The following is a 144179-nucleotide window of genomic DNA, read 5'->3' as shown; positions in this document are numbered from 1 at the left end:
GAAGCAAAAATGTTGGTCCAAAGAAGGAACAACAAAAAATTCTAAAGAAAAAAAGGTAGTATTTAAACAATAAACAACAAAAAAGGTTGTTCCAAAGTGGGAACAACAAAGACAAAAGTGATGTTACGAAGTGAGAACAACAAAAACAAAAGTGTTGTTCCGAAGTTGGAACAACAAAAACAAAAGTGTTGTTCCGAAGTGGGAACAACAAAAGAAAGTGTTGTTCCGAAGTTGGAACAACAAAAGCAAAAGTGTTGTTCTGATGTTGGAATAGCAAAAACAAAAGTGTTGTTCCGAAGTGGGAACAACAAAGACAAACGTGTTGTTCCGAAGTGGGAACAATAAAAACAAAAGTGTTGTTCCGAAGTGGGAACAACAAAAACAAAAGTGTTTTTCCGAACTGGGAACAAAAAAAATCAAACGTGTTGTTCCGAAGTGGGAACAACAAAAAAAATCAAACGTGTTGTTCTGAAGTATGAACAACAGAAATAAGAAATGTGTTTTTCTGAAGTGGGAGCAACAAAAATCAAACATGTTGTTCTGAAGTAGGAACAACAGAAATAAAAAATGTTGTTCTGAAAAGGGAACAACAGAAATCGAATATGCTATTCCGAAAAGGGAACAATAGAAATCAAAAATGCTGTTCCGAAAAGGGAATAGTAGAAATCAAAGATGTTGTTCTGAAAAGGGAACAACAAAAATAAAAAATGTTGTTTCGAAATGGGAACATCAGAAATAAAAAATGATGTTCTGCAAAGGTAACAACAGAAATAAAAAATGTTGTTCTGAAAAGGGAACAACAAAAATAAAAAATGTTGTTCTGAAAATGGAACAAAAGAAATAAAAAATGTTGTTCCAAAAATTAAATCAGCAATCATATTTAGAGTTTTTACAAAAAGGAATACCTTTTTACAATAATGAAGCTACGGAAGGATTTCCTTCTGCAGCTAATATTTGGATGGTGGAGTCTTCACGTATCTGTTGGTAAAAGGATTCTCTTGTGAGTGGTTTTTGGTAGAGGCGTACCTGATGCCCATTTTCTTTGAAGAAAAAACTAGACCCATCAATCGTGGCCAATGTAAGAGTGTCATTGTCGTGTACTTCCTTTATTTCATAGGGGCCTAACCATCTAGTCTATAACTTACTAGGGAAGTCTTGAAACATGGAATCATAAAGAAGAGCCCAGTCGCCCTCATGAAATGTCTTCTTCTTAATCAAGGAATCGTGCCACTTGACTCTTTGTTGTTGAATGAGTGTAGTATGTTGTAGAGCCAATAGGCGAATTTCATCTAATTCATTTATTTGTTGTAGTCTATTAATCTGGGCTTTAGTTAAATCCAGTGCCACTTCCTAGGCTATCATTCGTCTTTGTATCTCAAATTCTATGGGGCAAATGGGTTCCTTACCAAATACCAGCTAATATGGAGAGTATCCAGTTGTGTTCCTCCAGGTTGTGCAATATGCCCACAAGGCCTCTGGCAGTCGAGTCACCCATTCTCGTTTTTGCGATGAGACTGTCTTCGTTAGAATAGCTTCAATTACTTTGTTGGTACTCTCCACCTGCCCATTCGGCTGTGGGTGATATGGAGAGGTAATTCTATGAATAATGTGATGATTCTTCAATGTAGCAGCAATCTTGTGGCCTACAAATTGTGGTCCCCTATCACTAATTACTTCTCTGGGTAAGCCATATCGCACAAAATTTTTGAAAATAAAATTAATCACTGTTTCCTCTGTCACTCTTAGTAATGCTACTGCCTCGACCTATTTAGTCACGTATTCTGTTGCAACCAGTATGTATGATTTCTGATTGGATGGTGGGTTGATCAACCCGATGAAATCTAATGCCCATCGCTCAAAGGGTTCTATCACCAGCTATGGATGCAGGGGCATCTCATCAAATTGGCCAGGGCGACCCCTCCTTTGGCAAATACCGCATGCTTGGACAAATTTCTTAACATCCTTAAAAATATTGGGCCAATAGTAGCCCATTTGAAAAATTTTATGTCCAGTTCTACGGTCTGCAAAATGTCCACTGCAAGGTCCATCGCGGTAGGCTTTTAAGATATCATAAATTTCATCTTTCCTGATACACCTGTGGATGTGTATATCGGCCCCTGTGTGAAAAAGGTATCCTCCGATCCAAGAGAACTGAGTGTTGCACTGTACTATTAATTTCCTTTCTTCGGGTGTCAGATGTTTGGGCAGTTTTTCTAGTGCTAAATAATTTGCCACATCTGCATACCATGGTGTTTTTATAGCCACAAAAAATAGGTTTTCATCCGGGAACTGGTCTTCTACCGCCATTTCATTGTCTGTTCTTGGTACTCAAGATAGGAAATCTGCCACAAGGTTTTCCCTCCACGGTCGATCCTTTATACTTATGTCAAATTCCTACAAAAGTAGTAACCAACGTGTCACTCTTCCATTCGTAATGGGTTTATTAGCCAAATATTTGATAGCAGAGTGATCAGTATATAGAACTATAGGGTATCCAGTTATATAATGTCTGAATTTGTTAATAGCATAAATAACAGCTAAAAACTCTTTCTTTGTTACTGTATAGTTCAACTCAGCAAGATTTAAGTTTTTTCTAATGTAGTATATAGCGTAGGGTTTCTTGTCATCTTCTTGGCCAAGAACCGCTCCAATAGCTGAATCTGCTGCTTCTGATGAAATCTGGAATGGTATATCCCAATTCGTCCCTCATAATACTAGTGCTGCTGATAGTAGCCGTTTCAACTCTATAAAAGCAATGTCACATTTGTCAGTCCATATAAAATCAACATTTCCTGTTAAGGCACATAATGGTGCAACAATTTGTGAGAAGTTCTTTATAAATCTATGATAATATCCTGCAAATCCCAGAAAACTACGTACCTTTGTTTGAGTGCAGAGAGTAGCTAATAAGAGGATTACCTGTATTTTTTCTGGATCTACCTAAATTCCAGTTGCTAAAATGAAATGACCCAGGATTAGGCCCTCTGTCATCATCATATGGCACTTTTCGTGGCTTAAGCAGAGACTAGTTGTGATACACAGTTCTAGGACTTTCTCCAATGTCTATAATGCATGTTCAAATTCATCTCCATAGGGTGTGAAATCTTCCATGTATACCTCCAATCCTTCATTTATCAAGTCTACAAAAATACTAAGTATGGCTCTTTGGAATGTGGCAGGTGCATTGCACAATCCAAAAGGTAATACTTGTAAGCAATTGTTCCCCATGGGAAGGTAAAAGTAGTTTTATCCCGGTCTTCAGGGGCAATCTAAATTTGGTTGTAGCCACTGAAGCCATCTAGAAAAGAGAAGAATTTCTTCCCTGCCAGTGTGTCTAGGACCTGGTCGATGAATGGAAGGGGAAAATGGTCTTTCTGCGTTGCTTTGTTGAGTTCTCTCTAGTCAATGCATATCCTCCACTTCCCATACGTTTTAGGGACCACTACTAATGGAGAAACCCATTTACTGTTAGATATGGGATAGATAAAATTCACATATAATAGTTTTTGAAGTTCTTCTTTAACAATATACTTTAGGTGAGCATTTAATCTATGCTGAGCTTATCGAATGGGTCTTGCATGTTTTTCAGTGTAAATGTGGTGCATACATAGCTGAGGGTCAATCCCTTTCATGTCTGGGTAATCCCAAGCAAAATCTTCCTTATATTTCCTAAGGACTTGAATAAGTTTCTATTACTGGTTGTCACATAGATTATTGTTAATATTCAGGATCTTCCTTGGCTTGATTTCAATAGGTTTGCTATTATAGACAGTGGTTGTTGGTATTGGTTGGTCATTGATATATCTCAGAGAATCATCTTCAGTTTCATTGTCAAGGACTGCTTTAATCATGTGACATTTCAAACTAGATACTGTAGCAGGATGATTGATAAAGGTATTAATGACATCGTCTTATATTTGGTTTTTAAATTCAAGGGCATCTACCACAGTCAATGGTGACCGATTATTTTCTATTAAATATGTTACAGGTTGCTTCCTAGATTTTACAATGGTTAGGCTTGGTTGAGCAGGAGGGTATAGGCTAGACTCTTCCATCATTCCCTCGTTATGGTCATACTGCCTATCCGGTAGCTGATATAAGAATAAACGGTTGCTAACCGAGGCCTTCCTAAAATTAAAGGATGTCCTTCTAGCTAGTTCCTAGGTTAATAATCAAAAAATCTGCCAGATATTCCCAAGTGTTTATGAAAACCATCACATCCGGTAATGTTCCTTCTAGTCTAATGACTGAGTGGTTAGCAAGTTCCAGTAAGGTAGTTGTTGGTTCCAAGGCTATGATGCCAAGTATTTTGCAAGTTGTTGTTGTGAGAATGTTAATGGCTTCACCTAAATCAACTAGAGCATTGGGAAAAGAGCGGCCATTTATCGGTACTGTGACAATTGGGTTTTCCAGGCCTTCATATTTTATAGGTGTTTCTTTGCCTAGTAATAAATGAGATAAAGTCCTGACAACATGGATAGTTGGGGTTATTTTTGTTTGCCTCACAGACTTCTTTATACACAATTCTTTAATAGTTTTGGCATATATTGGAATGTCTTGAATAGCCTAGAGGAGGGGTATTTTTATACAGATATTCTTGAGTTCACCCAGAAGATCAAAATCGGGATGTTCAATTGGGTGTGGTATCATTAATCTTTCTGGGAATGGTGGGGAAGTAGTTATGATCTGTTCGAGAGTTTTCTACCCGACTATATCTTCCCCTTGTCGATTATTTACAGTCAAAGGCTTATTTGGGCGTGGTTCTTTAGGTTGCAGGTTTTTATCCCCATCTGGAGTGATTATGAATCTAGATCTTAACTTGAGTTCATTACACTCTCTCAACTTTGATTCAGGGTTTAGACCTTCAATGATATGTACTGACTGGATCGGTCTATTGTTGGGATTTGGGTTGGGTTGGGCTGGGAGTTGCAGTCATATATTAGATTGAGGATTCTGCTGCAACATATAAGGTGTTGGTAAAGTAGGTTGAGATAGAGGAATTGTCCCCATAGGTTGGTTCATGGATCTTTGCCAGTTTGATTGCTAGTTCTGATTTTGTGAGGTGGAAGGGGACCATTGTGATGGATAGGGATTGTTCTGCTAGAATGGTGGAGGGTAAGAGGGATTTGACCAATTCTTTTTTGGATTTGATTGGTTGGGCCATGGTGGCATAGAAAATGTTTGAGGTGGCCAAGTAGAAAAAGGTGGTTGGTTCTACCATGCTACCCCTGAATATTGATGAGAATTATATTGCGAGGGAGGAAAGAATGAAGATGGATCGGTAGGCATACCTGTCTGACGTGCTTGCCATTGACGATGCTGGTTCAACATATATATTAGTTCTACTTCTTCTTCCGCTTCCTTGAAGACTGCTTTTAATCCTGGGAGTGATGGGAAACTTTCTGTGGCATGCTCCTTGGTACATATGGCACATGCCTATATCGTATCTAGTGGGCATTCTTTATGACTGTGTTTTTTTAGCAATGGGGACAGAAAATAGCCAAGTTTTGTTCTGACTTGGCCTACTTTCATTTAGCTTCCATGATATCCAATTGGGTCGTCAGGGTTCCCAGGATATCAGTCTTGAAATCCTCCAATAGATTGCCAATTTCGACTCTTGTAATGCTTCCTCCTGAGGCTTTGTTATCTCTGGTGATTGCATTGTGTCCGGCTCGTTTCAACATTGTACTACCCCTAGAGCACCTGATGCACAAGTCTATAATATTTTCATAATATTCTTGATAAATATCACCCTTACCCATTATATTCAGTGTTTCTTCCCATTGGTCTTTCATACCTTTAATCATTGTGGTTTTTATAACATTGTCAGGCAAATATGCATAAGGAGATCTTTGCAGATTATATTGGAAATGCTCCACATATTCTTCCAGAGTCTCATTAGGCTTAGCTACCATTTGAAAGATTTCATCTTTTAGTTCTCTAGTTTGGAAATAATCTTGGTCTTTTTTAAGGAAGGATGTTTTCATATGTTCCCAATCATTGATTGTACCTCCACCATGTCCCATAAACCAACGCAGGGCTACTCCATTCAGAGTAGAGGGGAATAATTTCATCTTCTAGGGGTCTGTGGTGTAATCATAACCCTTACATAGGACATCGAATTCGAAAAGCAATGCATCAAGGTATTTTGAAGTTATCCCATGAAAGGTAGGAATATTCTGTAATGGAATAACTTTCATGGGGGCGTTGACAACTGTGTCTACAATAGGGTATTGTAATGTAGATGTTTGGGGCTATCACTAAATATTGGCCATTTGGTCAAAAATATGCCAATATTCTTCATGGATCTCTGGAGCTGGAGAGTTGTTCCTAGGATGTCCAAAAGTGGTTGGAATGATTTTAACAATGCTACCATGATCCAGAACACTGGGTGTCCTTTGTTCAATCAATACTTTAGGAGATGTAGGTTCTGATGATTTAATTTCAGGATTACATGTTTCTCCTTCTCCTTCACGGAGGTTGCAAGAATTCTCTTCTTGTGAAGGGCATGGTTGTGAATTTTCAATATCTTGAAAACTTTGTTCAGACCCTTCAGTCTTACTTTGAATTTCAATGTTAGCTACAAATGGTGATTTTGTGGCCTGAAGGGAAGCAATAGGGTGTCTGGCAGCAATATTTCTGGATCCTACTGATGACTGAGACTCAACTTTTCTTATGACTTTGTCAATGAAGGTCACCGATCCCTTGGACTTTTCAGGCTTGTGGGGAGGAATTATATCTTTTTTTGGTATTTTCTTCTTAGTCATTCATACAAAAATACAAACATTCATTTCTATCTTAAATTCCTACGCAATTCTGTTGGAAAGTGGGCAGAGGAGTGAGCATTTTACTCACTCGGCACATAGGTTCTTACCTCCCATTTTTAATACCCAATTCTCTCTCAGCAAATAGACATCACTCTTTGTAAAATGGCAACACTCTCCCCGGAAACGGTGCCAAAATGTTGGGTGCTAAAAGGTGTCTTTTAAAACTCCTAATTGCCTCACATTAATTATCAACCTAGGTAAGTCTTTTTATTCCAAGAGTGTACACAATATGTGCAAGCTATAAATCCAAAGATTAATGTTTTAAATTAAGCTATGAAATTTAATACAAGAGTAAACAGATGCAATCATAAATCTTAAGCTTGTAACTCTAAAGGAAATTAATGATCTAAACAATACCACAATTCAATCTTAATCAACCAAATTCAAATGACAATCAACCAAGAGCACCGTAGAATTAACTGAGCTGTTTTAGCTGTACTTAAACTATTGGGTAAAAGGAAATAATTTAATCAATCATGCTCTATTCTGCAATTAACCAGAAATGATTCTTTAACCGATAACTAATTCAATCCATGATATGAATTAAATAAAACCAACTATGATTACACATTAATGAAATAAATACGAGAAATCCGATTCAATGAAAATACATCAACTGAAAAGCTATAAAGCAGAATAACTTGCAAGAAACAGAAAATGCATAAAACAGGGAACAACAGTAAGTTCCACCACAGACCGAGCCCTAGCCACCAACGAAAACTACTTAACGATTTCAGAAGATACAAATGAACAACAATGGAAGTTGTATATTAATCATCAAAAGTCACTTATCATTACAAGACGATCTTGTTTCTCAGAATCACCCTTCTGTAAATTAAAATTACAATCCATGTAAAAGACGAGAGATCCCTCTTCAGTCCTCTCTTTTATAGTCAAAAGGAAAAGATAAATGTCATCCCTCAAGATCAAGATATCCTGAGGGATTCACAACTAAATGTTATCTTCAAACAATTATTCTATCTTGCATTGATGTTCTTGACTTGTTCCTTGGTTCGATCGCACCCGACGCATCTCATTTTCCTTGATTAGCTCTTGCTATTTTGACTTGGGAACAACAACTATTCCTTCTGCTGTTTTTCTACATAAAAATTAACGAGAGTTAGTTTGGTCGGTGAAATCGTATAAAGAGATATTTTATTCATTCCTTATCAAAATCCTATCAATTTGTTATTATATTATGACATAAGATGGATAAGAAAGGAGGAAAAGAATAATAATCAAGAGTAAATACATACCTATTGCATGAATCAAAAATTACCTCCTATTGACCGTGGCCCAACTGTTTCCCAACTAAAAAACTAATTGGGAGGAGTATAAATAGATTTCTATGGGAAGGCCTTAAGGAGGAGAAGAGATAGAGTTATTATACTGAGATTATCCCTCACTGAGTCTAAAGTATCCCTGTGCTTCAAGCACTTCCCCAAGTTTTGGGAAACCCTTGTTTCCTTGATTGTTGATATTCTCCCTCTTTCTTGAGGTATCATGGTATTGGTTATGGAAGGAGGTTGTTGAAGACTGGGACTGGTCGGATCTGGAGGACAGTTCCGCTTGGAGCCGGAAGAAGAAGACTTAGGTGAATTCTCTCTGTGTTAGTTATAGATTTCTACAATAAAAAGAAGTGTTATCTGGTTTCCGAGATTAATTGTGTTTATGCATTAGATACTTTTGTAACTCATATATGAATGTTATTTTGATGTAAACTAATCATTTGCTTATATGATGTAAAGTTAGTTTCATTAAAATGCTTTATCTATATATTTCTATGTATGTTCAAATTGATAATTTTCAAGTTTGGAGAACATCAAGAGTTGTAGAGTGTCTGAACCCTGCGGGATCTACCCGAATGAAGGACATTTGGGTACGGTTGCTCTCACATAGTTTGTTTATTTAAGCATTTTGCCTGAGTTGAATGAGTGTTTCTTACTGTAGTTTTCTCTTGCTTTGTTGGGGTTCCAACCCAAAGCCCTAGGGTATTTATTCTTGTAACAACATGTTTATTATGTAAATCTTCATTGATCATTAATCTAACTAGTACAACCATCTCTAGCTGCTATCCCAAAATGCAGTTTCCTTATGTCTAAAGAAAACTAGCTTTTAGCCAAACAAAAATAGTTTTAATGCATACTACACACCAATATCTAATGTTACCTTACATTAGATAAGAGTTCACACATCTAATTTTACTTTACATTAAAGTTGAGTTCACACTATAGGTGAATTTATTTATTTAAAATCAATAAAAATTAATCAAAAAATATAGAACTAAAAATCCTAAAAATGGCATTAGTATCGTTGCAACCTTTTCTTCTTTTTGAATTATTAGAGGAACCATTTGGCAGGTTTTTAGTAGGGCACATGGGTGCCTACATCTCATATATCGGCTTTGTGATGCCATGAGCCTATGGAAGAATCTGTTTAGGATGAGAATAAACACATCGTTGCTAATCCTTATCCTCCCATATTCAATCACACCTTGATTTTCAGCTGTAAACTTCGACAATAAATGTATTAGACTTTTAAAAATTTATTGCAAGTAAACCAACAGTGTTCTCATGAGAATTAAAAGGCTCGAAATTATCAGACATCTTCTTCAGGTTTATCTTAGTATTTCCAATATTTATTGAAAATTTTGTTCATTTAACAATGCATTGTGATCGGTCTATTAGGATTAATATAACTTTCAACATTGGTACTGAAACTTATTCTATATTAGGGTTATTCAATTTTGTTTATATGCTATGCATTTCATAATAATATTTGTAATATGTATAATTTTTGGCCTTTTTTTATTTGTTCTATATTTATGAACCTTTCAAACTTGTTTGAAAATCCTAAACCATTATGAATCTCCCCCATCCATAACGTTTTCAAGCATGGAAAACATGGCTACAATTTGGGAAGAGATACCTTGGCCAAATTTGGGACGATGAACATTCTATTGTACGAAAATTTGGAGGCCCTTTACATGAGGATTTTTATCACTTGTTTCATCCTGTTTATATCTAAGATATGAATAACAAGGGTTAAAGAGAAACAATCAAAGTAGATCAGGTCATAAAATTCAAAGTAGAACAACTAGTTTCTTATTCTCTAACATCTTCTTGAAATCCATTCGTCAATCAAGAATTTAAATGCTTCTAAACCTTGTCAATTCCCCCATATCTATCCATCTCAATGTTTAGATCGAGGGAGAATACTTGGGCACTCAATCATTTTTGGCCCATCTTATTTTGAGAGGCTAACAGGTAGTAGACTTCTAAATGTCTTCCATTTTATCCATTCATTTAGTAGATAGAATTAAGAGTTATCTTTGTCCGGCTCTCTTCTGAAAACAATATTGTGATGAATATTCTTCTCAATGCTAGTTTTGAGGAGGCTATCCACTCATAGTAGGAAAATATCCTCTACATACATAGAGTTAACACCATTCTTGACATTAAAAGTGATATTAAGGCTCACAATTATTTTTCTAGTTTTTGTCTAAATCTCTTCCCAGAGCTTGTGCCATAGTTTAGGATATTATGTAGACTTGGGAGAAAGGACAAACTTCATTCAAGGCTAATTAGGCTTCAAAGGATGAAGGATTCCATTTAATAAATTGAGATCCAAAAGAAGGAAATAAATGCTCAAGCCTAACCAATCTATACCTAATTGATGGTGAACTTTGTTGGAGTAATATACTTGAATAAATAAATGTTAGTAATAAACTCCAGCGTAAATGTTGTTTGGAATAGTCTTGTGTAGTCATGCAAAAGCCTGTATATTCGTATAGAAAATAATGTATGGATCCGCATAAGAATGTTTTTCATTTGTTGTATATTTTGTACAATATGGTGGTATAGCAAGAACCCTTGTTTATGTCTTTTTCGCAGTTGTACCTCTCAAGTAGCCTATAAAAGTTCAAGTTTGCAGTGATTTTGGTAACTGTGTAGTGCATTTTTTGGGTCATGAAGAGGTCATATGAGAACTCTTGCATGACCAACTTGTTAGTGGCATACCTTGGTAGAACATGCAGAGGCTTCTCTCTACCATACACTCTGAGGAAGGTGCCACCTTGTGAGGCATACCAAACTGCGTTGTTCACTGTTGCCTCCATTTCTTCTTGGGACATGCAAGGGAGATCATGCTGAAAGTTAAGCTTGTAAAACTAGATGATGAAATTGTTAGTTAGCTTCACCATCACTCCTCGATAGCTGTAGTTGGAAAGCATCTTGCAATAAAAATTGATGACAATCTCCTTATGTGTCCATCTCTATCTCATGTCATGGAACTTCTACTGGTAATAGATTACATCAAGTAAGTACACACACATGTAGAATATTTCTTACTCATTCTTGGGTAGATTTTGAGCATTAGTCACATGGATCTTGATCTGATGAGACAATAAGTCTCATGAGTTGAATGGCTTCCCATTATTCACCAACTAGTCCATCACGACCACCTAACCTTCAGGAAAGCCTTTTGTGTTCTCTTGTCCAAATATTTTGCATGCAAAGATGATTAATAATTGATAAGCCTTCCTGAGAGACCTTGTCTTGTAAACATGATTGGGTTATTTTCTAAACATTAATGACTCTTTTACCTAGTGCTTGACGATATCTTTAGTGTTCACAAATTTTTGGGTGGCATAAAAAAATGAGTCCATGTGCTTCATGGGTTGAGCTAAATGATACATCTGCTGAAATTTCTCTACCATGAAGGTGGCAAGCTCTTTCTTGCTGACATTGCTCAAATTCATTGTTTGTTCATATGTTTGTGAGACTATCCAACTGATAATGTCCACACATGGGAAGAAGAGGTACCTGCATGCAACCTTGTATAAGCCTGACCAATGGATGCTAAGGTAAACATGTCGATCCTCTAATTATTCCTTCAAGTTCTCTGCAAAAGTATCCTTGATTTGTTTCCATGTCAATGGTGTACCCTTCTCAATGAATATCTGAGTGTCTGCATAGACTAGTATATTAACAAATATCTGCTCAACTACTTCCCTAGTACTACTCTCGATGGTTCCCTTTGATGAAAATCTCTTGGATGCCATGTTAAATATAACTGGTAGTGAGATTCTCAACAACTTTTGTACCTATGCGACATATAGGACACTCATGGAAATCAAATGTTAGCTTAAAAACAAAGAAAACTTCAAAGCAACAAACCGAGCTCATGATGGGACAATCTACACAATTTGGTTCACAAACGCCATTGGTTTCCTGCTGGAACTTGGCATTGTGTAGTCTCAACAGTCAGTGGGGAGGCTTGCTAACTATAACTGCCCAATGCGCATTTCAATCAGGGGCCAAGGTCAGGATAAAGTAAGAATTACGTAGTCTCAGTGGCCAAGTTGGGAGGCTAGATCCTAGAACTACACAGTGCATAGTGGGATCCAGGCTAGGACATCCTCTATTCAATTCTAGAAGCCAAGGCAGGGGCCTTGAGCTCTTGTATTGCGTAATGCATACAGTGGAAAGTGAAATCCGGGCAAGGGGAGCCCAGATCTTCCCAAGGGGAGTGTGAAATCAAGAAGATCTGAATGATGGTGTGATTTTGAGTGTAGATTTGACTAAGTGATGATGCATGCAAGAGAAACAAGTGCAGGAATCAACCAAACTGAAGGAAAATGAAGCATGTGAAGGCAGTCGCCACAACGATGACTGTTAGTGAAAAACAGGGTAACACATGCGACACTTGGGAAAGGTAATGTAAAACTTGAAACAAAACTTATACAAGCTAAAACAAGTTAAAACACCATCAATATTCAAAGAAACAAGTGAAACATCACTCTCCTCTAGAATGACAGAGCTCCGAGATCAAATGTGAAAATGAGCTCTGGTTGTGTCAACTAAATAATTCTGGTTAAATTAGGGTTTATGACGCGCATGCCTCAAATCAAGGAGAAAGAAACACTTAGCAATAGTTTCCACAATAACTCAAGTGCCTACTCCAAACTTCTAAAAATAGATCCCTATGTTTTAGGGATAATTTTTGCTTTTTTTCATTTTCCTTTTTTGAGAAAAACTTCCATGCATTTCCCGAAGATATAACATGGTTCTAGGGAGAACCAGGAAACTTTCTTGCTCATGCATTGGGAAATTTCCGAGCACAATTGTTTCTATGCAATTTATGGGCTGAGTGGCTCTGGGATGCCTCTCATGTTCTACACAATTTCCCAGCTCAAGGTTGGTTGCCATCTTGTGATGTGAAATTCTTGAACTCAAGGCTCATTATCAGCTTGGACTACACAATTTCTGAGAGCAAGGCTAGTTTCCCTTAAGGATTGTGCATTCTCCAAGGCAAGCCCGAAACTGGATCAAGATCAAGTCAAGAGATCGTCTTATGGGTTAGAGAGTAGACCATGTAAGCAAACAAAAGCTAAGATGAAAAGGATGAGGCTAAATCAAAGCACACGTACCTGGATCAGTGCGAGATGAGCTATTGTGGTTTGTAAGGGAGGCAACAAAATGAAGCATGGGAAAATTTTGGAGGGTGGTTGTAGCCGCTACAACAAGATCTATAGGTGAATTCACAAAATGCTGCTCATTATTACCATTTCTTCTTCAATCTAAAATAATATTGTAAGGCTTGCATAACTACTTTTATATGATAGGTTTTTTATTCATTACTTGTGCTTCAACCTTAAAAACCCAAGAAGACCTCCAAGGCTACTTTCCTAAAAAAACTTACAAGGCATGAACACCTATTTTGGTAGGATAGTGTTTGATTTCTTTTATTTTTTGGAAAAGTTTTGTAATATTTCATCATTGTTCAGTGGATTTAGATGGAATGTGATTCAATCGTCTCCAAGAGCTACATTCCAACTTTGCAACAACTTTAATACATTTCATTCTACCAAATTGAACTAACTCCACGTGGGCTTAATGGGGCTTACACCCAGGTTCAGAGTTAGGTATGCTAACCAAAAAAACCCTATACTACCGGTCCTTTCGACAACAACCCACATATCACAGGATGAAATCTCACCTGAGGGACTATTGGGGGATTCTAGAACCAATTATTTTCATCCAGAGCATTATGTGATGTGTTTTCTGTAGATCTAGGGCCTTATTTTGACCTTCACGAACCCTAACCCTTAAAACCCAAAACTTACAACAAATAAAAATTAACATATTTATGTCCATATCCAATTGCATTCAACATGCATAACATCATACAAATAAGTAGATGTACATCTTCGTGAATCTATTAAGTACTTTTCCTGATTAAATGCATTCAAAAATTCATAAATACAACAACTTCGGAAGTAAAAAGTATTACATAGTTACACAGATATCACTTCAAAATATGTTTTTATTATGCTTCAGATTCTCAGTTACAAACTCTTTCCAACCCTATGGACACAGATGCAGGGGCCTGCACACTGAGCGACGGGCTTACCAAGGTCTCTACACACACAGCTGCAGGAGCCTCCCCCTTCGCCCAAGTACAGAATAGGCAAATTCAGACTCAATTCATGTACTTCTTTTCTTAGCTACCCTATGACTCTTCTATGACTTCCTTTTATACTCTTTGTTCACTATAATACCATGGTCTGTGAACCATGGGTGGGTCTCAAAACAACTTAACTTTAACAAACTAAGGGGATTTGAGCTTCCTAAAGCCCCTTTGACTGCTATTGACTTGCACTACTCGCACTCTGCTCCTCAAAATGTGGAGACTTTACAATATCTTTACAAAATTAACAAAACTTTACCAAATTTTACCCATGCAACCCCATCCCAACAGTCCCCCAACACAAAGTCATGACTCCTTACGAGTCACTCTACTGGTGTTCCCTCAATCTTTGCTTGCAGGCCGCTGAATTTGATCATCAATGCCTGAAGATCTAGTATTCCCTGTAGGCATCCTAGTGAACTTCTTCGACCAACTTCTCTATTGTTGGACCTTCAAGTGCAACGCCCATGGTCCTCTGTGTCTACTAAAGGGCCTTTAGCTTACCCTCGATGGTCTGAGACAACTCGCTTGCCTGATCAATGCACGGTTTTGTTCACACTACAATTATAGATGCTTTTCTACATAACTCGTTGATTTGTTTCGGTAGAGTCTTTCCTTCCTTAAGTCTGGCGAACCTTTGCACAAGTGCAAGGATCCCCATTCTCACTCAGATATCATCAAACTACAATTGTCTATTGCGGATGCCTGCTTCGATCTTCTACCAGTGTGGGTCGTCTTGCAGCGAGGCCCATGTTCCCATTGTTTTCTCAAATAATTGGTTGTAGTCCTTGAGTGCAGCAGCCAAATTTGTCATATCTACTTTAATGGAATCTTCACACTGCTCTCTAACCTCTAGAGGTGTGGTTGGCTACAACTTCATTTGAGTCTCTAAAATCTATAGCCGCAGCTCAAACCACACCTTTCCGATTTCCTCCTTGGATTCCTTCAATGCAACAGCTAACTTCTAAATTTTCTCCATAGAGGCTGCCTTGGCTAGAATTTGGAGCTCAGGGAGATCGGTACATACTCGAGTGAGGGCTTCCTCTAGCTACTGATTACGTTGTATGACCTCATCGCAGACCTGAAGGATTGCACTTTCTCTACAAACATTTGCTGATTATTAGTATTTACTTCTTTGATAATCAACAGAGCTCATTTTTCCGGGACACGGAGCTTGTCTAAATTCCTTTGTGTAGTTTGTGCAAGGTCTGGATAGGTAGAGCTACAATGTTGATACTCATGTTCGACATATGCAACAACATGGGTTGATCCTCAGTTTTTTCGACATGTAGTGAACCCTACAATAGCATCACTGCATGGAGGTCTATAGTCAATTCTTCCTTTGAAGTCTCATTCACCTAACTCACACTCACTTGATCCACGCTCACTTGAACCACACTCATTTGGATCACTCTTGTTTGGACCTACAAGTCCTTTAGTCCTTGTTGTACGTTTTACAGTACCTTCTTACATTGGTCCTCAATGTGCCCCCATATGTTTTCTGTTGTAGAGCAGACAACATCGCCTATCTCATCAAGGTCCCTCTACATGAGTTACAATGGTTTAGTACTCGTAGACTTATCAAAATTTTTCTTTTTGGATGGTCCCATCAAACTATGCTTTTGTCTCTTCCTGATCCTGAAGTGGTACCCTAAGTCCTTCGATTCGACATAGTGGTCTATGCCCCCTTCCTCTTAATCTGCAATGTCTACGTCAAAATCTGTGTGCTTTGTATCAGGCTCTTCGAGGTCAATGGTGACGTTCCTTATTTCTCCCTCTGCAGATTTTTCCTTCTACACTTCCTTCTCTTTCTTAGAAGCCTTCTGTGCTTTGTCCTTTTTGTCTCTCTTGGCCTCTGTTGTAGCTTGTATTTTCCCTGTTTCTATTCTGCGACCTTACCTGTTCCTGTGGCTTCACCAGATGGGGTGAGCCAATTGCTCGACCATTTGTTGATGACCCCCATAATATCATCCTCTACGAATAAATAAGGAAACTTGTGCCATGTTCATGTGGCATCCTTCTTCACATGCATGGATAGATTGTGAAAATATTCTTTGAAGTTTGCTACATCTTTATATTTCTCATGTAGACAGGGTGACAACTGTGGTCCTTGGTTGACCACCGTACACAAGTTCGATTCAAACAGTACCCAGAACATCTTGTTTTCAATGATACGATCATGGTCCTTAGTTTCCAACAGTGAGGCAAATTTTGTAGCCTCGCACAATTCTGGATCCGTCGTTGGGAACTGGGAATCCTTGTCCATCCTCCATGATACCAATGCGATTAATAACAGTAACCACACATAGTGGAATCCTTTCCCATCCTCCAAAGATTCACGGAAATGATCTAAGAATTCTTGGTAGAAGAACTTTTCCGAATTGAATTGTTCTGCTTGGGTGCACTACGAATCTAACGATACCACTGGTGCTGGCACTTCATCGATACAACACTTCCACATGATTTTTCCTGCCAAGTTCTAGGTAGAAAAATGCACAACTTCATCCAATATAGAGCTAATGGCATAGCCTCACGACTCCTTCACCAACCTAATGTTGCTCTTCGTTTGATTCGCGAATTTTTTCTCTTGTGACTTCCCCACAAAAGCATCTATGGGGTTTTCGCCCTGATAAGCTAGCTCTTTGATTCTTTGGAGTAGCATATCGTCAATTGCGATGGGCCCTCCTAGCTAGAGGCACCCATCATGAACCAATGCCAACAATTGATGCACACAGATGGTATTAATAATGCTACGACTAAAATGTGGGACATACAACATATTGGGAAACCTTGTATGCTCAATATCAACCACCCACTTCATTGGTTCAAGCCTTGTGACGCTTAGCTCGTCATAGTAGACCGATTTCAAGAATTAACTAAGTTCTAACTACAGAAATTTCACATGATCACCCAAATCCCAATCCTCCATCTTAAGAAATGGTACCCGAGACAAATAGTCACCCTTAATAGGTACTTCCTCTAGCAGTAATGGCATGAATGCCTTGAATTTCAATAAGTCAGGGTCCTTAGTTACTTTGGTAGTTGATTTCCTAGGGGTTATATATGGCGACAACCGAGAAATTTTCTCTCCATTCTATGTGCTAATATTTTCAATCACCATATTCAGCTCTTCTTCTATCTGATCTAAGTTGGGAATTTTCTCGGCAATTTCCGAACTGAGGCTTGTTGTGGCTTTTTCTGCTTTTTCTCTCCTACTACGGAGGCAGTAGGTTTTGGCCTCAGTGACCTGGGTGCTGTGGTAGTGACAAGTGGTGTTGCATTCATCTTGGTAAGGCTCTCCCAGAAGAGTTTCTTTTGCCATTTGGAAAAATCTCCCTCAAACCCAAGCCCCCTATGCAAAAATTCTTGTTCTACTTGTTGCCAATCTAGTCCAGACATACAACAACCTTCTATGCTCAAACTTAGGTGCAAAATCTCAAAACAATCTCTTTAGAAGAAAAGTATCTAAATGTGGATCGAGATGCTATATTTATAGCCCCTTTTGAATTCAAATCCATCGATTCCCTCTAGATCTCCCTCATTAATTCTCTTTTGGTGGAAAAATTCCTAAGATATGCTTCTTAAATGCTATTCGACCACTCCCTTTAATGGAAAAATATCCATCCAATAATCTATAGTGCTTCCAACAATCACTTTTTGGCTAGGCTGCATGGGACCCACCTCGCGAGCTCATCTCCTTTGTGACAGCCCCAATCTGTGCCTTTCTCTTAACCATCATGCAACCCATTCTCTTGGACAAACGTTTCTTATGGCAGAGTACATTAGAGTCTTGTACTTCCTTCCAACTGTATGAAGTACTAAGACTATCCTGCATCCATGTAGTCATTTCGTAGGGGTGGGATCGCCCTTGTACAAATTCAACCGAATCCCATTGATTCTTTCTAGAAATAACTCCTCGTTCAACTGCATAAGCTGAACTGTGCCTCCATCTATAATCTCCTTCATGATGTATGGTCCCAACCAATGCATCTGAAAATTTCCTGGGTGATGAGGCTCATCATTAGTAAATATATGGACCTTAAGACACCTCCAATCTTACTAAAATCAACTCTTATAATAATTCCTTACATGTTTTAATTATTGTTTTCTTAATGAGATGAGTAAAAGTAAGATGTTATGTCTAGTGGTCTAATGTGCATTGATTGCAGGTTTTTGGGAGAAAATTATGGCAAATTATCGAAAATTATGGCGAATTAAGGTGCAAGAACTCGAATGAGACAAGAAGGAGAGAATATAGGATATGGATCTTCCTCTTTAAATCTTCACTCATTTGAAGATACCTCAATCAAATCACAGTAGCTCGGAGTTGCAGGCAGCCAAGTCATGAGGATCATTGGCAGCCAAGCCAGTGATACTTAAAAATCATTTTATCTTGAGATTGGGAGCCAAGCCTCCCTGGATTTAAGGAAGTTGTTGGAAACTTCAATTGTATAAATAAGGAGGCCTGGAACCTCATTAGGATTCAAATTTTTTATGCAAGATAACTAAGCACTTTCGAGTTGAAGGATTGTGACAAAACATTGCTATGTATTTTTTTGATATGTTAATGAAGATGAGAATTCCCTTGATCCAGTGCTGAGTTGACTCAGACGGCTCAAGCACTTGGCTTAGGGCCCAACCCTAGCAGCAGAGGTTCCTTTTACTATACTTGTATGCTTAGGTTATTTCCTAGCTTACTTGTTGAATTGATTTTGGCATTGTTACAATACAAATATTGGTAAATTTGATTAGTTTTCTTCCATTTGTGCATAGCTTTAACAATAGCTTTAGAGAGGTAAAGAAATACCAAAAAGGTTGATAACATGTGGATCTTGTCTCATTCCTCCCTTCAGGGACCATGGTTAGTGGGACAACTCTCATTCAACCCAAAAAGACAAAATTCTGCTTTCTTATAAAATTTAGGGTTTTTTCCGTTAATTAGGTCGAAATCTTTCAGTTTTCAAAGATAGGTTTCATTTTTTATTTCTTATATCTTAGGCTTTGTATTAGATTTCATGGTGTGTTCACAATAGGCTACAAGTATTTCCATGCATGAACTAGGCAAATGAATGATGATATTTTGTTCTACTAAGTTGTTGGAAACCTTTCTTGTTTTGACATGATTTATGGGTAAATGCCAACAATGATGTGTATGTTGTAGGAGTTTGAATAGTGTAGAAAGATCTCATATTGGAAGCCTCAGCCTAACCTCACCCATCCATGATCACCAAAATCCACTAAGTCCATAATCCGAGTTATCATTTCATAAGGACAACTTGCCATGCTTGTTGAGAAAATCCAACCATCATACAAATTTGGTTTGAGTTCTGAGGGAGTCCTAACCACTTCCTTTCCTTATTCCTTCCATCACTCACCTTCCCTAAGCCTTATACCACTGCCCAAATCACTCCTCATGCTTTTGGCCTGTTCTTGTAGGAATACAAGGGATCCTGTAGGTGAATTAGGACATCCTGTAGACATCCTATAGGACGACCTGTAGTGGCCTGTTTTGAGGCCAATTTGTGAGAAATTCATCATGAAAGATAGGAGAAGACCCCTGATTGCCTCCCAAGCCATCTGACCCATCACAACCATCTCTCACTGCACATAACCCACCTACCATAAAATCAAGAAGAATTAACATTAATGTTTTTTCAAAGAGACAAAAAGAAAAAGGTTGTTATGCTTATTCATATGCACAACAATTAAGTGTTTGATTAGGTCAGATTGCATGCTTAAGTTAGTTAGGGTTTCACATATGTTAGCTTAAAATTCTTCTAAAGAAAGGTATCTTAACAAATAGCTAGATGAGTGGTGTGTTTTAAGCATCTATTTCAGTGTTTCTTTACTGTAGTAGGTAGCATTTAAATTCTCTCAATTAGGGTAAAATTCTCTTGTCTCAATTGGTAATCAAAATTATTCTAAATCAATAGAAGGCTCATTTGAGAAACCCTAGTGGTGTATCGCCTAGATCAGAAGTGACAAAAGAGTGGAACCATTGCATCTATTTGTGTATATAACACTGTCACCTCCAATTTTTACGAACCCTGAGTTGATGAAGTAAAGTTGGTAGCCCCACGAATTGCAACATTCTTGTTGCCATACTGTTTCTAATCACTGGGAAATTAGTAAACTTGTTATCATACATCAGCACTAGATCTCCATTTTTAAAGGTTTTTTGCTTAATGTGGCCATCATGACACACCTTTCCTATAGCCTTTTTCACCTACTGATGAAAACCTGCCAAGAATCGATCTTCTTCTAACTCAAGTATCTACGCAAGGCATTCTTCCATCATATCTTGATCTGCCATCTCCATGACTGTAGAAATCCTCAAATTGGGCACTATGTATTCCATTGGCATCACCACTTCTTGTCCATAAACCAATGGAAATGGTGTCTGTCTAGTCAACTTCTTACATGTAGTTCTATATTCCCCAAGAATAGCTGGTATGCGCACATCCCAATTGTTCCTATTCACATTACAGATCTCCGTCAAAACATTCTCTAGGATTTTATTGAAAGCTTCAACTACTCCATTTGCTTGAGGATGGTATGGTGTTCTTTTCTGATAATACATATGAAATTCTTCTAGAAAAGTAGGAATCGTTTCATTCATAAAATGCGAACCATTGTCACTCATTAAAATCTTATGACAACCAAACCTAAATAGAATGTACTCAAATATAAACTTTGCAACTTTAGTTGCACTGGAATCCTTCACAGGTTGTGCATCAGCCCACATGGTCAAGTATTATGTCCTCATGATGGTGTAGCGTGCTCCTGTCTTCCTTCCTAGTGGTTGAATAGGTCCCAAAAAATATATTTCCCATTTTTCAAATGACTGTAAGGAGACTTATAGGTTTAGAGGCAATTCATCCCTTCATGACGACATCCCAGTCCCCTGACAGACATCACATGCCCTATAATACTCCTTTGAATCTTTGTGTACAATTGGCCACCACAACCCAGCTTGTAGGATCTTCTACGAAGTTGATTTTCCATCATAATTTCCTCCAACAACACATCCATGTGCTTTGACGAGGATACTTTATCTTTCATAATCTGGCACATGTGCAGAACTTCAATCGTCCCCATTTTGTACAAGTGCCCTGCAATTATGGAGAAATTCGTAGACCTGACCACTAGTTCCTTCTTCTATTGTGTCGTATATCCTTCACGAGCTAGACTTGCACACAAGAATTGGATTATATCCATAAAATATTCATTGGCAACGTGGATAGAAAAGAGTTTCACATCAGACAATCCTTCATCAATACTTTTACATTCTTCGCCATTCTCAATCCACGAAAGGTGATCAAGTCCATCTTTTAATCTCACTGGCTTCACAATTACTTTGAAGTAATATTCCTAAAATAGCAGTAATGACCAACAAATACCCCCTCCCCCCAAGATAGGCTTGTTGACCAGGTACTTCAAAGTTGAATGGTCTATATACATTTTGAAGTGAGCACCCAATAGATAATGCCTAGACTTTTGGAGTCCATAGACCATCGCCAACCCTTCGCTCTCCATGGTTGAATAATTCTTCTCTGCATTAGACAATTTTTTACTCACAAATGCAATAAAATGGTCGATATCTCCTGCACCTGCTTGGGTTAAAACTTCTCCTAATGCTATGCAGGCCACATCCGCATGTACATGAAATTCCTTTTTCTAACCGGGGAACACTAGAATAGGTGTCGTAACCATGTTTTCCTTCAAAACATATAAGATTTTATAGAAATCATCATCCCAGCAAAATGTCACATATTTCTTCAATAATTTCTACATGGGCGCAGTGATCTGCACATATTCCTTAATGAACTTTCTATAATATCCTGTATAGAACAACATTGCGCGAAGCTGTTTTACATGCCTTGGGGGGTCCAAATTGATAATCACCACAATTTTAGTAGTGTCCACCATCAACACTTGCTTACAAACAATGTGGCCCAAAAGTATCCCATATGGTACACAAAATATACACTTCTTCAGATTTAGGGAGATATGATACTTCCTACAAGTGTCCAACATGAGGAAAATACTTGACACGTGCCTTTTAACTAACCCAAACTCCATCCAATCATAAAAATAGACCTCCAAAAACATGTGAATAAATTCCTTAAAGGGAGCGACCACCACCCTAGAAAAGATCGCAAGGTAATTCTTAAGTCCAAAGGGCATAACTGTATACTAAAAAGAGCCCCATATTGTGGCAAAGGTAGTCTTACTACAATCTTTTGGCACGATATTGATCTGGTGATATCTTAAAAATCCATCTATAAAAGAGTATTATTATTTACCACCAACATTATCCAATACTCCATTTGTGAATGACGTAGGGAATGGATCATGTACACAAGCATCATTCAACTTCCTTAGATCTATGCAGATTCTCATTTCACCCTTTGTCTTCTTCTCTTGAACTGCCATATCACTAACCTGGTGTGATTCTTCTACATGCTCAATAATTCTTTCTACAAGCATCTTATCCATCTCTTCCCACACCTTTTCTTTGTATTTAGGATTCAATCGGTATGGGTGCTACCTAATAAGCTTCACATATGGCTTCAGATTGATCTTCTTAACACCAGATCACCTACTATCCCCTTTAGATCAAATAACTTCGTTGGGAAAAAGTCCTGATATTCATGTAACAACTTCACAACCTTGTCAAATGTTTCCTCTTCCCAATAATCACCTATATTCGAGAACTTTGGTTGTGCTTCCAACCCAATGTTCACTTGCTTCATATTCAATGGTTTTGAGATGTTAGACACCTCTACCTTAGGCCTAGTGACTTTGCGTTGTCCCTCTGACTCAGGGATACTAATATTCCTGAATCTTCCTCACCTTCTTTTGTGCTAACATTGTAGCACTCTAGAGCATGTCGTAGTTATGTGCTCCAATTAAGTTATACCCACACGATAGGCTCTACAGGTGTTTTGAATATTGCATCCTTGATTGCCTGTAATGATTCATCAATACATTTGAATCTGTCCTCAAAACTGAATGTTAGCAAAAATCTCTCCTTCAGAATGTCCCACTCTGTGGTTCCATGTCACAACTTTGTTTCTAATTACCAATTCAGCAGAATAGTACCGAAGGTGTGGAAGAATATATATATACACATTTAGGCTATGGTTCTTCTCCCCATGATTTTTTCCAACGAGCTAGATGCTCGCGCGGATCATCCTTCCCTATATATTTTTCAGTAATGCGAGTATTTTCATATCCAAATCATAACTTCATCATTCTTTGGTACTCCTTCCAATCTACAAAATTGTCCTTATGTGTACCCCAACATTGGGTATGCATAGCTCTAACCATGATATCCAATTCCTGGCACTGATGCTCCTCTAGTACATCCCTTCCAAATTTATCAAGAAACAAATTTACATCTTCTAAACCATCATAATATGGTAAATTCCGTACCTCAGTAGATATACACTGGAGGTATTTAGTAAGTTTGTTGCATCACAACGTTAACACTTCATACAATCTATTCTACCAATGCTCGAGCTCCTCATCTGAATCTAAGTTGCAAGAGCTGTACTTTTCTAAAGTAATTCTTCCATCCATCATAGGATTGATCCAATCCTTGTTCCACACAATAAGATTATATATTTTTTCAATATCATACTCATAATAATCTCATACTGGTTTAGTATACCATGCACCTTCAGCTAGATCCAATGCAACAATGACTCTTAGTTCCTTCTTCTCAAATGTCATGCTGCGCTTCTTCAAGTTGATGACAGCATTCATATCAAACACCCAATTGATTAAAAGAAGTGTTGGATAGGAATTACTATCATCCAGTATTTTGATTACCTCAAAATCAGCTATAACACATGCCCCTTGAATGTATATAGTTACTCCATGTAGGTGTCCCTTAGGAATAATCTTCTGTTGGTTTTCCATTCTGTTGACATGACGAATGTTTGTTGTGCCAACAAAGGGAACCAACCCAATTGTAGACCCCAATTAGATCCGCTCTCGTTTGGAGTTGCTAGTTCCAACGGGTTTTAAAGGATCCCATTGTTAGGATATTCCGACACATAGGATATAGTTAAGATCAACTTGGTCTAGTTTAGAGTTAGGTATAGAGTTAGGTAAAGTGTCTTTCTTTACCGTTGTACATATTGTAACTTACAATCCGACGGTCACGATATGTAGTGATCCGACGGTTCACTCTCACCTCGGTATTATCGACACTTGATCCGTGGCTTGACACCCGATTGGTCCATGAGTTCTATTTAAAGCGCATGGAGGGTCATTGTTCGTGTAATCCGTGCATGAGAGAAGCTTATGTAAATTTTCATTCTTTGATTAATAACTTGTCTGTACCCACGTTGGGACAGGCCGTGGACTGTTTCCCTCCTTGCACTCTGAGGGTTTTAACCACGTCAAAAATACTGGTGTATTGATTTGAGATCTAGTTGTGAGCGGTGTCCTTTTGGTATTCTTTCTGAGGAACTTACCCTGTAAATTTCTACATGGTATCGGAGCTATTTGAGGGCCGCGTCCGTTGGTGATCCAAATCTGAAGCCGGTAGAACTGCATGCGGCTGTCGTTTCCTAGATCTACTGTTTCTGACTGCTTTCGGGCCGAGAGGACTGCTCTGTTGCGTTCGGAGCATCTGTTTCAGTGAGGAACCCCTTTCGTTTCACGCGAAAAGGTTTACGGTAGCCCTAGCTGCGTCATTTTTCAGATCGGGAGGTATACAGTGTTTTTTGCAGTTTACTGTCATTTTCTCTCTGCTTATTTCGGTTTCGGTTTATTTAGCCTTTTTTTTTTTTTTTCCCGGATCTATACCTTTCATTTCTACGTATGCTCTTTGCCCTGCGACTCTGTGCGATCTAGGCAAATCAGAAACAGAAAGAAAGGATTTTTCTCATGCGTATGCTCTTTTCCCTGCACCTTAGTGTGATCTTGGAAAATCAGAAACATTGAGAAAAATATTTAGTTTTTCGGTTAAAAGCTAACTTTGAGATTTTTTTTTAAAATTCTAGTTTTTTGGCTAAAGCTAACTTCGAGCCGTAAGGTTCGTTTTTCTTTGCATATTCGTGTTGGGTTTTGTGTTTTGTGTTTTGTAGGGAAAAGAGCCTTCCCAAGGCAAGCACGCAAATCGAGGCCCCCCCCCCTCTCTCTCTCTCTCTCTCTCTCTCTCTCTCAAATATTTTGTATAGATCAATTGGTTCAAAGACTTTTTAAGAGAGTAGAGGTCTTGGGTTCAAGTCTCCATTTTGTGGAGGCGGATTTTTTCATTCCCGCACATTCGCGCACTTTGCCGGCAACGTCAACAATGTTTTTTCAAAAAGCCATAACTTCTTCATCCGGAAGCCTTTTTCAGAGCCGTTTTTTTTAAAACCGCCTATTTTTTCGAGATCTATCCATTGGACCGCTTACTTTCAGCATCTTCAGCTTCAGGTTTTTTTTCAAAAAATGGAAAGTCCATGCCAAGTCATTCTTGACAGCACTAACTACTTCCAATGGGTAGCCTACATGGGAGATTTACTTAGAAGTAAAGGTCTCTTCAGAATAGCCACAGACCAAGAGAAGAAACCCAAAGATGAAGACAAGGCCGAAAAATGGGAAAATAGACAAGATCAAGCACGTGGTTTGATAGGAATGTCTGTTTCTCCTGATCTTAGATTCCACATTGCAGAAATTGAAACTCCTCATGAAGCATTAGAAAAACTTGCTAAAGTTTTTGGGAGTAAAAATGAAATTAGAGCCCATCAACTTGAGAATGAGTTGCTTACTTTGGATCCTAATAATTTTTCTTGCATTGAAGATTTCTTGTCCAAATTCAAGACCCTTAGATATCTCTTGGAAGGTGTTAAAGTTAAGAAAGAAGATGGTAACCTTATTTATTCCATCCTTACTAAGTTGGGACCAGCCTACTCTGTATTTGTTTCCACTTTCCATTCTACAAGGGAAGCTTTCATTTGTCAAGGCAAAGACTACAAACCCCCTTCCTTTGACTCCTTTTGTGATTCCTTAATAAGAGAACAAGAAAAACTCTTACACCTTGGTCTTCTTAATCTTGGAAACTCTTCCTCGAAAGCGTTAGCCGCCCAGCAGCAACCAAATTCAAAGAATCCTAAGAAGTCTTATCCTCAAAGGAATGGTCCTAAACCAACTCAGCCTCAAGATGAAAGATCATTTCAGCAAAATGACAAGACCAATAAAAACAAATGGAAGAGGACTGACAGACATTGTAACTTTTGTAATCGAGATGGCCACTTAGAATCTAAATGCTTTAAGAAGATGGAAGCCTTGGAAGCCGCAATGAAGAAACATAACATCCATGTGGAGCCTACTTCAACTTCAACTTCCGGAATGGCACTTTCTGCATGTCGTTGTCAATCATCTCAGTCTGGTTATGCTTTAAATGTATCTTCTTCTTCTTCTCATTCTCATGAGTGGCTCATTGATTCTGGAGCCTCTTATCACATGGCCAAAAACCAAGCCATGTTTTCTTCTTTAAAAGATTGTAACACCAAAAATATATATGTTGGTGATGATAGATCTCTTAGTGTTGTAGGGACTGGAACTGTTCATCTAGACAATGGTCAGTTTAATGATGTATTATGTGTTCCAACCTTATCCTCCAACCTTCTATCTGTCTATCAGATAACTCATTCAGGTGAAGGCAAAATTGTTGAATTTTCACCTCATGATGTTGTAATCAAGGATCTAAAAGATCCTAAACAGATCCTAGCTACTGGTCTTGCTGATGATTCCACAAGGTTGTATAAGTTTCACAACTTTGGGTCATCAAATCTTCCCTCAGCATTTGTTGCTCATAATGATGAAGTGAGCAAACTTTGGCATGAGCGATTTGGTCACTTAAACTATCGCTCCCTTCAGCATCTATGTAAAGAAAATATGGTGACAGGTCTTCCTATGATATCTTGCAGAGATGGTGTTTGTTCCGGATGTGTACTCGGAAAACATCATCGGGACAGTTTTGACAAACGTGCCTCTTGGCACGCCTCAGCCCCTTTACAGCTTGTGCACAGTGATTTATGTGGTCCTCTTCTTGTTGCTTCATTCTCTGGTTGCAAGTACTTCTTAACCTTCATTGATGATTTCTCCAGACGCACTTGGGTATACTTCTTAAAACTCAAGAGCGAAGTATTTAACACTTTTTTGGCCTTCAAAGCCTTTGTTGAAAAACAATCTGGACATCAAATTCTTAAGCTACGAACTGATAATGGTGGAGAATATGTTAAAAACACATTCATCAACTTTTGCACTGAAAATGGAATTCAAATGCAACATACTGTTCCATACACTCCACAACAAAATGGTGTAGCTGAAAGGAAAAATCGCACCTTAAAGGAAATGGCTAATTGTATGCTGCAATCTAAAGGACTCAGTCTTAGTTTTTGGGCCGAAGCAATTAATTGTGCAAATTATATAATCAATCGCACTCCTACTAAGGTTCTAGAGAATATCACTCCAGAAGAAGCTTGGAGTTCCATTAAACCAGATGTAAGTCACTTTCGTGTGTTTGGAAGTGAAGCATGGGCCCATATTCCAGATGAAAAGCATAAAGCTTTAGAACCTAAGAGTGAGAAATGCACTTTTGTTGGATATTCCGAAGATGTAAAAGGTTACAGACTTATTCCATTTAAGTCCAAAAATGTTATCATTAGAAGAGATGTAAAATTTGATGAAAATAAATCGGCCTGCGAGCCTAGTCCGGCGGATGTGCCACCTCTTCCTATCTCTTCTACTTTTGAAAACATTTCTTCTTCAGATGATGAAAGTGAGGATGACAATCCTCCCCCACCTCCTCAGGATCCTCAACTTCCAAGATGGGTCCGTGCTACTCGAGATGCAGCAGGTGATCTTGCCGGTGATCCTACAGATCAGCGACGTACACGTTCTCAGTTTGAAAGAGCCTCTTCTTTACTGGCTCAAGCTCCAGTAAATCATGATCCTGACACTTTTGCAGAAGCTTCAGGCCATCCACATTGGGAAGCAGCTATGAATGAAGAATATCAGTCATTGATGACAAATGATACATGGGATCTTGTTCCTCTACCAACGGGACGAAAACTTGTAAGATGTAAATGGGTTTACAGAACCAAGTATGGACCAGATGGCAAAATTGATAAACATAAAGCTCGTCTTGTTGCTAAGGGCTTTTCACAGGTTGAAGGAATTGACTACACTGAAACCTTCGCCCCTGTTGCCAAAATGAACTCTATCCGCCTTGTTCTTTCCCTTGCTGCCTCTTTAAAATGGGAAGTCCATCAAATGGATGTTAAATCTGCCTTCTTGCATGGGGACTTGCAGGAAGAAATCTATATGGAACAACCCATTGGCTTCATACAAACAGACTCAAGCCTTGTGTGTCGACTTAAGAAATCCCTTTATGGTCTCAAGCAGGCTCCTCGGGCTTGGTATGCCAAAATGGATAGCTTTCTTTTAGAATCTGGCTTTTCTAGGTGTCATTCTGACAATACTGTCTACACCAAGAAAGTGGGTGACTCTCTTATCATCCTTGTTCTTTATGTTGATGATCTTATCCTTACTGGTAGTGATCCCAACCTTATAAACCATGTGAAGTCTATCCTTAAAAAGAAATTTGAAATGACAGACTTAGGACACTTACACTATTTTCTCGGTCTTCAAGTCTTGCAATCCAAGGACGGTATTTCCCTTTCCCAGTCCAAGTATGCTTGTGATATTCTTCGTCATTTTCACATGGAAGACTGTAAGCCAGCCCCTTCTCCCTTTCAGTCTGGAGTCAAACTTTCAGTCTCTTGTTCTTCTCCTGAAGTTGATGCTACCTTATACCGTCAACTTGTAGGAAAACTCTTGTACTTAACCCATACTCGTCCTGATCTTTCCTTTGCTGTTGGCCTTGTTGCTCGTTTTATGCAAAACCCCCGTGAAAGTCACTGGAAAGCAGCCAAAAGAATACTTCGTTATGTTCGAGGTACAGTACAGTTTGGGATTCATTACAGTGCCAAAGCAGCTCCTCTGTTAGTTGGTTTCACTGATTCTGATTGGGCTGGTGACCCTGATGATCGGAAGTCTACTGCCGGTTATGTCTTCACTCTTGGTTCAGGACCTATTACATGGGCTTGTAAGAAACAGGCTGCCATTTCTCTTTCGTCAGCAGAAGCAGAGTATCGTGGTGCCGTGGAAGCTAGTAAGGAAGCCTTGTGGCTTCGTCAGATCCTATCAGAGTTTGGCTTTGAGCAGCAGCATCCAACCTCCCTTTGGTGTGATAATCAAAGTGCCATTCAGCTATGCAAAGATCCAGTCCAGCATCAGCGCAGCAAACACATCGAACTACACATGCACTTCATCAGAAAACTCATTCATGACCATGCTCTTGAAGTACAATATTGTCCAACAGATGATCAGATTGCAGACATCTTCACAAAGGCTCTCACAGAGGCGAAGTTCACTAAACTTCGATATATGCTTAGAGTTCAGGAAGTTGTCACTAAGGGGGGATAGGCTCTAGTGCCTCCTTCCTTCTCCTATTGTGTCATATTTGTAAATCCTTCAATCCTATCCCAAGTTGTTCTTAAGGGGGATGTTAGGATATTCCGACACATAGGATATAGTTAAGATCAACTTGGTCTAGTTTAGAGTTAGGTATAGAGTTAGGTAAAGTGTCTTTCTTTACCATTGTACATATTGTAACTTACAATCCGACGGTCACGATATGTAGTGATCCGACGGTTCACTCTCACCTCGGTATTATCGACACTTGATCCGTGGCTTGACACCCGATTGGTCCATGAGTTCTATTTAAAGCGCATGGAGGGTCATTGTTCGTGTAATCCGTGCATGAGAGAAGCTTATGTAAATTTTCATTCTTTGATTAATAAATTGTCTGTACCCACGTTGGGACAGGCCGTGGACTGTTTCCCTCTTTGCACTCTGAGGGTTTTAACCACGTCAAAAATATTGGTGTATTGATTTGAGATCTGGTTGTGAGCGGTGTCCTTTTGGTATTCTTTCTGAGGAACTTACCCTGTAAATTTCTACACCCATAAATTGTTATAGGTGTTGAAAGATTGCTTCTTGGAGGATGAATTCAATTAAATCAACAAAAGAAACATCTAACCTATATGTATCAAAACTTATCTACACTAATTCTAACTACTTATGCTAGTCCTAACTATTCTAATCTATCCTGCAGGAGCATAACAAAAGAGGTTAAACATCATATATGGATTCCCAATCCAAATGAATTAATTACTGGTTCACAACTGAACAAGGTTGTATTAAATGTTAACTGCAATCTAATTACTCATACAGGAATTCACATTCCTTTCCATACAAATAAAACTTGCAACTGATGTTTAACAGGTTTCGAATCAACAACCTTTCATAAATTAACCATGGTAACAAATTATATTTAAATAACCAAGACTAGTCATGAATTGTCTGTTAACAATATGCATAAAAACAAAACAGATTTATATTTATGCCAGCAACAACACCCTGATTCCAAACACATGAAAGAAGAGGAAAATAAATCTGAAAAAGGATCCTTCTTGAACCAAACAATCTTCTTTATTAGCACAATAAATCAAAAGCCATTATGCCCAAAAAAATTCCTCCCTCCATCTCCGGGGGTAATACTTATGTAGGAAGAAACTGACCCTCCGTATCCCCCTGACCATCCATCTTCCTTTCTTATTCAATATATAAATTAAAATATACGAATGTACAATGGCCCTTCAAACTATCGACACATTGAGGCTACATTTGCTTAGGCGTTTTTAGTTTCTGGGGGAAATGAAAGGATTTCGATTAGAAGAGTGTGACTACATGTCATCTATTTGCACATTTATGGAGCGGATGTTATTCCCTATTATTTTCTGAAAGAAACTAAAGACACTGCGCTCATCATCCCACATCTGGCATGATTTAAGGTGTGTTTAGAGGTAATAATATCTTGATGGATAAGTGCTGTCATGAGTGCTTCTTCTTGACATAAGGTGTGCCTCCATTATGCACTATGGTGGTTCGTATCCCTTTCTTGCAGAGTATGCCTTTTTGCAATATCGACATCAGTGGTGCAGAGGTGTCATCTTGATATAAATGGCATTTATTCGTTACCGGGTCCAGTCGAACTCGCCTTTTTTCTCTTGGTCCTCGGCTGCAGAAATAGTTCATACTAGCCATGATTATGAGAAATATAACAAACATGCCCACAAAAAAACCTTTCATTCACCCACAGTTTCTATTTAATCTCGCAAACAGAGAAACTATAATTATTAAACCACCGAACCTATTGTAACATGTATTCTCGTTGCCCATAATATTCATTGTTATTCAAGGATCACTTTCACAATGCTTCAAAAGGGGACCATTCACTCTATCGTATTTTCTTTTAAAAAACTCGGACCACAACACTTTACCAGAATACATGGGAATACACGAGAAAACCTGCAGCCGAACCATAAGTCTAGACATCAAATACTATACACCCAGATCTATAATCATTGTCGGGTCCGCTCATCGCATCGCGCCTTATGTATAAGCCTTGGCCTCCGTTGATTGCGATTTGCGATAGGCTAGACCCGAACTATATATGTGTTGTGGTAAATAATCCCGTCGGGTCTGCTCATTGCATCGTGCCTTATGTATAAGCCTTGGGCTCTGCCAATTATGATTTGCAATAGGTCAGACCTGAACTATATATGTGTTGCGGTTAATAATCCCATCGGGTCCGCTCATCACATCACACCTTATGTATAAGCCTTGGGCTCCGCCGATTGCGATTTTTTATAGGCCAGACCCGAAATATATATATATATGTTGCGGTTAATAATCCCAGTGGGTCTGCCAATGTTGCAGATCACCTTATGTACAAAGCTTGGGTTCCGCCAATTGCGATATGCAATAGGCCAGACCCAAAAATATATATGCTATAGTTAATGATCCCGGCGAGTCTTCCATATTGTGAAATGTTTGACGATTGGGCCTATATACTTTTTGAGAGCGGCGATTGCAAAACGTGATGTGATCAGAGACTTGATTGCATCACTGTTAAGTCATGGGAGATGGACCTTTAGCCTTTGCCAATCCGGAAAGCGATATGTGATGGAGGCATGCATCGAGAGATGTGTAAAGACTGAGGAAGTGCAAAAGGGGTAAGTTATGCATATTTGTACAATATTTCTATTATCAAAGCATTGATATAGAAATAAGGACGCGATAGGAGGTTTTGAGGGTTGAGTTGATATACACCAATAGTAAAGAGTGGGGGTTGGTTATATGTGTGTGCATAGAGCACCATGAAGGTTTATGAGGATTGAAAAAGTCCTGATGAAGGATATGAATGAAGGCTAGACTGGGTTATAAAAGAATCATGCCGCAGATATTTATTTAGGGGGTATTAACCATTAAGAATTGAAGATTTGACTCGGAAAAGAGTTAAAATCCTTGCGATAAAAGCAGATCATTCAAAGAGTTATCATTCGGAGAAATGAAAGATCAAACTTCTAAGGGACCCATTCAAATTTTCTACTAGAGCAGGTTTTAATAGGGTGGTGGTTGTGGCCACAACAAATGGAAAACCGTTGGGCGAACCAGTTATCTCTGTTACCAAATAAACCTTGGATCAATAGAACATCAGGGTGTTAAGATAAACTTGAAATGCAAACTGTATAGATGAACAAGCATGGGTTCCACTTCAGCATTAATCGCTTCAGGCGGGATAAAGACAAATAGCTTCTACTTACTGATAGGGTTTTGAGAGGCATTCTCCAATGGTAGTATTATGGGATTTATTGACCTTCCTTTACCTATTTTCTACTTTCAAAATCCTTTCAGGGCCATCACCAGTCTGTCAATACCTATTTATGTGTGTACCTCAACTCTTTATCACTCATCAAACTTGATGTAGATATGTTTATCTGCACTTTATGTAAGATTTTTTTATTATTTTTTAGTGATATACTTTCATATGATCGAATGGGGCACAGTCATGGATCATGCCATATTTTTAAACTGCTTAAGAAAGGTTGGGCTTGCTGTGTCAACCGGTACTCTAAGCCCAACAAGAGTCCCTACTCCAACCGGATTCCAAAGCAACCTGTCCTTCCAGATTGGCACAAGGACTTGACATTTCCTTTTCTTTTAAATAAGTCCTTCTAGTTTCAGGCACAAGGAATAGAGCACAATTAGATTTTCCATAGGATGAGTGATAGTGAGCTTAGCCCATGAAAGGAGGTTTACTTGTAGATGACAGATATTGGAAATTTTAGTGTGGTGGATGGAACCAATGGAGAATGACTGTAAACCTTGTAGACAAGGATAGGCTAGGTATGGATGGGATTTTAAAAATGCAACATTCTGCCACGCCAGTCCAGTTGTGGTTACACATTTTTCATTTTACAAAGATGCCCCTACATGCTCTGGGTATCCAGGTTATCAACAGATCCTACCTAGTTCCCAACTGATGCCAATGAGTGGCTCTGATTTGAATTTCATCGCTGATTTTCCAGTTCTCATAGCTCATTGAAAGTTTGCTTGATTTACAAGGTAACGATGAATTTAGGATTGGCAGAATCATCAGTAGGTTACTAAGGGAGGAAAAAAGTTGAAGGTGGGGAATGAGGGCAATCTGAAGAGAGTTATAAAGGTAAAACGAGACTAAAGGACCGAAATCAATTGGATGAAAAGGACTGAAATTCAAAATAGAAGGAAAATAAACTTTGCAAAAAAGAAAAAAAAACAAGGAAGGATGGGACGAAAATATACTTAAGCTAACAACAAAATTAATGAATCCTAACTTACTCAGGAGGTAACCACCATGTGGTGGCTACTAGAAGTATCTCTTAAGATGTTGGCCATTAACAGGGAGTTTCTTAGTTTCTCCCTGTAAAGTTTTCAATCTGTAAGTTCCCTCACCAATTTTTTCCTCAACTTGGAACGGGCCCAGCCATAAGTGTTGGAATTTCATGTGCTTACCTTTTGGCTCACTCAGCTTGTCCCATTTCAAGACTAGCTCTCCCACTTCGTAATCTCTATCTCCTGCAAAATGATGATCAAACCATATCTTCACAATCATTTGGTGATTTCCAAATTTATTTCTGGTTTTATCTCTCAATTCCTCCAACCTCACTAGTTGGTTAATTCTTTTTTGAAGTAAGCCTGAAGGGGTCCCTCTCAAAGCTTGGGAGAGTTGTAAAGAGGGAAGGGTAACGTTAGGAGGAAAGATGGCTTCTTGTCCGTAGATGAGGAAGTATGGGGAGTTTCCTAATGCTATTTTTGGGGTAACCCTATTGGCCCAAAGGGAATTTTTTAGAGTGTTGTGCCAGTTCCTCTGGTTTTCAGCGACAGATTTACTGATAATGTAGATGAGGTTTTTATTTGAGGACTCTGCAACTCCATTTCCCTGGGGGTAATAGTTTGATGTATACCTTATGCGAATTGATTTATCGATAGAAAATTTAGTCAATTTTAGTGATGAAAAGTAAGAAGCATTATCAAATATGAGAGCATTAGGGATGTTGAACCTGTTGATAATAAATTTCTCAATAAGAGATATTACCTCATCTTCGTTAACCTTCCAAAGCGGGACGGCTTTGGTCCATCTGGTGAATTAGTTGGTTTCCGTGAGTATATACTTATGTTGCTGTGAAGAGTTCAGAGTGGTCTCACCTATGACATCAAGGCCCCATTGCTGGAATCGGCGATAAATCATAACGGGCCTGAGGGGAACGACTGCCTTTCTTTCTCGTCCTGCAGCAGTTTGACATACCTCACATTTCCAAACGTAGGCATGTGAGTCTCTAAACACTGTGGGCCAATAATATCCAGCTCTTAATATTTTGTGAGCAGTGGTCTCTCCTCCATAGTGACCACCTGCTGGGTCATCGTGCATTTCTTTCAAGACATGGTTGACATCATCCTTTTCCAAACACCTCAGCCAGACTCCATCATAATTTTTTCTGTATAATGTGTCATTGGCCAAGTGATACTGATTAGATTTCAATCTAAGTTCTCTCCTTTGTGATGCGTCCATGTGCTTAGGACATGATCCCAGTGTTAAATAAAAGTGTATGTCATAGTACCATGACTCAGGGTTTAAAGGGACTTCCGACGTTGTGCGCTCACACATCAGCATCTCATTAATCCATAAGGGATCCTTCCTGACTTGTGCATTTTGTATGCTCTATGCTTCTGGTTCTTCAGATGCCCCTTCTTTATCCACCAAGGCTTCTGCCACGAGCTCACACAATCCTTGCCCTTGAACTATCTTTGTCGACTTAATCTCAGGGTCTTATTCTTGAAGGGTGGTTATCCAATTCCCTCTTCGTTCACCCATTTCTTTTTGCACAAGGAGGGCTCTTACAGTAGGGTGGGGAACGATTACTTTAATCTTGGCCTCTAATAAATAAGGGTGGAAATGTTTTATGGCTTTAAAAACCACAAAACCTTGTTTCTCCACGTTTGGGTAGTTCAGTTCTGCTCCCTAGAGATTAGATCTCATATAATAAATAGGGACTTCATTGCTATGATCATTTTTTTTGGGTGAGGATTGCGGCATATGAAACATCATAAGTGAAAGTGTAAAGAGGAATCCCTTGTCGAAATTGGGGCTGACCAACGTAGGAGTTCTGCGATGGCCTCCTTAATTCGTTGAAATGATTTCTTAGATTCATCACTCCACTTATACACAACATCTTTCTTCATCATTAGCTACATGGGATGCACTATTTCTATTAAACCTTAAAGGAATTTCCTAATGAAATTAATTTTCCTGAAGAAAGATTTCATTGCCTTTTTATTTGTAGGGGGTTGTATTCTCATGATGGTCTCTATTATTTCAGGATCAATAACAATCCCTTCTTTAGAGAGGATATGACCCAGTAGTTTCCCTTCCGTAACTACGAATATGCTCTTCTTAGGATTCAATGATATTCCGTATCTTTGGCATCTTTCGAAAATCTATTGCAAGTGATAAATATGATCCCTGTTATGATACAATACACAGTAATGTCATCCATGTACACTACTACTGATCTGTTAATCAATCCTCAGAAAGGTATGTCCATAACTCTCGGAAATGTGGCGCCTGCATTAATAAGTCCAAACAACATTTTACGGTCTTTGTAAGTGCCCCATTTAGTGTTGAAGGTTGTCTTGATTTCATCTTCATTCGATACCAACACTTGATTATATCCCAAAAAACCATCCAATGGGGACAACATTTCAGACCCAGAAATGCACTGAAAAATGTGTTCCATAGAAGGGACTGGATAGTTATCTTTCTGCGATGCTTTGTTCAGGTTTCTAAAATCAATACATAGTCTAATGTCTCCATTTTTCTTTCTTACTGGCACGAGATTGGCTACCCAGCGGGTATGCCTAACAGGAAAAATGATTTCGGCATCCAGCATTTTGTTTAATTCTTTCTTCACCAACAGTTCCAGGCTTGGATGCATCTTGTGAAGTTTTTGTTTGTATGGCCTAACATCCTTCTCCAATGGAATCACAAGTTCCATAATGATGGTATCGAAGGTTTTTAAGTCACCATATGTCCATGCAAAGACGTCCTTGTACTCTTTAAATAGCTTAGCAAATGCAGCCTTTTCTCGTGGAGACCATCCCAAGCCCAAATTAACAATTTTTGGGTCTTCTTTGGTTCCAAGGTTGACTGATTCATATTTCATGGATGAGCTATGCATTTTGCAGTTAGTCAACTTCTTAAATTTATCGTGCAGGTCATACAAGTGCTCTATCTTGACAACTGACTTGGGATTTATATTGGACTAATATTTTTCCTCATCTTCACTCTCATTCATAAGCCTGTCATGCTCTTTTTCATCAATGAGTGCATTTTTGAATGTATTCTCACAATGCAGGAACTCAAGGATTTTCTCGTCACCTTTGAATACCTGCCCATTTGAGTTTTTATTAGGTATGGATGGTTTGAAAATTAATTCAACATAATATTTATTCTTCTTTAATCTACGGTCAGGAAAAAGTTTTGAAGCCATACTAGCCATCAGATCGGCATCTCGGTTTTGCCCTTGAGGTATGTATGTGATATTAAAATAATAAAAAATATCAATTAAGCTCCAGACCTCATGTTTGTATCTTACCAGGTGTGGCGAATTGTAGTGTATCCTTTTCTTTATCTGGTCCACAATTATCTGTGAGTCACCAAAAACTTTAAGATTTTTTACCTTCATATCAATGGCTTTCTTCAAGCACTGCAGTAAGCTTTCGTATTCTGCTGTGTTGTTGGTACACACGAACTCCAACTGGATGGCCATCAGATGTTGGTTCCCTTGGGGGTCAATGAGAATGCTCCCAGCACTTGCACCTTCAAGGCAGTTAGAGCCATCAAAATAAAGTGTCGAAAACATAGAATCTAATGTTACATCAATTGCACTGCTTCCTATGAAATTAGTCCTATCATCTACTATAATACAGTATAATTCATCAGTTAGATTGCCGGTGAGAGCTTCCAATTGTGTGTTTATTGCAGTTTCTTCAATTGTCTCTACATGAAATTCTCCAAAATAGGTTTCCATGGCATAAACATCGAAACTATAATTCCCAAGGATAGACTTGGTAAACATTACAGGTTCATTGGGGTCGTTTAGTTCCATGACCACATACTTCATGTATCTTTCTCGATCAACTGTCAGCATATCACCTTTTCCCTTCTGAAGCAGTAAGACATGGGACCAATCAGTTGAGAAATATCCATTCAGTTTTGTTGACCACTCTCTACTAAGAAACATTCCATAACCCTCGGGTATGTCGACTACCACTATGTCAATGACTTGTGTGTTTTGTGGTTTAGTAGCCATTCGAATTAGCACATCTTTCAATTCTCCATTTACTTTTACATTCGTTCTGTCTAGTTGCATAATTCTACTTTCAGTTTTCTCAGGCATCGCATAAGGTCTTTTAGCAACAACGTAAGGCATAACAATGGATGAGGCACTGGAATATACTAGGAAATTGTATACGTTAATGTTGAGGATTTCAAATGTGATAAGGAAAGGTGGAGTCATGGATTTCGATTTCCTTGCTATCATGGCTACACTGACATCTCAGGGCATTTGATTTATTTTTTACAGAGTGGCTTCCATGGCTGGTGGCATTTGGGATGTACTGGAAATACTAACGGGTCTGGACACCGAAGTTTTGGTTTGACTACTTAGATTGGTGGGAGATTTTCAATTCTGTTCATTCATAGCTTTCAAAATTAGATCTCTTTGCTGTGTTAACTTTAACAAATAGAAGTATGTGATATTAGCTTGAGATTTCTTAATATCATCCACAATGTTGTAATCAATGTTATAAATAGGGTAGGGCAGAGTAAACATACCGGTGTTTCCATTCTAAGGTGGGAGTTTACCATTTTGAGTCACCTTCGTTGCAGCTGGAGATGTATTATCTTTCTCTAGATAGTTCACAGTTAGAGTACTCTTGGAATCACCATTAGGCCTACCCTTCTCAACAAGAACTTTAGGAGCGGATGGCTTCAAAGGGTGAACATCTTTCTTTGCCTGGTCTACAGGCTTCATCACACCCGCTAGTGGCCCTTTACTTCATGTGTGGATTTCATTAATGTGGATTTCTACTGTACTATCTCCTTTGTCATCATCATTCTCATTTGTATAGAAATCCCATAGTACATTGATTTGAGATTCTTCATCCAAGGGTTCTTCTACTTGGTATTCTTCCTCATTTTATTGTTCTGTCTCCAGCTCCACTATAGGTTCTTCTTTGTTAGGGAGCGATCCGATAAGAACCAGCTCTTCCATATTTAAATTCCCTTCATTGGGTGGAGCAGGCAACACAAGTCGACCATGACCACCTTCTGTCTTCTTATGATAGAAAGGTTTGAAGGATTTTTTGTTGTTATAATCTCGTCCATTCCCATTTGTACTCTCTCCAGAATTCCTTTTCATATCGATGACTGTGTTTGTCAATTTCATAATGATCTGATGCAAACCTTCGACATCTGTGGTGTCCCTTTCTTTGACCTCAGCCACTTTGTTATCACTTCCATTATTCTTCATGGATGACTGAGAGGCTTTCTTTCCTTCAGTCATATGATGACATGTTGTGAGACTAATCATTCCATTCTCAACTTTTATTGCTTCATCGATAGCACCTTGTTAGGTTTGTGCGTTACTTCTCTTGTTCCACATTGCAGTAGGGACAGGGAGAGAAGTGATGTAGAATTCCATGAGCACCTTATCAGTAGGTCTAGCATTAGCCAGGATTCTATTGAAAAAAGTGTTGAACCGGATGTTGAAATCCTTGACCTTTTCTTTGGCTTCCATTTTTGAATGGGATAGTTCTAAAACTAAGGCCGTGGGTGTTTTGTCATCACCAAACTTGTCTAAGAAGGCCTGCTGAAAGGCACCCCATGAGGTGATCAATCCTATTCTCAAGCTAAAGTAACATGTGGAAGCCGTACCAATCAGAGTAAAAGGGAATAAGTGACATACCACATCCTCATTGGCTACCCCCAACATGCGTACGGCTAGGAAGAAAGAGTGAATATGGTTATCAGCAGTGTCTCCCCGCTCAAGGTCGAATTTACTCAATACTCTTTCTGCATTCTTGGGTATGTCATGATGCTGCCCAGGTACCGCTATGACATCCTATGCAATCCAGGGAGGGAGTGCTCCCAAAGGACGTGGGGGTTAATTCCCACTCGGAGGAGGTGGTAGAGGTGGATTCCCACCTGGAGGGGGAACGTTAGCAATATTATGGATAGGGAGGTTATGGTTGAAGGTTTCCCCCAGGTGTTCTTCGTTAGGATTTTCCAAATCAGGCCAGGGATTACCTTTAGAAGGGGGATCCTCAGGAATTTATTCCCAAGGAGTGTTGATACTTTGCAAAGACTCTAGAACAATATTTTCAAGAGAAGGGGCTGCAGGTGTCTCTTCGTTTATGTGATAGATCCTTTGCTTTCTTTTAGTTGTCAGAGGTAAAGACTCAAAGATGGGGAGTTGTGATAGAGAAAGAGCATAAGCACGAGTAAGTACTATGACTGGTTGTTCCTGAGTGACAGGGTACTCCCAGAGTCTCTCTTCCTTGGATGACCCAAACATGACACTTAGAGGGATCTCTATTTCTTCGAAATGAGGCTTTTCCAAATGGGAGGAAGGATCTTTTTGACCTTTACGATCCATGCATTAATCTTTTCGAATCCATGTGCGACATTTATAGATGAAATCATAAAAAGTTGTGGACGGCGGTTCTGGCCCTCCTTCTAGCGCCAATTTGTTAACATGGTGAATGTTCATTGTGCCAACAAAGGGAACCAACTCGATTGCAAACCCCAATTAGATCCGCTCTCATTTGGAGTGGCTAGTTCCAACAGGTTTGAAAGGATCTCGTAAACTGTTATAGGTGTTGAAAGATTGCTTCTTGGAGGATGACTTCAATTAAATCAACAAAAGAAATAGCTAACCTATATGTAACAAATCTTATCTACACTAATTCTAACTACTTATGCTAGTCTTAAGTATTCTAATCTATCCTGCAAGAGCATAACAAAAGAGGTTCAACATCATATATAGATTCCATGTCCAAATGAATCAATTACTGGTTCACAGATGAACAAGGCTGTATTAAATCTTAATTGCAATCTAATTACCCATACGAGAATTCACATTCCTCTCCATACAAATAAAACTTGCAACTGATGTTTAACAGGTTTCAAATCAGCAACCTTTCATGAATTAACCTGATAACAAATTATATTTGAATAACCAAGACTAGTCACGAACTTTCTATTATCAATATGCATAAAAACAAAACATATTTAGATTTATGCCAGCAACAACACCCTAATTCCAAACACATGAAAGAAGAGGAACATAAAACTGAATAAGGCTCCTTCTTGACCCAAACAGTCTTCTTTATTAGCACAATAAATCAAAAGCCGTTCTGCCCAAAAAACATTCCTCCCACCATCTCCAGGGGTAATACTTATGCAGGAGGAAACTGACCCTCCGTGTCCCCCTGACCCTCCATCTTCCTAGCTTATTCAATATATAAATTAAAATATACAAATGTAGAACGGTCCGTCAAGCTGTTGACACATTGAGGCTACATTTGCTGGGGCATTTTTAGTTTCTGGGGGAAATGAAAGGATGTTGATTAAAAGAGTGTGACTGCGTGTCATCTATTTGCACATTTATGGAGCGAACGCTATTCCCTATTATTTCCTGAAAGAAACTGAAGACACTACGCTCATCATCCCACATCTAGCATGATTTAAGGTGTGTTTGGAGGTAATAACATCTTGATGGATCAACGTTGTCATGAGTGCTTCTTCTTGACATAAAGTGTGCCTTCATTATGCATTATGGAGGTTCATATCCCTTTCTTGCAGAGTATGTCTTTTTGCAATATCGACATCGGTGGTGCAGGGGTGTTGTCTTGGTATAAATCGCATTTATCTGTTACCAGGTCCACTCGAACTCGCCTTTCTTCTCTTGGTCCTCGCCTGTAGAAATAGTTCATATTAGCTTTGATTATGAGAAATATGACAAACATGCCCACAAATAAACCTTGCATTTGGCCACAGTTTCTATTTAATCTTGCAAACAGAGCAACTATAATTATTAAACCATTGAAATTGTTGTAACATGTATTCTCGTTGCCCATAATATTCATTGTTATTCAAGGATCGCTTTGACAATGCTTCAAAAGTGGACCATTCACTCTATCGGATTTTATTTTAAAAACCTGGACCACAACACTTTACCGGAATACATGGGAATACATAGGAAAACCCGCAGCTGAACCATAAGGTCAGACTTCAAATACTATACACCCGGATCTATAATCATCGTCGGGTCCGCTCATCAGATTATGCCTTATGTATAAGCCTTAGGCTCTGTCAATTGTGATTTGCGATAAGCCGGACCCGAACTATATATGTGTTGTGGTTAATAATCCTGATGGTTCTGCTCATCGCATCGCACCTTATGTATAAGCCTTGGGCTCCGCCGATTGCGATTTGTAATAGGCCGGACCCCAACTATATATGTGTTGCCGTTAATAATCCTGTCGAGTCTGCTCATCACATCGTACCTTATGTATAAGCCTTGGGATTCACCGATTGCAATTTGCGATAGGCCGGACATGAAATGTATATATGTTGCAGTTAATAATCCCGGCGGGTTCGCCAATGTCGCAGAGCGCCTTATGTAGAAACCTTGGGTTCTGCCGATTGTGATATGCGATAGGCCAGACCCAAAAATATATATGCTGTGGTTAATGATCCTGGTGGGTGCACCATACCGTGAAATGTTTGAATCTTGGGCCTATATACTAGTTGAGAGCGCTGATTACGAGATGTGATGCGATTGGAGACTTGATCGTACCACAGTTATTCATGGGAGATGGACCTTTAGCCTTTGCCAATGCGAAAAGCGATATGTGATGGAGGCATGCATCGAGAGATGTGTAAAGACCGAGGAAGTGCGAAAAGGGTAAGTTATGCATATTTGTACAATATTTCTATTATCAAAGCATTGATATAGAAATAAGGACGCGATAGAAGGTTTTGAGGGTTGAGTCAATATACACCCATAGTAAAGAGTGTGGGTTGGTTATATGTGTGGGCATAGAGCACCATGAAGGTTTATGAGGATTGAAAAATTTTCGATGAAGGATATGAAGCAAGGGCTAGACTGGGTTATAAATGAATCATGCTGCAGAGATTTATTTAGGGGGTCTTAACCATTAAGAATTGAATATTTTACTCGGCAAAGAGTTAAAATCGCTGGGATAAAAACAGATCATTCGAAGAGTTATCAATTGGAGAAATGAAAGATCAAACTTCTAGGGGACCCATTCAAAATTGCTACTAGAGGAGGTTTTAATAGGATGGTGGTTGTGGCCACAACACATTCATAGTCGAATCAGGGAAAACTGTAGCATCGAATTTCCCATTCTTTCCCTAGTCTTTTTCGGAAATAAATTTGCATCAGATCCCAAATCTAAGATCAACTATTCCATTTCAAATTCTCTGATTCGTTCATCAATCTGATTTGTCGAACATTCATTTTCTTACTATTGTCTACTTTACACACTGCGCGTTGTTGAGGTAGAGGCTTACCCTTGCCAGTGCGGTTTTCTATTAACTCCTACAGTCCCCCCACTTCTTTCTCATCCCTTCACAACTTCATGTAGGTTTGCAAGAAGGATTTCAATACTGAGGGATCTTTCTCCTGCACAACAATGACCTCTTCAAGCTTCTTTGTTCGTGCATTTGGGTTCTTTGATGTGGAAGCTCCTGAATCCACAAAGCTCTTCTTCGCCTCCATAAATTTTTCTTTTTCCTCATGCAAATCAAATTTAGTATCTTTGTCAACAGCCCTGCACATGCATGTACTCTCATTTGGTTGTTTCCCTGCCTCTTTATCTTCCCTGATAGCTACACTGCTTCGCATAACTATATTAATGCTTAGGCCATTCTCACATGATTCTAGCATAATCATCTAGATGTTCTAATTGGGCTTCTAGTTCTTCTTCTCTTGCATATTTGCGATGAGTGTAGGAAAATACTGTTTTATGTGGTCAAACTGTCAATAATACTGACAAGATGGGTGTGTCGGGTTCTGAACATCTCATGCATAGTGGCCTAATTCCCCATAATTTTAACAAATAATATGTCTGTGACCTCTTCCAGCTCCTCCCCTTCGTCCTCTTCCTAGTCCCTCGACTCCTCTGTGCACTGCAGGTGTGCCTTGATCCTGTTGTTGACATGTCTCAACCTGTACTTTATATATCAAAGTTTTGTCCATCATTAACTCATAGCTTCAACAATTGCACTCATCATGACCTCCAGACTTATAGAAATTGCAGAATATTTGTCGAGGTGTCTGTACGAACTTCTATAACAAATGGCAATTGTTAATTGAGTGTTTCCTTGTTATTCGGCAGATAGCGCACCAGGGCATTACACCATTACTTGATCCAATGAAACTTTCTATCTTCATGGGTCTAGGACCTCCCCAATTAGATAGTTTTGATATACTGAGCAATGATCCTTGTCATGACCATTTCCTTTTCACTTTAAGCACCACACTTCAAAACAGGTCTCAATTTTTACCTCTTTTCCCTTTTTGAGATCCTACAACTCCATATATAGGCTAGCCAGCTATGTCTGAATCTTCTGCATTCCCAGATTCATATCCTGAATAGGAAAAGCCTCCAACTTCATAGAAATTTCCAATGCTTTAGTCTGCGATACAATCTTCTGCTATGACAATGGTAATCTCAAATGAGGCAACAATGTAGTAGTATACCAGTCCTTATGTTTCTGATCTAAAATATGTATATTAGCCTGTTCTAGTAGACATTTCAGCCTTTAATCAATATCCCATGCATATTCATTCACCTTATACTAAATTTCTTTGACCTAAGTCACATACTGGGTTTGAGACTTTGGCTTTCTGAATTCATGATTCAGCGCATCTTTTGTTTCTTTCAATAAAACAGTTGGATTAGTGGTATTGTACTTAATATACTAAGCTAGCATCCTATCTTGCAATGTTGTGACTAGCTTCACTTTCTTCATATTTTCATTTGTTATCTTCTATGACCTCCACACAGCGTTGGCTACAAACCATAATTGATTAGGATCTTTTGTCCCCAGATCCCTGAATATAAGAATCTTCATAGTGTTCGCCATACTAAATAGTGGAGATGGAGGTGGAGGTGTAGGTGTGTGAGGTGGAGGTAATGACAAAGGTGGATTGGATGGATGAGGAATTCTTGCAGTGCCCTAATATACTGATTACAACACACCTTTGGGCGTCTTCAGACTATTACCTTCTTCTCTGATATTAGATGCTCCGAACAGAGGATTGTACTCAGCAATTCCATCTAGATCTTTTTTGAATTGTTTCCCACCTCGCGGAGCTCCCGTCAAGCCTCTTCTAAACATCAATTTATTGGCATAATCTATTTCTCACACAATGGAATTTTAATCCAGGTTTTCAGAGTCTTCAAATACTTACCTCTTAGTCCTTTGACAAATCAACGTTTAGCTTCGCTATAACTGACATACGTATCAATTGTGAACTTCATGATAAATCCGCCCAAAAGACTATTGATTCCGTAATTGACAACCTTCACAACCTTGTATTCTAATCCTTCTAGGTGCTTCACTAACTCTGGAGTCCACACAATAGGGTTATATAGCTTCCAGGTAGGTTGACCATCCTCCAATTTTGCAAACCATTCGTATAATTCACACGGAAAGGAGAAAAAGAAAACTTTGTGTTCATGTGTATGCATATATATCTGCAACCTCTCTTCTTTTGACAGACAAAAATTCTTGTTCTCTTTAGCTCCAAGCTCGTGTAGCTTCCGATATATCCACTTCTCAATCTCCTTCTTTGTTTCTCTCCATGGACCCCACATCACACACCCCTCAAATAGATCTCGGTCTCAGTAACGGAACCATTTGTTGGCTTGATGGGGCTTGGACCTTGGTTTAGACTTAGTTGCGCTAACCAAAAAAACCCTACACTACTGGCCCTTTCAGAAGAAACCCATGCAGCGCAAACTGCAGTCTCACCTGAGGTAGTATTAGGTGATGCTAGAACTAGGTTTCTGCATCCAAAGGGCTATGTGATGTGTTTTCTCTAGATCTAGGGCTTTATCTTAAGCTTCATGAACCCTAACCCTTGAAATCCAAAACTTACAATAACTAACAGTTAACAGATTTTTTTCCTTCGACCATTGCGCTAAACATGCATAACATCATACAAATATGCAGATCTATGTCTTCGTGAATCTATTAAGTACTTTCCCATATTTAATGCATTCAACAGTTCAAAAATAAAGAAACTTAGAAAATAAATGGTAATTCACAGTTACATAGATATCAGTTCAAAATATGTCTTTATTATGCTTCAGCTTCTTAGTTACAAATTCTTTCAAACTCTGCGCACATAGTTGCAGGGGCCCGCACACTTAGTTGCGGACTTGCCAAGGTCTCCACACACATAGCTGTAGGAGCCTTCCCCTTTTCCCAAGTATAGAATAGACAAATTTAGGCTCAATTCATGTACTTGTTTTGTTAGCTTCCCTATGACTCTTACATGACTTCCTTTTATACTCTTTCTTCATTACAATACCATGGTCCACAAACCATGGGCGGGTCTCAAAACAACTTGAATTTAACAAAATAAGGGGCTTTGACCTTTTTAAATCCCCTTTGACTCCTAATGACCCATGCTACTCGCGCTCCGCTCTTCAAAATTCAAAGACTTTACAATATCTTTACAAACATAAGAAAAATTTAACCAAATATGATCTAGGGGACCCCATCCCAACACCCCCCCAAAAAAACTAATCATAACTTTGTTTCTAACCTAGTGAACTAAACCCCAAATTTGTTTCTTTTTGTGTAGAAAAGAATGATACTGTGAGTGAAGATCATAAAACAAGTCCAAGGAAATAATAATATTCTTGAGTAATAAATTTGAAGTAGATGCCAAGTATTTTGTTAAAGAAGTGATCTTCATGCAATGGAAACTCATCAAATAAAGTAGTACATCATATTTCATAGTGAATAACAAAGAATTGGTAAATAAGAATTTACTCAAGGTGCAGACATATCTTACCAGGAGCAATATAACCATATGAGCCAACAACAATAGTCATTGACTTGGGATATGGAAGGTTGATCAGCTTGGCTAGTCCAAAATATCCCACATGAGCTTCAAAATTTTCATCAAGTAGAATATTATTGGATGTTATATCTCGGTGAATAATTCATGGTATGTGATCATGATGTAAGTATGATAGCCCCTATGCTACTCCTAGGGAAATTTTGTAATGAGAATCCCAATCTAATATAAATGAACTTCTATGAAGCAACTCACCTAAGCTTCTATTTGGTATATACTCATAGAAAAGAAGCTTTGATCCATTGTCATAGCAGAAACCATAGAGCTTCACGATATTACAATGCCTGATTTCACCAAGAGTGGATATCTCATAATTGAAGCTCTTTCGTTTCCTTCTAGTTGAGAAACCATCTTTTTGATAGAAATAAGTTCTCCCAAATGCAGGGTGGCCTTATAAATTGTTCCACATGCTCCTCTTCCAATGATAGTTGTCTTAGAGAAATTATTTGTGGCTTCTACTATGTCTTGGAAAGTGAAGCTTTGTATTGGGAAAAAATAAACCACTGACTTGACATATTTTTGGTCTTTAGGAGGAATGAGCATACATCCTAGCTACCTCAAAAAATAGGTAATGAACACCATTATAATCAATGAAGATCCCCCAAACACTCCAATAATTATTGCCAAAATATTATATATTTTCGGTCTAATCCTCTTACCGAAAATGGTGAAAGGAGAATTATCCTGCACTTAAGGGTTGACTTGCATCTAGTTTTGGTCATCCTCAAAGCCCTGATTTTCAATGAAACAACCAACAGGCATGTTGCAAAAAATCGTTATGTTAGGAAGAGGCCTAGTAAGTTTATTGTATGAAACATTACATGCCATCAAACTCTAAAGATTTGCAAATGAAGGAGGAAGTTGGCCAATAAATTGATAATTTGAGATAGATGGATTCTAACAAATTCAAGTTGCCCAGTTAAGCTGGTAATAACCTTGAAAGCCTATTCCAGCTTAGATTTAGAGTAATCTGCAAGCCTTTAAGTTGACCAAGTTGTGATGGGATAGGTCCTAAAAAGTTGTTCCCACCTAGTTGCAGTTTTGTCAAACGGGAAAGCCTTCCAAGAATACCAGGTATTTGTCCTGAAAATTTGTTATTAGAATGCTTCATTGATTCAATACAAGCAATATTTCCCAGTGCATTTGGGACACTACTAGTAAAATCATTCATGCTCATGTCAAGTCGTGCAAGGTTTAACAAATTGGCAAGCTATAGAGGAATGCTTCCTGTAAGATTATTTGATGAGATATTTAAAGTTATCATTTCCAAAATATTTCCAAGTTTATGGGGGTGGTGACCCAACAAATAATTATTGAAAAGGGATGCTTCTCCAAACTTTCCAAGTTCCCTACTTCTGGTGGAATCAATCCACTGAAATTTTTCTGTTCTAATTCAAGAGTAGTCAAATTAACAAGTTATAGAAAATTACCAAGCTCTTGTGGTAGATTTCCAATAATGTTATTATTAGAAAATTTAAGTTTTCTCAAGGATGGAAAATTTCAAAACTACAGAGGGATTTGACCTTGCAGACTATTCCTACTCACATTAAGAATCTCTAGTTGAAATTAGTCCCCAAGCTCGGGTGGTATTTTACCTAATAGGATGTTTCCTGAAACATTAATAACTCTCAAAGAAGTCAAATTTGAAATTGTGGGAGACAAGATTCCTATCAAATGCATGCCACTGAGATCAAGTGACCATACTCTAGGATCACCAGTATTGTTTATACACTTTACACCCTCCCAATTACAAGGATTCTCATCGGTGGACATCCAACTTTTCAATTTACCAAACTGATCATGAAGATTTCTCTTAAACTCAAGAAGACATTGCCCTTCTTCATTAAGCACATCAAGTTGAACCACCAAAAGGGTAACCACAAGTACCCTCAATGCAAAACTCTATGATTTTTCAGGTACCCTCATGTTGTGTGACCAATGGTTGTATTGAAGGTAGCCTCTGTGTGTGTCAGAATGTTCAGGAAGAGTTATACATACTTTCAAAATGGCCATAATTTTATGGAGTGAAAAGCCATGTGGGTAAATCCCATGAAAACAGTACAACCACCCAAAAATGCAAATAAATCATAAAGTGGGCATACACCCGAATTAGGCCATTTGGCTTTGTTATGCAAACTTTGGCTAGGGTGGTTTTTACCATTGCAGCTCTAGTTATCTATTCACTATTGTCATGTTGTTGGATATACTATGTATTTATTTATGTCTATTTGAGGCATTAGTTTCTTATTTTTGAATTTTTACATGAGATCAAAGCCAACATGAGCTTAATCTCTTTCTCAACGGACATTCGTGGATTTCATTTGCAGGTCATGCTTGTGCCCGTGGAAATCACCATCAAGAAGGTCATCATTCTAGCTTTGTGATAGCATGAGAGAGATAGTAGGTGAATGGAGAATATGTGTCTAAGAAATTGTGTTCAAGCATAGACATGTTCAGTAGTGTGCAGCACAAAAATAAATAAACAATTTTGGGACTTTGTTAGGCTAATGTCTATGCATTCTAATTCGTTAGTGGCAAGAAAAATTCTAGTATCGTGGTTTCAAAGCGACATATAATGCATGTAAAAAATTATTGATAGGGAAATTTTGACTCTTTTTGAGTTGTTGTAAGGCTATAGTATGGAAGGTATTGCATGGTTTGTGTTGCTAGTTACAAGAACAACACAAAGTGAAGATCATGGTTATTGTTGGTTGTTGGTTGCAATTTACTCCTTTCTGACTCCTGAGTTTTTTTTCCTGTTATTGTGTGTGTATGATCTATACTTTTTTGGTGATCTTATATCTGAATGTTCAAAATATTTACATATTAATATTTTCTTTCTCTAATTTACAATCTGGATGGGCTTAATGGTTAAGAACATGTTCTCTTTGGAGGTCAAATGTTCAAATCTGTATGAGGGTAGCGTGTACACCTCCATAGAGTAAACAATCAAATTACTTCGGAGGGGATGCCCTATCCCACAAACAATGGGATCTTATATGTCAATTTGGTGTTGAGCTATGGGCTTAGATTATTATTATACAATATTATATTCTCATTGATTAATACTATACAATATTATTTTCTCTTTGTCTTATTTTTTGGGGGTCTACGTGTTAGTGATGGACACTCTAATCCTCATTTCCTAGTTTCAAGTGACTCCAAAATTACCTTCTTCACCATGAGGACCACTGTATCCAAATGCATGAGAGAAATTTCTTGCCCTACCATTAGTCCCTTCAGATTGTGGATCAAAACCTCTCTCTTTACCTTATTTTGCATTGTTCTTTAGAAAGTAAATCAAAATGTCACTAGATATGAAAACCAAGTTCATGCACAGAACCATGCCAAGCCATCCCACATGAAATTTAGCAGAATATATAGAGTACATAATTGTAATCAACAACACTAGATGTTCATGATTCATAGAAAAAGCAATACATGTTGCTATAGTCTATAAGATAGTCATCTGAAAGCTACCATGTATACATAGAACCACCATCCCAATAATAATCGTTATCAAAACTGAACCTATGTAGCCAAAAACAAATGCCATTGTGCAAACTACACCCTGAATCAATAAATCCCAAGCTCAGAAAAACATTGAAAATGTCTGCCATTGCGGTGAAGCTAAGAAATTTGCACCAAATAAGCACAAAAGAGGATGATATGCCCATAAGAAGAAATGATTCCATGCCTATGAGACAACAGTACAACCAAAATATTCAAAGTAGCAGGAATAACCTCCCCAAACGCAATGGCCATGTACAAAATATGGGCCAAGTATGCCAAATCCTATGAACAATAAAGTCTCTTTCCTGTAAAATAGTTGCAATTAATGTTATTAATACAAGATTATGTTGTTGGATCCATTCTGAAGCTCATCTAAACATAGTAGATGCACGTGAAAATTTACTCATTCCCATTCCCTTCTAGTTGTTAGCAAATAACATGCATCCCATTCTCCATGCTTTCATGCATCTAAAAGTACTGAGTATTGGTGGCTCGAGTAGGGAAATGTATGTCTCTGTTGTAGCTTTCAGCATTTATCAACCTTTCCTCACACTCCCTTGCCTTGCAAACATTAGTTCCATCACCACCTCTAGCAATTGTTTTCCCTCCATTTGCTTTGGATGTACTTACTTATTTTTACTTAGAATAATTTAGTTTTATACTGAGTTATTGTCCAGATAGGGAAGTCCTGCCCCTAGCAACATTGGGTTCTGTAGGTTCTACACCCTCTTTACCATCTCCTAAACCTCTATACCTCTATGATTTGGTCCTATAAACATTGCTCTAATTGTCTGGGCAATCAATATTCTGAGCATTCTCATCATTGTTTCCATATCCCTTGTATATGGCTGAAGTTGCAAACCTTGAACCCATTTTTCTTGAGGGCATACTAGTTGACTTTGAAGAGGCAACATTTTCCACTAATCCATTATTTTCAAACCCCTTACCATGAAATTTACCCTTTCTAGCAATGAAGCGAAAATCTACATGCCTTATGATCTGTCTCGTGCTAACTCCAATGTGAATGATTCACCACCATAGGTTTCCAGAAAGGAAAGAAGTTTAATATTTTCTTTGGGACAATGGAAATAAATTCTCAACATGGGGAGAGTTAAATTGATTTCAAATCTTGTTGGAAATTGTTTTGCCACTACCTACTTCTACCAGAACCAACTAGAAAAAAATCAGAGTCAAATGTATTCAATAAGTCATTCGATAGCCAAAGGAACCACTTAAAAATGGCACCAACTAGGCATCGAATATGTCCATCGTCAGTCAGTAAATGAACCTTAGTCTACACTAGAGATGTTATAGTTTGCAGCTTTTTGGTTTAGATAATGCTCGTCTACTACTCAGAAATAAGAAATTTTTGGAAAACATGAAACTCTGAGTGCTTGTAAGCTGAAGGGTTTGTCGTTTCTATTGAGTACATGAATTTGGGTACCTGAAATCAAATAATATCATTAAACACACACAAAGGTGGACTTAAGATACTACATTCCAGCACCATGGATTTCTAAAAAGGATGGTTGTAGACCTTGTTAGGCCCAAAGAAATATGCTATGCATGTCACCAGCCATGGTAATTTCTTTTTGTTACTTGAAGATGTTAAATATTGTTCAAGTTTCTGTTGTTGAATCTCTAGCTGAAACCTTATCACAGGGATAGTATAATCTGATATATTCTCCACAAGGATGTAATTATCCTGTAGTCTACCCTAATCATTATAAGGCCTCAACAAACACTAGTGGATAAAACTTTCTAGTGGGTCTACACATAAAAATCTAAGTGACAATCCTATAGATACTTGGGGAATCCAATCATTGTCCTAGATTCAAGGTTTCTTTGGATATACCTTATCCATACCACCAGATTCTTTTCATCTTCAAATGAAAGTATAAAATAAAGCATTCATCATTACCATGCTCAAGATTCATGGACATTTCTAATCTGAAACTATCAGCCTACTTGGGCTAAGAGAGTCCTTTTCCAGAAATAGTGTGCAACTTAACAATGTTGATCTCGTGTTTCCTCTGGATTCTAGCAGCATTTAAGACACTAAATTGACCCCTACCCAATATATTTCTAAGCCATGACTACTTCATCTGAAACACTTCTATACTGCAAATGTTATTATTGTGTTTCTTGTCAAAGTAGTAGTTATGGAGTACAAGCATTCTGCATCTTCCTATCAAACTGTCCTGAGGAAGTGGCTGCATCATAAATGGTTGGTTATCCTTCCCTTTTGAAACAAGAGCATCAACATTGAATCTTCTAAGCTTAGACATTCTTCACTCTTTTATTGTGGGTGACGTATTCCAAGTCATCCAAGGGTTTTGTGTACTCTCCTTCCAATGCATATAGAACATCAAATAGGTCTATTACTCTTCTTGTAGTGTAAGGAACAAGCTTCAACAAAATTTACAACCATTGATGTTGCTAATTCTTATTCTATCAAGACTGGCTGAGTCCAGAAGAGCATTCAAAAGGATTAATATGTTTTGATCCCATAACCTCTATATTGGGTCGTGGAGATTTTTATCTCTAGAATCCCTTACTAGCTAATGGGTGGAGATTTTTATCTTTGGAATCTATTATTGACTGATGGGTGGATATTTTTATCTTAGGAGTCCCTTGTTGGCTGATGGGTGGAGAAAAAAATACCTCTAGAACCCCTGTAAAACACTTCAAATAAACAACAATATGTACCGTGGGGGTGGGCCAGACCTCTGGAATCCCTGGTTTGATCATTGGGATAGGTTTTACAAGCTGGGGGTGCAAGTTGCATGGTTGGGAGGAAAATCACGAAGCTGATCCATACGTACATTTACAGGTATCCTAGTAATTATGATGCTCAAAATTCATTTAGATAGTTCACCACGTATCATGGTTACAAAATTGCAAGTACTTCTTAAATTGCATGATATTTCGTAGTTACTTTGAAGCCATATATAGGCATGGAAAATTTGTAGTCATGCAGAATGTTGTACATTTAGGTATTATGGATGATTTTGTATTCATGGACATTGTTATATAGTTAGTCATTGTGGCTACCTTGTATGATAAATGTATTTCCCCAAGCGAGATATTTTACATGACCTTTGGGTCGATATTGTTCTTACTGAACATTAAACCTAAGGCAAGGTCTGGAATGGTCTTAGGTCTCATTGATGTTGATTACTTGAAAAAACTTTATGATATTATGGTATAATATTCATTATTTCATCAATCCCAATTCGGGAAGTTCATAGGAAAATATCTTAGTGTTCTGAGGACACCTTGAGTGACATTACTTATTTTATGCATAAAATTGGGAATATTAATGGTGGCTTGTTAGAACTTCATTCCTGATGTAGCATTGATTGAAGTTGGCCTATGATAACTTTGTCCCTATTAGTTCCTTGTATAATATTAGTTGTTATTACTACTATTCCTAACATTCATTTTTATGTGACCTCTCTAATAACTGCACAATATAAATCTTCTCATACATATCTGTAAAACTGAGAAGAGGAACTCATATTGTATTAGTCACTATAATTTTACTTGACTTCCTTCATAGACAACAAAGAAGACTGGGACTATATGAAATTGTTGTAGATTTATAGTTGTGTAGCCATCGAGTGAAATTTTTATGCATTAATCTATTACAAGCATTACTACATATGGATGATGGATAACATAGGCTATCCTTGTGTAATCATGGTTGGGCATGATGTCAAAGCATTGCCATGGTGTATTTCACATTGGCTATGATGTCATAAGTAATCAAAACATATTGTTTCCAAATATGGTGCCCTTTATGGTTAAGCATGATTTTATTATTTACATTATTATAGCGTATAAAGCAATGTTACCAAACCTATGTAGTCATGTTTTGTTATTGGGAAGAATGTCTTGCTATAGGAGTAGGGAAATGGTCATCATTGAACTTCTCATGTAGTGGATCAACACTATTAGTGTCACCAACGTGTTTCCCATTGATGACAAAACTAGTGGACTATCCAAACTTTGGTATGTTCGTGTTAATCAACTGAAATTAGATGTGCATTATGCTTACAAATTTTGCAAAAGATAGTTGAGTCATTGAATACTTTAAACTATAATAGTACCTTAAGACTAATTTGAACATTTGGTGTAATTTAATATGCAAAGGTTGATGTTTGTATGAGAGATATCTATCATTTGAGTGTGTAACCATGCTAAGCACCAGTACATAGACAATCAATTATTGATATGGTATCTGTAGCATTAGGAACTTAGAATGTTAATTGATGGTTCAATTTTAATAATTCATATGGATTGTAACATAGAAAAATATAGCTATAGATAATGTCTATCTTTTCACAGGCCAAGTGGTACAACAATACTTACTATAGATTCTTTGTATACTGATTTGAACTAGGTGTATCACATCATAACCTTAATTTTTGTCTCAAGTTCCCTAGAGATTGATTTCTAAAGGTTACTATGATGGTATGTTGCCTTAAAGGCTTTGTGTTGCCAACACCTGCATAGAATCTTGGTCTATCACTTCAAGCTTATATTAGGGTGAAAATTTACCTAGTCGTTTTAAGTGCTAGAATGTGGAGCTTAGCATGAAAATTTTCATCTAGATTTTCACCCAAATTTTACACCATTAATTGCATACTCATTTGGCATCTAAATTTTCATCTTTTTTTTCTTATTTGTAGCACCCAAATTTACATCCTATTTTGCATCCAATTTTACATATCGTCGTTTGTCCTTTTTTGTATCTAGTTTGGTGTCCATTTTTGTGTCCTTATTTTCACCCAATTCGGTATCCTTTGTATGCCATGTTTGGTTCCCTTGTTTTTGTCTCATGTTACACCCTGTTTTACTTCTAGTTTAAAACCACAATGCAAATCTAGATGAAAATTTTCATGCTAAAAAAGATGTAAACTTGGATGTGAGAAATGGTGTTAAAAACGATGCAAAATTGGATGGAACAAATGATGCAAAATATGGTGCAGAAAAAGGAAACAAATCAAACGCGAAAGTGGATGTAAAAAGTGGTGCAAAACAAGATGAAAAAATGGGCACAAAAATGGATGCAAAATTTGGTGCTAAATCATATTCAATATATGGTGTAAAATTGGATGAAAAAAGAAGGTGAAAAAAAAGGTACAAAATTAGAAGAAAAATATCTTGTAAGGCTAGATACAAAAATTGGCACAAACTAGATGCAAAAAATGGTGCTAAATCGAATGAAAAAGATGGTGTAAAACCTGATGCAAATAATTGTGCAAAACTATAAGCAATGAATGGGACAAAATTATAAGAACAAAAACGACACAAAAACATATGCAAAAATTGGCACAAACCTAGAAGCAAAACCTATTGTAAAACTAGATGTAAATCCTAGTGTAAAATTGGAAGTAAATGTTGTCATAAAACAAGGTGCAAAACTAGATGTAGAAAGTGGTGAAAAATTAGATGCAAAAGATGACACAAAATCTCATGCAAAAAAAGATGAAATTTCTTTTCTAGAAATGGATGAAAAATATGGCACAAAAAATGATGATTTAAAAATTGTACAATAGACTTAGATTTAGCGCGAGAATGATCATCCTAATTGGAAACAAAATGCACTAAATCTAATACTAAATTTGGCACAAATTTCCATTTTTGTAGTATGTCCACCTAAAATAACCAAAAAAGATCCAAGAGATTATCCCAACAACAATACTAATCAGAGTTAGCATTCCAAGCTTGCAGTCAACTATTAAGATCTGCAATTAAATGTCAACAAAAACCCTAGGTCCCAATCACACGTAGCTAGAAATCATGCAGGCGGTTGAAACACTTCAGACGCAGGGAGTTGTTAGAGGAATTTTGAGGTATAAAATGGGCATCCCCAGGAATAATATAAAATAATAGTGGAAATAATGAAATAATATTAAATTACATCATCAAATTTTAGAGGGAAAAAATAAAAAGATACTTTTTCAACTCCTATTTTCAGCTTATCTCCCTACATTTTTTCTCAAATTCCAAGTGGAATCATTTTTTGGATGCAAAAATTAATTCCTCATACAAGGAGTACCCATTTTCCATACTTTTGATGAACCTTGCTACACGAAAAATGAGAAATACATGAAAAACATTATTACAATCACATTTTTCATGTATTTCTCGTTCTTTTTTCTGTAGTCGGGTTCATCAAAAGTATGCAACATGTGTACTTTTTAGATGAGCAATTAAATTATGCATCCAGTGAGTGCTCCCTCTTGTAATTTGAGTAAAACCATAGAGAGATATGTTTAAAATATGAGTTCAAAAAGGTAGTTTTTTTATTTTTTTTTATTTTTTAATCTTTTTACTTTCTTACTCCAAAAATGGTGAATCACCCCCTATTTTTGACGTCATCATCTTAAATCCTAGTGGTTCTTATAAAGTTGATTTTGGTTGTACATATTTTTTTGAGGCCCATTTTAGACCTCAAAATTTCTGTAATGACCCTGTATGCATGTGGCTATAGATGATTTTTTCTTGTTTCAACACTGCAACTATATACCAAAACCCTAATTCACATGTGCGAGTTGAGACCGTGCAATTTAAAACTTGTTCAAACCAATTTTTACGAACCAACTTCAAACATGTGCAAGCCAAACCAAAGAAGAGAAAAGAATAAGATGCTTGATGATGATGTTCAGATGAGGTTATCTTCACTTGTATTTATAGCCATCCAAGGGTGTCCAATTTCTCTTTAGGGTCAAGCTGACCTTTTGTGCACATGTGGGTTTTCATATTAAAAAAATTGTTCCTTCACAAGATTTTATTCTTCCAAGTGGTAGGAGGGGTCTTTCTTAATGAGTAAGACTGTTCAAAGGAGGGAATTTTTCCGTGAGATGCCAAATTAACACTCCCTCTTATCTAGGGAGAAATCACTAAGTGCAATATGTGCCCCACCTCAAATATCAAATCAAAAATCATCTTTGCTTATCTTTTCTCATATGTTGAACCCTCTCAAATCTAATAGATGAAGAATTTGACATCGGAGGGGAGATCAAGCTACTACCCTCTATCTAACAATCGTCATAGGGGAGTTCCAACTCAACGCACATCATCTGGGAACCCAAATCAACCCACTATAGTAGGACAATAAGTAGGATATGACTTACCATGATATGTAAGGATGAAAATAATTCTACCGTCTGTTGATTTTCCCATCATGGCCCTCAAGATTCAAGTGGTAGAACACCTACATCCACAATCTTGGGAGGAGATACACACTTACCCTACAAGGAGCAGACACAACCCAAGGCACTTTGGGGAGATGTGCACTTATCCTACAATGTAAGGATAGGACACACCCAAGTCATCATCTCAACCCATTGGCCAAACGGGGAGGAAAAATCCTAACAAGCACAACTTGTGGGTAGGATGCATATTGTTGTATACTCGGCAGACACACTTAACATGAGGCAAGGATCAAACACGCCTTGAAATTAAAATAGGGGAGATACACACATATCATGAGGTAAGGATCAAACATTTCTATTGTTCATGAGTTCGTCTCGAACCTAAGAGCTCTTCGACTTAATTCCTCAGCCTAGGAGCTCAAACAAGGGGAGAAGAGTATATCTCAGTGTCTTTGATCAATAGTGAACCCTACCTAGAAGGGTCACATCCATCAATCTAAGCTACTCTCTAAATGCCATGAAATTCCTTTTGGTAAATCCTTGGTGAGTATGTCTACAATATGCTCATCAGTGGAAATATGACAGAGTCTCACTAATCTTCTCTGCACCATCTCACATATCTAATGATATATGATCTGAATATGATTGGAATTTTCATGAAACATGGGATTTTCTGTCAATCATATCCCACTCTTGTTGTCATAATATATCATTATCATAGCTAGGAATTTCTCAAACAACTCTCTAAAGAGCTTCCTCAACCAAACTACCTCACAACTAGCCATACTAGTAGAAATATACTCTTCCTTTTCCATACTCTAATACAAGGACTTATGTTTCTTCCGCATCCATGACATCATGGAAAATCCCAAGCTAAAGTAACACCCAAATGTTTTCTTCTTGTCAATAACATTTCTAGCTCAGTCAACATCAGTGTATCCATGTATTTGTACATCTCCTGTAGTATGTCTCAAACCAATATTGATCATACGATGCAGATATACCATGATGTGCTTTGTGGAAACCCAATGTGAATGAAGTGGCTCATTCATGAATTGATTCAAGGTGTTCACAACAAAAATTATGTATGGATGAGTGTTTACAAGAAACATCAATGCTTCTATAAATTCATGATATTTTGAAGGGTTAGCCAAATCGGGTCTAGTAGCATCTCTACATAAACTCTTGAAGTTCATCTCCAAAAGGGTTTCTAAGGATTTTCATTTAGTCATTCCAAATCTCCCCAATAAATAAATGACATATTTTCCTTGAGAAAGAAAAAAATTTCTGTATCTCTACCAAAATTCTAATCCAAAAAAATAATGCATCATGTCAATATATTTCATCTCGAACTTAGAGGCCAACTCCCTCTTACACTTGGTGATGAGAGGCTCACTATTTGCCAATAATACATCCTCGACATATAAAATAAAAATCAAATTCATACCTTGGAGGATGTTAAAATAGAGGTTGGATTTAGATTTGCATCTTGTGAATCCAAGCTTCACTAGGTAATTATGAATGTGAGCATACCAGGCTCAAGGAGATTGCTTCAAACCATATAATTCTTTCTTAAATCTACAATGAGTTTTCTTGTCATTTGCTTCATATCCTTGAGACTACTCAACATATACTTCTTCCTCGTGCATGCCATGAAGAAATGTATTCTTTACATCAATCTGGTGAAGAGTCCATCCTTGACTAGTAGAAAGGGAAACAACTGATATAATGGTGGTATGGTAGGAAACTAGCACAAATATATCATCATAATCTTCTCCCTCTTTCTAGGAGAATCCTCTAGCCATGAACCTTGCCGTATACTTTCCAATGCTTCCATAAGCTCCATGTTTAATCTTGTAAAACCATTTCGAGGTTACAACAAACTTTCCATTTGGTCTAAAAAAAGTATCCCGTGCATCATTCTTTATAATGGATTAATACTCTTTGGACATAACATCCTTTGAAACATGCTCCTACACTACGTATTCAATGGTAAAAGTATTAGCCTAGATCATGGTGTTCATATCTACAATGTACCCTTGATACATGCTTCACTTTTTACTTTCTCTAAAGGTACTTTTGGAAGGAACATATCTCTCAGCATATTCTAAAGTATTAGGAAGCCATAATGGTATTTTCTTGGAAGGCAGATCACTTTGAGGAGGATCCAAGGGGTCCATAGTCTCCATGGGATCATCAAATTCACAAATTCTATCACATAAGGACTTTCTAATATGTCCATATCATCATATTTCTTTAGAGGAGGTGGAGGAAAGTCTCTAGCTTTCCCAAGGGCAACATATTCATCGACGGTCACATCCCTGCTAAACTTGATCTTCCTTTGGCCATAAATATATATTCTAAATGATTTAGAATTTTCACAATGTATGACAAACATAGATTTATTTCCAGTGGCTTCCAGCTTGTTCCTCTTATCCTTTAGCACATGAAAGTATATGGGGCAACCAAATATCCTTAGATGACCAATATCGAGCTTCATACCTATGAATATTTCTTTGGGAGTCTTGTTGTCCAAAGCTTGATGAAGAACCTTATTTTGTACATAGATTGGTGTATTCATTGATTCTCCTCATAGGAACTTTGGTAACTTATGATCATTCAACATAAATCTCTACAATAGACATATTCCTTCCCTCAACCACTCCATTTTGCTCAGGATTTTGGGGAACAATAGTTTCCTTCTTAATACCTTCCTTCTTGCAAAATTCAATGAACTCATTTGACATGTAGTCACCACCATTGTCAAACCCAAAGACCTTTATTTTCATCCCTATTTGATTATCTATCAATTCCTTGAAGTCCTTGAAGTTGTTGAACATATCAAAGGCCTCATCCGTGTGCTTCAAATAGCATATCCATGTCATCCTAGAGAACTCATCAATGAATATGATATAATAGAGATGATTACCAAGAGAATGCATTGGAATAGGTACACAAAGGTCAGAATGAATGAGTTGAATAATATCATCTGTCTCATTCCTAATAGAGGGGAATGGTACCCTTTTCATCTTTCCATTGGCACATTTCAGACATACTCCATCATGACTTGCTTGAACATCAGGCATCCTAGAGACTAGCTTCTTCAAATTTTGTAGGGCTTCATAATGTAGATGTGCCAACCTATGGTGCCATAGCTCACTATGGCGATTGATGTCCTGGACCATTTCCAGTAGAGGTATCTAATTAAATCTATAGAGTCCTTCAAATGTAGATCCTAATGTGAATGCATCCCTCATATGGGATTCCGCAAGCATGTGAGGAATTTTATTTTTATGAAATCTACTCTCATCCATGTGTCTTCTAAGATAGTAGTATACATTAGGTTATTCTTCAGTTCCAGAACATACATCACATCACAAACAAGAATGGATTCACCAGGTAAAAATCAAATTTAATAGAACCAAAACCTTTCACTTGATATGTAGCATTAACCCCAAGAATGATCCTCAAACCTCTCTCCCTCTTATCCAGATGTTGATGGTGTTGGATCTGCAACCATTCAGGGGATCACCCAGGTATGAAGTCCCAATTAGACCTCACACCTTTTGGTGTGGGAGTCCCATCTGGTATGATGGCTCAGTTGCCATTGTCTTAAGGATTTGCCTCAACTCTTGCTTCTCAGCATAGGAGAGTAGTTTGATTTGTCTTCGAGAAGTGAGGTTCACGTGCCTGGTGAGTGCAAGTGTCACTTGTGTCAATGGTTCTTTCAGTTTAGAGGGAGAGGGTGGGAGTGAGTCCCAAGTTGGCTCAAATGAAGTCCCAACTCAAATAGGAACAAACAACACAACAAGACATGCACAACTTCCAGAGGAGCAGTCCACACGGATGTGATAGGTCACAACACACAAGGTAAGATAACACATACAACACTCAAAGCATGAGTCCGAATGAGTGCAATGGTTGTTACAACAAGTTTTATGTGAAATGTCTCTCTGGTGTCCGGGAGAGAAGTCTACACGGGCGAGACAATGCTAACAACATATACAACACATTTCCGTTAATAGATTATGTATTACAACAAGTGAAATAGTTTAGATTTAGAACATAGGTTAAAGCAACATGCATCACAAGTTTTAAATATTAGTCTTACAATAATTACAATACATGTTTGAAAATGTGTTGGCCTATAAACAGGCTTCTAAAATAAGAGAAAGTTCCAAGACACATTGTTACACCATACATCATTAACCTCGAGTGCAGGGCATTGGAGCCACTACTTACTCCTCAGAAAATATTACAGAATCTCTTGGCTATGTGGGAGGAGCTGAGGTGAAATTTCTTTTGCATGTACAAATGAGGGGGTATATATAGCCAAGGGTGAAACTGACCCTTGTGGCTGTTCGACTACCCTGATGACTGTTTGATTTCCATGACTTTTCGACTTTGCATGACCCTTTGTACAACAAGTGGGTCTCTTCAACTTCCATGTTACATCACGTTGGTTAACAACATAGCCCATAGTAGAGATGTGGGTGACATGACTCGACATGACAATGATGGTACATTCGTGTTGTTGTTGGAATGCATGTCAAGCTACAATGTTACTGGGTGATGGATGTCTTCATGGTGTATTACAACTTCACCTCTGCATGGCAAACTGTGTGGAGTCTCCGATGGTATTTGGTTCACTTTATGAAGCTTTGGAATGTTGTTCCTTGCTTGCATGTTGGGGAGGCTTGAGAAGCTCATCTATTCACGAAGGTGCATGTTCGTCTGTTCGTCCGTCAGTGAGAACATCTTGCATTGTTACACAAAATATTGTCACCATTACTATTTGCAGTCAGTGTGGGTCTATCATCACTCATACTGTCCTCCTTTGCAAGTCTCAAACCTCAGCTCTTCATGTCAAGCTTTAAAAATGAGAGAAAGTCCTTGAAAATCAATAAAGATCTGGTTCCGCACTTTCTCTTACTATTACCTGTGGTCCCGCACCCCTTGGTCATGTTACCTGCAGACCTGCTCGCTCTGTCTCTAAAGGAGTGGGTGCGGACCCCTGTGAAAGTAAAAAAGGTGCAAGTTTATTCTTAAAAACTCACTTGTGGTTAATTCTGGATGCTTCTAGAAGGAATCGTGACGTGGATGGTTCACTCCTAGGTGGTTCATGCATCCCATAACTAAAGGAGCTAATCCCTTGATGAGAGGAGCTTATCCCTTTGAAGGAGGGCTTTATCCCTTTGAAGGTGGACCTAGTAGCTTCCCTCCATTGCACTATAAATTAAGGCATTGTGTTGGTTGCTAGGGAGGTTAAAAGCTAAACATTTTTTAGGGTAAATGCTGTTGGAATTGAGACTTCCTAGGTAAGCTTGAGAGGAGAGATTACATACCTTTTGGCTTCATTGGGAAGAGAGTGAAACTTGTCAAAGTAGAGGAGATTCTTGCTGGACCCTGGGAGGAGCTTGTACAACATCAAGGTACCAAGGTTGTAAAGTTCTTCTTTGATTAAAGTTAATACAATCATATTCATTTTTCTCAATAAATTGTCTTATATGGTTTGTTTCATGAATTCCTTGATCATAATGATAAATATGCTTTATTATATTGGATTTTCAGATACTATTTAATGTGTGTGCTTGTTTGTGTATGCAGATTCTTTAAAAGGGAGCTCATTTGGATCAACGGAGCGTGGCTTCCACAAACTAGCATTGGACCCGAGGTAGGCCTAAAACACCTATTTGCTTTTATTTATAAATTGCATATTTAGAGAAAGATAGAACTTTTTTGGTTTGCTTGTCGCTAGATATCATTAGATACTAGGGAGGTCGGTCTTGTCCGTAAGAACGACTTATCCGGCCGACAAAATGGCGACTCCGCTGGGGATCGAACCCAGAATCTCTGGTTTCGCAGACCAGAGCGTCGAAAATACGATTCCAGTCCCAACAATTCAAAATTATTGGAGATACACTTTATCGTTGTGGGGCGGACTCCATTTTCCGACGTTGTTTAACTCATGAGGAAGCTGAAAGGGTTCTAAATGACTGTCACTCTGGAGCATGTGGCGGTCATATGTCTGGGTTTGCCACAGCCCAAAAGATATTGTGTGTTGGCTATTTCTGGCAGTCTTTGTTTAAAGACTGTATTAACACGGTCCGAAAATGCCACAACTTCCAAATTTTTTATTGAAAGAGGTGCGCTCCACCTGCTCCTCTCCACCCTATAATTGTTGTCGGTCCTTTTACGGAATGGGATATCGATTTTATTACATGTAACCCTCACTTGCCTGGGGACATGCGTATATCATCCTTGTGGTAGATTATTTTACCAAGTGGGCCGAGGCGATGCCTACATTTGAGGCAGACAGAAAAACTGCTATGATTTTCGTGTTCAATCCTATAATTACTAGGTTTGGTGTTCCACAAGCGATTATCACTGATCATGGGTGTCATTTTTGAAACATTATGATGACTGAACTAACAGACCAACTTGGCCTGCATCGCGATAGTTCAACTCCATATTATCCACAGGCTAATGGTCTGGTTGAAGCCATCAACAAAGTTATAGTCATCATGATCTGACGAATCATGTGGATTCATTGGTCAAATTGGCATAACATGCTATTTTCAGCACTTTGGGCGTACCGAACCTCAGTAAAAACGTCAACCAGTTTCACTCCTTTCCAACTAGTTTATGGTTTGGAAGCTGTGTTACCCATTGAATGCGAAATCTTGTCATTGCAAATGGCCATAGAATTACTTCCAGCCACTTCCAAAGAGGAAAAACATTTGTTGTACTTGGCTCAGCTAGATGAGAATCGATGTGATGTTGCACGAGCAATCGAAGCTCATGCCAAACGTATTAAAGCGCAGTATGATCGAAATGTTACACCTCATAATTTTTCAGAAGGAGACCTAGTCTTATTGTACGATCAAGCAAATGATAAATTAGGCGCTGGAAAATTCGTACCCATGTGGCATGGTCCTTATGTTGTTAAGCGAAAGTTGGCAAAAGGGGCCTATGAATTGGTAGACTTTGATGGAGTCTCTTTAGGTAAGTCTAGAAATGGTCTTTACCTGAAAAGATATTATGCTTAAATCTGAGTGTGGAGATTTTAGTTAGGTTAGTTTTCTTTCTAGCTAGTGTGTTTTAGATTAAAAAGTGTGCTTAGTTTAGAGAGTGTTTTTGTCATTATTCCTTCTTATCTTGATTTTACTTTGGATATTGCAGATGTCGACATCTCTCCAAACATATATTGGTTTTGCTGATGGTGCTTGTCATAATACACGAGACATTTCTTCCACAGCTTGGGTTATCTATTCGCCCTCTGATGAGTAGGTATCTATGCATGGGGTAAGCATCAGTCAAACAATGAACAACATTGTAGAGTATAGTGCAGTGATTGAGTTGTTATCTGAATCCATCTCATTTTGGATTCGGAGTTTGATTGTGAGGTTAGATTCTGAACTTGTTGTATTATAGCTTAATAGAGTATATGCCATTAGAAATCCAGTATTATTGAGATTATTTTTGAGAGTTCGTCTCTCGGAATGTGAATTTGACTATATTGAATATCAGCATATTCCAAGATATTTAAACACATTAGCAGATGCAATTTCTTCTCGAATGTTAAGTAGACATTTGCAATAATCATACAAGTAAATTTAAAAACATTCCATAATATGTTTTACAAGATAAGCTGGTAATAGTGATATAGCATAGCATAGAAGTGTGTCAAATATACATCGTCTTCGATCATAGGTTGAAAAACACCTTATGATCGGAAAACATTATAGTACAGAAAGCAAAAATGTCATATGAGTCTACAACAGGCAATCATCCTATCACTGGTGATGATCACGATAAGAAACCACTGTACGGGCCACCCTACAAAGGAACCTCCTGGAAGGTCTTGGGACCCCAATCACATAGCATTGTAGCCTAAGAGGAATGTCATCTATGCTGGTCTCTGGAATGTCTGCTGTTAACCGCTCTAGATGGTTTTCCAATTCGGCCAGGGTCTTTGTAGATTCGTCTTATGGGGCTGGTACTGCTGCAGCTGGCTATTTCCTCTCATAGGGCCGGAGAGTGGCTGGTCGCCATGGACCTACATCAGCATTTGTAACTTTTACTATCAATTTTGGGATGATTTAAAAAAAAAAAACAAAAAAATAAATAAATTAGAAAATGTTGAAAATGATTTTACCTGAGTCATCCCATTGCTCTCCTGGTGGAAGAGCCATGTCTGGGTCACCATGATAATCTATCCCAGCATAAGGAAAATCCTGAATAGCAAAAACTTGGTTCTCCAACCAATGAAAATGCTCAGGAGGAAATCGAACGACTTTTGTTCCCTCCTCAAGATGACGGGCCATAACTGCAACCCAACGCATCAGTTTGGGCTCTCGGGGAAGTCCAGCTCCAACGGTAAGATGTTGTGGGACCAACATTGGGACCCTCTCTAGACCAAAGCTCACAACTAAAGCACCGTATCCAAAGTTCTTTAGTTGTTTATTCTTTGCTCTAGTCAGTTGGAATTTTACATTAGCCAACACAGCCTCACACCAGTTGAAGATGGTGCCTCGAAAGCAGTCTACTACCATCCGCATTTGGGATCCAGCGGCCACATGTAGTGCTGCACTTCTGCAGAGCCTGGTAACAGTAAATGCAATCACTTTGAGTTCAGGACGGGAGATGGTTTTGATATCAATCCCTTTGTCTCTAGTTTGGTCGTTACAAAACTCTAGCCGAAGGCTATCGACAGACTGGCCACCTGGCCTAGTCCCAAATAGAGTCAAATGTTCACCTCTCTTAGGCGAACCAGTCAAAAAGTAAATGTCTTCCCGCTCCATTTCAAGCTGGTGGCCACCAATAAAGAAACATTGGTCTTGTATATTCCACCTGTCTACCAACCACTGCAAAAAGTCCACCTGGGCCCTCATGCCAGGTATGGCCCAGAATTTGTATAAACCGCATGCCTTCAATGCATCAATCGAAGGTTGATGATTAATCGCGGTGAGATTCACATCCTCATGCTCCCATTCCCACCAATCAAGCATGATGTATACCCTACATTCAATAAAAAGGTGGATTAGAATATTTAAAATCAAAATTTTTGGGTGGAATTTGAAAAATTTAAGTTTGAAAACCTTTGTTGCGGGGACCGCACCTTCTATGTTAGAGACAGTGCGTAGGTCCACACTCTGCCTTAACAGCAAGTGCGGACCCCTAACTTTTTTCCTTTTACGAAAAAGTCGGGGTCCGCAGGTTTCCTATGCTATGCCTGCGGACCCCCGCGCACGGGTTTTTAACCTAAAAATTTCCTAAAAAACAAAATAAAACCCTAAAAAAAAATTTCAAATGGATGAAATGAAAGAGTAAGATGATGTGGATTACCTGGAGGTGACGGCGTTCGATTCCAACAGACGGATTTTTCGCAATCTTCACGAGAAGTTTCTGACCAAAAGCTCTCTTTTCTCACTCTGAAGTCAAACGGTAAAAATGAATTTACAAAAGCCCTTTTTATAAGCTTTTTTGAATAAATGAATTTTAATTTGTTTATTTTTCACTTTAAAGAGGTAACTTTTGAAGCATTTTTATCTATTTTAAACAGGTATGAGTAATGTTTGAGTTTTTGTGCAGGATAACAGATTTTTTAGGCAAAATTGATCATTTTTTACGAAAAACATTAGAGTCACCTTTAAGCTCTTTTTTTACTCCTAAAATATGAAAAGATTGCCGAGTTTTTCTTTTTAAGCTCATTAAAACGGAACTAAAAAGATGGTCCACTTACAGCCATTTTCTAACCGTAAAAGCATGAAAATATTTCCGGACTTGTGTCGTTTCAAATTCGATATTGGTTATAAAATGACGTGTCATTGATCGCTTTTTTACTTTTTCGGATCAGAGACACTAATTATGAAAAGTACTCCTTGGTCGTAATGGTCAAGCGGTTCTCTCAAGTATTATTTTATACTTTTTCGGGCTTGGGAGACACAAATTTACGAAAAAGGACAACCATGGAGTTTTCCTAAGTTTTTTCAGACTCCCTAAAATTGAGAAACGCCGAGTTTCTCCTATACTGGACTCGTTAAAATTTAACAGTAAAGGACCTGTTCAATTACAAACAGGAATGGACCACTCCTTCTTAGGGTTCGAATTTAAACTAAGTTGGACTCATCCGAAGGATGAGCTTATAATCAAGCAAATGTTATCCTCCTCAAGCTTGTTAAAAATAAAGAGGTACTTGCCAGAAATGGTGGGGGAAAAGATAGAAAAATAAGCCTGTTTGTCATACTTTGTGTCTCAGAAAAACATTTAACCACTCTTGAACATGACACTTTTTATTCACCTGGGTTGGGAAATCCTTTGCCTAACAGTTGATCAAACCATATTGAAAGTCTTTAGCCGGTTTCTGGGTATTAACTTTGGGTCAATTGTCACCAAACCATCTGTGGTGTCGTTATGTGTTCAAGAGGTCAGTGCAAATAAACCATTCATCTGCAAAATATCTGTCATCCATCTTGACCATCCCTGAGTCAGTCCTTGCAACTATATTTCTTCAAACATGATCTATGATTTTGTGTTGTGGGCTTGCCTATGACGGATCGCTTTCTATCGACTTCAGCTCATTATCTAGAAAGATGATCTAGAAATTGTCAGTACCTTGGGATCTGCATGCCTCAATGGCAGGTTTCTCGCCTTCGACGATAGGTTACATGATTGACCTTCAATCAAAGGATTCCGTGACATGTTCGACATCAACACATCTATTCACATCTCATGGATTGTACTGAGTACTTTGAGAGCCATTGACATTACTGGTGGTTTCTCTCACACTTGTTAACAGTTTACATCATTGACTGGTAATCAAGTGGTTTCTACCATGTTCGACTTCAACACATTCATTCACATGGATAGAATCATACTATTTGGGGAAATAGAAATCAAGACCCTGGATCTAGTTTCCACCATCTAGGCTGCGAGGAATTTTGTATTCATTATACAGTGGACTATTCATAAACAGATGGCTGCGTCCATACTGTGTCTACATGTGTCTATACTTGTGATGTATTACAAGATCATTCCTACATCAGAGCAGTTTAGTTAGTTTTCTAGTCAGTTTTGATCTGAGTATGGGAATGCCTACCTCAGCAATGATATGATCTCATATATATATTTTGTATTGAATGTTTTTACAGGTTCCAACCGGGCTCTCCACAAGATGATCCTCGAAATGATAAAGTACTTCACTCTTCTTAGATGATAAATGAAATCCTCATCTACTACAGACTTCGCACTTTAGGGGGCAATCTGCTACACAAAATATTGTCACCATGACTATTTGCAGTTAGTGTAGGTCTATCATCACTCATACTGTCCTCCTTTGCAAGTCTCAAACCTCAGCTCTTCATGTCAAGCTTTAAAAATGAGAGAAAGTCCTTTAAAATCAATAAAGCTTTGGTTCCAAACTTTCTCTTACTGTTACCTGTGGTCTCGCACCCCTTGGTCATGTTACTGCGGACTTGCCCGCTCTGTCTCTAAAGGAGTGGGTGCGGACCCCTGTGAAAGTCAAAACGGTGCAAGTTTATTCTTAAAAACTCACTTGTGGTTAATTCTGGATGCTTCTAGAAGGAACCTTGACGTGGATGGTTCGCTCCTAGGTGGTTCATGCATCCCATAACTAAAGGAGCTAATCCCTTGATGAGAGGATCTTATCCCTTTGAAGGAGGGCTTTATCCCTTTGAAGGTGGACTTAGTAACTTCTCTCCATTGCACTATAAATTAAGGCATTGGGCTAGTTGCTAGGGAGGTCAAAAGTTGAACATTTTTTCGGGTAAATGCTACTAGAATTGAGACTTCCTAGTTAAGCTTGAGAGGAGAGATTACATACGTTTTGGCTTCATTAGGAAGAGAGTGAAACTTGTGAAAGTAGAGGAGATTCTTGTTGGACCCTGGGAGGAGCTTGTACAACATCAAGGCACCAAGGTTGTAAAGTTCTTCTTTCATTAAAGTTAATACAATCAGATTCATTTTTCTCAATAAATTGTCTTATATGGTTTGTTTCATGAATTCCTTGATCATCATGATAAATATGCTTTATTATATTGGCTTTTCAGATGCTATTTAATGTGTGTGCTTGTTTGCGTATGCAGATTCTTTAAAAGGGAGCTCATTTGGATCAATGGAGCGTGGCTTCCATAAACTAGCACTGGACCCGAGGTAGGCCTAAAACACCTGTTTGCCTTTATTTATAAATTGCATATTTAGAGAAAGATAGAATTTGTTTGGTTTGCTTGTCGCTAGATATCATTAGATACTAGGGAGGTCGGTCTTGTCCGCAAGAACGACTTATCCGGCCGACATGCATGTTTGGTCATCCATTCATCCATGAACACATCTTTGCGTGATCATCTACTCGCAAGCACCACTCTTCACGTGCATTGTGCGTTCATCTGTTAGTGAACCTGTCCTTCTGCATGTGCTCCCTTTGTTCATCCCTTTCATGTTCACGCCATGTTTTTTAGTGTACCTGTACCTACAGTCAATCATGACGAGATGACATCAAATCTAAAACCTCCTAGTCTACCATCACACGTGATCATTTCAAATGTAGGTGACCAGGAGAGGTAGCAAGGTTTCAGAAGCAGGAGGATGGCTTCGGGCATTGTTGATGAAAACTGCACAAGAGTCGCTAAGTGATGAAGATCGGCAATCTAAGTGGACAGTGACTGTCTGCGAGGTCTGGCTTGGATGGAATGAAAAATTGTGAAAGTTTTTAGAGGGACAGTCTGGGATGTAGGAAGGAAAGGTTAGCAGGGTTTGCGTAGTTTCTAGAAAGAGAAGGAAGCAGGGGATGGAAGGCCAAATTTGCACAGTTTTCTAGAGGAACAGGTTGGGCTGCAAGAAGGGTTAGTAGGTAGAGATTGCACATCTTTTGTGAGGAACTACCCAGGAGCCTGGCAGCCAAAACTGTGCAATTCCTAGAGGGAACTGGTAGTTGGCTGCTGAGACACTGGCAGCCAAAACTATGCAATTCCTAGAGGGAACTAGCAATTGGTTTCTTGGTCACTAACAGTAGAAACTGCACAATTCCTAGGAGGAACTCGTAGTCTATTGTCGGGAGCTCCTGGTGATGGGAACTACAATGAGGCTAGGGGCCCGACCCGCTGATCATCTCTGCACAATTTCTGAGCTGGGCAAACTACTGGGTAGCAGAAGGCTTGCTCATGAAAACTACATAATTCCTTGGATGAGCAGCTGGTCGACTGTCGGGATGACTGACTAGGAAAACTACACAATTTTCTAAGGGAGACAGGGACATGCACTTGATGTCTATCTAGCATGTCTGTGAAATTTCCTCCATCAGTCAGGCGGGCAAGATCAGTAGCCTCTGCACAATTTTGGAGGGGAGTCAATCCAAGGGTGGCTGTTGGGTCCAACTGTCCAGGTGGCAAGCATGAGATTTGATTAAATTGCTTCCCATCATCGCAACTTGGAAAGACTTGCTTAATGCTTATGTGCTACTCTGGGTGACATTCGATCGAGTCGATGGTGAGGTGATGGTCCAGTTGTCAGAGGGGAGTCCGGTCATCACCACTTCAGCAAAAAATGACTAAGTTTGTGAATGGTCGAAAGATTTATAGGTGATCATGCAAATGCACACTCACATGACTTGATGACGAGATGACTCAAACCATCTAGACACACATGTTCAACATGAGTGATCGACAGAACAAGAGACAAGCGTGACACTCATGATTGATCATTGATCTACCATGACGGTGCTTGTGCGACAATGAATGTGACTCTATGTGTGAGTGCGACAAATGCCTTCGTAACAAACACAACAAGCACACACAAAGAAAATACTTCGAGCATAGCCAAAACATGGTCACAAGCATGACATAGACACCAACATACAGAGCTTGAATGAAATGCACAAGCAAAGCAGATGCAAAGGCTTACACGAGCTCACAGAGTGAAACTAGGGGTGTGTAGTCATCAAGCGAAACTCTCAAGGGAGGCTCTGAAATTGGGTGCAGGACAAAATTTGGACGGTGGTTGTAGCCACTACAAAACCAGATTTGAGAGTACCTCCTTGTATCCAGAGGAATATTATAAAATAATGTGGAAATAATAAAATAATATTAGATTACATCAACAAATTTTAGAGAGAAAAAAGAAAAAACTAATTTTTCAACTTTGTTGGCTTATTAGGGCCTGACCCAAGTTTGGAGGTGATTTAGCCAAACAAATCCTGATACTACTGGCCCTTTCGGCAACAATCCACGGAGCGTAGACTAAGGTCTCACCAGAATTAGTATAGGAGGGTGCTAGAACTAGGTTTTCACGCAATGAAGATGTCTAATGAGTTCAAGTGGTCAATGGTTCGATCCTGCGCGCACGTCGCTACATGCACTTACCTATTCCTCGCAACCAGAGGTGCTGCCTTCGCGTAGCCCTACTCGGGGGCCGAACAATTTTATTACCCAAGTCCATAACAGTAATATGATATTAGTTTATTAACTTAGCTTACTTGCATGTGTAAAGTATACTTAGCAATTTAAATCATTCATACAAGGGCGCGCAGTAATAAAACAGTACATTAGAAATTGATATCTCACATGTAATAACTCAAGAACATATACACAGAGTTTGGAATGAACTTCTTTTCTTATTCTCTTCTCCGGTTACAGAGTCAACTATGCCCTGTGCACTCAGCTATAGGGGTCTGCACACTCAGTTGCAGACTCTACTAAGCCTCTATGCACTCAGCTGCAGAGCCTTTTCCTACTCTACGACCTAGGACACACTTCACACTTTTTCTTAATCTATAAGACCCTTCATTCCTATTCTCTATTCCATCCCATTAGATGTCTTTACCACTTAGAGCCTCACTCTATTTATACAATCCCTTGGTTCGTGGACCATGGGTAGGCTGACATTACATTCACAACTAGGGCGGACAACCCTATGACTCTAACATACATTTCACGCCCACAATTTACGGAGCTTTACAACAATATCAACTCAAAACTTGGGCTTTGAGCCCCAAAACATGTCATGGGGGGATTCCATGCTCAACAGACCCCCAACAAAAACATCGTGACATGCCCTCAAGTCACTCTCTCAGTGTGGAAATCTTGGCGCGGAGTCCCTCCAACTGTTCTCGAACAGTGCTGATGTCAGCAATGCACTATGTCGTTTCTTGCTGAATCTGTGGCATCCTCTATTTTGAGACCTCCGTGGCTGAATTGTTTCCTTACATCTGTACTGGCATCTGCCGCATATGTTTATAGTCTCGTTCCTTTGTCCAGCTCCTCGAAGCATGAAGATTGTGCTTCAGTCAACTAGTTAGATAGCCGGCCCACCTGTGTAGGGCTTTAAGCGACTGCCATTTACTTTGCCTCTGAAGGGTTCTCCATTTAGTTTGACTAGCTAGACCATGCCTCTGTCTCTGACCTCCTTAACCACGTATGGTCCCAGCCAATGCATTCTGAATTTTCTCGGAGATTTTTCAAACTTACTGTCATATAGCAGCACTAAGTCATTTACCTTGAAGGTGCACAACTTGATATGGCGGTCGTGCCAGGATTTTTCACGCTGCTTTTGCACTTGTTGATGAAACCTAGCCAAAAACCATTCTTCCTCAAGTTCTTCTAATTAAGCGAGTCGTTCCTCTAGAGCTTCGTGGCCCGTCATCCCTGTGAGGGATGATATTCGCAGACTAGGTATGATATATTCCATCGGCATGATAGCTTCCATGCCATAAACTAACCGAAAAGGTATATGTCCTGTCAATTCCTTGCACATTATCCTGTAAGCCCATAGCACATCAAGTATGCATAGGTCCCAATCGTTTCGCTGTGTGTTGCACACTTTGTTCAGTGTAGTCTCTAGTATTTTGCTGAAAGCTTCTACATTCCCATTGGCTTGTGGGTGGTATGGTGTACTTTTCTAATGATACACTTGGAGTTCTTCTTTGAGTGCATTGATGATTTCATTCAAGAAATCTGTTCCATGATCACTCATTAAGATTTTTGGACAGCCAAATCAGGTCAACACATTTTCAAACAAAAACTTCACAACCATAGAAACCATGTAGTATTTGACAGGTTTCACTTCCGCCCATCATGTCAAATACTCCATTGCAGTAACGATGTAACGCGCGCCCGTCTTTCCTTGAGGTTTGATTGGTCCCACAAAGTTGATTGCCCATTTTTCGAATGGCTGCAATGTCATTTGTGGATTTAATGGCATCTCATCCCTCTGCGATGGTTTTCCAATCCTTTGACATATATCGCAGGCCTTACAGTGCACTTTGGAATCCTGGTGCAGGGTTGGCCACCACAACCCTACGCGAAGAATATTTTGTGCAGTTACTCATCCTACATAGTTTCCTCCTGAAATGCCCCAATGAGCTTTCGTGAGGATTTGACTTCATTCAAATTCAGGTATGTATCTTCACAATATCTCATCATTTCCCATTTTGTATAGGTGCCCAACGATGATAGAAAAATCTGCAACGCGCACCACCAATTCCTTCTTCTGTTAGATGGAGTATCCCTTCGGTGTAGTCCATGTTGTTAGAAAATCGATTATATCTTCGAACTATCCATCCGTGACGTGCATAGCAAAAAACTGAGCCTCAGGTAGTCCCTCCTCCAAATTAGTGGGTTCCTCGCCCGTCTCAATACGTGACAACTGATCTGGTCTTGAGTTCAGGAGTCCCGACTTTACAATGACCTCAAAATCATATTCCTGGAACAATAAGAGTGACCTGCATATGAGCCCCCCAAACACAGGCTTATTGACCAGGTATTTCAACGCAGAATGGTTGGTATACATCTTGAAATGTCCTTCGAGCAAATAGTGTCAATATTTTTGGAGCACATACACCATCGCCAGCCCCTCGCACTTGATGGTGGAATAGTTCTTCTCTTCTTTGGACAACATCCATCTTGCAAATGCAATAGGGTGATCCAAGCCTTCCTGTAAGGCCTCCGAGCTGTGGAGCGTCGGGCGAGTCGTGCACGAGGGCGCGGGCGGGCGCGCGGACGGGCGGGCGGACGAACTGCGACAAAGGTGCGACAGTAATGCGACGTTTGTAGCGACGAAAGGTAGAACACTTAAATATGACTAAGTGTTGAACGAAAGCATACATATATGCGAAGTTGGAATACGTAGAGCCGACTTGTAATATGAAGCTTGTGGGCATATTATGAGAGATGGTGGGGTCGGCCAAGGGGCTGACACCCCCATGTGAAGCCCACGTATGAGGCATATAAATAAAGCATGAGGTGAGCTCATTTCAAACATTCGAACATTGAACTCTCATACACTTCTACGCATAAGAAGAAGAGGAAACTGCGCAAGGGGTAAAAGGACTACGCATACCTCATGCGTAGGTTATCCAAGTGCAGGTTTAGTTATTCTTGTGCTGGGTGAGGTGGAGGCTAGTGTGCCGGGTTCAGTTTTGGATACGGTTTCGTGCAGGATTTGGTAGGAAGGTTGGGTGGCTCGGGTGAGCACCTCTTCTTGTGCAAAGGTGCACGACATGTTGTAAAAGGTTGTTCTATGCCTTGATTGTAAAATATTCTAAGTATAGACTTGGAGCTTTTGCCAAGTATACTTGCTGGTTGTATTATTGAAGAAACTGATATTCTTAATAAACTGTTGGGCAGACTTTTAGGGAGTTGCCCCTCCCTTTATACTTGTTTGCAATTGTTGATGTTCTCGGTTAATTGCATATGGATAATGAATGAGTATGGGCTTCATTAAAGTATAAAGGATAATGCTTTTACTTGGTTGTGAAACACAAACTAAGTATGTTAATGTTGGAGTAGGCGTAGTCCATGAATGTTAGTATTGTTAAAAGGAAAGTGTTCGGTGGTGCCACACCTCGCTACAAGCGGTTGGAAGACTACCGCAGGTGTAGGGGCGTGACAGTTGGTATCAGAGCTCGGTCGAAGCTAGTGAGCAAAGGTTGCTCGTGACGAAGTATAGGTTTGAAGCTGATGAGCTGGGTTGCTCATGACAGTGGACAACAAGGCATGGCAAGTTTGGGTGAAGGTGGAAGGAAGCTCTTGCTTACCTTGGACAGGTTGAAGAGGTTGAAGGAAGAGAGGCCCCAAATCCGTGAAGAACTTGAAGCCTTGGAAAAGGATATTGAAGACAAGCTTCTTCAACTCGGTTGGACAATGGAGCAAGATGAAGTTGCAAATTGTGCTGACCAGGAAGAGGAAGTTGTGATGATTGAAGATGTTGCAGACATGACCATGATGGAGGATGAACTTGAGGATGATCAAGTTGGACCAGGATTTTGCAGTTTGTGGACATGGATGGATGAGGAACAGCCTCATGATGATGAAGTAAGTATTGATACTTGTGTTTCATTTGGGCATTTGGTAGATGGACCTTATGCAGGGAGAGGCAAATCCAGTTTGCCTATGTTATGGAGGATCTTGCCATGGATGACCATGATGGAACCTTGTATGGAGAAGCAAGGATTGTTGATGGTTGTTGGACTTGTTGGGATTGTTTGTGACCTTATGGTAGAAGGTACAAAAGCCCTTGAGAAGGGAGGAACATGATGATCATTGCGGATGAATAGGTCATGCTTTAGCCACTTTGGCTAAGTGCCCGGCATGACTCATGGACAGATTGGAGGGCACACACTTGGGTTGCTTGGGTGGACTTCTCATGGCCGAGACCAAGAGCAAGTCTTGGTGGGACCTCAGGTGGAAGAGCTATGATGGAAGGGATTCATGATGATGATGATATGGTTGAGTGACTGAGTTCACTAAACAGAAGATTGAAGACTTGGATGGAGTTATGAGCAGGCTATGGAACATTCCTACTACATGAAGGGCTGAGGCATCTTGCATGCTTACTGAGGTGTTGGTTGGAGATGACTCATGGAGCTCATGATGACATGAGATTGTTGTGACTTTTAGGGACTTCATACATGGTGGACTTAGAAGATTTGATGCATTGAGGAGCTGAGGTCAGGAGACTTTGATGCAGTATGGGATGCATACTTTCAAAGTACATGTATGGGCATGGCTTGGAAGAGTGACTCGATGTAGAGGATCGTATGAGACACTTTGGAGTGATGGAATTACGATGATAATGATGCCTTGACTTGGGCATGGGTTGAGCTGAGACTCAACTACTTTCTACACATGGGAGCTGATTTGATCAAGGATCATGGGCAACGCATGGATAGGTGAGACAAGTGCATACTTGTTTCTATGGAGACTTGAGGATGGCACATTGTAGATGATGAAGAGGCTTCATGGACCTAAATGGGGCACATCGAGAGTGGGTTGATGAGATGATCTCTTCATATGGAGGAGACACACACATGGACAGCATGTTGCAGATGAGATGGATGGAGTTTCCATGGACCTGAGCATGGATTATGGAGATACATACTTTGGTATGGTGAGCTTGGTGGCAGTGGTCACTAGGTCGGGACATAGTGGAGAAAGAGTCTCTACATATGTAGCAAGGATGTTTGCCTTGTGTAGAAAGGTCGACATCATGGATGGATGATGATCTTGGTGGAGAGCTACCGGGATGGTATGTTGTCGATGACGACAACAATTTCAGGTGGAGGAGGATGTAAGGCCTCCGAGCTGCGGAGCGTCGGGTGAGTCGTGCACGAGGGCGCGGGCAAGCGCGCAGGCGAATGAACTGCGACAAAGGTGTGACAGTAATGCAACATTTGTAGCGACGAAAGGTAGAACACTTAAATATGACTAAGTGTTGAACGAAAGCATACATATATGCGAAGTTGGAATACGTAGAGCCGACTTGTAATATGAAGCTTGTGGGCATATTATGAGAGATGGTGGGGTTGGCCAAGGGGCTGACACCCCCATGTGAAGCCCTCGTATGAGGCATATAAATAAAGCATGAGGTGAGCTCATTTCAAACATTCGAACATTGAACTCTCATACACTTCGGTGCATAAGAAGAAGAGGAAACTGCGTAAGGGGTAAAAGGACTACGCATACCTCATGCGTAGGTTATCCAAGTGCAGGTTTAGTTATTCTTGTGCTGGGTGAGGTGGAGGCTAGTGTGCCGGGTTCAGTTTTGGATACGGTTTCGTGCAGAATTTGGTAGGAAGGTTGGGTGGCTTGGGTGAGCACCTCTTCTTATGTTGTAAAAGGTTGTTCTATGCCTTGATTGTAAAATATTCTAAGTATAGACTTGGAGCTTTTGCCAAGTATACTTGCTGGTTGTACTATTGAAGAAACTGATATTCTTAATAAACTGTTGGGCAGACTTTTAGGGAGTTGCCCCTCCCTTTATACTTGTTTGCAATTGTTGATGTTCTCGGTTAATTGCATATGGATAATGAATGAGTATGGGCTTCATTAAAGTATAAAGGATAATGCTTTTACTTGGTTGCGAAACACAAACTAAGTATGTTAATGTTGGAGTAGGCGTAGTCCATGAATGTTAGTATTGTTAAAAGGAAAGCGTTCGGTGGTGCCACACCTCGCTACAAGCGGTTGGAAGACTACTGCAGGTGTAGGGGCGTGACACTTCCCCACCCTCCTCTGTGAGCACTGCTCCTAGCATGATACACAACTCATCAACATGGACATGAAAGTCCACATCTCATTTTGGGAAGACCAGGATTGGAGCAGAGGCCAATTTCCCCTTCAGGACATCCAAAATTTTCATGCAATCGTCATTCTAGCAAAATGTAACATCCTTTTTCAATAATTTTTCCATCGGCACAATGATTTGGGCATAGATTTTGATAAACTTTCTATAGTACCTAGTGTCCCAAGGTAGCTCGTTGTTGTTTAACACTTCATAGTGCTTCCAAATTTAGAATAACGGCAATCTTCATAGGGTCCACCATCAGTCCATGTTTGCAGACCACATGTCCTAACATGTTTCCAAAGGGAATGAGGAATGTGCACTTCTTAAGGTTCAGCGCAATCTGGTGTCGTCGGCAAGTATCCAGTATCAAGCATAAGCTTGCTACATGGTTCTTAACTAATCCGAAGATAATCCAATCATCGAGATAGACCTCCAAGAATTTTTGGATGTATTATTTGAATGCGGCAACAACGATGCACGAAAAGATGGCTGGTGCATTCTTTAATCTGAACATCATAACGGTGTATAGAAAGCAACCCCATTCCGTTGTGAATGTCATTTTTCTCTTGTCTTTTGCTACAATCTTGATATGGTGGTACCCCGAGAACCCATCCGTGAATGAGTATGCTTCTTGTTCACCAACATTTTCCAATACTTAATCTGTGAATGGTGTCGAGAATGGGTTGTGTACACAGGCATCGTTAAGCTTCCTAAGGTCCACGCATATTCTTATTTTGCCCTTCTGCTTTTTCTCCTGTACTACCATAGGAATTACCTAGTAGGATTCTTCCACTGGCTCAATAATTTCAGCTGCGAGCATTTTGTCTAATTCTACGTGGACCTTTTCCTTATATTTTAGATTCAAGCAGTAAGGCCTCTACTTAACCAGCTTTGTGTCGGGTTTCAGGGTGATGTTCATCATCCCTAAATCACCAACGATTCCTTTTAAGTCCGTAATCTTGGTCGGGAATAAGTCTTGGTACTCGCGGAGTAACTCAATGACCTTATCCATCATGGCATCATCCCAATAGTCTCCGAGCATGGCATACTTTGGATCTGCCTCCATCCCAATGTTTACCTGCTTCGCTTTTAGCAGCCCGGTGATGTCAGCATCCTCAATCAATGGTCCTAGAACATTGCAACATCCTTCTATTTCTGGAATGTTAATATTCCATGGGTCCTCATCATCCTCCTCAACATTTACATTGTAACATTCCAGCGTGCAACTCAGTTTTGTCGCCCATTCTAGTTGAAGCACTTCCATTGGCTCCTAGGGTAGTTTGAAGATAACTATTTCACTGCTTGTAGTGCATCATCAACTGTATCCCACCACCAATCTTCAAACATGAAAGTTAACAGAAATCCCTCACGCAAGTATATCCCATTCGCTCGTACCATGGTAGAGCTCCGTCTCAGTATACCAATTCATGGGCATGACATCCACGGTATGATAGAAAAAATGCACCCATTCAATTTGTGGCTCTTCCCCGTAGACCTTGGTCCATTTCGCGAGGTGTGTACGTGGATCAACGTGTCCGTCATATTTGGCTATTAGCTGCATCTACAGTTTCCCAAATCGTAGGTGCATCATTCTTCTGCATTTGCGCCAGTCCCTGAAACTCTACTAGTTCTTACCCGACCACCTTGCGGGCGTAGCACGCAGTGCCCATTTCAGAGCATTGAACCCACGCTGTTCTGGAACTTCGCTTTCAAATTTGTTCAAAAATTCATTCGCGGCGTTCGACCTGTCATACCTAGGTAGATGCCTTGCCTCTATTTCTACACATCAGAGTGACCTTATCATCATGTTGCAGTTTAGCGTGGCTACCTTGTGTAATCGGTTCTGCCATCGTTCTATTTTCTCGTCTAAATCCAACGTGTAGGAGCTTTCACACTCCCACGAAATCCTGCCATCCAATGTAGGATTTACCCAATCTTGTTCCTAAGCGGTTCTCTTGTAGATACAGTCGAGCTCATCATCACTCTCATCATCGTGCACTAGCTCTATGTAGCGCGATCCTTCCAAAGGGTCTAAAGGTAATTCTACACGCAGTGTCTTTTTCTCAAAAAGCATTTTGAGCTTCTTTATATTTATCACTCCGTTCATATCAGTGGCCCAATCTATTCCTAGTAGCATGGGCTAGGGATTTTTGTCATCGACAATCTCTATCACTTCAAAATCTGCAAGCGCACTCGCACCTTTGATATCTACCTTTATTCCCTGCAATCTTCCAATCGATAGGATCTTTTGCTAGTTCTCCATCCTCAATTGAATAGGGGGCCATTGCAACACAGGACTACCCATGCGCTCCCATGTCTACTTTGGCAATACATTCGCGTTTGATCCTAGATCCAGAATTACTTGATCCATTTCATACTCCCTGATTTGTGCAATCAATCTCATTTCCCTTCCTATTCGCGATGTATGTTTCCCAAGCTTCTATACTACCCATGGTTCTCCTGACACAGCGCGCCTAGTGATAAGTTCCTACAGTCCTTTCAAAGCCTCGCTGTCGTGTAGCAACTTCATACATGTCTCCAGAAAGGTAGTGAGCAATGAAGGATCCATCTCTGGTTCTAGTTGATCGTTACTACCTGAAGTGGAGGCATCTGTGAAGCTCTTCTTAGCTTCCATGAAGGTCTCCTTCACACGCTCTAAATCGAACTCTAGTTCCTTTGTAGGAGACTTGAAAACCCAAGCACTTTCTTTGGGTTTCTTGCCCTTGTCATCTCCTATTGTGATACCACTTCGGAGCATGATGTTTACATTTGGGTCCTCTTCACGCGGCTTAGACCTCATCATTTGCAAATTCTAAGTCGGGCGAGGCTGGAGTATTCCTTTATCGGGAAAACTCACTATCAGTGTAGGGCAGTCCTCCATCTCATGATCAAACTGAGCACAATATAAACATGATGCTCTCATTGGATTTGTACAATCGTGGGAATAATGCCGTAGCCCTCCGTAATTGTAACAAATTAGTTGTCTGCAACCCCTTCCTGGTCCCATTCCACCTCAACGTCGTTCGCACCCTTGAAGTCCAATGCGCACCATCCATGTATTTTGATCGAGGGCTTTTGTTTCGGTCTGCACTCTGTAGGTAGGGGTCTAATCCATCATTAGTTCATAACTTCTGCAAGTGCATTCATCATGGCCTACCGACCTGCAGAAATTAGAAAACAATTTCTCGAACGTCTACATATACTTTTGTAATAGATGACAATTATCTGTAGAATGTTTTCCTCCTATCTAACAAATCATGCACCATAATGCAGGTGCCATGCTCAATCCTGCTTGTGCCTCTGGTTTTAATGGCATCGACCCTCCTCCTGCCAAGTAGTTCACGAAGACTAGACAATGGTCCTGGCCTTTGCATTTTATGCACCATACCTCCTCGCGCACCTCTAGCTGAGTTGTCCTGTCCTGTTTCAAACTCTACATTTTTAGACACAAATTTTGTAGTTGCACATGGATTTGTTGGACTCCCAGGCCAGGATCTTGTATTGGGCTCTCGTATAGTCTCATTCCAATCTCCAAAGCTTCAGCCTAGGTAGATAACTTTTGCTGTGACAGCGTAATCCTTAAATGCGGCGTCAATGATGTTACAAACCATGCACGATGCTCTCCATTTGTCAAGGTCATGTTGGCTTCACGAATCATACTCTTCAATCTCTGATCTCGATCACATGGGGTCTCACCTGGAAGCATCGTGATTTCCTTAAAATTGATAATTGATTGTGTCTCCGATTTTGGCCTGCTAAATTCCTTGTTCAGCGCAGCCTGGATATCTATGATCCTTGCATTTGGATGGTCATTAGAATGCTTAATGTACCATGTTAGTGCCCAATCCCGCAACGTGCTTACTAGTGTTTCCTTCTTTATATTTTCATCCACGACTCCTTGTGCTTGACGAACCAAAATTGGTCCGGATCTTCGTTCCCTACTCCTTTGAATACCGACAATTTTATCACGCTTGCCATATTGAACTGTGGTGGTGGCAGAGGTGGTGTGGGTGCATATGGGGGTGAAGATGGTGAGATCGGTGGTGGTGTAGGTGGAGGTGGTATGTGCGTAATTTTCTACCTTATCAGACTAATCACACTTCTTGGGGAAACTTTCATGAGCTCTTCCTCGCTTTCTCGCTAAGGAAAAATTAAGGGGCTAGTTCCTATTTTTGTGCTACCTTCATTTCTGTAGATCCTCCCACTTCACGTAGCCCCAAACATCAATTTATTCGCATAACCCGCTTTTCACACAATAACATTTTAATCGAAGTGTTCAAAGATTCAATGTACTTACCTCGCGTTCCTTTGAGGAAGTGTCATTCCACCTTGTTGTAGATGACTGTTGTGTCTACTATGAACTTGGTGATAAAAAATCCTATAATGTGATCGAGCCAATGGTCCACAGTGCGCGTGATCTTATCTTCCAATGCTTCTAGTCTACGAACCAATTCTGGAGTCCACACAATTAGTTTGTTGAGCATACACCTTCCCTGACTGTGTGCTAGCTTCACGATCCACTCATACAACTCTGAGGGGAAGGATGCAAAGAAAATTTTGTGGATTTCCGCATATAAGTAGCACTCTAACCATTGTTCCTTTGATACTCACAGATTCCTGTTTTCATGCGACATGAATTTGTGAATATTTTTGTCCAACCACCCTTCAATTTCTATCTTCACTGGATTCCAGTGACATGAAATCAGACATCCCTATGAAGATCTCGGTCTTGGAAACAGAACCATTTGTTGGTTTGTTGGGGCCTAACCTAGGTTCGGAGGTGGTTTAGCTAAACAAGTCCTGGTACTACTGGCCCTTTCGGCAACAGTCCACAGAGCGCAGACTGAGGTCTCACCCAAAGTAGTATGGGAGGGTACTAGAACTAGGTTTTTGCACCCTAGAGATGTCTGATGAGTTCAAGTGGTCCGCGGTTCAACCCTACACTCACGTCGCTACGCCCACTTAACTATTCCTTGCAGTCGGAGGTGCTGCCTTCACGCAACCCTACTCAGGGGGCTGAACAATGTTATTACCCAAGTCCTTACTAGTAATCTGATATTAGTTGATTAACTTAGGTTACTTGGATGTGTAAAGTAGACTTAGCAATTTAAATTATTCATACAAGGGTGCACAGTAATAAAATAGTATATTAGCAATTGATATCACACATGTAATAACTCAAGAAGAGATAAACAGAGTTTGGAATGCACTTCTTTTATTATTTTCTTCTTCGGTTATAGACTCAACTCCACCCTGCGCACTCAGCTGCAGGGGTCCACGCACTCAACTGTGGGCTCTACTAGGCCTCTGCGCACGCAGCTACAGAGCGTTTTCCTACTCTACGACCCAGGACACACTTCAAACTTTTTCTCAATCTCTAAGACCCTTCATGCCTATTCTCTATTCCATTCCATTAGATGTCTTTACCATTTAGAGCCTCACTCTATTTATATAATCCCATGGTCCGCAGACCATGGGTAGGCCAACATTACATTCAAAACTAGGGCAGATAGCCCTATGACTCTAACATACATTTCACGCTCGCAATTTGCGGAGCTTTGCAACAATATCAACTCAAAACTTGGGCTTTGAGCCCCAAAACATGCCGTGGGGGAATTCCATGCCGAACAAACTTGTTAGGGTCCTAAGGTCTAGGGATGAAAGTGTCTTTGCCTCTTTCTATTAATTTTGGTAGTTTTCATGTCAATTTAGCCTATGAACTACTATTTTCATAATCTAAAGAGTTATTGTCTAAGGTCACTATAACGTTTTCATAGAGAGTCCTTAAAGACAAGAGTAAATTTGAGAGAGTATAAGTCTATGAGAAGGTCATCAGGTCATTTTCTCATATAAAGTCATTTAGTGTTCAAGGGTTATGTATTACTAGTCAAAACCATGAATAAACAAGTTTGGTTCATTTATTAAGGTTCTTTTGAGTATGTTGTTATTATTTTTCATCATTCCCTATTTCACAATTCACAACACATGATCCCCTTTTATTTACTCCTACCATATACCTTTTCCATTCCTTTACTCCTTTCATACACCCCATTTCATGTACTCCCTTCTGTACACCCCTTACATTTACATTTTAAAATAATATACACACCACCCTCCTCAACTCACCTCTCATCATTACTTCTACTACATCCCTCCATAACTCATTGCCATCATTTATATTCATGATCATAATAGCCCTTTATCCCAAGTTCATACCAATGACCAAGAAAAATATGACACACACATTTTCAAACTTCTTTCATATTACCCTCATTCTCTCTACACTCTATAGTTTGTGCTCTTCTATGAGAAAATTTGATAGTTATGCAACACAAGGCTGAGAGAAGTCTAATATGGGTTCTAAGACAAGTTTTTTTCAACCGTGGGAAAATTTGTATGCAACAGTTGGATAAAGTTCTGAGCTACACAGTCATTGTCCATATCATGCACAAGTTGGAGTCAACTACATTCAAGGTCTACATGCATTGGAAAAACTACTTTAGGGGTTCTACACCATCACAGTATCATTGCAAACATACAAATTTTCTCTATTTTTCCACGAAATTTCTGCGACAATATCAACGATGGAGGTCTACCACACTCAACTAAAAATTTGTTGTGCAAATTAACTATTTCAGTCATCATTTTCAAAATATTTTTTTGACCAAATCGATTTGAATTTAAAAACCGGAAAGATGGTTCTCTTAAGCGTGGGCTAAAGAACAAAAACCTCCTTCATATTCTAAACAAGAGTCATATATTGGGAGATTCAAATGCATCTTCAAAGCCTATTTTTCAGACAGTGCAGTTTACTGTTTTAGTCATGATTGTAGGGAAGAGATTTTGAGGATATGCGGTAGAATTTGAGGGAAAAAAGACAGATTTTTCTCTAGAACAAGTAATATACAAAACCCTATCTCCGTTTTTACACAGGTGGTATGTTTTTGGAATTACAGGTGTCACTTGGAGACCAATTTTCGCATTTCCTTACGGATAGAATTATGAAATTTTTGAAATTCGATTTGTAAATGTGAATATTTTTGGAGTTTTGATGCTTCATGTGAGTCATAAGGTATAGGTGATGAATTATTGGAATTTTCTTGATTTTGGAATCGGAAATGACATTCAAACTCAAAAATTTAAAATTTTCCACGCAAGTGTTGATTGGGTAGTTTTGAGGTCTGCACGGTTGGAAAGGAGAATTTGTGGGTCATATTCCAAATCAGAAACATCATCATCATACCCATCAACTCAGTTTCAGTCGATGAAACCTGTGAATATGCTGAGATGGAGCCTACTTCACAACTCATCATTTGGCTATTTTATTTTTTCAATCAGCTTTGGACCTTTCTATTTTTATTCCAATGATCAAGATAGGAATCAATACATAGGGATGAAATAAGTAGATAAGAGACAATTGATGCTCTTAAAAATGATGTTGCAGTTTTATTATTAGCCTTATCCTAGTTTCAGCTTTAGAACTTGATATTTCTAATTTCAATTGGTTTCGATCCTTTTAGTGGATAACAGGTACATTGTATCTAGTTTATGTTTTTTCACTTTGCCTAAATGTATTTAAAATCAAATACAAAATTGGAAAAGGGTTCGGATTTGGGAGAAGCCCTATATATGTGTTTGTTGTCTTGAAATAAAATATCAGTGTTGAGGTTTTCCACTTGACTAGAGATTCATGTGGTATAGATTTCAAGTTTTGTGTACCTTCTTATGTGTGATGTTAGTATCCACGTCTTTGTTAAATTTTCATTTCTAATTGGTGCTAAAACAATTTTCAGAATTCAACTATGTTGATGTTCTGGATGATTGTTTTTATTTGTGAATTATGATGCAATTCTCCCTCGGTTAGGTGCTCCATTATTGTATTCTTCTCAATATTTGGTCAAAATATATGTTACAGAGTTCACTAGGTGCTTTATTACATGTGATTGGATATCATTGTGTATTTTCAAGTTACCTTTAAAAATCACTCACTATGTTGCAACTAATGTTATGACTTGAAATATATACCTTCCTTGCCGCTATTTTTATAAGTGTCTCGTGCAACCGCTGATAGTTTTGTGTAAAATTTGTATTATGGTTTCATTCTGAGTGGTCCTCCCTCTGAATTCTATTAACTATCATCATTAAATTCCATTTACCTTTGCAAATCTAGCCTCGATTTGATGCCCTTCAGCTTTGTTTTTCTTACATTTGGACATTTTTTGAGTGGGGGAGCCTCCTCTAGTTAGAAAAGGCTAGTTTCTAGTCCAAAAATATTTGTGGTTATCCCTATAAACCTTTTGTCAGCCTAGAGGTTTAATTATAGTGTTCCAACATAGTGGTGTCATTGTCGAGGGGCAAAAATTTTCATCTTCCCTAGGAAAGATCATTAGATTTTAGATCTCACTACTAATGGTGGACAACAGTCAAACATAAAAAGGCTGAACCACTCCCTTGCTCACTCCAAAACCTTCCAAAACATATTTAGAGAAGGACAAGCCTTGTCAGTAGAAGGATGGAAGGATAGTATGTGGAAGTCAAGTACTTAAACTCTAATTTTCTTCAGGGTATAGTATTATATTTTATCAATTTCCTTGTAACCTTTCCTGAAGATGTCCAAGGGATTTTCTTCTATTTGCTGAATCTAAATTTGCACTAGAAATATGCATATGAGTTCCCTTTTAGAATTGTATATCATTCCTTGAACATGCAAATGCATCTACTTTTTGTATTTGTTGTCCTGAACAAGATCCAAATGATAATAGTAGTCCAACTGGTACAACTTCATCTCAGACCTTAGTCATGGTTGTTGCCTGGGATGCCCCATTAAATCTTCGATCCCCTTTGCATGAGTTACAATAGAACTATGGTCATAGGCTACCTTAATTTTATGGTACAGGTAAGATCACAACAAGGAAGCATGTAGACAAAATCACTGACTTCATTGACCTTGAGGAAGTAGATCATGAAGATGTCAAATTGAGGTTGTTTACTCAAATCCTTTCAAGAGAAGTTAGGAAGTGGTATAGAAGCTGGAGATTTAGAAGAATTCCTAATTTCCAACAGTTTGAACACACTTTCCTTGACATATGGGAGGTAAAAAGGAACCCTTTTCAGATTATGGATGAGTATCGGAATCTACATAGGCAACCTGGTGAGATAGTCCAAGATTTCTCAATCAGATTCAATAGTGTTTACAATTCCATCCCTATTGACATAAATCCTCCTGAGGATTGGATATACTTCATTATCTAGATGGTTTTGATGCTCATATTGCCTATCATCTCAGAGAGAGGAATCTTGCCACTTTAGAGGATATGCAGAAAATTGTTGTTGATGTGGAAGTGAATTTGTTGATCAAAGGGGCAAAAATGGAAGCTGAAATAAGGGGAGTGGTTAAGGAGGATATTTTCCATTCTCATCCCATAAGTTTGATGCATTTCTGAATACCATGTAAAGGTTGATGGAAACATTCGCTATGCAAACCAAAATTGTTGTTAGCGAACAAGACCTCATCTCTAAGAAGATTTGGCAGAAGGAGAGTTGGTTGATTTGTGTCACCATGAGCTACAAACTGGTTGTTTTATTTATTCATTTGAAGACAATCCTGAAGAAACCAACGACATATCCTCAGCAAGAGGATGTTCAATTTAATCAATCTAAGGAAAGCAATCATCCTGCATGTGTCACTTATGACATTAATGAAGAATATGATGACATTACTAAATCAGGTAAGCAGTCATAGTCTTATAGTTTTTCCATTGCACATAAAGAAAACAATGAATTTTTTGATGGTAACTCTCTACCTTTATGTTATGCCAAATTTGAATTGTTGAAAGAAAATTATAAGATCACTAAGGAAGCAGGAAAGAAAGTTGAAACTAGCATAAATTGGCAACAACCTTCTTCAGTTTTCAATGATCCAATAGCTGATTATTTGGATGGTTTATGTAGTCAATGTTCTCCTCCTTTAGCTATTTGTGAGTCTGAAAATAGGGGTGATCTAGAATTAGTTTGGCAACAAACATCATTGTCTTGTCCAGAAGTGGTTTCATCACAAAGGTTAGAGGAATATTTGCAACCCTATCATGACAACTATAAGTTGAAATTGCATGAAAGCAATGATGCAGATAAAGATTTGTATTCATGGTATGTAGACCATCTAGAGAAAAAGTGTAGTTTTTCAGATGAGCTAAAAGTTGGTGTTCATTCGTTTGAGGATCCTTTTGCAACATTCTTGAAATCAAAAAGTGGGATTAAGTTCTTCAATCCCATCAAAGTTGAATTTGTTTGCAAGTTTTTATTGGAGTTGTCATTCAATATGTTTTCTATTTTTCTCGTGAACAAGCACATGCCAAGAACTCAAATAGTGGATAAGGTGCTTGTGTGGTTACACTAGTTGTTTGAATTTATCATATCAAGAAGCTTATGGATCAGTTAGAGTGATTAGGTGTGTGAAATAAGCTCAACCCTCTGAGCATTTTTTTCAGCAGTGTGCCATTTTCCAAAATTTTTCCTCAGTAGTTTGGCATTATTTCTCAGTACTACACATGTGGGTGGCCATCATCAGAATTTGAAGCCCAAGGTGAAGTTCATATGGTTTCGGTGATTTTCTACCATATATAAGCCAGCCAATTAGTTATTTTTCAGTCAGACAATGATTTTTTAGTCTTCAGTGTTTGACTCCATTGCCCAGTGTTGGTTTGAGGGGGCTTGGACCCAAGTTTATAGTTAGCTATGCTAACCAACACAACCCTACACTATTGGCCCTTTCAACAACATTCCACTTAGCGCAGACCGCAATCTCACCTGAGGCAGTATTGGGGGATGCTAGAACCAGATTTCTACATCCAGAAGATTATGTGATGTAGCAGTAAGGTGTTCCATTAATCTAGGGCTTGATCTGACCTTCACGAAGCCTTGCCTTTTGAATCACATACTTAAAGTGATTTCTACTTAAATAGATCTATGCGCTTCACCTAATTCTTCTAGGATGCATAAGTTATCATACAAAAGTAGATATGGACCTTTGCAATGAAATTAAACAATATTACACAGATTCAAACCATAACTAAGAATAAACATAGAAACCTATAAATATACAGAGACGCACAAAATTTCCTTAAATAGGTTTTATTACTTCAGATATTCAATGAATATTTCTTGTGACTGTGTGCACACAGTTGCATGGGCCTACACACTCAGCTACGAACTTACCAAAGTCTTCGCATACTGAGCTGTAGGAGCCTTCATCTTTGCAAGAATGTAAAATTACAGACAAAATAGACTCAAAATCCCATTCATGAACTGCCTATGACTCCTAGATGACTTCCTTTTTTAGCTTTTACATTACATTACCATGGTCCACAAACCATGGGCGGAGCTCATCAGTTAATCAATACATCCTATCCCTTTATGAAATAATGGGCTTTGACATGCCTAAAATCCATTTTGAATCTTAAATTTCTATGTTATTTGTGTTCCACTCCTCAAAATGCGAAGACTTTACAATATTACATCAAAATTGATTCAAAATTTAGACAAAACTTAGACCTAGGAGACCCCATCCCAACAGGCCCCCAACACAAAGACATGACTAGTCCTGAGTCACTCTACCAGTACATCCTCAACATGCGTTTTAAGGCCACTGAACTCTATCTTCAACGCTTGAAGCTATGTTGTGCATTACACAGTGGCCTTCCGAGCCTCCTCGACCAATTTCTTAGTAGTTGGTCCCTCTACTGCTAAGCCAATGGTCCTCCGTGTCTATAGCATACCTTTAAAATTTCTCTTTACATCTTGAGAGAGTTGACTAGCTTCATCAGCCCAAGGATGCATTCTCGCTGAAATGACTGATGCTTTGCGTTGCATCTCGACTATCTAAGTTTGAATAGCCTTCCCTTCCTGGCATCTGGGGAACCATTGCACAAGTGCTAAGGTCCGCGTTGTTGCCCTGATTTCATTGAACTGCAATTGTTTTCTCTTATGTTAGCTTCAATATTTATACATGTGGGTCCTCCTGCAGTGAGGCCCACATCTCTATGGTGTTCTTAAAAATATGGCTACAGTCCGTAACTACAGCCCTTAGTACATCCATGTCTGCCTTAACAGTAGCCTCGCGCTTCTCTCGAACTTCTAGAGGTGTTGTTGGTTGTGGCTTCATCTGCAGCTCTGTGACCTGCATCAGCATATCAAAATTTTGCTTATTCAACCTCCTCTTTGGACTCCTTTACCGAGATTTCCAGCTTGCGGAGCTTCTCTTCAGAAGCTACTCCAGTCTGTATGAGGAGATCTGGAAGCTCAATACAAGTCTGGATAATGGAATCCTCTAGTTTTCCTACGAGAAACAATTACATCCCTATTGCGGATGGTGCTGGTAGCTTCCTCAGTTAGCATCTCATTGTGGCTCTTGATGTCTTTGATCCCAAGGAGTGCCCACTCTTCCTGGATTTTGAATTCACCAGACACTCCTTGGTGGAGTTCATGCAGTGCTTGACAAGACTGCACCACTAAGTTTAGCATGGAATTCCTCCCATATGGTGCTACTGGCTGATTGCCTTGGTAGTAAAATGTAGTGATCATCCTAGAATGGCAACTGTGTGGACCTCTATGGTTACCACCAACGTCGAAGGTAATGACAATTTCACACTTGATGTTCCCACACTTCATTGATTCTTGCTTGCCTAAATCACGCTCACTTATACCTGTAGCTCTTTGAGGTCTTGTTGGACTCGTGTCACTACTGACTTGTACCAATCCTCTATGTTTCCCCACGTGTCCTTGATGACTGATCACACAATGTCACCGATATCATCTATGTTCACCTATGTGAGGACCATTGACTCAATGTTAGATGTATTGTCAGACTTCTGCTTCTTTTTCATACCTCTAGTGGTTTTTTTTTTCCTCTTCTTTATGATGAAAGGAGACTCAATAACTTATGTCTCCTTAAAAAGGGTATCCTCCGCCCTATTATGGTTCCTCTGTTTCCATCTCCTCTTCTTCTACCTGCTCTGGCTCCTGTCCAATATTCTTCTCAAGATCCCCAGTGACCTTTTGAGGCACCTTCTTTGTGTCTTCCTTTAGTGCAAATTTCACAGTCGGCGTACCTCCTGTTGCCTTCGTTGTTTTGCTGGTACCTGTCTGGTCTCCTTCAGCTTTCTTGCTGAGATCCATCAACATGCTTGACTAGTTAGATAATATTGAAAAAATTGTCTTGCTCTGTGACCAAATAGGGAAACTCTACCATATGCCCTCTGCATCTTTCTTCACATGTATGTATATGTTGTGGAAATATTCTTTGAATTTCAAAACTCCACGATATTTGTTAAGTAACACCCATGATAGTCATGGCTTCTGGGTGATCACAGTGTGTAGATCCATCTCAAATAGGACCCAAAATAATTTATTCTCTACCACAAAACCATTTTTTTGTTTGAGGGGGCTTCGACCCAGGTTTAGAGTTAGCTAATCTAACCAACAAAACCATACTCTACTGGCCCTTTCGGTAATAGTATGCCTAGTGCAGACTACAATCCCACTCAAGGCAGTATTGGGGGATGCTAAAACTAGGTTTCTACATCCAAAAGGCTATGTGATGTAGCAGTAAGGTGTTTCTTTAAGATAGGGCCTGATCTGACCTTCACGAACCCTTATATTCAAAATCATAGTCTTAAAGTGATTTCTACTTAAATAGATCTATGAGGTTCACCTAATTGTTCTAACATTCATAAGTTTTCATGCAAAAGTAGATCTGGAACTTTGCAGTGCAATTAAACAATATTAAAGAGAATAGAACCATAACTTAGCATAAACATGGAAACCTATAAATATACAGAGAACACATAGAATTTCTTTAAATATAATTTATTACTCCATATATTCAATGAATACTTCCTTTGACCCTACACACACATTTGCAGGGGTCTTTGTGCACTCACGTGCACGAGCCTTCCCCTTTTCCAGAATAGAGAATTATAGACAAAATAGACTCAACATCCCATTCATGAACCACCTATTGACTCCTACATGACTTTCTTTTATAGCTTTTACATTACATTACCATGGCTCATGAACGATGGGCAGAGCTCATCACTTAATCAAAATAGCCTATCCCTTTATGAAATAAGGGGATTTTACCTGCCTAAAAGACCCTTTGACTCTTAATGTTTGTGTTATGCATGCTCTACCCCTACAAATGTGGAGTGTTTACAATATTAAATCCAAATTGATTCAAAATTTAGACTAAACTTAGAATTGGCGGACCCCTTCCCAACACCCAATGGTTAGGATACTAGTCTATGGTGTTCTTGGCACCTCACTAGGAGGCTTCCATCCCCATTGGAGCTAATGTTAGGGCCCTAGGGTCTAGGGCTCAAAGTGCCTTTGCCTATTTCTATTTATTTTTGGGGTTTGTATCCTATGAACTACTGTTGTCATAGTCTAAAGAGTTATTTTCTGAGGTCACTAGAACTTTCTCATAAAGGGTCCTTAAAGACAAGAGTAAATTTGGGAGAGTCTGAGTGTATGAGAAGGTAATCCGATTATTTTCTCATATAAAGTCATGTAGGGTTCAAGGGTTATGTATCATTGGTCACAACCATGAAAAAAAAAGTCTACTTTATTTATTAAGGTTCTGTCGAGTATGTTGTTAGTATTGTTCATCATGCCTTATTCCACCATTCACAACTCATGATCCCCTTTTATTTACCCCTACCATATACTTTTTCCATTCCTATACTCCTTTCATACACCCCATTTCATGTACTCCCTTCCATACACCCCTTACATTTACATTTTAACATCATATACACACCCCACTCCTCAACTCACCTCTCATCATTATTGCTACTACATCCCTGCACAAATCATTACCATCATTTATATTCCATGAAAATAATAACCCTTTATCCTAAGTTGATAACTATGACCAAGAAAAACATCAGGCACACATTTTCAAACTTCTTTCATACTGCCCTCATTATCTCTCCACTCTACAGTTCATGCTCTTCTCTGAGAAAAAATGATAAGGCTGAGAGCACTCTGACAGGGGTTCAAAGGAAAGTTTTTTTCAATTGTGGGAAAATTTCTACGCAACAACTACACAAAGTTCTGAGCTACACAGTCATTGTGCATCTGTTGCACAAGTTGGAGTTAGCTATCTTCAAGGTTTGCAGGCATTGGAAAAACTACTTTAGGTGTTCTACACCATCACACTATCATTCTAAACATACCCATTTTCTCTATTTTTCTAGGAAAGTTCTGCAACGATATCAACCATGGAGGTTTGCCACACTCTGCTACAAATTTTCTATGCAAAGTAATTGTTTTATTAATCACTCTCAAAATATTCATTTGGCCAAAGGGATCCGAATTTCAAAAATAGAAAAGATAGTTTTATTAAGAGCAGGTCAAAGAACAAAAACCTCCTTTAGTTTCTATACAGGTTTCATATATTGGGACATTCAAATGCATCTTTAAAGCCTACGTTTCAAACTATGCAATTTATTGTTTTAGTCATGCTTTTGGGGAGCGTATTATGAGGATATGGGAAAGAATTTGAGGAAAATGAGAGAGGTGCTTCTCAAAAACAAGTTAATATAAAACGACCTATATCATTTTTGACACGAGTGGTATAGTTTGGGAAATACAGGTGTCAGTTGGAGACCCATTTTCACAATTCCTTACTGACATAATTCTAAAATTTTTGAAAATCAGTTTGTAAGTGTAAAGATTTTTGGATTTTTGATACTTGCTGGGAGGCATTACATATAGGTAATGAATTGTTGGAATTTTCTTTATTTTAGAGTGGGAAATGAAAGTCAAACTCAGAAATTTAAATTTTGTTTCGCAACTCCTGCGCAAGTTTTGACTGGGTAGTTCTGAGGCTTGCATGCATGGAAAGCAGCATCTGGTGGGTCCTATTCCAACTCAGCAACATCACCATCATACCCATCAACTTGGTTTCAGTCGAGACAACCTATGAATATTTTGAGTTGGAGCCTACTGTGCAACTCATCATTCAGTTGTTTAGTTTTTCAATTGGTTTTGGACCTTTCTATTGTTATGTTGGTGATCAGGATAAGAATGAATTGATAGGGATGAAATAAGTAGATAAGGTAAAATTGATGTTATTAAAAATCATGTTGCAGTTTTATCCTTAGTCTTATCCTAGCTTTAGTGTTGATGTTTCTAATTTCAACTAGTTTCGATCGTTTTAGTGGATTAGAAGTACATTGTGTCTAATTTATGTTTTTTTTAACTCTGCCTAAATGTATTTAAAACTGAACAAAACCTGGGAAAAGGGTTCAGATTTGGGAGAAGCCTTGTGTATGTGTTTGTTGTCTTGAATAAAATATCAGTGCAGAGTTTTGCCACTTCAGCGAAGATTCATTTGGTATGGATTTCCAGTTTTGTGCCCCTTCTTATATGTGATATTAGTATACAGGGCTTTCTTTAATTTTCATTTATAATTGGTGATAAAACAATTTTCAGAATTCATCTATGTTGATGCTATGGATGATTGTTTTTCCTTCTAAATTATGATGGAATTCACACTCAGTTAGGTGCTCGATTACTGTATTCTTCTTGATATTTGGTAAAAAATATATGTTGCAGAATTCAATATATGCTCTATTACATGTGATTGGATATCATTTTGTATTTTCATGTTACCTTTAAAAATCACTCACTATGCTACAACTAATGTTATGACTTGAAATATATACCTACCTTGCCTCCGTTTCTAGAAGTATCTCATGCAAGAACAAATTTTTTGGGTAAAAATTGAATTATGGTTTCATGCCTAGTGGCCCTCCCTCTCAATTCTATTAACCATCATGATTAAATTCCATTTACCTTTATAGATATGGCCTTTATCTGAGGCCCCAAAGCTTTATTATTTCTTACATTTGGACAATTTTTGAGTGAGGGAGCCCCCTCTAGTTAGAAAAGTCTAGTTTATATCCCAAATATGTTTGTGGTCACCCCTATAAAACTTTTCTTATCCTAGAGGTTTAATTATAAGGTGCTAACACAACTCGTATTTTCAACTTATCTCCATATGGTTCTACCCAAACTTTGAGCGAGAGCACTCATTGGATCTGGGATTTAATTCCTCATCTAATGAATACCCATGTTGCATACTTTTGATGGACCCTACTGTTAGAACCTTGTTTACATTCTCAGGAAATTAAAAACTGATTGTAGGAATTGATTATGTCTTTCTTTAGTCCAATTGAATTGCCATATGAAGCGAGAATTATGTTAAGCCAAGTTAAGAAACTATGAGTTGTAAGATACATTAAATTTTTTTGGAAGAGTAATATTTTGAGGTTTGTGGTTATTAATTATCATTTCAAATATTAAACAATGCTTAGACCAAGTTTTGTAATCATAAGCATTCTAGTTTTCATTTTTTTGTTGGCCCTGCGAAATCATTTTCCAGCACCTATAAGATTTTTCCTGTTTTAATAACTATTATAAAACATAGTTTCCAAACATATGGAGATGAATTTTGGAAAATAAAAAGAGGTTTTTTGAGGTAATAGAAAAACTAACAAAATATCCCTCATTTTTCTAATATCTAGCATGGTTTGAGATATTCCAATTTATCTTTGAGGCATATTTTTCCATAATTTTCGAAATTATGTTGCCTATAAAAATGCCAGGTCAACACCTAAAACCCACCTCATCAAATTCAACTTGGTTGTCAAATCAACAGATGGAAATTAGGTCCACATCCTCGGGAAACATCTTAGTATTAAAATGCCCAATTTTTGTCAAGAATCAACTCCAACATTCAAGACTTGTTTGCAACCAATTCTAGATTTAGTTTTATTTTAATTTATTATTTGATTTTGTTTTCTAGAAAGGTAGATACAATAGGTTAATTGTATTTGTGTATACATTTTATGATTTGTAATAGAATGGGGTCGGAATTTTATGGAAAAAAACCTATGTATATTGTAAACACTTAAAGATCAATATGTTTTTCTCTCTGCAGAAGTTTGAAAGGTTTCAAAGATTCATGTTTTACTAGTTTCTTGCTTGTCCTCCTTCTACACGCTTGTTCTCCATTTTGTTTCTCATATGTTCATATATTTAGTATTTGAATAAATTTGTAATGAAATTGAATTCATGTTTGAATTCTCAGTCTTATATTATTCAAATGCTTTAAGTTTTGTTCCATCTAAAGGTTACATAAATCATTGTGTAATGCTCTATTTTTTGAGATCAATCTATTATTATTTCGTTATATCTTGACTTTTACAATTTGAACAACAATGCCAATACTTGCCTTACCTATATCATATGTTATCCTAGTATCTGTAGTGTTGCAAGTATTCATTTAATGAGTTGAATACCTGCATAATTGTAGTACTTCCCTCTTCCCAACCAAACCTAGCACTCTATTTACAATAATTCTAGCTAGTAACTATATTGTAGATATGTTTCCATTGTGACCTTGGGTAACTGAACTGGTTAGAGATCCCTCTCTAGATTGGAAAGGAAAACCTCAAATCCCAAAGTGGTTTTAGGTTACCCTTTTGTTCCTCATTTATTTTCCTTCCACAACTAAAGATAACTCTTGAGAGATAACACCTACTACACAAAAAATGAGAAATACATGAAAAAATGTGATTGCAATCATGTTTTTCATGTGTTTCTCATTTTTTGTGTAGCAGGATCCATTGAAATTATGCATCATGGGTACTCCTTGGATGAGGAAATAAATTTTGCATCTAATTAGTTTTCCCAATTGAAATTTGAGTAAAATCGCAGAGAGATAAGTTGAAAATACAAGTTGAAAAAGTAGTTTTTTATGTTTTTTATGTTTAAATCTTTTTACTTTTTTGCTCAAAAATGGTGAATCATCCCCCATGGTTGAAATCATCGTCTTGAATCCTATTGTTTCTTATAAAGTTGATTTTGGTTGTACAATTTTTTTTAGAACCATTTTTTACCTCAAAATTTCTCTAATGCTACAAACCAGCTATCATGCAAATCTGGAGGAGAAGAACTGGAAAGAGAAGAAATAATAATGTATTCAGATTTACTAGTAGCTACACCATTTTCATACCTAGAATTGCTCGCTCTCTTTTGAGAATGATAGCTTCCTTCTCGATCATCATAAGTCTCTCCTGTTATTCTATCTTCTCACCTTCTTCTATCATCATTTCTTCTTATATCATTATACTTGTTATTTTTGTAGCCTTGGTTGGATATTGGAGCATATTCCTTTCTTCGATAGTCTCGGGCATAATGACCATACTTGTGGAAATTGTAGAATTCAACTTGAGATCTATCTTTTATCAACCTTCTCTAAGAGTCTTTGCATTTGGGAGAAGAATTTCATTGATTTGATGGTATCACTTTACATTTATTTTTCCTATCTTCAGTAAAAAATGTGGAGGGATCTCCTTCTTCATGCTTTTGAATTTTCCCTTTGTTAATCATCCGGATATCGTTTTGAGTACACTTACAACCGAGCTCATCAAATGTTAGCAATACATTATTGTTTCATAGAGTAGTAATGAAAGTTTCCAAAACAAGAGGAAGACCTCGAAGAGTGACCAATACCAACACCTTATTAGATATCTACCCACCTGCAACTTGCAGTTGATCCCTTAAATGGGATACCCTCATGATATAGGTGTGGTTTTTAACCCCGTATAGAAATTACCTGCATACAAATTCTAAAACACAGAAAATAAACAATAGCAAGAGCATAACACATAAAACACATATACATAGAGATTTTCCCCTAATCCAAAAACTAGGACTACCAGCTTGATTTCTCATTATGTTCCTTTTAATGTTACAATACATATTTATACATGTTGAAGCATCCAAAACCATGTCTGAAAATCATGCACAAAACCACTGGTAGGTCTGCCCAACTAATATAGGGTCCAAAAAAAATTCCCAGGGTGCTGCCCCTAGACCCCATAGAGGGGAGATACCCGCCCCACTCAAACCCCCCTCTACCCACACCGTTGCGCAATTGCCACAGCGAATAGGGTGCTCCACATCTGCTCTATCCCCCCGTGAACTACGTAGGCTAGTCGTGCAAAGAATATAACACAACCCAACATTCTCCCACTTGTTGTTTTCTTTCCACAGGGGGCCACAGGAGATCTTAGGCATTTATCTAGCCCTACAACACCCATTGGGGTTTCTCTACAACAAGGGAACTTCTCAGAGCTCACAGATTTTGTCAATGCATATGCATTATTCTTCAAAGTGTCCACCTTTATAGGCAACACCTTTTTGTCTTCTACCATATCCCTCACAAAGTGATACTGAACATCAATGTGTCTTCTCATGGAATGATAAGCTTGCTTCTTTGCCAAGAAAATTGCACTTTGGCTATCATAGTCTATCCTTATAGCTCCCTGTACTATCCCCATACTTGAACACAATCTTTACAACCAAATTGCTTCCTTGCTTGCATGAGTGGATGCCATGTATTCTGCCTCTGTAGTTGATAGTGCCACTACAGATTGTTTCTTACTCATCGAACTGACTGCACCTCCAAAAAGGTTAAACACATACCCACTTGTAGATCTTCTCTGATCCAGAACTCCTGCCTAGTCTGTATCAACAAAGCCATGGATATCCAACATTCTGTCCAATCCCGGTCTTCCCTAGTAGCACAAGCCATAATCACTAGTTCCACGCAAATACCTGAAAACCCGCTTCACTGTTGTCCAGTGCTCCTTCCCTAGTTTTGACATAAACCTGCTCAATACTCCCACTGCATGTGCAATGTCTGGTCTAGTATAGACCATCGCATACATCAAGATATTGACTGCACTTTCATATGGAACACGGGACATGTCATCTTCCTCTTCTTGTGTCTTGGGACACTGTTCAGCATATAACTTTACACCTATAGGAATAGGAACCTTCACCAGTTTACTATCCTACATATTAAACCTCTCCAATATTGTCTCGACATACTTCCTCTGGTTTAACCAGAGCTTTCTCCTTGCTCGATCTCTCTAAATTTCCATGCCCAAAATATAGTTTGCAGCGCCAAGATCTTTCATGTCGAATTTGGATGACAATTGGGTCTTAAAATCCTAGATAATTTCTTTGTCATTTCCCACCAACAATATATCATCCGCATACAAGACCAGATAAATAACATGGTCACCAATTATTTTAAAATACACACAGTGATCTTCTTTGCTTCTGGTAAAGCCAAGTCCCCGTATAAATGTATCAAATTTCTGATACCACATCCTTGGTGATTGTTTTAGCCCATATAAAGACTTCTTTAACTTGCATACCAATTCTTTCTCACCCTTCACCGCAAAGCCTTCAGGTTGTTTCATGTAGATCTCCTCTTCTACGTCCCCATGGAGAAATGTTGTCTTCACATCCATCTGTTCTACCTCAAAATCAAAAGCAACAGCAACAAATAAAAGTAATCTAATAGAAGATACCTTCATAGCAGGAGAAAAAATATCACCAAAATCAATTCTCGACACCTGCGAATAAACTTTTTCTACAAACCAAGCTTTGTGTTTCTCCACCTTTCCTTCTGCATTTGTCTTCTTCTTGAACACCCATTTTCTTCCAATGGGTTTCCTTCTAGCCAAAAACTCCACTAGATCCCAAGCTGCATTTTTGTGCAAAGATGCCATTTCGTCAACCATGGCCTCTTTCTAGAGTTTTCCATCCTCTGAACCTACTGCTTCCTTCATAATGCTGGGATCATCATTAGTAATAGATAAAGCAAAATTTGAACAGAAAGAAGATGGACTATACCTTTCTGGCTGCCTTCTTTCTCAAACTGATCTTCTCACACCCGGAGTTTGTGGCTCTTCAACTTTTGATTCCTCCTCTGCTGTAGAGCCTGATTCTTCCTCCTTAAGCTCAAACTCTATCTTCTCAGGTTCCTTTCGTTGAACTTCATGTTTAATAACATTTTTCACCTCTCTAAACACCACATCTCAGTTGTACACAACCTTCCTTGTTACTCAGTTCCAAAGCTTATAACCCTTTAAACCATCCTTATACCCAATAAAGATGCACTTTTCAGATTTACTATCCAACTTTGTTCTTTTCTCCTTTGGAACAAGTACATATGCATCACATCCAAATACCCTTAGATGTGAAAGAGAGGGTTTCTTACCAGTCCATACCTCTTATGGAGTCTTATCCACCAACGCTGATGAAGGTGATTTGTTGACCAAGTAACATGCTATCTCCATCGCCTCTACCTGGAATTTTAGTCCTAACCCAGCACCACTGAGCATGCTTCTTTCCCTTTCCATCAATGTCTTGTTCATTCTTTCTACAACTCCATTTTTCTTAGGTGTGTATGGAGTAGTATTATGCCTTGCTATACGACACTTCTTACAGAATTCTTCAAATTCCTTGCTCCAAAACTCTCCACCGATATCTGACCTCAACACCTTTATCTTCTTCTCTGTCTGGTTTTCCACTAGATCCTTAAATTCTTTAAACCTGTCAAAGACTTCATATTTCTTTTTAAGGAAATATATCAATGTATTCCTTGAGAAGTCATCTATAAATGATACATAGTACACATACTTAGCTAGTGATGGAACCTTCATGGGTCCAAACACATCACTATACACAAGCTGTAATATTTGTTTTGCTCTCTTACCACCAGAGGGGAAACTCGCCTGATTCTACTTCCCATATACACAATTTTCACAGAAATCAAAATCCAGAGAGCTATTATTCATACCTTCTACTATACCTTCACCATGAAGTATTTGAAGGCCCTTCTCTCCAATATGTCCAAGCATTTGATGCCATAACATGGTATTTTCTCCAAAGGCCACTACATTTTCTGCTCCACTTTCAGGAACCACATAAATGTTGCACCCATCAATAACAGTAATACATTGCAGCTTGTACAGAGTTCCAATCTGAACTCCCCACATCAATACCAGTGCTCCATGAACCATCTTTCAGGTATCTTTCTCAAACACTATTTTTACACTTGCATCATCCAACTTTCTTACAGAAATTAGATTTCTAGCTAATGCAGGAATATGTAGAACACCTGGAAGTGTTCTAACCCTTCCACCTTGTAACTTCAACTTTACTTTTTCATGACCAACGATTCTAGCCTTCCTATCATCCCCTAAGAAGACATCAACACCATCATATTTCTCATACTCGCAGAACCACTCTCTATGGGGAGTGAAGTGAAAGGATGCACCTGAGTCAATCAACCATATCTCATGATCTACATGTGTACTTGAAGAAGCCAAGTATATGTTCCCACCTTCATCTGAGGTGTTTTTTGCCTCTGCAGAAGGAGCATAATCAGATCCCTTTCCTTTGTCAGGAGCTTTAGATTTATAGTCCCTTTTGTAGTGCCCTTCCTTTTGACATTTCCAGCACACCACCTTTACAGGTTTTCCTGGAGATTTAGATCTCCCTCTATATTTAGATCTCCCACTCGATGACTTATTCTTGTTTCTGTTCTGGGACCGTCCTCATACAGACAAGGCATCACCATTCTGACTCTCCATATTTTTTTGTTTCATCTCCTCCATTAGAAAGGATGATACTATTTCATCAAACTGCAAGGCAGTTGCATTGCTACCTATTGCAATAAACAGACTATCCCACGAATCTGGTAGAGAACACAACAAACTAATGCACTTATCTTCATCTGAAATTTTAATATCAACAGATAATAACTGACTTACAATAGTATTAAATGCATTCAAATGCTCTGTCACCAAGTCTCCATCTTTCATCCTTAGGTTATACAACTTTTTCCGTAGGAATAGTTTATTCACTAGAGACTAAGATTTGTACAAAGTCCCTAACTTGTCCCACAAAGCCTTAGCCATAGCTTCCCCTGATACATTCAACAATACTAAATATGAGACACACAATGATATTGTGCTCTTTGCCTTCTGATCCAACTTCTTCCATTCTTCGTCGAACACTGCCATTGGTTTAGTACCCAAATCTGCCACGATACACTAATATTTATGGACCAACAAATCCTCCATCTTGAGTTTCCACAACTCAAAACTATGACCATTAAATTTCTCGATCTCTATCTTTCCAATGCTCGCCATCTTCTTTCACCACCAGAATCGATCCCATAGATCTCCCACTGAACATGGTCTACCACAGGCCTGAGCGAAACCCCTCAGCAACCAAGGCATCCCCTTGAAGCAAAAACAACTTTGATACCAAATGTAGGTTTTAACCACATACAAAAATTACCTGCGTATGAATTCTAAAACACAGAAAATAAACAATAGCAAGAGCACAACACATAAAACACATATACGCAAATATTTTCTCCTAGATCCCAAAAGCGGGACTACCAGCTTGATTTTTCATTATGTTCCTTTCAATGTTAAAATACATATTTATACATGTTGAAGCATCCAATACCATGGACCGAAAACCATCGCGTCCAAAACCATGTGAAAAAATCATGCACAAAACCATTGGTAGGTCCACCCAACCTAATATAGGGTCCAAAAAAAAATTTCTTGGGGTGTTGCCCTGGACCCCATAGAGGGGGGCTACCCACCCCCTGTCTGCGCAATCAATGCAACGAAGGGCGGGCTCTACCTCCCATCTAACCCCCGAGTTAACTATGTAGGCTAGTCGTGGAAAGAATATAACACAACCCAACCATAGGATTGCACAAATTCTCCCTTTTTCATCTTTATCTCCTTGATTTGATCCTTCAAAGAGAGAATGTGATTCAAGTTTTTGACTTCATACATCCCAACCAACTTTTAATACATATCCTTCGATGACTTGAAGTTATCAACATAAACAAGAAAATGATCATGTAAACCATCAATAATAATCTTCTTAGCTTTGAGATCACCTTTCTTGTACGTGGACTTTATAGACCGTATTGACATAAGAGAAAGTTTATTTGGGTATTTGTGGGAATTTCTAAGGTGTTTTAGGAGATGGTTTGAGTAGGAAGTAGCAAAACCATAACCATGGCCAAAAAATATATTTATAATAACATCTTTAAATAAGAGAACTGTTAATTCACTATAGTCCATTTAAAAGCAATAAATTATGAATTCCAAAAATCTCCACATAGTTACAAGGTCAAGGGTTGGGAAAGACAACAATAATCAAAATCATCTAGTCATTCAACTGATAAAAAATATGAACAAATATCCATATATGCAGGAACATAATGACACAATGTCAAAAGAATTGGAATTTTTTATGAAGGAAACTTATTAACAAACAATTTCTAAGGATCTCATTTTGGAAGAATTCCTAGAACCTTTAAAAGAAGATAATTCCATTGGTTTCTTGGTAGAACTCTTAAATATGCCAAAAATTTGTAATGAAAACAGAGAAAAATGAAAGAGTGTTTGACAACTCTCTCATCGGAAACAAATCAAAGACCATTACTCTTGATTTGATTTAGAAATAAATGCACACATGGTCAAACACATTGTTGTTGATTTTGGTTCATGAGTAAATATCCTTCCATGAGAAACATGGATCAACATGGGACAAGCACAGCTACACAGGACGACCAACTACCTTAAACTTTCTGACCATATATTTTTCGAACCTATTGGGACACTAAAGTAAGTGAAAACTTTAATCATGGAACCATGATGATGGTTTATTTTCAAGTCATTGACCTAGTTGATGGAATAGCTGCATACCTTGCATTAGTTGGCCGACCTTGGGGACATGGAATGAAAGCAACAATATCCTTGGAAAAAGATATAATCAAGCTCAAGGGAAACAACAAGAAAATCATCATACCTCTAGATACCTGAGAAGGGAAACCTTGGGTCAAATCTTCCGACGAAGAAACATAAGCAAGAAGAATCTACTAGATACTACATGAAGACCATGATAATGTTGAACCAAATTCGTTTGGTAAAATTTTGACAGGTTCACCACTCTCCATTGGAAAAAACTCCGATACAAATCTGTATGAATGGAAAGATGAGAATTACGAATCTAGAGATAAATAATGTTGGTTAATAGAATCCATTCCAACATCAACGAGTCAACCGCGCTACCCAATCAAAGTAGTACCTGTCATAAAATAAAAAAAACTAGTAGAGAACACCATCTGTTCTTCTGACAAACTTAACATGTGACTCTGGTAACACCATTCAATTTAAACAATGTGTCACATATTAACCATATAGAATAAGTATCAATGTCTATTGGCAAAAAGGGAAGGATGCAAAGTGTAATACAAACTTTTACGAATCAAGTAGTGAGATGGTGGGATAAACATTCATCTCGACTTTAAACATGGAAAATTGCAACGACATATTTCATCGAATGTTCTGGAGGAAAATATCTATCCACACAAGAAAATATACTCATTCTTAGTATCAGACAAGGCCCTTCTATTCAAAGTCAAAACTACGAGCTGGAATGGAGAAGGAGTGATTATAGAGATGAACGAGTTTGGCCTCATATATTCCCAAACACTCTAGATGAATTGTTGAATAAATGATACAAAATACAAGAAGCATGAAGTCAATCGTTGCAATGGAAAGAGCTAAGAGAAAATTTCATCCAGGATTTTGAGTTCAAACAACAGGAGCAAAAGTTAAACAACGCAATTCAAAAAATTAGACAATTCATCAAAGAAAAACCAATTTATCACACGAAATCACCATTAGATGCTTCATCAGCCTATAATCATGTGTCATGTATCTCAAATTATAAAATGGCTATGAACATAGAAATGGAAGAAACACTTATCATTTGTCAATGTTTTTTCTTAAAGAAAAATCACCCAAAAAACTATAAAATAATACAATTAGTATACAAACTCGACAAACAAGAAATTGAGAAACCAGATAAATTAGAATTTCCATTAGCCTATGAAGAAGTAAAAGTTGAGGAGTATCCTCTTGATGAATCAAAAGCACCTGACTGATGGATGAAGAAATAAAAATACGTGAAGTCAACATATTGAACGATGACCGACCAAAAATTGCTTGACTTTGTGATTACTGGTTAGACATCCAAATTGTTGAATTTGTCGACTATCTTAAAGAGTATCGTGATTTATTCACCCACGATTAGAAATATCTAAAAGGGCTTGTCAAATAACTAGGATAAATGAACATTAACATCATTCCAAGGGAGCATACAAGCATACACACAAGTATAAACATATCGTTAAAAAATAAATAGAGAGTATGCTTGCCACCTGCGTCATCTATCCAATAGAAATATCGGAATGGGAAATCATCATGGTCATGCAGCCCAAAAGGCATGACCCAACCAGATTATATATTTGTGTTGACTATCGTGGGATAAACAAATTAACAATTATTGATCCATTTCTGAGACAATTCCCTTCTGGAATTTTAAACAAAGTCAAAAGGCATGAATGTTACTCATTCACAGATGGTTTTTCAAGGCACAACCAAGTACCTATTGTGGAAGAAGACAGAGAAAAACAACTTTCTTTTACTGAGTTTGATTCTTTTGCTTACATACTAATGTCTTTTAGATTGAAAAACGCACCAGCACTGTTCTCAAGAGTTGTTGTCAAATATTTTCAAGAATATATTTATAAAATGATGGCAATCTATTTTGATGAATGTATGGTCTATACAATACTTAAAGATTAGATCCAATCGTTAAGACTAATTCTTGAAAGATTTTGACACGTTTGTTTATCACTAAATATTAAAAAGTTCATCTTTGCAACAGAAATAACATGGTTATCACCCTTCGTCATAGAAGACATTCAACCTTCTGGATTCATTCAATTGAAGACATTACAAGGACACCTTTTCACGTTAATTGTTAATGGTGTCTCTCTTAAGATATATCCCTTAATAAAAATTAGTATGGGTTAGCTCCAAGATTACTTTGTGGTAGGCTAACTAATGAATAAATTGTAGAATTAGTCATTTTCCTTAGTTAAGTTTAATTTACAAAAAAATAGTTATAAATTAGTGATAAAAATAACTGACACAACAGTTAGAGATTAAATAAAGGAAACAAACGAACGAATTGAGCAGGTGAACTCAATAACGTTATGAAATGAGAGCTTGACTCGTGTAATCTTCTATGAGAAAATAAAAATATGGATAGACATCAATTTAGAGACGTGCGACCGTCAGAATGTAGACAAAATGTTAGAGACCAATATGAAAGCTCCACCTCAACTGATAAATCAAGCCAACGGGATAGAATCCAACCTAAACCAAGAAAGAACCATCTGATATAAAAAATTCATAAAGTATGATTCGACAAGATAGAGACTCAAGACAAGAGCTTGAACCATCCATTGGAAGGTTATTTCAAAAAAGCAGGTGCTAATAAATATATGTCATGTAACTCTAACAACATATCAAACAAAAGGAAAAAAACTATATTTCAAAATCAGAGCACTTAAGTAGATCCATCTTATCCTGACACATCATAGACCTTGCACATCGCATCATTGTCAAATGCACAACATAAATCATTTCAATCCACGAAAAAGGTGGCAATCATATGGCATGCACACATTGAGTGACGTTCGAGGAGAAAATCACAAATCGATGAGACACTTCAAGGGAGAGAAACCAAGTGAGAATGATAGCGTAATTAATTCCGCTTCTATAAAAATCAATGAATCTTCTCACTTCACCAAAATATTTCCAGAGTTATCATTTGATTCTCTTTGCGACCTTGATAATATCCCTGACATTCCAAGCCCTGTGATTTTTTACTCCGAGCTCTTGGATTACCTTTGACTGAAGAATTTCATAACTATTTTGCAAATGAACAGTTCAAAGTCCATTCTGAAGACAATGAAATTATAGTAGAGCCACAAACAAATGAAAGGTTTGATATTGCCAAAAAAATAGAATTAGAAATTCTCATTCACAATTTTAGGCAGGCAAATGTCGATGAACATTCTTGGGAAAAACACTTTAAGTCCTTCCTCATATGGGCTAAACAAGGAAACTAATGGAATCCTCATACTGAATTGTTTTCGAAATAGGAATTTTGGATATCCTCGACACTCCACTAGTGATAGACCTGCAAAGAATGAGGGAGGAGATTGCTAAATATTTAGTCCGCAGATACCATGATGGAAATCTTTTTCTTGCATAACCACAACCAATTTCTGGGACCACCATTCATCTAATCGTAATATTACCATAAAAGGGTTAAAACGTTTTGGCCACAACTGATGCAAATAAGTAGCTCACAAAATTTGTTGGTGGGGGTTTAGGGAAGAATTTAAGATGGTTAGTCATTAGCTAGATTTAGGATCCACTGGTTAGGTGGACATGCACAGTAGTTTCTTTCTATCTCACAAGTGTTGTTCAAACTTCAGATGTTAGATTGACAATGCTCGAAGCAATTGGTGAGATAGCCAAATTTGGAAAATAATACAATTAGGCGGACCATGTAGTGGACCTCATTGAAGCCAACTACTAAGATTGTCAAAATTTGGATAAGGGCATCCACTTGCAATAGGTTCCATAGTAGAGAAGAGTGGCTAAGAGTGGATAGGGAGATAGTATAATAGAGGTAATTTGTATTCTATAGTATCTTCTGGGAGACAAGTCTCAGGTAACTCCATATAAAGTGCTTTATCTTGTGTGTTTGCATTTTTTTCATTCCAAAAAATAGGACATAGTAGCCTTATCTTCTATCTAGGTTTCAGGAAGTGTTTGCTAAAGAATATTTTGGCACTCATTATAATTTGTGTGTGTTTGTATTTCATTGTTCTCTATTTTGCACATTTTACCTGTTGCATGCATAAGCAACAAAATTGGTAATGACAAATCTAAAATTAGACAAAATTAGACTTCATAGCATAGCTTTTGGTTTATTTTAATAGAACTATTATATAGACTATCTAATGGAATATTAAAGATAGTTTACATACCAATATAATATAGGGTAGGATTCAATCCCAATGAAGAGAGGAATTTTAGGGCACACAAAAAGTCTGTGTGATGTTACTTATGCCCGTACTTTTAAAGGTTATGAGGTGTAAGGATCTTACTACCACTCTTTTTCCTAATGCATGCATCTAGTTGGTCAAGCAACATACATGGTGGTGGTGATCTTAGCATGTAACTCACAAAATTCCTAAATGTTCATTATTTATTAGACTCTCATATTATAAACCTTAGTCCCATCGAAAGGGTCTTGGACTTTCCAAAGCCCATGGGGTTATTTTTTGTAGGGCTCTTACTACCACCCTCACCCTTAGTGATCAAAACCACTCTTAGAAGTGACACCCCTATGTAAGGATAGTAATACCACCCTTTCGTTGGTGCATGTAGTCACACTCAAGAGTGTCATCCTTTGAAATATGCCAAAATGAGTAATACAAGTAGCTAGGTGCCATATGAGAATAAATATTCCTAGTTAGTCAAGTACACTCCAAAACCCTTGTCCCATTCAGACTATGTTAGAGAAACCAATAATCTGCTCAACCAAGTACATAATCTTACTCACAAGTTCTAGTATAAGAATGGGTAGATATTATAGCATTTTGTCATGATCCAGCAATACCATTTACAAGGTAGGAAACGCATATTGTAATGATTTTCAATGTAGCATATTGAGATTTGTCTCTTGGATTTCGCTTCTTGTGTAAGGGTGAAATTAGGATTAAGGGTGAATTCACAAGTGTCAAGAACATTATAAATGTAAGTTATAATTCTTTCCCTTTTCCTTTTTACTCAAGTTAAATTTAGAGGCCATTTTTTCAATTCTTTGCCTATTTCTTAGGCTTCCTAGACACAAGGAACAATTCATCCTTATTTATTTATCAAGCCTTCCCAATGAATGCATTTCTCCTTCTTTCCATCAAAGTCTGAACCTAAAACAAATTAGTCCTCTAAGACATCAATTTATAGAGCATCATCATCATGAATCAAGAGCATCATAACATGAAGTGCATAAGTAATGATGTTGTTCAATAAGTGCTCATAAGATCAGCGATGTCATCACAAGGAATAATCATGCTAAATCATTTTCAAATATCACTAATATTACATAACCATTATCGACAACATTTAATACTAAATAAATCATCAACAAGGAAACGCCATTTCTTAATGCAAATCCGACATCACATATATGTTTTGTCAATAATAATGAATAATTAATAAAAATATTAATAAAAGAAAATATGAATATAATAAGTGAAGAACGCAATATCATTTTAGTCGAATCAAAACATCATATATTTATGTTGCAATATAAAATAGGGAAATTGTCAAAACCTCGAAATTCTAACATGCTAAATAAACATCAATCCATCAAAGGTATAGTAATCGATTTACACATATATCATATTGAAAATAAATATCAATAAAGAACCATCACGATGAGGAATCCAAAACCATATCTCCTAAATATCAATAAATATAAGAAATTTATCACAACCAATCACTAAAGGACGATTAGTCATTAAGGAACAACTAGTCATTATCTACTCTGAGATAATACTTTTAAACATTGACCAGGCCTTAGTCAAATAATATTCACAATAATAAACAAGACTAACATGCAACATTGATGCTTATTACCTGCCTCTTATGTAAAAAGTAAATGATAACAAAAGTATAAAAATTACCCTCATGCCCATGCATAAAGGTCTTAAAATTTTGTAATTATTAAAACTTATGATTTGTAAGGTTTCATTTTGTAAGCAACATTATAATAGTTTAGATCTTCTTGAACTTTTGAATTTAGGTTTCTATTTTAAAATATTAAAACAAATAAAATTGTCAAAGTTTTTTAGTAGGAAGATTTTTATAGTTGAATTCAGAAAGTTAAGATTTAGTAAGTGTTTAGTTAAAACAATGAAATTTCTATTTTTCATTAAAATCATTTATAACAAAAAATTACACAAAAAATGACATGAATTATCTTTTGTTTGTTGTATGTATTCTTAAATAACTAATGCATCTACAATTGGTTATAAGTTTTTACCTTTTTGTTGTAGTGTTTTCTTCTCAAAGATGTATGAAAAGAACCCACTTAAGATTGTGTATGACAAACAATATCAACAATATAAATGGTTGCTAAACATTATAGATCTGCAGCAACTGATAGAAATAAAACCTGCCAAAATTCTGATCTATGTCATAATCATAGTTAAACAACAAAAATAAATAGTAATAACTCCAATCATCCAATGGAAACCATATATACAAAGAATATTTTTTACTATAACACCTGTGAATGGAACAAATAGATCCTACCAGTCCCCCTCTATGGGATGGGTTCTTGGCTATCCTCAAACATCTTCAACTTATGTAGAGTCTCTCTCCTCTATAATGTGTAAACTCAACAAAAAATAGTGTACGAAAATCAAAATAATCGGAGTTACAACAGTGAGTGCAACAATGAAAATAATCAAAAGTGAATAATGAATGGAAAACCCTTCTATTTGTAACAAAATATTGAGTTATCCCTGAATAATGAGAAATAATAAAATATTATTAACCGCATTCTTGGAATAATAACTTGGAATATTTTATTATATTTGGTTAGGAGAGAAAAGGTATTTAAACTTTTATTTAGAAATAAATAAATAAATGGTTTATTTATCATCTCAAGGAATTGGTTGAGGAATAATAAAAAAATAATGATTTATTTAATTATTCTCGAAGGATTTAGTGAAATTTGACAAGGAATAATAATTAATTAGTTATTGCTAGAGACAAATAAGATAATTAATAATTTATCTGTTGATTTTTCATAATTGGGTCAAATATGACAAAGAATAATAATTGAACAATGATTTAATTAATTATTTCTAGAATAAAATCAAATAAATAGTGATTTATATAACTATTCTTTATGGGTTTAATTATAAATTACTTAACAATGGTGGTTTATTAAGTAATTTCTCAGAGTGAAAGCAATTTTACTATGGTAAAATTGGTTTTACATGATTTACTTTGATACATCTAGTAAATTAGGTTATATGATCATTTTTTTAGTGATAACACTTGCATTATGTGACACATTGATATTTCAAGGCCTTATATGATTCCTACACAGGTTGCCCAAAAGATCAAGTGAGCTATTAAAGGTAGGTAAAAAAGTTGGAAAGAAAAATATTTAATATCATAAAATCAAGCTAGTTATTAAAGGTAGGTAAAAATTGAAAGAAAAACATTATATAATATTAGAGAAACACATAATTAATTATGAAATGATATGTTGACATAGGGGCATACCAAAGAGCTATAAAGATTTATAACATATGTGACATTGACTTTTTTTATTAATACATTATATTATTTTGAAATATGTTGTTAGTAAAGAAAAAGTTAAGTTTTAAACATTTTATATTTTAATGAAAAAGCAATAGAAAAATATTTATAAGTATTCAGAGACATTAAGTTATTCATAGATTAGATAGACAATTAATTTAAAATTGAGACTATAATATAGTTCCAATTAGAAATCAACTTATAAAGGTAAAAAACAATTTGGATAACTTTTGTCATTTATATATATATAATTCAACTCAAATGTTTGATCATTTCTCTAAGTTGTATTAATGTAGGAATGGACTCAAATGCCATAAGAGTTTACAGGATGAACTTAGATTGCATTTTCAACAATATTTTTATAATGATATAGGAAGGAAAAGAAAATCACAAATGTGTTTATTGGATTTTTTGTAGTTGTTAAAATAATATTGGAGTCCTAGTAGTAAGGCTTAAAAGAGATTTTGTTAAATATTTCTCACTATAACTTAGGAATATTTTATTAAAGTAGCGACATAATAATTTTAGATGTTTTTCTTATATTAAGTATATTATATATATATTAATATTATATATAAGTGAAAATATATAAAATCTAATTTCACATTTATTATATATATGTAACCACCAAAAAAAGAATATCACAAAATAAAATGTGATTGTTAAATTTTTTTAAAAACTTGAGCAAACCTTGTGAATTATTTTCAAAAGTTACACATTAGATAAAAGTCAAACATGAGTTTCAAACACTTATTTAGAAATGAGTTTTTCATAAATATTGAGATTTGATGTGTGTACTATTTTTCATAAATATTGAGATTTGATATATGTACTATTATGACACTTGGTGGCAGATGATTTTTCTATTTTACTTTTATTTTTATAAATAATGAAATTTTTATAAATATTAAGATTTGATGTGTGTATTGTTTTTCATAAATATTGAGATTTAATATGACACTTGGTGGCATATATAATTTTTTTGATTTTTTATTTTTAAAATAAATTTTATTTAACAAATTCTATTTATAACCACATAAAATTAGTGATCTCATTTATATGAACCAAGAAGAAAACATAAATTCAAATTTCAAAAAAATCAAAATTTAATATTTATTTTAGAAAAAAATCAGTTTAATAGTTATTTTTTTCAAAACTTTAATAGACTTGATAAAATCTTTATTAAAATTTTAGAACTAATTAAAATTCAAATGAGTATGCGAAAGTGGGTCTCGTGTCCCACAAAAAAGAGGGTCTCATATACCAATGTGGTGTGTGGCTTGACCATGACCTTCAAATTGGATTTGTGATACTAAGGTGGAAGATGAAAAGCATTTCCTTTTAGAATGTTGAGTTCTTGCCCACATCTGCTCTCAATTCCTTATCATCAGCCACACCTTCAGTCTTCTTGACTTATTAAGTCACCCAACTATAGTGATCTTGGAATACTTCTTTCTGTGCTCCTTGATTACAGAGACAAGATTTTGAAGAATGACAATTAAATTCTCTTTCCTTAAGGTCTAATAGACCACATTCATCATCATCATCAGTAACCAATTTTATCCATTTTTATAAATTTAATAATTTATTAAATAAATAATTATTAACATTTCTCTAATATTTATTTATTAATAAATGCTAAATATAATACAATAAACTAGTAATTAATTTATTAATGTCCGGCATCAGCCAAAATATGGTATGACCTCTCCTTAACTTATGGTTTTCCTCATCAAGTTTTCTCCTCTGTACAGGACGCATTCAAGTGGTGGAGCGATCAACGTTCAGCTTGGAGATCGATGTTTATCCTTACCTGTTGGTTTCTCTGGAAGTGGAGAAATGCCCGCATTTTCCAGGAGTCAAAGGCTCCAATTGATTCTGTGCTGGTTTTCATATCTGCTCTGGCTGCTACGGATTGACATGTTTTTCTTCTATTTGGTCCTGCTTATGATCTATGTGGTTTTCTTCTCTATGGCGTAATCTCTCCTTATTTTGGATGGCCATTGTGAATATGTTTTTGATTTCTGGTATGGTCCGCGACCTCTTTTGGAACAGTTCTATCTTATTATCGGCTTAGAGCAGCCCCTCTATTGTCATCAGGAACAGTGGGCTGGTTTATATGGTCTTTCATGTCACAGCTCATTATATTTCCTTAATATAATATACATGTTGATTTTCTCTCTGAAAAAAACTAGTAATTAATTTATTATCTTTATTATATTATTAAATAAAAATAATATAATATTCCATATAAAAAAAAATTAAAAACAATTCAAGTGAGAAGTTACTAGAATACTCAATTATTCAAAACTAGTACTTTGAAATTCCAATATGTGAATAATTACCGTTAGATGAAGTCCATTAAATTATGACAGAGATTTAGGAACGGAAGTATTTATTTAGTAATTAGTGTGAGTGTGTAATGTGGGTCCACACACGTAGGCAATGTTGCGAGCAAATTTTGATAATATGGTTATAATAATAATGGTCAATGGGTGGTGAATTTGTTCCATAGGTGACCTGTCTCATAAATTATGGTGATTAACTTATGTGACTTCTTTATGGTTTTTTTTTTTAATTAAACTGCAGTCGGAGGTCTCTCTCATTTGGACATGTTTCTAATAAAAACAATAAAAAATTATATAGATAGGAAGCATTAAAGCTTGTCCATGAAAAGCATGTCCCCGTGTTTCACTAGGTAGACTCTTAATGATAATATATAAAATTAAATAATAATCACAAATTTATATCTATGTATATAAAAAGAAGAGATTGTAAAGTAGGTAGTCTTTGTCTTGTCATGTATTAAAAGCAAATATGGATAGATGCAAAAGGGGGAAACATTGTCTCATAATTATCCTCAAGCATAAGGAATTATGTAATTACTCCCTTTTATCACCCTACCTATTATACATTATGATCAATGTTAGACCTAAACGAAGATGGGGTAGGCTGCCTATCCCTATATTGAGAGGTAGTGTGTGTTTTAGGTTGAAAACTATTGGGATGCAATGCGAGTCATCCTTAAAAATGTTTTGTTATTATAAATCCAAGTATGACCTATTGCATAGTTTTAAGGGAAGGTGATGCTAACGTATCTATTTACTTAATGATCTCATTCACAGAATCTTTGCAGATATCTATCTACTCATTTCATTTCCTTATTTGATCACATCCATTCTATTCATTTAAGCATTCTATTTTTTATATTTTTAAAGTTGTTTTAAAACATTATAAATTATCATCGTTATTTTTTCTCGTGAGTTTTATATATATATATATATATAATTGTCTTAATTTCTTTAAATTAAAAGATATATGCTAATCAAAATAATAGTAGTGGAGAAAGGATGGAGAACCAAGGCATTCTATTTGTTAGAGTCTTAAAGTTCTTTTAAGACAATAAATGATCTAATATTATTAGATATATAGTATTGTTTTAATCCAGTTAAATTAAAAGATATATATGCTAATCAAAATAATAATGGATGAAGATGGAGAACCGTGAATGATAAACACAAAATCACAACAAAGAATATAGAGAATGGAAGCTTTTGATAGCTGAAAAAACTACTCGAATAATATCCACGAAATATTCTATATTAACATGGATCACTAATCATATACAACACTTTGAGACTATTCCCTTGGCTATTCTAAGCTATTTAAACATTCCATTTTTTATAGGTTTAAAAGTCTTTGACACATATTAAATTATTATTGTTATTATTTGAGTATCTAATAATATATTATCTTAATTTAGTTAAATTAAAGAAGGTTTATGTTAATCAAAATGGTAGTAAGTGAAGGATGCAGAATCAACAATGATATATACAAGATGATAATAAAGAACATAGAGAAGTGAAGATTTTGATGGTTGAAGAAACTATTTGGTTAACATTCATGGAATATTCCCTACTAACATGAATGAATAATCATCTGCAACTTTGAGACTATTCCCTTGATTATCCAAGCTATTTAGTCATTCCACTTTTTATATGTTTAAAGGTTTTTAGGACATATTAAATTGTATTTTTTTAGTATCTAATAACAATAAATATAGCATTACCTCAATTTAGCTAAATTAAAGGAGGTACATGTTAATCAAAATTTAGTGAATGAAGGATGGAGAGCTAACAATGATATACAAAAAATGACAACAGAGAACATGGAGAATTGAAGATTCTAATAGTTGAAGAAACCATTGGGTTAACAAATGGGGAATATTATATACAAGCATAGATCACTTACCATGTACAACTTTGGGACTATTATGTTGGCTATTCCAAGCTATTTAGAAATTTCATCTTTCCTATGTTTAAATATCTATAACATATTAAATTATCATTGTTATTTTTTTAGTATCTAATATTACTATATATAGAATTACCTTAATTTAGTTGAACTAAAGAAGGTATATGCTAATCGAAATGGTAGTGAATGAAGGGTGGAGAGCTAACAATGATACGCACACGATGACAAGAAAGGACATAGAGAATTCAAGACTTTGATAGTTTATGAAACCATTGGGTTAACATTTAGGGAATATTCTATACTAAGATAAAACGAATGATTATGTACAACATTAGGACTATTCCCTTGGCTATTCCAAGATATCTAGTCATTCCATCTTTTATGTGTTCAAAGGCCTTTAACACATTAAATTACCATTGTTATTTTTTGTTGTACTAATATCATTATATATAGCATTTCCTTAATTTAGTTAAACTAAAGCATATCTATGCTATTGAAAATGGTAGTGAATGAGGATGGAGAGCCAAAAATGATACACACAAATGAAAACAAAGGACACAGAGAAGTGAATACTTTTGTAGTTGAAGAAACAATTGGGTTAACATTTTTGGAGTACTCTGCACTAATATAGATGAACGATTATGTACAACTTTGGGACCATACACTTGGCTATTCCAAGTTATCTAGACATTCCAGATTTTATATGTTTGAAGGTCTTTAACACATTAAATTATCATTGTTATCTTTTAGTATCTAATATTATTAGATATAAAATTATCTTGATTTAGCTAAATTAAAAAAGGTATATGGTAATCAAAATGGTAGTGAATGAAGGATGGAGAGCCAATAATGATACACACAAGATGAAAACAAAGGACATAGAGAAGTGAAGATTTTAATAGTTGAAGAAACCATTGGGTTAACATTTAGGGAACATTTTGTACTAACATGGATGATTTATCATGCACAACTTTGCGGCTATTCCAATCTATGTAGTCATTGTATGTTCTAGTGGAAATGATTGCTTACATTCTCCTCAAGCTTGAGAAAGTGCTTCCAAAGTTGCAAAAAATGAAGGCGGGTTCATTGATTCCCAATAAGCTTATTGATTGTCCCATCACAACTATAATACCCTAATTTTGGCTCTCACGATATACTATAAGCTTATTGATTATCCCATCACAACTATAATACCCTAATTTTGGCTCTCACCATATACTATAAGCTTATTGATTATCCCATCACAACTATAATACCCTAATTTTGACTCTCACAATATATTAGATTAGATTATGTGGAAATTGTAAATTCATGTTTATAATTATGGGAGTCAAACCATGTAAGTTTAAGTAGATAACTCCATGTGTAAATCATGTAAATATACTTTATATGGATTGTGTCGGAGGCTTTGGATGGTGAACTCAAACTATGTACATATTAATGTTAGAAGATACTATATAATGGTCCAAGATGGTTGTGAAAAGCATGAGACAGACTATGATTCCATCATAGGAGAAGAATAATTTGGGTTATGGGAACTTGAATCATATATTGCCAAGCATCATCCTTAGATCTCATCTCTTTTTCCCTACCATGTGACATAAATGAACCCATCCACCTCCGTTGAGTTATATAACCAAATATAGAATGCATCTAAGAGTTTGGTGTGGAAGTATTTTTACATACTTATGGAATATAGATAAAGTACAATCACCATGGGGAAGTGTAAGAGTAGTTTATTCTCTTACTAGAAGGAATGCTAGCAATCATTTATCTCAACATTCTCATTGTCACTCACTCTAGTCATTCTATCCTTTCTCACATTCATTCTCTAGGTTTCTCATGTCATGTTTTTCATTGCTAAGAATCAACTAATCTAGATAATAAAATGAAATATCACTATAAAGAGTAATTTACGGGAGATGTCGGTCTTTTCACTTCAAATATGCATACCAAATTGCATTTAAGCATTTAACCATAAGATGCATAGACATAAAATAAGTGGAAATAAACGACAATCATGAGAAGAAAAGGCACAACAGGTTGATAATGGAGTTCACCCAGTGTGGGCTATGTCTTCAAGATTTGCTCAATGTGGGGAGGCTTCTTTCATTAATATCCAACGAAATCAAGTTACATTCATGTACAAAAAACACCTTATACCTCCAGTTCCGGGGATGGACTAAAACTACACAACTCTACTAAAGAAATGGATTACACTATTGAATTATTGGTAAAAAAGCATGAAAAATGACTGTAAACTTGACCCTTTTCTACTTCGGTAAAAATATAGACCCTCAAGAATCTCAAAGATTCCCCAAAGATTTATTCTCGCAGGTTGACTGGAATTCGGTTGCTCAGATGAAGAATTTGATCACACCATCACATTCGTTGCAAAAAACTAAGAAGAATGAGTATAAAGTCAACTTGGTTTTGTCACCTTCAAAACTTGGCCTCTATGGAATCTTTTAGATTCCATGCAGAGACCTGCAACATGGTTCCACCTTTATCATTCCACCATCAACATTATGTCTCTATAAAATCTAGTAATCATATCAGGAAACCATCTGCACCATCACACTCCTAGTGAAATTTTGAGTAATTTGAGTATAAACTTACCATAAATCTGTCACTATGAAAATTTAGCCTCAAGGGAATCTTTTACCAAAGTCAACCATTTTTTAAAATGGTCAACGATTTTTCCCTGGGGTCCGGGGTTGCAACCCCGTCGACCAAACATGGTGCATTTTTTTGTATGCTTTTGGTGAGTGGGGCTAGATGAACCGGCTGGGTTGGTTCAATCCTCGTTGGCCCCATTAAATATATATGGATTGGTTGCTAAAACGACCGACCATTATGGTCATTTATTATATATAATATATTTTGAAATGGGTTGGCCCGATTGGCCAAGTTTGACCATTGGTCAACCACCCAATTTTTTTTTTTTTTAATTTTTAATAAATAACAAATTTAAAAACTCATCAACCAAATTTGGGGTCATTCGTTTTTTAACTAGGCAGCAACTTCGCCAGTTTTGGCCATTGAAAAATTTCACCAAAGCGTGTCAATTTGTTGCCTTGTTAAGACTTAGCAAGCCTCCCAATTTAGTTGGAGTTGGCTAACTTTTGCTAATGGGCCTAGTTAACCAAAACTTTGTCTGGCCATAACTTTCACATACGATGTCAAATTGAGGTGTCGTTTGTGTCATTGGAAAGCTTATGACGAGATAATCGATCTGATCCTAGTTTCATGTAGATCCAAGGAATTTTATTTTTGAGCCTTTTCTGAGACCTCTTTGGTCACTATGTGTTTCTGGAGCCACCTGGATCAATAGGACAAGTAAAATATAGGTGGTTGTAAGTGAGTATATAATATTGGGAAGTTAGGAATCCCATTTAGTATACAATTTCTACTATTTGAATGCTTCAAAACTAAGTATTACTCTTGTAATGAAATTCCAAGAATTTATACAATTTATTGGGTTGTTTTTACTCACTCTAAAGAACATCATAGGGAAGAATATCACTATGGTATTATGGAGCTAAAAAGGTAAGATATTCTTCGTGTTGTGTGGGGAAATGGAAGAGAGTGACATAACTACATGATGGCTAAGTCAAAGAAAGAGCAGACTGCTATGATACCACTGATCTGAATTTAAACAAGAATGTAACAAATTACAGATATAATCATAAATATAGAGATGCAACAGAAATAACACTTCATTTCATTAATATTAGATACTGAAATATGCTTACAAATAGAATGGAAATAAGACTAGCTTGGGTAATGGTTTCTTATCTCTTAGAAGATATGTGGCAGCAATATGCCTCAGAACTATGTTACAATGAGGCTTGAGGGCCTATTTATTATTGAGAAATAATGGAAAACCCCAAACATCCAAAAACCTAACCGTAGGAGATGAAACGCCAAACTATGGGCCCATTGGGGTAACTTGGTACATCAACTTCTCGGGGTTGTAACTTTGGAATAAGATCTTCATTCGATGCACATGATACCTCATTAGAAATATCTATCTGAATAATACAATTGCTAATATAGAATATCAAGTTCAAAACTCATATTCACCGGTGAATATGATTTTTCAACTCGATATTCTCTGTCAACAGTTGCATCCCTCGGATAGATCTTTCTAATGAGGTATCATGTGCATCAAACAGAGATTATATGCCAAAGTTACAATCTGAGGAAGTTGATGTACCAATTTACCCCAATAAGGTCCATAGTTTAGTGTTTCATCTCCTAGGGTTAGATTTTTGGATGTTTGGGGTTTTCCATTGTTTCCCAATAATAAATAGGTTCTTAAGCCTCACTGTAACACAGTTCATAGGCATGTAGCCACCACATATCTTCTTAGAGATAAGCTACCATCATCCGAGCTAGTCTTATTTCCATTCTATTTGTAAGGATATTTCAGTATTTGATATTAATGAAATGAAGTGTTATTTCTGCTACATCTCTATATTTATGGTTATATCTATAATTTTTTTTGTTCCTGTTTAAATTCGGATCAAGGGACATTTATTCCAAGTTGAATGTTTAGAAAATATATCCTAGGGGCATCATTGGATGTGGTTTTTGGCTAAGGGAAAGGCTTTAAAAGGGAAAAAGGCGTTTTTGGCACTTTTATTTATGGAAATAAAGTAAATTAGGAGAAACATAAGGTGAAAGGTCACAGGTTGCATGTGAGGAGGAAATTGAAGGAAAATAATGGAAAATGAAAAAAATATAGGCCTCATTAATAAAAGGGCTTCTGAGGATTAGTTAGGAACCTTTTTTTAATTCAAGTTTGGAGCTCTATCATTATTCTCTCTCTCTCTCTCACTCTTGGTCTCTTAGAGTTTCCTTGGAGTACTCTAGCTTTGGAGCAAGGAAGGAAAAGAAATCAAAGGGAAAGGAAGGAAAGAAAGGATCAAGGAATGAAACACAGGATCAAGCAGCTTCAGTAGGAATACTTACGAGTAACCTTTTTCATGTATGATTTCCAAGTTGGTTTGAACATGAATGGCTTTGCATGTTGATGTATGGTTCTCTTGTTGTTAGTGGCATTGTTTTGTCGGGTTATGACAATGGTTTTCAGCCTAACATTGCCTTTTTCTGGATGCCATGGTATGTTGGGTTGTTTATCTCGATTTTGAGCTTTGGTTTTGCAGATGGATTTTAGAATTTGGGTGGAGGTGGTCTCAAGGTTCATTCCGAAAGGTCTAGGAATCCCTTGACTAGTTTTGGTGGGTAACACAATAAATCCCGAGGGAGGATTCTCGATTTAGGGCCTAGTGATCCTGGTTTGGATTTTGGTAAATCATAAGAGACTAGACTCAGTTTATGGCCTAGTGATCTGGGATTGGACTGCAGTAAAGCCTAAGAGACAAGGAGATGGAAAATTCCTCAATGATAGTGATGGATTCTAGATGGCATTCCAAGTTTTGTTCGGTTGTGATCGGAGCACCGGTTTTGGTGTGATCATGGTTTGATGAGGGTGGATATGGTTTATCCTCTAGATTCCCTTGATTGTTCTTGGATTGATTTTTCTATGAGATCCCACATTCATGTTTGCAATATGGCATGGGGTTGACTGGGTGAAAGAAATATTTGGTACAGCCATGTCTACGGTTGGGTTGTACGTGGAAGTCCCAAACCTGGTCAAATTTTCCTATGATTAATAAAAGCTAATTTCTCTTAATTTTGCACTGGTCTATAAGTGGATTTAATGGATTTCATATATCTGATGTTTATATGGTTTTATGTTGGTTCTAAGCAAGGTTATATGACTAGTTCATGTCATGGTTATTTGATCCAGGTGGATCTTTAGATATAATGGCATAGAAAATCTCAAAATTTAAAGTGGCAGAAAAGAAACTATCATGACATCAGATCGAAGTGCTCATCACCTTGATTCCAACGGTGTGAATGGCACTCCAATCTGAGTTTGGATGATGAAGTTATGGCAGAAATAAGGTCACATTCTTCCTTTGGAAAATGAGGGTTTTTCCCTAAAAATGGATTTAAGCCTCTAAAGGGAAAAATCACAATTGGAGAAGTCAAAGGGGTGGACATAAGGAGGCACAACTGATAGCCCGATCAATGATCTCCAATCAATTAGATTCGGGGGCCTGCTATGTGTGACAAAAACTACTGATATCGGCGTCGGTGATCGGTGTCAACCGATGCCAAAGGTAGGACCCTTGGGCCAATGCCAATGCGATAGGGCCGATGCAATACGTCGATATCGGTGATCGACAGATCAGCATATCAGCAATCGGCCATCCCCCGATACACAGCGCCTTTGAACCAGCGATATGCCAATTTGCAATAAAGGCCAGACTCAACAAGTCTATAAGCCTAATTTGATATATTTGAAGCCCGGTGGAAAGGGCTTTTGGTCGGGTTTTTCCAATGTTATGTGTATTATCCGTATAAACCGAAAAAGGCATATTTTAAGGGTTTGTTGCACCCACCGACCCTTCTACTCCACCTGCTTCTATTCTAAACAAACAACCCTGATTTTCAAGTGGCCTTGTCACAAATATGACATTATAAAATCCCGATGATTGGGAAAAGGACGAGGGGAGGATTTTCAGCACACAGTTCGAGGTAGTAGCTTGTAGGAAGTCTGATTGATCATTTTGTCTGAATTGGGTGAATTCTATATGGTTTTTTCCCCTCTCAACACCATGGACACAGTGGTGCTATCCATTTCTCTATCTGAGGTCTCCATTTCACAGCCATTTTTCAGAATGGAGGTATAAGCCTCTTTTTATGTAACTAGTGATTGTAATTCTCTTCTTTTCATGCCATTTAATGAATGAAGGCCTCCCCATTGATTGAGCAGGGCCCAGAGACGTAGTCTGAGTTGGACGAACTCTGTTATCAAGTCTTGTTATCTTCTTGTCATGCCTTTATGTGTTTTCTTCTTCTTTTCTTGTGTGCACATTAAATTCCTATGTTAAGTTGCAATTTCTACGTGTGATTCTTTTCATACATCTATAAGCAAAAGATCCCTGGATCAAGTTGTATTAGAGCAGTTCTTTTTAGATGTGAATTGCATGTTTGTATGCTAACAAGAGACAGACTCGGAAGAGGCAAAGGGGAATTAGAACCTTTCAATCCCAAAGCAGGGCGTGCACATTGAAGGAGAAACATGGCAGAAGATGAAGCTCATCTTGAAGAGGAGCACAATTTCCGCAAGACCTTCTATTCAATGGAAGATAATATCAGTCAGTTGGTTTTAAGGCTAGATAAAGCAGAGGAAAGAAACCCAGAAGAACAAGGTTCAGCACATGGGAATGGTGGAGAAGAATCCCCTCCTTCTCCTTTCATGAGTGAAGGTTCTCCTTCCTCTCACCACCATAATCGTAGAAATTCAAAGGATGCATCTAAGAAACCTTTCTTTAAATTAGATGTTAAATTTGATCTTCCCAAGTTTAATGGGGAAAATAATGCAAAGAAGCTTAATAATTGGATTAGGCAGATTGAGGTCTACTGTAGGATTTAGCAGATCATTGAGGATGAGGCAAAGATTCAACTACCCTCTCTACGGCTAAGCAGCACTGCTTGCGTTTGGTGGGAGAGAAAATTGCAATGTAGTAAGAATGTGGGTAACCTCTTTTCCTCATGGCCTGATTTGTTTCTGCGTTAAAGGAACAGTTTTGTCCCTTAGGATACAAGCAAAAAGCATTAATGAATTGGTAGTATTTAAGACAAGGAAAAGGTCAGGATGTTCAGAGTTTTACAGAGGAGTTTAGAAAGAAAGCACTTAATCTGGGTAATACACTTGATACAACTAAATTTGTAACTAAGTATATTGGCTCATTGCATACCTACATTAGACATTCATTGTTGTTGTTTGAACCAAACACTATTGACTTAGCCAACGTAAAGGCAATTCATATTGAGAACAGGGGCAAAAATGAAAGAGATGATCAGTCTAGAAAACCACTGTTCAAACCTCCCAATGGAAAATCTAAAGCTAAATGTAAAGGAAAGGAGAAGGAGACTGCAACAGCCAAAGAAGGAGAAAGCTCATATTACAATCACTACAAAAAGGAAGGCCACGATGATGATCATTGTTGGAAACAACACCCAGAAAAGTGTCCAAAGAAGTATGGAGGAAAAGGGAAGCAGAAGACAGTGGCTACTGCGCAGCAAGACCTTGGATTGGATTCCAGAGATGAAGCGCTAATCACAGCCACGGGAACAAAAGGTACTCTTACACCTCATGTTAATTCTAGATCCCATGAAGGCACTAGTTCTATAAATGAGTCCCTTCCTAATGATCGAAAGAGAATTGAATTGTTTCATATCAGAGTTGTTGTAAATCATACTAAAGGTTAAACTATGTTTGATACTAGATCCCAAGCAAACTTAATTGTAGAATCCCTGGTAAAGAAACTCGGCCTAGAAACAAAACCACACCCGAAACCTTACCCGCTTGGATGGATACATGATAAGAAAAAATTGAATGTAACCAAGCAGTGTAAAGTCAATTTTGTAATCGCTTCTAAGCTAGTGGATGAAGTAGAACTGGATGTAATACCATTAGATATTTGTGGCATGGTGTTAGGGAGTCCATATCTATATGATAGAAAGGCATTCTTTTTCCGTCATGAAAACAAATACCAAATCACAAAAGATGGGGTAGAATATATAGTAAGGGGTCATCAAAATAAAATTAATGCTAGCCTTGTAAGCGCTGGAGAAATGAAAAGGTTGGTGAATTCCAGTAAGGGTTGCATGCTTATGGTTGTAAGCAAAAAAGAGGTAGAATTATCTAACACTTTCCAAGGTTGTGACCAAGAACATAAATAGGAATTATCTGAATTAATTTCTAATTATGATGAGTTGTTTCAGGAACTGAAGGGATTACCTCCGAAGAGGGAAATCCAACATGAAATTCATTTGCAACATGAAGTTCCTTTACCAAATATTGGCATGTATAGTATGTCGAACATTGAGATGGAGGAAATCAAGAAACATGTGTAGGAATTGCTAGACCAAGGGGTCATCAAGCCGAGCACTTCTCCGTGTGGCTCATCGATTGTCTTAGTCCCAAAGAAAGATGTCACATGGAGGATGTGCGTGGATTACTGCATGCTAAACAAGATCACAATGAAAAATTACTACCCTCTTCCATGCATTGATGACTTAATAGATCAGTTAAAGAATGTTGTTTATTTCACAAAATTGGATTTGCGCAGTGGTTATCACCAGGTTCGAATTGCAGAGCAGGACATGTGGAAAACTGCCTTCAAGGCCAAGCAGAGGCTATTCGAATGGATGGTGATGCCATTCGGATTTTGCAACACTCCAGCCACTTTTATGAGGGTCATGAATGATCTCTTTCAACCTTTCATTGATGAATTTGTTTTTGTATATTTAGATGATATACTTGTCTTTAGTAAGTGTTGGGTTGAACATGTGTGTCATGTAAAGAAAGTGGTTGATGTATTGAAAAAAGAAAAACTCTTTGTAAAATTGTCAAAGTGTGAGTTCGATAAAACCTCTTCGGGTTACCTAGGTCATATTGTTGGTCATGGTCAGTTAAAGATTGATCCTTCTAAAGTTGAAGCAATTGTAAATTGGACTAAGCCTACTAGTGTAACCAAGGTCCGTAGCTTTTTAGGTGTAGTCCAATATTGGAGGAGATCTATTGCTAATTTCTCTGTTATTGCAGCACCTCTGCACACATTGACAAGTGTGAAACAGGTCTTCCAATGGAGAGGAAGACAGTAGAAATCCTTCGAAACATTGAAGGAAAAGATCAACACCGCGCTAGTCTTAGCCTTACCAGATCTCCAACAGCCATTCAAGATCGAAACCAATGCTAGTGGTTATGCCATGGGAGTTGTACTGATGCAGCAAAAGAAGTCGATTTGTTACCATTTTGAGAAGTTTTCTCAAGCTATGATAAACTATCCCACTTACGATAAGGAGCTTTATGCGTTGGTGCAGAGTGTGAAAAAGTGGAAACACTACCTAATCGGCAAGGAGACCATCATCCATACAGATCATCAGCCCTTGCAGTACGTTCAGGCACAAACCAAGTTGCATCAATCTTGTCATTTCAGGTGGATGGTTTTTCTTCAATAGTTTCATCTGGTAATAAAGTATAAGAAGGGCATTAGCAATAAAGTGGCCGATATGCTATCTCACCCTCCTATTTTTGCTTCTATTATTTTGCATAATGCTTCATTGTCTTTTGAGAGTTATGCTGAACAATATGCTAACGATGATGACTTTAAGGATATTTATGCAAAACTAACCCATGGTTCACAGGTGGACAACTATCACTTACAGGGGAAATTGTTGTATCACCTTGGTAAATTGTGTATTCCCACAGGGGAAAGAGTATATGTAATTTGAGAGGCCCACACCTCTCTTGTGTCTAGACACTTTGCTGTCGAAAAAACTTTATGTCATGTACAAAGATTTTGTTTCCGGCCTCATATGAAAAGCATTGTGACTCGCTATGTAAAGGGTTGTGTGATGTGTTCTGTTTCAAAGTCCTCTAATAGAAAACTCAGGCTCTACACACCACTCCCTATTCTGAGTCGTCCATGGGAAAGTGTGTCAATGGACTTTGTAGGAGTTTTGCCTTTGTATAAAAAGATTCATGACTATTTGTATGTCGTCATTGACCATTTTATCAAGATGTGTATTCTTATGCCTTGTAAAAAGAAGATCACTATAGAGCAGACTGCTTCTCTTTTCTTTCAGCATGTTTGGGTCCATTTTGGGCTACCCACATCGATTGTGTTAGATCAGGACTCTCACTTTCTTGAAGAGTTCTGGACCAGCTTGTGGAAGATGATGGACACCAAATTGAAAATAAGCACAATATTTCATCCGCAGACTGATGGACAGACAGAGGTTGTCAACCGTACCTTGGTACACTTATTACTAGGCTATTGTGGGAAACATCCCAAGTTGTGGGATGAGCATCTCCCATATGTATAGCATTCATACAACTGAGTAGTGCATCTATGCAGTGTTCACCATTTGAGACATGTTTTGGTTACCTGCCAAAGGACCCTTTTGATAGGTCTTTGGAAGGGAAGATGGCTCCAATGGACATAATGATAAGGAAAAATCTCAACAGTTCATTCAACGAATCCAATTGATTAACCAAGCAGTACAAGAGAAGTTGGAGGAAAGTCAAGCCCGTTACAAGGCTCGACATGACAAACACCGAGTCAACCATCAATTCCAAGTGGGCGACAAAGTGTGGTTCCACATTAACAAGGATAGGATGAAGGGAGATGGGAATAAGTTGCAACCAATCCGGTATGGTCCATTCACCATTCTCGAGAAGATTGGAAACAATGCCTTTCATCTTGATTTGTCGATATATATGCAGAGGTACTCAGTAGTGAATGTGGAGAACTTAAAGTTGTATGAAACAGCATTGATCGTGGACATCAATGAGGTGGGAAAAATTCCTACAGTTGATGATTTTTCACTAGAATATCTCGATGAGTTACCTGAGGACATCATCCTTGACAAAAGAACCAGGACTTCATGGCGAGGAGATGTGGAATACCTTCGAGTTGGTTTCAAGGGAATGCACCCTAGTAAGGCCAAATGCCTAGAGAAGGAAAGGGTGAGGGAACAATTCCCTCACTTGCAAATTGACTAATGAAAGCTTTTGGCTATCCAAAAGCTCGTCAATGGGGAGGATTGGTCCAGGTGGATCTTCAGATACAATGGCATAGAAAAGCTGAAAATTTAAAGTGGCAGAAAAGCAAGTATCCTGACATTAGATCAAATTTCTCATCGCCATGATTCCAATGGTGTGAAAAACACTCTAATCCAAGTCTGGATGATGAACTTATTGCAGAAAGAAGGTCACCTTGTTCCTTTGGAAAATTAGGGTTTTTCCCTAAAAATGGCTTTAAGCCTCTAAAGGGAAAAATCACAATCGGAGAAGTCAAAGGGGTAGACTTAAGGAGGCACAGCTGATAGCCCAATCAGCAATCTCTGATCCATTGGAGTTGGGGGCCTACTATGTGCGACAGTGACTACCGATATCGGTGTCCGCTGATGCCAAAGGCAGGACCCTTGCATTGATGCCGATGCGACAGGGCCAATGCGATACGCTAATATTGGCGATCGGCCATCCCCCGACACACACAACATTTGAACCAGTGATATGTTGATTTGCGATAAAGGGTTGAACTTGATGGGTCTATAAGCCCAATTTTATATATTTGAATTCTAGTGAAAAGGGCTTTTGGTCAGGTTTTTCCAATGTTTTTTGTATTATCCGTTTAAACTAAAAAAAGCCTATTTTAAGGGTTTGTTGTGCCCACCGACCCTTATACTCCACTGGCTTCTATTCTAAACAAACAACCCAAATTTTCAAGTGGCCTTGTCACAAATCTGACATTATAAAAGCCCGATGATTGGAAAAAGGACGGTGAGAGGATTTTCAGCACACAATTTGAGGTAGCAGCTTGTAGGAGGGCCGATTGATCATTTTGTCTAAATTGGGTGAATTTTATATGGTTTCTACCCCTTTAGATGCCACAAATGCAGTGGTGTTGTCCATTTCTCCATCTAAGGTCTCCATTTCATAGACATTTTTTAGAATGGAGGTATAACCCTCTTTTTATGTAACTAGTGATTGTAATTCTCTTCTTTTCATGCCATTTAATGAATGAAGGCCTCTCCATTGATCGAGCAGGGCCCAGAGGCATAGTCCAAGCTGGATGAACTTTGTTATCAAGTCTTGTTGTCTTCTTGTCATGCCTTTATGTGTTTTCTTCTTCTTTTCTTGTGTGCACATTAAATTGTTGTGTTAAGCTGGAATTTCTACGTGTGATTCTTTTCATACATCTATAAGCAAAAGATCCCTTGATCATTATTTCATGTATTTACTTTTAATTGTTAAATGGATGGATGCAAGACCTAATTGATGATATAATAGTTCACTGGAGAAGGTGGTGATGCTTTCGATTAATTTTCATAAGTTATTTCAGTCATTTATGCTCTGTATTATATCTTAGACATGTAGGTTGCATTGATGCCAAGTGTTTGATAGAATGTCAATCCAAGTTAGGGATGCTCGAGTCTAGTCCTAAGGTTTATTTTTTATTTGTTTATCTTGTCCTCATTTATTTGATGGATTCTTAAGGTTGTAACATGTTCTAGACAGAGGCTGGGATTCTGGGCTACAAAAGTGGCTCAAATCTTAGGGACATTGGAATAGATCTACTGAAAAGGGTCTACGGGCGTTGGCACATAGCCCTGTGAGAGTGGCTTTGGATTCTGGACACTGTCTTTCCTATAGCATGAGAGTGTACAGGGGTTAAAAAGCTTAAATCATCAATGGGACTCAGGGACAGGATGTTTGAGTTGCTGGCATGTCTCCTAAGCGTATTGTTGCTGGTGTGGATGGATTTGTTTGATATGTTCTGTCAGTTCCATTTCTTTAAGGTCACCAAGGATGTTGAATCCCTTATATTAACCTCTCTCATTGCATATTTACTCTGGTTGGTCAGTTCCTTGAGTAGACCTCAGAGGAGGGGTTGTTACATCTTTTGTGCATGGTTTTATTTTGGTTCTCAATAAAGGTTCTTTTCCCCCATTCATTTGCATAACAATTTTCTCTGTCTCATAAAGTTGGCAGGACTCATCATTAGGAATAAAAAACGTGATGTAATTCAGTTATTCTCTTTCTCCTAACCTCGTACATTAGAGGGAAACTATTATTATGAGAAAATGGAAAACCCACTTGTATATAGTAGATGACACTCAAATTCAGTAAGAAAGATGTGGAGAGGGAACATTTCTAGCTAAAAAAATTATGGAAGGAAAAAGATTAAAAGGTTTTCCTAAATCTTATTTAAATAGTCAACCCTCGTGGGTGCTCTAAAGATAGTTTGACATACCCTTGGGGATTTTTCTTTGACATCCATGAGGCTTGCAGAAGTCATAATCAATTCCAAGAGATATGAATTGCTTGAAATAAACGCAACCCCCTGACATGGAAGAGTTGACTATTCGAGACTTAAGGATCAAGAATCATTAATTGAATGAGGATGGTAGCTCCCATTTCATTTATGAGCCAAAGGAGTGAGGGAGTTGTTATCAGGAAATCTAGTGTCTATGCAGAGCTGCTAGTCCCACTAAGATGGGTAGCTATCTTAGAAACAAACATATTAAAGTCACTTGTTTTTCCTTTACGAGAGAGAGATGGGAAAGAAGCAGAGAGTACCAACCTCAATATTCCGCTTTGCTCCTTGCTTGTTTCCTTTCCCCTTTGACAGAATCTTGCCACTACTTTCTTACTTGTCTAGCTTCAAAGAGCACCTGTAGATTCACAGCAGCATAATACCATCAAAGCATAGAGATCTTTCACTATAAACAATATAGGATCAGATATATATTGGCCATACAAATTCATATAACAAACATAATATTCAAAGATACACAAGAATATGGATGAAAACTCAAATAGCTTTATTAGTAAAAAGTCATAGAAGAGAGGATTACAACCACTTGGTCTGACCCAGTGCCATCCTCCCACCTTGAAAGCCCTCTTCATCTCACACAAAGCAAAATCACCCAACAATGTCTTCAAAGAGAAACCAGCAACACCTCTTTGCAAATTACCAAATTCCAACTTTGGATCTCTTGGATGAGGGATCCATTTATAGATATTTGCAGGGGGGTCAGTCAGCTTCTAGGATTTTGATTAGTGTCATCTCTCTGATAGTTCCTAGTTCCACATGGAGATTTTAGATCTCTTACTCATCCCTGGGCGAACTCAGAGAGGCAAGTGTCAAATGAGCAGTTTCTAGAAGATTCTCTAGGTTTCCACCTAGCAAACTTCTTGTGCAATTTGTCTGCTCTCGCTCATCACACCGTATGAAAGGGATTTCCAGTATGCATCACACTTTTTGCATGTGGCAAGTGAGATGCATCGCAACTTGAGCACTGGGAAGTTTGTATGGTCTTGCTTTGACCAGTTCTGAGTAGATTTTCATGGAAAACTTCTGGGAGGTGATGTAATCAGCTGACCTTGCTCCTTTAGGGTATGAAACAATACTTTTAGGGACTTAGAAGCCCTTGGTTTATGGACATATGCAATTGCAGTGCCCAAATATGTCTATAATAGTTTCCCCCTAAAGCATGAGGTCGTAAATCCTTTGATGTCAGGTGAAATGCTTTATAGTGAGGATTCGAGGTTTTTCGCACTAGAAGGTGACCTATAATAAGATATAATACAATACATTATCTTCATAATATTTTCATGATCTCGCTGAGGCGGGCATTCCCATGCTCAGCTTGATAAGTTCATTTTCATGTACATAGGACAGACAATCATCTGTGTGTAGACTGATGATTCTGGTAGAGCCATCATCCCTTAGTTTGGATGATTATCTGTGTAACGATGATGTACATTTCATGTCTTTATTTTCCTAAATATATCGCAGCCCGGATGGATGAAACTAGATCTGGGGTCTTCAAAACTCATTCAATCTTTGCCTGAAGTACAAGTCGATCCATGTGAATAGGTGTCCTAATGTCGAACATGGAAAGACATCACCTGATTACTAGCCAATGATGTAAGTTGTTAACATATGCGAGAGGAATCACCGATAATGATGATGACCCTCAAGGTATTGCAGTACAATTCACATGGTGTGAATACATGAGTTGATGTCGAACACCACGCAAAATCTTTTGGTCGAAGGCCATTAGTGTAAACCTGTCGCCGGAAGTGAGAAACTTGCCATTGAGGCATGCAAGCTTCAAAGTACTGGAAGGGTTGTCCCTAGGTCGGCTTCTTGGATAATGAGCTAATGTCAACAAGAAGTGACCCATCGTAGGAGGGCATTAATGGATCCCACATCTATGACACGGAACGGAGCAAATGATTTTGTAGAGGTGAAAACGATCTGATGATACAAGGTTCAGGGTGGCGGTCATGAAAGAATGAAGCGTGAAGGTATTGTAGCGGATGAGACACAAGATAGGTAGGTGAATTCTCTGAGCGAATTCTCTTGAACATATCGGCGACACTGAAATGGATTGGTAGTGTTAACCCGAAAAGTGGATGGTATGGTGGACCAATGGCGATATGACCGGTGAATGGAATAACCCAACCCGACTCAATCATGGTGATGGAGTGAAAGTGTCATGTTCAAGAGCGACCTACTACCAATAAAGTTTCTTCAAGTTTTCTTCCCAATTTTCCCCAGTCATTTCTGACTAGTACCTCTTTATTTTTGTCAAGCTTGAGGAGGATAACATATGCTTGTTCTATAACTTGCCCTTCGGGCAAACCCGTCGCTATGTTTTAACGAGCCTAGCGACAGTGAAACTCGCTCTTGTCTGAATCGACAAGTTTGTCGCTATTGTTTTAATGAGTTTAACGACAAGGATAACTTGCTCCTTTTCAATTATAGAGAGTCTAAAAAGAGATGGAAAGAAGACTCCAATATTCCTTTTTCGTAATATAATCCCTTAAGTCTGAAAAAGTATAAAACAATGCAAAAGGGATGTCTTTTCGATAGTTTAAACGAGCCGAACGAGACAAACGCTTGATCTTTTTGTGTAATAATCCCTCAGGTCCAAAAATATTAAAATCTAGAGGAGGGATAGCACCTCCAATCACTTTAACGAGATGGAGAGGCCAATTGCTCGGCAATCTTTTCATATTTTACGAGTCAGATGAAAAGAGCTTAAAGGAGACTCGTTTTTTGAGGAACGAGTGATGTTTTCAGATAGAAGATGGTTCCAGGTAAGGTTTGGAACTTTCCAATATGGCAATGTAAAAAGGTGGCTAACAGGATCACTCGTCGCAGTTGTTCCTTAGAAACGGTAAACAATCAAATGGAGGCAAATGATTGGCAACAACAGAGTGGTGTTGATGGTAAGAACATGACCAATCCTCAAAAGCTTTTGACAATGCATTCACAATGGTTATTTATCGGAGATGGGTTCATTTTTTAATGAGATTAAACTCTGGTGGAACATATGCTCATTGCTAGGTTTAATTTTTAACGAGTTTGAACTTCACGTAAAACTGCTCATGCCAGTCGTATAATAAGGATGTCTCATCGATAGGTTCATTTTTTAGGGAGCTTGCACCATTCGAAATTATGCTCTGACTCCTTTCATTATGTAAGCTAGGAATGACCAATCCTACAATTTTAAAGGCTTAAGAACCTTCAAAAGTTGATTGCAACAGCACTCTGCCTTGAGGCAGCCTCATTTTGCACAATTTGACCAGTCTTGGGAGATTTGAATTTTGATAGGGAAAATGAACTCAAAATTGAAAAATTCAAGTTGGACTGGAAATTAGACTCAATAATATTTCCAACGAGCTATCACGTGCCCAATTTGGACACCGAGAAGGCCTCCAAAAGTCATCTGCAAAAAGGCACGGCACACCTGGGTAGTGGTGTGGTGCACCCAGTGGTCTGCACCTTTAACATAGAAAATGTGCGGTCAGGTGTACTAGAGACATGACTAATGGGTGCGGGACCACAAGTAATACTAAGAGACAGTGTGGAACTAGAAATTTTTTAGCAAAAACAAGCTTTTCTTCCCAATGCGTCGCGCCACCTGGCGCTCGCTTTTGATGGAAGCCTCCAAATGACAAAACTCAGCATATTTGGATTTTTCTTGGAAAAATATGAATGCCTACCAATGGCGAAGAAATTTTGACAAGTTTTGAGCCCCCAAAAAGGTCAAAAACACTCAAAAAAAGACCTTACTGCCCCTATTTTGACACACAGGAAGCAATGTTAGGAGAACTTAATTTTGGAGTGGAAAATGGAGGCCAAAAGAAAACATTCCACTTGGGCTGGAAATTAGACAAGAAAACCTTTAAAACAAGCACACTTGGACAAAACTTGGAGACCGAGAAGGCCTCCAAACGTGGCTGAAAGCAGGCGCAATGCATAGAGAATTCAGCGCGGCGCATAGGGGAAATTTTGCTCAGTTTGACCAAGTATACTCTGTTTTTCGCCTAGTTCTTTGACAGTTTGACTTTTATCTTTATTAATGTCAAACTTATGATGTAATTTAATGTAAATTGATGGATCTTTATTTAATTATGTCAAATTTTCACTCATGGAGATAGATTCATCCATAAGAAGTCAGTTTGCAACTGAATGAATTAGTTCACTAGTTTTTAGAGGCATGTTGTTCCACTACCTAATTTGTAGTTCTTAGTTTAGAATTAGTTGGAACAGCTCCTGAACTCATGAGCTCAACCCCTGGAGGCTAGGATGAGTTTTTTTCTGCCTATATCTTATGTTTTTTCAGTCATTAGCATGGTTGAACTTTTGAGAAAGCAAGGAGCTTCATTGTATACTCATATCAACATTTTGGCTAAGGAATTGAGACCAAGGCTTGCAGCACTCTTTAGGATTCATGTGGCATTTTGCTTTGGTATAGTGCTTTCTTCTGTAATTGTGAATTTACTTATGTGTTATGTATGCCATTATCTATATTGTTTCTTCTTAACTAAAACAAACAAGGGAAAAGGTAGAATCCATTGAAATTGTAGTGCTCTACCTAGGGTTTGCTTTAGCTTTTGATGTTTTCAGCTGTTTGACGAGGATCCCTGAGCTTTCTTGCCCTCTTCAACTCCTCACCTATCTAATCTCTCCATCTCATTCAATTTGAAGTGCCAAATCAGTTGCCTACCTTGTCCCATTGAGATCTCTGCAAAACTGAGACTCATTCCCCACACCCAAAATCTGCCTTTCCATTTGAGCCAACAAAAACATCATTTTATTCAATCAAAATCTTTTGCACACATACCTAGCCTAAGATCAGTATTTATATCAATCATCTCAAGCCCTCATTGATCATATTTTTGCTGAGATTGAATATGAGAGAGCCCTCTCCTGACCTGGTAGGGCTAGCTACCAAGTTAAGCATGGTTTGATGTTGTCCTAGATCCTACCTTTCTCAACCTGAGGTAGATTTAGGCACTAACATAGTGGCGACCATACTAGGGAAGAAAAGCTTATTTGTTTGTTAGTGTTCTTGCTTTATAAACTACAAACGGAGCCTGAAGTTATGCCAGGAAGCCTTTGAACTGCACATTGCTTTGCGAGTGCATAAGTAGATAAAAGCAGCTTCAGTCAATCTCCAGTCTAGTTTTATAAGTTGAACATCTGGCTTGCAAATTGCACCAGTACATGAATCAAGTTAGATCTAATTGTTGGTGGTGGAGAGTAGTTAGACACATATGAAGGCTGAAATCATCCTCCTGGCGACTCCAGTGTCGAAGAATCTCAAGCTTCAGAATTTTATGGCAATTCCACTCTTCAAGAACCAGTAGCCTGAAGAATTTCTTGGTCAATTCATTGTTATCAAAATGGTTTAGCTGGATCGAAGGTATGCTCCCATGAGCCGAGATCACATTCCAGGTTTTCCAAATAAAATTCCTAAGGTAGATTGGCAAAGGAATTTGCCTACGTTTAAAGATGATGATAGGAAGGATGTTGCTTTACATCTGGTTAGATTTCACATACATATTCACAAGTTGAAGGTTGATTTTCTTGAAGATTGCTTGATGAAGATATTCATGGCCACTCTAGAAGGTGAAGCCCGATCTTAGTATGAAAGTTTGCCACCTACTTGTATTTACTGTCTGAAGGATTTTCATGCCATGTTCTTTGAAAGGTATAAAGAATCTTATCCATCATTAAATTTAGTTCAAAACTATTGCAAACATGTTTATATTTTTATTGAACATCTTGAGAAAGTTTATGAAGATGACAACTTCATGGATGATGAGATCGTGGAAGCCCTGCATGAAAATCCATTTTAGTAGCATAAAGAGGATATTTGTCAAGATGTGCAGGAAAATTTGCAGTTGGATCAAGATCTTACGATAGTGGAAAATTAAGAAACAGAAGGTTTTATTTCAGATATGTTCATAGAAGAAAACAGTATGCAGGAAAGTCAAGTTTCAATTTCAGAATGTGATAAAGTCAAGTCGGCTATTTCAGATCTAGATTTAGATCGTGATGATCAAAAGTACCTTGGTCTGAATTCCATGAAGGATAGCTCTACTGTTGAGATCATCTGGAATGAAGAAGATAGAGTTATTGACCCAAGTGTTCTCATTTCATTAGAACCAAGCCTGCATGAGGAGGTAATCCAGTCATTTTATGAAAAACAAGCTGAGATCTTTGTTCAAGTAAGTGAAAAATCTTCTTTCGATAACTCAATGGTAAATGATAATTTGATTGCCATGTCATATGAAGATGATCAACAATGTTTTCAAATTTCAAAAGATCAGGGAATAGAGGACTCTCAGTCAGGTTTTTCATGTTTTGAAATGTTATTTCAAGAAGACAATACTTGCTTGAGCAAAAGGAAACAAATAGTCTTATCTCCTTTGTCTGAAAATGAAATAGATCAACTCCTAAAAGGTCATATTACAGCCCAAGCTAATGCAGATCTGTAGTGTGCACATAGTCAGGAAGGTGTTGGTGAAACTTTTTCTTCTTTTGAAAATGATGACAGTCTTGAACTTAGAGTTGTAGATCAGCGAACATATAATATTTTCTTTCTGAAGATGATAACACTGTCATGCTTGATAATCTGGAAGATGTTTTCTGTTTAAGAATGACCTTGACCACGAAATTAAGGAATATGAGCCTGAGAGAGACAATATGCCAGAATTTTTTATTCTCAAGGAATTTACAGCTAACACTCAGATGGCAGAAGCTTATACTTCTCTATGCTCTCTTATCACTCAGCAATCAGTTGTTCTTTCAGATCAGAATGAAGGGAGTATTTGTATTTTTGCTGCTGGATCTCAAGCCAAGCTAGTGCTTCAAGACTTTCAAGATCCTTTGGACATTCTTTTGCAGGCACTAGAGAAGATGAATGTTGCCTGGTTTGTTATCATAAGCCTTGGTTTCAGTTGTTATTTTGAGTTGCTTACATGTAAATTGTTCTACCTGCTCGGGGAAAGTGAGAGCAGAATTTCATTGAGTAGCCATTTGTTGGATTGGTTACATTAGAAGGCCCACGTCACATGATTGTACATATTTCATTAGTAAGCAGGTAGTTTTCGTCATGATTTGAAGCCCTCAAATCTCGATGGACTGCTACCCTTTGAAAGCTTTCTAAGCACTTGTTTCAGTTAAGTCAGTCTTGAGTCATTTTTTGTTTTAGTCAGTTCATTTTAAAGATAGTTTCAACTGAGTGTCCAATTTCAGTTTTTGAGAGTCTTGTTTCAGTTTTGAATTAGTCATTTCAACTATGATTCTTGAGTCAAAGTTTCATAGCAATTGGTTTTTTGGTATTTTGAAGTTACTAACTCCATTGCCCAATGGATGAAGGCACTTTTCTGCTCTCCCAAAGATCTGCGGTTCTTGGCACCTCCTAGGAGCTACCATCCCCATTGGAGCCAATGTTAGTGTCAGTCTTTGAAGCCTTCCACCAGTGATAAAACATACTCTTACAAAGTGATTTTAAGGTGTCAAGGTTAAATTTTATCATTTCAGTGAGTTTTCAAGCAAAATTTGGTCACTAGGTATTAGACCTAGGGATTGTTTTAACTCCCTTCAAAGTTGACCAAATGTTGGTCCATGCCACCACTCAGCTGAGTGTACCATCATTCAGAGGGTTTTCATCATCATGTCAGGTTCCAATGGGTCATTTTACACCTTGTTCATGCTTCAGTTGTGCCTAGGTAACGTTCATTTCCCTATCTTAGGGTTTTGAAGGCAATTTCTCTTAGATGGTCAAATCATCAGTAAAATTTGAATCCTGAAGTTCATACACCTTCCCTTATTCTTAATGTACCTTATTAAACACTTACCATCACTGATATCCCTCAAATTCCTCATTTTCGCACAAACCCTAGTTTCTTGCTACAACTTGACAATTTTCTAGGCTAGGCCTGTGTTTTTCGCTTTTGGACCTCTTCCCCTCACTCAATATCTGAAATTCCACTTTCCCCTACTTCCTAACATCCCTCCCTACTTCCCAAAATTTTCTCAAGAATTTAGAAGCCCCTTATCCCCTTCATTTCACTTCAGTTCGACAAATCCCCTGTTCCACACATCGGGATAGGTATTACTCCAATGATGTTTCTAAGCAATAAGAGATGAATTTGGGAAAACTATGATATTTTTTTTGTCCACAATAGGCCAGGGAAGAAAAACATCCTTCACTTTTTACACAAGTGTCATGGTTTTAGAGAAATGTCAAAAATACAGTTGCTTCGGTAGAATTGATGCACCTCTGAAGTGACCTCGGTAAAATCAAGATTTCTCCTAGCTTGGTTGGCCAAATGACTTGCTTGATAAATCAAATGATAACTAGACACATGGATATTTCCATTGAGCCATCATGGTCTCAATTTGGAGTTGAGGAAGACCTTCAAAAGTTGACTGCAACAGCACTCTGCCTTGAGGCAGCCTCATTTTGCACATTTTTACCACTCTTGGGAGATTTGACTTTCGACAGGGCAAATGAACTCGAAATTGAAAAATTCAAGTTTGACTAGAAGGTAGACTCAATAATTTTTCCAACGAGCTATCCCCCACCGAATTTGGACACCAGGAAGGCCTCCAAACGTCATCTGCAAAAAGGCATGTCACATGTGGGTAATGGCGTGGCGCACCTCGGTAGTGGCGTGGCGCACTCAGTGGTCCGCAACTTTAACACAAAAAAAGAGTGGTCAGGTGTGCTGGATACATGATAAATGGTTGTAGGACTATAGGTAAAACTAAGAGAGAGTGCGGAACTAGAAATTTTAGAGCAAAAACAGGCTTTTCTACCCAATGCGCTGCACCACCTGGCGCTCGCTTTTGATGGAAGCCTTCAAATGACAAAAAATCAGCACCATTGGATTTCTCTTGGAAAAATTTGCATGCCTACCAATGGCCGAGATATTTTGACAGGTTTTGAGCCCCCAAAAAGGTCAAAAACACTCAAAAAATCACCTTACTACCCCTATTTTGACACACAGGAGGTAGTGTTGGGAGAACTCAATTTTGGAGGGGCAAATGGAGGCCAAATGAAAAAATTCCACTTGGGTCTGAAAGTAGACAAGCAGACCCTTCCAAAAAGTACACTTGGAGAAAATTTGGACACCAAGAATGCCTCCAAACGTTGCTGCAAACAGGCGCTATGCATAGGGATTTTAGCGCGACACATAGGGGAAATTTTGCTCAGTTTGACCAAGTATACTCTGTTTTTCGTGTAGTTCTTTGACAGTTTGAATTTTCTCTTTCTTAATTCCAAACTTATGATGTAATTTAATGTAAATTGATGTATATTGATGTAATTATGTCAAATTTTCACTCATGGAGGTAGATTCATCCATAAGAAGTCAGTTTGCAATTGAATGAATCAGTTCCCCAGTTTTTAGAGGCATGTTGTTCCACTGCCTAATTTGTAGTTCTTAGTTTAGAATTATTTGGAACAGCTCCTAAACTCATGAACTCGACCCCTGGAGGCTAGGATGAGTTTTTTTTTGCCTATATCTTATGTTTTTTCAGTCATTAGCATGGTTGGACTTCTGAGAAAGCAAAGAATTCATTGTATACTCATATTAGCATTTTGGCTAAGGAATTGAGACTAGGGTTTACAACACTCTTTGGGATTCATGTGGCATTTTGTTTTGGTATAGTGCTTTCTTCTGTAATTGTGAATTTACTTATGTGTTATGTATGCCATTATCTATCTTGTTTCTTCTTAACTAAAACAAACAAGGGAAAAGGTAGAATCCATTGAACTTGCAGTGCTCTACCTAGGGTTTGATTTAGCTTTTGATGTTTTCAACTGTTTAAAGAGGATCCTTGAGCTTTCTTGCCCTCTTCAACTCCTAACCTATCTAATCTCTCCATCTCATTCAATTTTAAGTGCTAAATCAGTTGCCTACCTTGCCCCATTGAGATCTCTTCAAAACTGAGACTCATTCCCCGCACCCAAAATCTACCTTTCCATTTGAGCCAAAAAAAACATCATTTTATTCAATCAAAATCTATCACACACATACCTAGCCTAAGATCAGTATTTATATCAATCATCTCAAGCCCTCATTGATCATATTTTTGCTAAGATTGACCAGGAGAGAGCCCTCTCCCGAACTGGTAGGGCTAGCTACCAGGTTAAGCGTGGTTTGATGTTGTCTTAGATCCTACCTTTCTCAGCCTGAGGTAGATTTAGGCACTAACATAGTGGCGACCATAATGGAGAAGAAAAGCTTATTTGTTTGTTAGAGTTCTTGCTTTATAAACTACAGATGGAGCCTGAAGTTATGCTAGGAAGCCTTCGAACTGCACATTGCTTTGTGAGTGCATAAGTAGATAAAAGCAGCTTTAGTCAATCTCCGGTCTAGTCTTATAAGCTGAACATCTGGCTTGCAAATTTCCCTAGTACATGAATGAAGTTAGATCTGATTGTTGATGGTGGATAGCAGTCAGACACATATGAAGGCTGAAATCATCCTCCTGGCGACTCTAGTGTCGAAAAATCCCAAGCTTCAGAATTTTTATGGCAACACCACTCTTCAAGAACCAGTAGATTGGCAAAGGAATTTGCCTACGTTTAAAGATGATGATAGGAAGGATGTTGCTTTACATCTGCTTAGATTTCACATACATATTCACAAGTTGAAGGTTGATTTTCCTGAAGATTGCTTGATGAAGATATTCATGGCCACTCTGGAAGGTGAAGCCCAATCTCGGTATGAAAGTTTGCCGCCTGCTTGTATTTACTGTCTGAAGGATTTTCATGCCATGTTCTTTGAAAGGTATAAAGAATCTTATCCATCATTAAATTTAGTTCAGAACTGTTGCAAACATGTTTATAGTTTTATTGAAGATCTTGAGAATGTTTATGAAGATGATAACTTCATGGATGGTGAGATCATGGAAGCCCTACATGAAAATCCATTTCAGTAGCATAAAGAGGATATTTGTCAAGATGCGCAGGAAAATTTGTAGCTGGATCAAGATCTTACTACAATGGAAAATTATGAAAGAGAAGGTTTTATTTCAGATCTGTCCATAGAAGAAAACAATATGCAGAAAAATCAAGTTTCAATTTTAGAATGAGATAAAGTCAAGTCGGCTATTTCAGATCTAGATTCAGATCATGATGATCAAAATTACCTTGGTCTAAATTCCATGAAGGAGAGATCTGTTGTTGAGATCATCTGGAATGAAGAAGATAGAGTTATTGACCCAAGTGTTCTCATTTCGTTAGAACCAAGCCTGCATGAGGAGGTAATCCAATCATTTTATGAAAAACAAGCTGAGATCTTTGTTCAAGTAAGTGAAAAATATTCTTTCGATAACTCGGTGGTAAATGATAATTTGATTGCCATGTCATATGAAGATGATGGACAATGTTTTCAAATTTCAGAAAATCACGGAATAGAGGAATCTCAGTCAGGTTTTTCATGTTTTGAAATGTTATTTCAAGAAGACAATACTTGCTTGAGCAAAAGGAAACAAATAGTCTTATCTCCATTGTCTGAAAATGAAATAGATCAACTCCTAAAAGGTCATATTACAGCCCAAGCTAATGCAGATCTGTAGTGTGCACATGGTCAAGAAGGTGTTGGTGAAACTTTTTCTTCTTTTGAAAATGATGACAGTCTTGAAATTAGAGTTACAGATCAGTGAATAGATAATATTTTCCTTCATGAAGATGATAAGGCTGTCATGTTTGATAATTGGAAGATTGTTTTTTGTTTAAGAATGGCATTGACTATGAAATTGAGGAATATGAGCCTGAGAGAGACAATATGCCATAATTTTTTATGCTCGAGGAATTTACAGCTAACACCCAGGTGGCAGAAGCTTATACTTCTCTATGCTTTCCTATCACTCGTCAATCAGTTGTTCTTTCAGATCAGAATGAAGGGAGTATTTGTATTTTTGTTGATGGATCTCAAGCTAGGCTAGTGCTTCAGGACTTTCAAGATCCTTTCGACGTTCTTTTGTAGGCACTAGAGAAGATGAATGTTGCCTGGTTCATTATAATAAGCCTTGGTTTCAGTTCTTATTGTGAGTTTCTTACATGTACATCGTTCTGCCTGCTCGGGGAAAGTGAGAGCAGAATTTCATTGCGTAGCCATTTGTTGGATTGGTTACATTGGAAGGCCCACTTCACATGATTGTACATATTTCATCATTAAGCAGGTTGTTTTCATCATGATTTGAATCCCTCAAATCTCGATGGACTGCTGCCCTTTGAAAGCTTTCGAAGTACTTGTTTCAGTTAAGTCAATCTTGAGTCATTTTTTGTTTTAGTCAATTCAGTTTAAAGATAGTTTCAGCTGAGTGTCCAATTTCAATTTTTGAGAGTCTTATTTCAGTTTTGAATTAGTCAGTTCAACTATGAGTCATGAGTCAAATTTTCATAGTAATTGGTTTTTGGGTATTTTGAAGTTATTGACTCCATTGCCCAATGGATGAAGGCACTTGTTTGCTCTCGCAAAGATCTACGGTTCTTGGCACCTCCCAGGAGCTACCATCCCGATTGGAGCCAATGTTAGTGTCAGTCTTTGAAGCCTTCCACCAGTGATGAAACATACTCTTACAAAGTGATTTTAAGGTGTCAAGGTCAAATTTCATCATTTCAGTGAGTCTTCAAGCAAAATTTGGTCACTAGGTATTAGGCCTAGGGTTTGTTTTAACTCCCTTCAAAGTTGTCCAAATGTCAGTCCATGCCACCATTCAGCTGAGCATACCATCATTTAGAGGGTTTTCATCATCATGTCAGGTTCCAATGGGTCATTTTACACCTTGTTCATGCTTCAGTTGTGCCTAGGTAAGGTTCATTTCCCTCTCCTAGGGTTTTGAAGGAAATTTCTCTTGGATGGTCAAATCATCAGCAAAACTTGTATCCCGATGTTCATACACCTTCTACTATCCTTATTGTACCTTATTAAATACTTCCCATCACTGATCCCTCAAATTCCTCATTTTCGCACAAACCCTAGTTTCTTGCTACAACTTGACAATTTTCTAGGCTAGGCCTGTGTTTTTCGCTTTTGGACCTCTTCCCCTCACTCAATCTCTGAAATTCCACTTTCCCCTACTTCCTAACATCCCTCCCTACTTCCAAAATTTTCTCAAGAATTTAGAAGCCCCTTATCCCCTTCATTTCACTTCAGTTCGACAAATCCCCTGTTCCACACATCGGGATAGGTATTACTCCAATGATGTTTCTAAGCAATAAGAGATGAATTTGGGAAAAATATGATATTTTTTTTGTCCACAATAGGCCAAGGAAGAAAAACGTCCTTCACTTTTTACACAAGTGTCATGGTTTTAGAGAAATGTCAAAAATACAGTTGCTTCGGGAGAATTGATGCACCTCTGAAGTGACCTCGGTAAAATCAAGATTTCTCCTACCTTGGTTGGCCAAATGAATTGCTTGATGAGTCAAATGATAGCTAGACACAAGGATATTTCCAATGAGCCATCATGAGCTCAGTTTGAACTTGAGGAACACCATCAAAAGTTTACTATAATAGCACTCTGCCTTGAGGGAGCCTCATTTTGCACATTTTGACCAATCTTGAGAGATTTGATTTTTGATAGGGAAAATGAACTCCAAATTGAAAAATTCATGCCATAATGGAAAGTAGACTCAATAATATTTCCAACGAGCTATCTCGTGCCCAATTTGGACATCAGGAAGGCCTCCCAAAGTCATCTTCAAAAAGGCACGACAGATCTGGGTAGTGGCACGATGCAGTAAGTGGTCCGCACCTTTAACGTAGAAAATGTGTGGTCAAGTGTGCTGGAGACATTACCAATGGGTGCGGGACTGCATGTAATACTAAGAGATAGTGTGGAACTAGAAATTTTTGAGCAAAAATAGGGTTTTCTGCCCAATGCACCACAAGACCTGGCGCTCGCTTTCGATGGAAGCCTCCAAATGACAAAAACTTAGCATCTTTGGATTTGTCTTGGAAAAATATGCATGCCTACCATTGGAAAAGAAATTTTGATAGGTTTTGAGCCACCAAAAAGGTAAAAAACACCCAAAAAATGACCTCACTGCCCCTATTTTGACACACAGGAAGCAGTGTTGGGAGAACTTAATTTTGGAGGGCCAAATTGAGGCCAAAGGAAAACATTCCACTTGGGTTGGAAATTAGATAAGAAGACCTTTCCAACAAGAACACTTGGAGAAAATTTGGACACCAAGAAGGCCTCCAAACGTGGCTTCAAACAGGCACTAATGCATAGAGAATTTAGCGCGGTGCATAGGGGAAATTTTTCTCAGTTTGACAAAGTATACACTGTTTTTCGCCTAGTTCTTTCACAGTTTGACTTTTCTCTTTCTTAATGTCAAACTTATGATGTAATTTAATGTAAATTGATGGATCTTGATGTAATTATGTCAAATTTTCACTCATGGAGGTAGATTCATCCATAAGAAGTCAGTTTACAACTGAATGAA

The 144179-nt window shown here is 37.8% G+C and overlaps 3 pseudogenes; all 3 read right to left on the bottom strand.

Moving 5' to 3' along the window:
- Window positions 1-46907: 46907 nt before the first annotated feature.
- On the bottom strand, window positions 46908-48415 carry LOC149146006 (putative leucine-rich repeat receptor-like protein kinase At5g63930; annotated as a pseudogene).
- On the bottom strand, window positions 48416-49012 carry LOC149146005 (putative leucine-rich repeat receptor-like protein kinase At5g63930; annotated as a pseudogene).
- Window positions 49013-50150: 1138 nt separating this feature from the next.
- Window positions 50151-91434, bottom strand: LOC149146004 (uncharacterized; annotated as a pseudogene).
- Window positions 91435-144179: the final 52745 nt, after the last annotated feature.

Source organism: Pinus tabuliformis, chromosome X (genome assembly GCF_031772625.1).
Source record: "Pinus tabuliformis cultivar Carrire ecotype Pingquan chromosome X, CPIR1, whole genome shotgun sequence".
NCBI classification, from domain to species: Eukaryota; Viridiplantae; Streptophyta; class Pinopsida; order Pinales; family Pinaceae; genus Pinus; species Pinus tabuliformis.
This window is presented reverse-complemented; position numbering and strand designations above follow the sequence as displayed.